We start from the raw sequence: 137,395 nt of genomic DNA on the forward strand, positions 1-137,395 counted from the left end.
GTGACGTAGCGAAAACCTTTTTGCGAATTAGAGGATTTTTATGATTTTTTTCCATGGTGTTTCCATCACCATTTACGAAAGAACGATTCTGAATGATTCTTCTTGGCGAACTGACCGACGCAAACTGAATCAAGGAAACGATTCATGAAATCAATCACTAGTGTCCGAGGCATCTGGAAAACACCTTGAGTATGCTTATGGCTCAAGTTTCATCATTTAGGTTTAGATCTGAGTAGGCGCACCCTTTCAGTTTCATTCTCTATATTTTTGTCTGCATAAGTGTTACAGTAGTATTATTTTGCATTCATCATGGGTCCCCCACTCTATGGAAGATCTTAGACTGGCAAATGACCTGAACGACTTCTACTGCAGATTTGACAGACAATGGACTGGTCCTAACCCTGTCCCCACCACAGCTATCACACCTACTCTTCCCAGCCTGGACATAGACACCACCCTCTCCAACAAAATGGTCCCAGACAGCCCTCTCCCCCCCATCAAACCTCTCTCCATTCAGGAGAGGGATGTCAACAGGCTGTTAAAAAGACAGAACCCCCGCAAAGCAGCTGGACCAGATGCTGTCTCTCCCTCGACAATAAGGTACTGTGCTGACCAGCTGTCTCCAGTGTTCACAAGCATCTTTAACACCTCACTGGCTGAATGTGTGGTACCTGCCTGCTTTAAAACATCCACCATCATCCCCGTTCCGAAAAAGCAGAGGATCTCAGGCCTTAATGACTACAGACCAGTCGCCCTGACCTCTGTGGTAATGAAGACCTTCGAGCGCCTCGTGCTGATCCACCTCAAGGCCATCACCAACCATCTCCTTGACCCACTGCAGTTTGCCTACAGAGCCAACAGGTCTGTTGATGACGCAATCAACATGGGACTCCACTACATCCTCCAGCACCTTGATTCCCCGGGCACCTATGCTAGGATCCTGTTTGTTGATTTCAGCTCGGCATTTAACACCATCGCCCCAGCTCTCCTCCAAGACAAGCTAACACAGCTGAACGTGCCTGAGCCCACCTGCAGGTGGATCACTGACTTCCTGTCAGACAGGAAGCAGCGAGTGAGGCTGGGCAAGCTTGTCTCGGAGCCTCGGACCATCAGCACTGGAGCCCCCCAAGGCTGTGTGCTCTCTCCTTTACTTTTCTCCCTCTACACCAACAACTGCACCTCCAGCCACCCCTCTGTCAAACTCATAAAATTTGCGGATGACACCACCCTCATTGGATTAATCTCAAATGTGGATGAGGCCGCCTACAGAAATGAAGTCGACAGTCTGGCTTTCTGGTGCAGCCAGAACCACCTGGAGCTGAATGCTTTAAAAACTGTAGAGATGGTAGCAGATTTCAGGAGGAGCCCAGCCCCAACCATCCCCCTCATCATGTGTGACTCCCCAGTTAAAATGGTGGAGTCTTTCAGATTCCTGGGAACAGTCATGGCACAAGACCTAAGGTGGGCGGAGAACATCACCTCCAAAATCAAGAAGGCCCAGCAGAGGATGTTCTTCCTTCGACAGCTAAAGAGATTCAACATGCCGAAGAAAGTGATGGTGGAATTCTACACAGCCATCATTGAATCCATCCTCACCTCTTCTATAACCATCTGGTTCGCTGCCTCTACTGCAAAGGATAAAAGCCGACTGCAGCGGATCATTCGGTCAGCCGAGAAGGTAATCGGCTGCGACCTGCCATCTCTTCTAGACCTGTTTCAGTTAAGGACCCACAAGAGAGCCGGGAAGATCATCGCTGATCCTTCTCATCCCGGTCACCACCTATTTCTGCGTCTCCCATCCGGCAGAAGGTTCCGGGCTATTAAGACCAAAACCTCTCGCCACTTGAACAGTTTTTTCCCCACGGCAGTTGGGCTCACAAACAAGCCCCCTGCATCACAATGACTCTGGGTTTACGTACTCAAACTAACTTGCCCTTCTATGCCCAATTATTTATTATTATCTTAAAAAACATTTGTCCTTTGTTCTTGTTTATGTTTTTTTGTTATGTTATGTCTCATGTCTTATGTACCAACCACACCAAGTCAATTTCCTGTATGTGTGAATATACTTGGCCATTAAAAGAATTCTGATTCTGATTCTGATTATTGTCCAGCCAGACCGCGATTAAAAACTTTATTTTATACTTTTTATCTTTTATCTGTGGCTGTGGCAGGTAATAATCCCGTCTAATCAATTCATTCGGACCGAATTAAATGATTGGCTGGTTTACCAGTAGGCCTATGTCTCCCTTTCTACCCAGCCAGCTACCTGCGCACACTCTGCCGTTGCGCATGAGCGGAGTCTTCCATGAGGCTCTCGGACTCCTGGCTAAAGCTATCGAGCTAGTCACCTGGTCTAACGGCTCTGGAGGGACGGGGGTATTTCTTCGGTTGGATACTTAAGTAGCCTAGCTTTAGTAACCTAGGTTACTTTGGCTGGTTTCTCCAAATCTCCCCCCACCCTAATGCCGTTATCCGTTCATGGAATAGGAAAGGTTAAAGCACGCACAAAACATGCACGCGCACGTCCGTGTGACCAGTCGGATCAGAGTCGCGCGCTTCGATTCGGAGTGGGAGTGACCATCTCGTCCTCTTCTTCCTCCTCCTCCTCCTCTCCTCCTCTCAGAATCCCAACCATTCATCGCTCCCATTTCTCCAGACTTCACATCCGGGTCATTCGCTGGTCTATGTCTCTCCGTCTGTGTGACAGCGTCGTTGTCCTCCAGTAGAACCAGTAGAAACGGTAGAACCCGCGTCGTTCCGCGGTGATGGGGCCGCCGTCGCTCTGAGCTCCTCGTCTCCTCCACGGCCCGTGTGTCGCAAAGGCGGAATGAGACGATAGACCTTCGGATGGCCGGTGTGTGGTGATCGCTCGCCAACAATGTCTAAGAGCCTGAAGAAGAAGAACCACTGGACCAACAAAGTCCACGAAGCGGTGGTGACGAGGAGCCGAGAAGGGGAGCTGGGGTTCGAGCTAAAGGGGGGCGCGGAGAACGGGCAGTTCCCCCACTTCGGAGAGGTGAAACCGGGGAGCAAGGCGTCGGTGCAGAACGGGAAACTGGCCCAGGATGAGCTGCTGCTGGAAGTCAACGACATGCCCGTGGCGGGGCTCACCACCCGGGACGTGCTGGCCGTCATCAAGCACTGCAAGGATCCGGTCCGTTTGAAATGCGTGAAGCAAGGTGAGCTGTGTGTGTGTGTGTGTGTGTGTGTGTGTGTGTGTGTGTGTGTGTGTGTGTGTGTGTGTGTGTGTGTGTGTGTGTGTGTGTGTGTGTGTGTGTGTGTGTGTGTGTGTGTGTGTGTGTGTGTGTGTGTGTGTGTGTGTGTGTGTGTGTGTGTGTGTGTGTGTGTGTGTGTGTGTGTGTGTGTGTGTGTGTGTGTGTGTGTGTGTGTGTGTGTGTGTGTGTGTGTGTGTGTGTGTGTGTGTGTGTGTGTGTGTGTGTGTGTGTGTGTGTGTGTATTTTTTTGCGCGCGTGATTTTAACTGCGATGACATCTATGAAGGCTGAATTCCAATGTGTGTGTTGTTGAGCGCAGGCCCGCGGGTCGTAATGGCAGTCGTGTGTGTGTGTGTGTGGGGGGGGGGTCATATAGAACAGCTGCTGACATGAATCGGATGAATTTTCAGATCGTTTGTTTATCAGAAGAGATTATGTGTTTTATGTTTCGGTAGTGATTTTTGAGAGCTATAACGGGCCTACATGGTTTAGATGTGAACCTACAGGTAGCCTGCCCTGAACACACACACACACCTCTCTCTCTCTCTCTCTCTCTCTCTCTCTCTGCATAGCAGGCTGGTTATGTGCTCTTTAATACTAAGGTGAATTGAACACGTATGTAGGTTGTTTATCTGAAGAAACTGGTTTCGTTGTGTCTGCATTCTAGTGTCTGCGTTCCTCAGTCAGATGCTGTCGGGTCCTGCAGCTCCCCTGACCTCCTTCAAAAGGGTTAGGGTTACCCTTTTGAAGGGTTAGGGTTAGGGTTAGCCTAACCCTAACCCTTCAAAAGGCCTCCAGGTCCCTCTCCATTCTGCCGCTGGAGGAGGGCTCCCTTCAGTTCAATCTCAGTGAGCGGAGGATCTATAGGACCCATCTCTGCTCACCCAGCAGGGAACCGGGGCTCCTATCAACCCTTAAGGCCGCGTGTGGCTCAGGAGGTAGAGCGGGGTCCAGGGTCCCTGAGCAAGGCCCCTGACCCTAACAGGTTGCCCTGGTTAGTTTACTCTGCCGTTGGTGTGTCAACGTGTGCATGAATGGATGAATGTTAGGCACTATCCTAAGTGTCTTAGAGTACCATATTAAGCGCTATATAAATTTCATTTATTATTATTATTATTATTAATATTGTAAAGCGCTTTGAGTGGCCACCGTTTAGGAAGCTGTATACATGCGGTCCATTCACCATTTAAGAAGATCCTCCTGTAGTGACTAATGAATGAACTGGAGCTCTAAGAGTCCTCCATGAAGGACCACGTGTTGTTGGTCAGGCTGACCTGAGGGCTGGCTGCTGGGGGCCGATGGTGACGCTGTAGAGGTCACCGGGGACGGCATGCCAACAGTCCCTTCAGCCCACCCCCAGCTCCCCTTCTCGGCTCCTCGTCACCACCGCTTCGTGGACTTTGTTGGTCCAGTGGTTCTTCTTCTTCAGGCTCTTAGACATTGTTGGCGAGCGATCATCACCACACATCGGCCATCCGATGGTCTATAGTCTCATTTTAGTGCCGATTGACCTGTCGCTAAGTCACGCCCCCCGTCGTTACCATGATTAACTCGGAAAAACAAACCAGACTAGATAACAAAAACATGAAAAATGTCAGCTGACAGTAAAGCAGGTTTTGGATAAGTTTTACATTAGCTATGGAGGGGTATATTCAAAACAAGCTTAAATTCAGTTGGTATTCTGGCCTGCCACAAAGTCTGATACACATTACACACTTGTCCCGTTGTGGCCTGGGAAAAGGGATGAAATATACCCCATGCTGCCCGAGCTGATGTCTGAGTATAGTTGAGGCTGGAATGTCATTGGCTTATCTGCTTTCTAATGGCGGAGCTTAGCGACAGGTAAATTACACGTTTACTGATTCCAACATGATTTGTTGAATCAAAAAAGGAAGCACAAGAAAGCTAACACAGATTTGAGTTCATATGCCATCAGAATGAGAGTTAATCTGAAGTCTAACTTGAGTTTCTCCATCACCCTATCATGTTTATTTCTGTAAAAGGCGCCTGTCCAATGAAAGTAAATCCTAACTGCCATTGCCTAAAATAATCCTCCCTTCACCAGGCCATTATAAATTGGACAGATTGTGGCTAAAAATAGCCTTTAAAGCAGACTTATTATTCAAAGATGCTTTGTATCAGGGGATATTAAGAACCAGGCTACAGAGCACCTGTCAACATCACCCTCCTGACCGTTACAAACGGGTGTGGCCGTTGCTGTGTGTGGAACAGAGACAACAAATGCAATGCATGGTTTTGTCTGACAGACAGGCAGGCAGGCAGGCAGGCAGGCAGGCAGGCAGGCAGGCAGGCAGGCAGGCAGACAGACAGACAGACAGACAGACAGACAGACAGACAGACAGACAGACAGACAGACAGACAGACAGACAGACAGACAGACAGACAGACAGACAGACAGACAGACAGACAGACAGACAGACAGACAGACAGACAGACAGACAGACAGACAGACAGACAGACAGACAGACAGACAGACAGACAGACAGACAGACAGACAGACAGACAGACAGACAGACAGACAGACAGACAGACAGACAGACAGACAGACAGACAGACAGACAGACAGACAGACAGACAGACAGACAGACAGACAGACAGACAGACAGACAGACAGACAGACAGACAGACAGACAGACAGACAGACAGACAGACAGACAGACAGACAGACAGACAGACAGACAGACAGACAGACAGACAGACAGACAGACAGACAGACAGACAGACAGACAGACAGACAGACAGACAGACAGACAGACAGACAGACAGACAGACAGACAGACAGACAGACAGACAGACAGACAGACAGACAGACAGACAGACAGACAGACAGACAGACAGACAGACAGACAGACAGACAGACAGACAGACAGACAGACAGACAGACAGACAGACAGACAGACAGACAGACAGACAGACAGACAGACAGACAGACAGACAGACAGACAGACAGACAGACAGACAGACAGACAGACAGACAGACAGACAGACAGACAGACAGACAGACAGACAGACAGACAGACAGACAGACAGACAGACAGACAGACAGACAGACAGACAGACAGACAGACAGACAGACAGACAGACAGACAGACAGACAGACAGACAGACAGACAGACAGACAGACAGACAGACAGACAGACAGACAGACAGACAGACAGACAGACAGACAGACAGACAGACAGACAGACAGACAGACAGACAGACAGACAGACAGACAGACAGACAGACAGACAGACAGACAGACAGACAGACAGACAGACAGACAGACAGACAGACAGACAGACAGACAGACAGACAGACAGACAGACAGACAGACAGACAGACAGACAGACAGACAGACAGACAGACAGACAGACAGACAGACAGACAGACAGACAGACAGACAGACAGACAGACAGACAGACAGACAGACAGACAGACAGACAGACAGACAGACAGACAGACAGACAGACAGACAGACAGACAGACAGACAGACAGACAGACAGACAGACAGACAGACAGACAGACAGACAGACAGACAGACAGACAGACAGACAGACAGACAGACAGACAGACAGACAGACAGACAGACAGACAGACAGACAGACAGACAGACAGACAGACAGACAGACAGACAGACAGACAGACAGACAGACAGACAGACAGACAGACAGACAGACAGACAGACAGACAGACAGACAGACAGACAGACAGACAGACAGACAGACAGACAGACAGACAGACAGACAGACAGACAGACAGACAGACAGACAGACAGACAGACAGACAGACAGACAGACAGACAGACAGACAGACAGACAGACAGACAGACAGACAGACAGACAGACAGACAGACAGACAGACAGACAGACAGACAGACAGACAGACAGACAGACAGACAGACAGACAGACAGACAGACAGACAGACAGACAGACAGACAGACAGACAGACAGACAGACAGACAGACAGACAGACAGACAGACAGACAGACAGACAGACAGACAGACAGACAGACAGACAGACAGACAGACAGACAGACAGACAGACAGACAGACAGACAGACAGACAGACAGACAGACAGACAGACAGACAGACAGACAGACAGACAGACAGACAGACAGACAGACAGACAGACAGACAGACAGACAGACAGACAGACAGACAGACAGACAGACAGACAGACAGACAGACAGACAGACAGACAGACAGACAGACAGACAGACAGACAGACAGACAGACAGACAGACAGACAGACAGACAGACAGACAGACAGACAGACAGACAGACAGACAGACAGACAGACAGACAGACAGACAGACAGACAGACAGACAGACAGACAGACAGACAGACAGACAGACAGACAGACAGACAGACAGACAGACAGACAGACAGACAGACAGACAGACAGACAGACAGACAGACAGACAGACAGACAGACAGACAGACAGACAGACAGACAGACAGACAGACAGACAGACAGACAGACAGACAGACAGACAGACAGACAGACAGACAGACAGACAGACAGACAGACAGACAGACAGACAGACAGACAGACAGACAGACAGACAGACAGACAGACAGACAGACAGACAGACAGACAGACAGACAGACAGACAGACAGACAGACAGACAGACAGACAGACAGACAGACAGACAGACAGACAGACAGACAGACAGACAGACAGACAGACAGACAGACAGACAGACAGACAGACAGACAGACAGACAGACAGACAGACAGACAGACAGACAGACAGACAGACACCTGTCACACTACAGACACCTGTCACACTACAGACACCTGTCACACTACAGACACCTGTCACACTACAGACACCTGTCACACTACAGACACCTGTCACACTACAGACACCTGTCACACTACAGACACCTGTCACACTACAGAGACCTGTCACACTACAGAGACCTGTCACACTACAGAGACCTGTCACACTACAGAGACCTGTCACACTACAGAGACCTGTCATTACCGCCCCCCATTAGAACAGCTCTGGTTCCGGAAGTAAATTTCCCATTCATTTTCACCGTGGACTATTCATAAAATCTTTACATAGTTTAAAATATAGCTTTAGAGTTTTAAGCCTGGAACCAAGCCAATCGTTTGTCAAGGTAGTCGTGATCAATGATCATAAAAAGTTTAATACGGGGCAAAAAATATTTTGGAAAACGGAAGAAGAGGCAAAGAACGAGAAAAATATACATTTTTAGAACGAGTGAAGAAACTACTCATCCCATAAAACATTGCAGACTTTTTCACAATGGAACCAATAATTGAGCGTGTTTCTTGCATCTTAACCATTGTCATTATTATATTGTTTATATTGTTAATACAAGTTTTGCGTGTGTGTGTGTGTGTGTGTGTATAAAGTGCTTCATACAGTGTATTGGGTTGTCATTGACATAGTACGTTGACTGCAATCACTGCGTAATAACATTACTAGTTTTTAATACATGTGAATTCAGTCTCGTATACCAGTTACGTATTCATTCAACATTATATATTCTGCTTTTATGCTACCAAATTGAGAAAGAAGCACTGCTAGTGCTATATCATATATTTTTTCTTTTCTTTTTATCGTATATTCTATATGAACATATTTTTCGTTTCCTCTCCAGCTCTTACAACAACACTCTAACTTTCCATTAATCTAAGGGACATCATGGTTGCTGCGGTAAGCGATCGAGTTCAGTTCATGGTCATCGACCACTTGAATCTGTGGGTGATGGTTAACGTTTCCATGCTAACAGCGAGCTCCACCAATCAAAGATGTTGTGTTACACTGGTGGTTTTCAAAGACATCGCAAATAAAACGTGTTTTTCAAAAAACAAGATGTTGCCCGTTTAACTTGTGGCTTCTGCAGGAGCATACCATCGATTCACAAAATATCAGTGGGTGGTATGTATGCTTTTGATGGATACGACATTATGGCAAAATTAATGGGATTTTTACTTCCGGAACCACACTGTTCTGCTCTATAGATGAATAGATTCAGCAGAATCGTGGCTTCTACTTTGGCAGGGAAATGTTACAATGTTAGAAATGGCATGAATTTACAAGTTACTAATGAGGGATTCCAACAATCAGCCAGTTTCAGGGGAAAGATATGTAGCTGATCAGATTATTGACAATCACAAACAGTACAACCATCTCAGACAACAAGAACAACAAAAGCTACATCCATAAATAACAGTGAAGTGCATTAAAAGGACAAAAAACTGCCTATTTCAATAAACATTCTAATTTAACGTTCATGAAATCTGAGAAGGTGCCTAAGCAAATGCCTTGAGTCATCCATTTTGAGCCGTTGCAAATTTAGTCGTTATGGATGCTGATGGCCCATGGCGACCAACAGCAGAACCTAGCGGCCATCTATAGGCAGATCCGCCATCGTTCACCTGCCCATGGAGTCTGGACCAGGGAGGTGGGCGTGTTCCCAACCTTGGGTTGGGACACCACTTGGGGCGCCACATATGGTGGTGCCATAATGGATTTATATACATACCAATTATACATAAAGAAAAGGCTTTAAGGTCTTAAAGCTAAAGGGTATGTATATTCAAACAGACTAATCATTTATTAGCTTGATGGGTTAAAACGCTGTACGGATACAAATAAAAACTGGCCGTGAACCAGAGATATGGGCCTTCCCGGTGTTGATGGTTCTGAGGAGCCCGAGAGCACCTGAAGCTCTGGAGGAAGAGACGGAGAGGCCGACCTTCCTTTCTCTTGCTGCTTGCAGACTAGAAACTTGAAGGTTCCCAGGCCGGCGTATGCCCTTGTTGTTGGTGTTTAAAATTCATTGCAACATTAGATGAAGCGTTTACTGGTATGTATTGGGTTGGAGCAGCTTTTGCGCCGGGCTGCATGGACCAAATCTAACCCCATCCAGCCCCCAACCCGATATATCTGGTTCTGGGCAGTGAACTAGGTCAGTGGGCTCCTCCTTGCCTTGTTGCCCAAGCATGGATATCTTATTTGCCACTGGCTGCTTTCCGTGCCGTTACCCTTACGTCCATCAATGCCAGGATGCGAACACAAGTGTACTTGCATCCATTTTCAATGTGTTGAGAACCAGCATTAGTGGTTTTGAGTGTGTTATTTAAGCAATAGGCAAAGAGAGGCAGTTGTTTACAGTGATTATAGCCATGGGGAGTTATTAGGCATGGCGCAAACTCGAGTCAAGAACCGTAACTATCCATTTTACAATTGCTGTATTGGCACCAACTCTTTCGAAAAGGAAATAAGAAAGTTGTTTTATATGATATTTGCATCCACCTCCCGTAGTGATTTAACACGCTCCACGAAACATCAATTCATAAAAGCCCCTTTCTCTTGTTTAATTGAAGGTGACCGGCAAATTATTCTGTTGCCCTGCCGACTGGGAGTGCCACATGAAAGTGTGTTTGGGCCACAAAAGAGTCATAATTTTCCCAAGTCAACACTGGTCAGAATCCCAAGGCTGCATCCTCTGTATACCTGCACCCATGCCTCTGTGATGGATTACCATGGCGACACGATGTGTTTAATATTGGAGGCCATATTTCATAGGCTTGCATTAAGTCCTATAATTCCATTACTATTTATAAGGAGTGTGTGTGTTTGTGCACGCTGGTGTATATTTCTCTGCATGCGTTGGGTAAATGTAGATATTATTAATATAAAGACCAATATGCACTCCTCAGAAGCCTCCACCAGCGGACAGGCCCTGTGTTGATCTGTCCACTCCCATTGCGGGAGACCTCCTACCCCCCCCCCCTCTCTCTCCTCCCTCAGACCTGGATATCTGTCTGTGGTCATCAGAATGGATGTGGGTCACACCTCTTTTTCATATCCTCGTTCAAAGGCAATCCAAGTGGATGCATCCAATGTGTTGATAGTAAGAGGTCAGGACTTCTGTGGGAAGGATAAACATTTCCATACAATCTTTCTATCCATCTATGCTTTTTCAAATAATGGATAAAACCCTCCATATCTTCTAATCTTTGATGTTGTTGTTCTTGCTCCATGTTGTGTGACTGACGTTCACAGCTCACATGTGAGAGATGGTCAGCTGGGATTGGTTGGTAGGAGGAGCTAGCGCCAGAAGGCCCCTCTTCCTGAACACCTTTCAGGGCCACTCGGCCCTGTGGAGGAAGCTGGTTGGTCGACGATGATGGATTCTCTCCTGCCAGGCATCAGAATGCTGCAGGGAAGATAATTTTGTAGCCAGCAGCCGTGTGACGACCCTCATTTAGTTTAATCAAAACCAGCTACTTTTCTCAATTTTACTTCTTCCAATCGGGGATATGGAAGGGATCTATTCACTGCCATTATGTGTGGATAAGCTGCTGGAGCTAATCTTTTAGCCTTGGTGCCGGATGGGACAGTGAAGGATTCCAGAAGCAGTAGGAGCTCCCTCTGCTGCTGCTGAGGGGACCGCACCGTACTGGAGGACCTGTGAGGGCCTCCTTCTCTGTCCCCAACGGAGCGGGGCCCTCCGCTGGGCCTGCTGTCGGCTCCGGAAACTGAGGACCGCTGTCCACAAGACTAGTCGATTAGTCGACTACTCTTAACAACTAATTAATACAATATGTTTGTTATTTCATAGTGTCCATTTTATTTTGAGCTCAACTGAAGGGCCAAAACATAAAATGTCACCGAGCCATAAGCAATATCTTAAATATGCCTGATAATGAATCGGGCTGAAAGCAGGCAGGCATGCAGCTATGCTGCTCGCGTTTACACTTGCATGCGTGGCAGGGTTTAAAACATTACTGCCATAGTCTAAGTAGCCTGTTTAACATCCAAAGACATTGTCATTGCACTTCTCAAGGGTTAATAAACAGTACAGACTAGCTCGCCGTTTTATTAAAGGTGACATATTATGATGTTTTTCCAACAAGTAATGATAGTATATGAGTTCCAGAAAACATGTTTTGAAGTGCTACTTTGGCTATGACTCTGAAGTCCAGATTGAACCACGACATGGAGGAGAAAGGGATTGTAGGGTTGGCCGGGAGTCTATTCCCTGCCAGGCAGACACAGCAAACTGACAAATTTGATATCGGAGGCCTCACCTGCCTCAGCAGTGAAGGCGGGGCGAGGGGGAAGAAAGAGGATAGCAGATCAACCAGAAGGGCGTGCACAGCGCAGAGGTGAATTACAGTGAGCCGTTTGAGACGGGAGAACAAAAATAAATAGGCATTTATCATTAGTAAAACGCAAAAAGAAATTGCAGTTGGCTTATTTCATGGTAGACTAAGGCCCAATCCCATTTTTACCCCTTACCCCTTCCCCTTACCCCTCCCCCTTGTTTTGAAGGGGGAAGGGGTAAGGGGTAGAAATGGGATTGGGCCTGAGGCCCAATCCCATTCTTACGCCATTTCTTACCCCTTCTGGCATTTCTTACGCCGGAAGGGGTACACCTTCCCCTTACCCCTTCCCCCTTCAAAACAAGGGGGAGGGGTAAGGGGAAGGGGGAAGGGGTAGAAATGGGATTGGGCCTAAGTAAACTAACCGCGGCAGCGCTAGACCCATCGTCCACCAGTCCATTATTTTATAGATTTTTCTATATAGGCGGTTCAATGAGCCCTAGTTTGACTTTTGCGTGGTTTACACATTTGAAAATAATAAACATGGGCTTCCTTGTCTATAAAGGGTTATGGTGTTGCGCGAGACCTAAACCTTACCCTGTGTATGAAGGGTTAGGGTTTGGTACTCCTCACCTCGATAAATGACAGAGCACCTCCGCTAAGCGATTATAAAAATAATTTTATGGTGTGAACATATTCTCAAATAAGACAAATAATAACATAATTTAATGTAAAATGTACATTACTTTGCCAGAGTACATAAAAAGATGCATAAAATAAGTCAAATTCAATCACTCTCTCTCTCCTATTCGTTACCATTCATTCTTATTCAATTCCCAACTTCAGTATAGAAGAGGAGGAAACACACACAAGATTAAAGATGTAAGGCAATAAGGCGCAGTATCACAACCAGCCAGCAGAGGACACTGTCCCCTTAGCGACGCTCCTTGGCCAATCAGCTGGAGCCAGCTTCCCATTGGCACATCTCTTCGGCGCTTCCCCCCTCTCATCTATCGAGGGTCGTCGTCTCTCTCCATCTCTGTGTTTCTCCTTATTTATCTGCTTTCCGGATAATCTTTTTTTTCTTGGGATAAAGCGCTGCTGTTTGTGGTTGGGTGCGGACGGGTGGCTGCTGTCGGGGTCCAGGGGCATGCTGGATGGAGCTAATCGACGGAGGATGTACGGCGCGGGGCTCTCAGGCTAGAGGACGTCTGGGAGGCTTAATGTAGACCTGTGGAGGGACATCTGGGCCAGCTGCTGCTCAGGTGCCTGGACTGCGCTGTGTTCTCTCTCTCTCTCCGTCTTTGTCTCCATGCCTCTCTTGCCCACTCTTTTCGTATTCCTCTACATCGCCTGTGTGTGTGTGTGTGTGTGTGTGTGTGTGTGTGTGTGTGTGTGTGTGTATGCTTAGCTTTTCCAAATGTCTTCATTTATGTTCTCTGAGCCGATGGTCGTTAGTGTGTGTGTGTGTGTGTTTGTGTAATTCTCATGTTGGCTGTGTGGTCGCCATCGTTCTTCACCAGGGTGATTGTTTTCTCGGCAGGCAGAATGCTGTTAAGATGGCCTTTTTTCAGGCTTGCCTTGTCTTTTTCTGCGCCTCCTCTCCTCTCCGCTCTGCTTTCGCCTCAGAAAGCTAAAATGGTGCCAGCAGAGAGACGGTTGTTCCTTCAGCACCCTCTGCTGATTCCTCCATTAGCCTCCATCCCCTTCTCCAGCCTCTTTGTGTGCATGGTGTGCGTTAAGCATCGATCTGCTAACAGGCTTTATCTGGGATCCGGAGCTTTGGTTAATTGCTGGAAATATCTGTGGTTTCTAGAAGCTAGTATGTCCCCTCCCCCCCTCCGTCGTCATCTCATTAGGGTATGTGCGCCGAGGTCCCTCCCTCGGACCACATACTCCTCATCATCACTATGATGGGTCATGTTTACCCTCCCCTCATTTAGCATGTTGTCTGGTCCATCGTGTTCTGCATTCAGATGTCATCAAGGATCCGCTTGGACACATCCTGCTGTGGGACACCTACTGGGAGAGTGAACCCATTACCATCGGGCTGGTACTGGGTTTAGCGACCCTAACCTATCTATTCCATCCTGCCCCTTCAAACCTGATCTTGGTCTGGTCTGGTCTGCAGGTCTGGGCAGGATATATCTCTATAGATACACCCCAGTTGCATTGGTTAAAGCATCTTTGAGTAGGGCCGTTCACAGTGTGTGTGTGTTTGTCAGAGGACCTTATAACTGACCCCCACACCCATGCCAAGGCTAAAGCCACATATGGTGGCCCACAGTCGCCTGTTAACAGCTACAGGAGCCAGGCGAATTCTTACTGCGGTGGACTCGACTAAAACTCCAGGGAAAACTTGCATGTCTTCCCGCCGCCGATCATTCCATCTCTCACTCCTTCTTTAGGAACAGTGTGCTCAATGCGGACATTGCTACATTTACAGCTAAAGATACTAAAAGTCCTTTCCACCAGACTCAACCTTTATATCTGCTTTCCTACTACTGGGCTCCTCACTGTTTGCATCACATCACAGAACAGGCTACGGAAACACTGTCCTACATCCTCAATGGCTGCCATGCCTACAAAGGAATGTACATGGCAAATCATGACAGAATAGTGAATCTTAAAGGAAAGGACACTTTCCATCCCCAGTGAAAATGTATAAAGAATTAGGTATCAATCCCTCCATGTTCAACCTCTGCAACAACCTGGACACTTTAACACATCTCTCTGCAAATAGATCAGATACTATGATGTTGATGAGGAGTCTAAAGAGGTTTTAGCTCTTGAGGTACCCTGCACCTTTGACCCCAACCTAGAGGAAGCCTTTATGACCAAGGTCATTCAATTCCAACCGCTCCTTAATACAATCTCAGAGTTGGGTTATGGGTAAAGGCTATTTGCGTTCATATTCGGTAGCTGGGACATGTCCACAGGTTAGTTGTGAGAGGACTGCAACATCTTGGGATGCCCAAAAAGGGGTCTAAAAAGATGGCCAAGTACTGTGCCATCTGCCATCACCACCATATATGGCGGAGACCCTGCTACCTATTACCTTGAGTATTGATGCTTGTATTATGAAATCGCATGCCACTTAAACGTGATTTTGTACTTTACTGCACTTTTACTATTTTTGTCCCTGTAATAAATTGGTGTGTGTGTGTGTGTGTGTGTGTGTACCACCCACAGCCTGGTTCCGGAAGTAAAAATCCCATTCATTTTCACCCGTCGAGACTTTGATTTAAACTAAGCCTTAATGTCGTAACCATCCATATGATGAGTACCAAACCCCTTTATATTATGAATCGATGGTATTTGCTCCTGTAGAAGTTACACGTTAATCGGGGCAACATCTAGCTTTTTAGAAAAACACGTTTTATTCGAGATTTCATTAAAATCACTTAGTGTGGCACGGCATACCGATACCATCTGTCACGATACGATTTTGATTCGATTCACATCAACTTAATTATAATTTCATCATATTATTTCTTTGCTCTTCCGGATATTTAAAAACAAAAACATTCCATTTTTAATACAAATAATAAAGTGCCAGATTACATTTAAGTGCAAAAGGTTTTTATGGCTTAAATTAAAGAGCCTGTAATGATCTTTCATTTTGAACATAGACCATTCCCAACCTATGTGTCTGGATAGTTTTCTACTAAAAACAAAAGATCCCTCAGAATCATCTTGGCTGTTAAGATAAGGCGTCCGTGTTGCCAGATTGGGCAAATTTTCCCGCCCAATTTGGCTACTTTTAATCACCTTAGGCTGGGAAAACGGGAAATGTTCCCAATCTGGCAACAACAATACATGAACGCCTCGACATGTTTCGATTGGTAGTGATTTTCACCTCTTGAAATTGATTTATTTTAATTTTGAAAGAAAAAATTAGTGCTGTCAAGCGATTAAAATATTTAATCGCGATTAATCGCATTAATACCATAGTTAACTCACGATTAATCGCGAGTAATCGCAAAAAGAATTCTCTACTAAATATCCCTTGATTTCCTTGTCCCATTAATTTCTCATTTTAATGCTCTTATCAACATGGAGAAGGGCATCGGCTTGCCTTGTGCAAATGTTTTTTTATTGATTACAACATTGGCATATACTGATCAAAACAGGACGATACAAAAAAAAAGCCTATAGTGCAATTAAACGATGAACATACAAACATACTGCCTTGAACATAGCAGTCAGGCTACTGCTTCTTTGTTTTGAGCCAAAGAAAAAAAAGAAAATACGTTGCGTTAATCGACGTTAAAAAGATTAACGTCGTTAAAATTGGTTTGCGTTAACGCCGTTAATAACGCGTTTAACTGACAGCACTAATATTAGGGCCCTATGAATTCCGCGATAACGAAAACGCGGACGGAATCACGGAATCGGACAATAAAAACGGAATCTACTGATAATTTTTTATTTTTTTATTAAGCAGGAAAGTATTAAAAGTAACAAAGTTACAATTTAAAATGGGCCTGTCTTAGTAAAATAACTGATTTCCAGCAGGTTCCTGTTCTTCAGCACATATAACATGTAACGGGGACAAGGCACATCGCACGTCACATTTACAATATGCAGCGGAACGCAGCGTAATTCGCCATTATTTTGGTGAAATTCAGTTTCGAGGGAAAAGGGAAACAGCACAGGTGACATTAACGTCACTGAATGTTTAGCAGTCACTCCCACAACAATGTTAAAAAAAAATCCCCGGTCCACCACGCAAACAATAGGTCCCGCTCCTAACAAGAAGCCGAAGAAGTTGAAGCGCCCGTAATTCGGTTCTAACCCCAAATTCTGAGCCGAACAATATCCAAAACACTTCTATCACTCAGCTGATCAGCTGTTTTGTAGAATATGTCAACATACTATCGATTGGAAACGCAAAGATACGTGCGATGACCACTTGAAGTCCAAAATCCATATAAAAAACAATGAACGCCGTAGCCAGGGCACGCCCCTTCAAACAACAATTTGAGTTTATAAAGAAAGAGTTTATAAGCACTTTAATATTTATGTCATGTTGTTTTTATTTGAAGCACTAATAACAGTGCAATGTTGTGATGTTTTAATAAATGTAGTCTTCTATCTGATTAAATTGTATTCGTTCGCACTTATTTGACACTCGTTCTGATGATTTTAATAGCTTTAAGGGTAAAAACTAGAGCTGTCAAGCGATTAAAATATTTAATCGTGATTAATCGCATTAATGTCATAGTTAACTCACGATTAATCGCAAATTATTTTTCTATGCTAAATATCCCTTGATTTTTTTGTCCCATAATTCTTCTCATTTTAATTCTCTTATCAACATGGTGAAGTGCATCGGCTTGTCTTGTGCAAATAATTTTTTATTGATAACAACATTGGCATATACTGATCAAAACAGGACGATACAAAAAAAGAGCCTATAGCGCAATTAAACGACTGCTTTGAACAAATGTAATTTGAACATAGCAGTCAGGCTACTGCTTCTTTGTTTTGAGCCAAAGAAAAAAAATAAATAAATAATAATTTGTAAATAAAATGTTTGCGTTAATCGCGCGATAATTTTTTTAACGCCGTTAAAATTGGTTTGCGTTAACGCCGTTAATAACGCGTTTAACTGACAGCTCTAGAAAAAACACATGGAAGCAATGGAGAACGCCATCTCTCGTTCGGTTGTGTAGAACTGAAAATCCGGTTGCCAGGACAACGTGACGTTTTCACTTGAGTACTCTATTTGAGTGGAACAATTTAGCAGGTGTCCATATATATGGGGTTAGCCTAATTGAACTAGTTTAAAAAGAGAAAACATTTTTACTAGGGCTGTAACGATACACAAATTCACGATTCGGTTTGTATCACGATTTTTGACCCACGGTTCGATACATCCCACGATTCTTTTAAATTTAAAAAGCATTTTATTTAAACAACACTTAAATACCAATTATCTTAATCTAACATTTAATAACAAATAATTTGGAACACTGAACAGATTTGAACCGAAAGAATACTATTAAAGTATAGCTAAATTATTAAAGAAATAACCAAAGATTGCAGTTGGAGGATGCTTTTTGCTGGTAGGCATAATAGGGCCCCTTTAACTGTTTGGTTGGTTTATTCAAATATCCTTATTAGCGCTTCTTATTAGGCTATGTAGCTTAAATAATGACATAATCAGGCCGTATAGAATGCAACATGTTTAATAGCCTAACTTTCAATAGATGAGGAAAAACATGAACGTCGCAATAACGAGGCATAGTGTTACGAGTAGCATATGTGTGTGCGTATGTGTGTGTGAGTGACGTCAGCGAGTGAGTGGACGAGCGAGGAGAGCGAGCGGTAGCGCGTGTGTCTAGTGAAGAAGCGAACAAGTCCGGTAGAATAAAGTACCCATCCTGTCAATAATCGGTGGCCGCTTCATTTCGACCTATAAGCAGACAAACTGCCAGTCAAATCACACAAAACAATAGAGACAGGATCACACAGGCAATTTTTTTTCGCGCTTGGCCCACTCTGGATAAATGTCGTTCATATCGCATATGAGGACTTCGACGGCTGTGGAGAAATGCAATCCTCCGTAGCCACGGAGAGCTGTGATCACAGAGAGGGCATCTCGTCATATATTTACGGCATCGATAGGAGGGGGCGATGTCAGCAGACTATTATTTCGACAAATTATTAGCAAATTTCAATCTGACAATTTGACCGAAGAGTTAGAAAGGGCATATCGCGCTTCTGCCTTCTCACACCGCGAGACAGGTTCGTGGCTTTGAGTATCGCGATTTTCGGTTTGATACGCGTATCGTTACAGCCCTAATTTTTACTAAAAGTTAAATAAAATGTAAGGACTTTTCGTAGACAAAAACTTGACTAAAACTACAGAGGAAAACAATGACTAAAATGTGACTAAATCTAATAAACATTTTCGTCAAAAGACAAAGACAAAGACAAAATCTAAAATAGCTGACAAAATTAACACTGATTTACACCGTATGGCATTTAATGCGGTTTTAGAAATTCTCTATGACTACACCAAGATTTCTGTCTTGGTGTGTGCTTTCTAACATAACAGCTGTGCACTGACTTTTAATTGTTCATCCCTTGCACCAAAGACCATAACTTTTTTCATTGTTCAATTGAAGACAATTTTGGCACATCCAGTGATTGAAGTAGTTATTTAGCTGTTGATAAACAGCTTTTTCAATGATTTTGCTTAAAAATGGTAAGTTAGATATGGCTTGATGACTGTTGTTTTCAGAGCCTGTGGGAATACACCTGTGTGATATCGCCACTGCAGGCCACATGAATAAAAAAATATATAGTGTGTGTGCCCGTGTGTGCATCCAAACCCATACACTGCAATTCACATACACACATACAGCTCAATGTAAATCCATGAAAACATCATGTTTTGATCCCACGGCCAATTGGGGATATATTCATGAATGTGGTAACACATTATATACATTCTTATAGGCCTACCTTGAAATTTTTACTATTTTACAGATGTTTGTTAAATTATAGAGCAAAGATACCCCTAGTGGAAACAAGGAAAATGTTACATTTTTTATTGTTATTAGTTGTATAGGCAAGGATGGAATTCATTGAACATCTGGAAAATCATAAAGAAAATAAATTTTCAAGGAACAGGATGAATATCTAATATGAACACAATCATGAATTCATCCTCAATTCGCCATTGCATCTAAACATGCCGTTTTTTATGGATTTACATTTAGCTGTTCCTCAGTTGTATCAATGTATTGTCTTTAGGGGTGTGAATCTTTGGCTTCAGACGATTCGATTCGATTAACGATTCAGTAGTTGGCGATTCGATTCAAGGACAATTTTTTTTTTTTGGAACGATTCTATTCGATTCTGTAAACCACGATTCGATTCAGTAACTTTTAACCAAAATTCTATATCCGTGAAATAAACATGCAATAATGTGACACCCCATGTCAATTTTACCATTATTCTTTGCGAAGCCAAAATGCTTCCACACTTTGGATTTCAAGTTTGCTGGTGCATTAACAATCTCGCTGCTGCTATCTGCCATGTTTGAAATGCACCAGTAGAGGGAGAAAAAAAACTCTTGTGGGACTTCCTTGCAAGCTGACTAGCTGATGACAGAGTTACGGATTACCGAGCTGTACTTCACAAAATAAACGCGTAAACTAAGTCTTAAAACATTAATCATAATCGATTCATACGATTTAAAGCATTTATATCGATTATTGGTGAAGCCAAAGCGATTCTTTCTATTTATTTATTTTAGCAGATCGATTTAGTTGAATCGGTAGGACTGACAATCGATTCATCGATGCATCGCATGAATCGTTACACCCCTAATTGTCTTATTTATTCTGTTTTGTATGAGCAAATAAAAGTATGAGCAAAATCAATCATATTACTGTCCAAATTCTTCATTTTCAGTTAATAGAAACTAGAAAATACTGTCTTGATATCTAACTTTAACAATGCCAATCCTTACTTTAACATATGTGAAAATAAAAATATGCATTCATCAGTGCTTTTAGACGTGTTTCCAATGGCTTTGTAGGAGAACGGGCTCCGTTCAATGAAATCAAAACCAAAACTGATTGAGCACCGTATATAAACAACCCTTCCGTGTTTTGTCTGTTGGCTTTTGTCGATACGTCGAGTGTCGATACGTCATCTGTAAGCGCATGACCCCGAGCCGATCTGGCAGCCGAACACATCTGGTGCTCACACCGTCATCACGCTCACACATGTGCTCGCTGTAGCTATCTTGCTGCTTGCCTCGTTTAACTGAAGAACGGATACGAGCGGCTTGGCGCAATTGTGCAGAAATAGTTTCACAAACAGCCGCGCAAGGAGATTGTCAAAATAAAAGCGTATAATACAGCGATATGCATCGATGTTTGGGCGTTGCATCGATGCAGTTGGATCGTTTGCCAATCAATCGATGTATCGATCTACAATCGATGGATCGTTACACCCCTAATCACGATACCCCCATGCAAAAAACGATACGATACGCACATTTAAGTTTTCACCGTGGTATCGGTTAAGTATCGAGTATCAAGCTATTTTCGGGCAGGATTCGTATCGAAGCCTAAAATCACTACACTACCCATAAATCCTGAAGTGTGACACGACGTCTCTGATTGGTGGAGCTGACCATTATCAGGAAACGTTTACTGCACCCGGGAAAGTGAATGCTACTGCTACCCAAGCCCCCAGTAACACTGCATACTTCCGCAATCCACCAGTGCTCAGCGGCCAAGCCTGGTATTGCAGCTGTTTAAGCGGGCTGTGGACAGGTCCCTCAAATCATGGGACCCAGAAGTAGATATCTCCGTTCACTCCAATACAAGTGGGGAACAGGAATGTGTCTCCCCAAAAAATTTCTGGATATCAATCAAAGGCTCATAATTACCTTCATGCCATGTCCTAATTTTTTTTTTTTCTTTTCAAAAAGCCACCTCAAGCGTTTTATTAGCCGTTATCTCATATTATTGTTTGCTGGGGAAGAGGGGTGTGCAGCTGAAAGGAGTCGTAGTGAAACAAATGGCATCCGAGAGGGCCTAGTTCAGTTAACGTGTCCGATTTTTGGACTGGTTCATCTGCTGCTCAATAACTCTCACGGTCCTCTGCTTGCGATCATTGTGATTCATCATGTATTGATCCATTTATTCAAAAGATCCAAAGACAAAGTACAGGTGCATTACGGTATCATTTTATATTGTTGTTGGACCGGAGTGGGGGGATGGGCACGCATGCGTTCTATATTTCTGCATCCGGTACGTCATGAAATAGGACGTAGCCATAGACCAGGGTGTCCGCGGAGGTCTTAAAAGTCTTAAAAAGTCTTAAATTCATTTTTCTAAATTTAAGGCCTTGAAAAGTCTTAAATTTGTCTAAAATGTCATATGCTGGTCTTAAATTTATAACTCGGAGGTCTTAAATTTGTCGGGGCAGGGTAATTAAATTTTTATTTTTCTCGCGGGACTTTTCGGGAAGGAGATGTACGAGGGGCTACTTTCTTGCTAGCTGCATATATAAACGGATGTCTGCGCGCTTGCTAGCTAGTCTGCAACAATGGGTAAATGCAAGTTCAACGTCAGTTGGCTGGAAGACGTCCGTTTCCGAGGTTGGCTAGCGTCCGTTGCCAACCCAGAACAGGCCAGATGCATTCCGTGCAAAAGTAGCCTACATTCAAGCTCGGCACCATGGGGATTAAGGCTGTCGTCAGCCATATGCAGAGCCAAAAACATAAAACCTCTGCCAGGAGCCACACACAGACCCCAGCCATTTCTACGTTTTGCATCTCTGCCCCGGCGCCACCGCCGCAGACGGTCCGCGCTGCTAGCACTGACCTGAGGGTAGCATTTGGTGCGACACCAACACTGAAAGCGGAGGTGTTGTGGATTCTAAACACAGTGGTCAAGCACCAGTCATACAACTCGAATGAGGGGATAGGAGATCTCTTCGGTTTGATGTTCTCTGACTCTCAAACCGCGAGCACCTTTACTGCTGGAAGGGACAAAACGGCGTATATAACTCGCTTCGGACCAGCGCCTTTCATCCGAAACGAGCGAATCTGCAGCGTCAACAAGGCTGATTTTGTTTTGATATTTGAGACGTTGAACCACGCCACTAAAAGCAAGCAACTTGACGTGCACGTCCGATATTGGGTCGGAGATCGAGTGCATTCCCGGTACTTGGGCTCGCAATTCATGGGGCCCCACATATATGGGGGTAAAAGGGATGATGATACATAATATTTTGTAGACAATATGCAGAATCTTTTCACTTACGAATTAACACGGTTGGCTATTTTTGCCAGCACGCCACCCTAGCCATATTATGGGCAACCGTGTTCCCCTTGGCTGTGATTTGAACTTTGAATTCCTCGTAGGAGTTCATAATAATACATTGCTCGCCTTGGATGAAATACAACGCTCTTGCGCGATTTATTTTGCATAAGGGTGATTCAAATGACGCGAGAAACGCCCCTTTTATGTGAACGCGCATTGAACCTAAAGCGGAAAACCTGGTTAAACTAATTGAATCTAAAGTGAGCGTCGTGGTACCATTTAACTGTGATTGCGAGTTGCGGCTCTGTCGAGCCAGGTTTTCCCAAGAAAGCCTGGGTATGTTCAACGAAGTTCGTGGTATACCCCCCAGGTCTTACTGAAGGCATTTATTTAGGCGCACCAGTGTACCCAAGGAAAAAGTTAGTCCGGAGCCCTGGAGTATCACTTTATGTTCAATAAACAGACAGAAAGTAAAATTGAATGAGTCTCATTGAGTGACACACATGCTATGCTTGGGTTGTAATACAGCGGGATCCCCCCCGCCATCGCGGGTTTAAGGTCTTAAATTTCATTCAAGGTGGTATTAAAAAGGTCTTAAAAAGTCTTAAATTTGACTTGCTGAAACCTGCAGATACCCTGCCATAGACATAGACATCTTATATGATAGACGGAGCATCGAATGCTACCGCCTACTGGCGCTGACGAGACGCGGGGCCGCCATCTTGAAGTGGTCATCCGCTCTACTCAGTGTAATCCGTTTGGCTGGAGCAATGAACTGTCAGCGCATTTAATTAATCATACCTCACTGAATACCACTGATTTTCATGTGTTTTTTTGTCATACGTGTAGCTATGATAAAGGCCACATGGTTTGGCGTGTTTTATTATTCAATACTAATTATACCAATAGTACGGTAATGTTAAATCTTGCTTGTGAAAAGTAATCCCCCGATTCCTATTATGGATTGTCCGCCGATTTGAGCAGGAATACGCTGAACAACAGCCCGGCATCCTGTTTCTGCTGCTGTTGCTGCTCCCGGTTGACCACTCCATGATGGCGGCCGTATTTCTCGCGTCCCAGCAGCCAATGCTCCGTCTATCTATAAGATGTCTATGGCCATAGACCCATGATGCGGAAGCATATCGCTCCTTGATGTTGCCCTGCGCCACTGAGCAGTTTACATAGGAATGAATAGGTGCCATTTTGGAATCCGTTGTCCATTCTATAATACGTCCATGCTGCTACCAGAGCTCGTCTACGGAGACTATTCCTAAAGACGCTCTGCTGCTACTGAACTCCATCGCTTACCACAGCAACCAGGATTTATATTAATGGAAAGTCAGAGTTGTGGTTAGAGCTGTAGAGGAAATGAGCTGTAACGGTTGAAAAATATGTTGATAGATAGAATAGATGATACAAATAAAAGTACAAATATATGATTTGGCACTAGCAGTGCTATTTAGTAATTTGGGTATTATAATAGCAAAGGAATACATAATGTTGAATGAATACGTAACTGGAATCAGAGACTGAATTCACATGTATTAAAAACGAGTAATGTTATTAAATGGTGACCGCAGACAGCAAAGGGACTAGGGGTGGGAAAAAGAATCGATTCTTCGATGCATCGCGATTCTCGCTAGAAAGATTCTGTCTCAATGCAGATAAATTAATAATCTGAATTAAAAATACAATAATGTTTTTTTAATGTGTTCATAATGTTGCCTGCTGCAACATTATGTTCGCCAGAGAGGGATATTTTTGTAATTTTAAAATCATTGAATTTATCTTCAGCGTGTATTGGCCAATGTGATTTGTCTTGACACGATTGCGATTCAGCCTACGCATAGCATGCGTGCAAATTCACAGCCAGACACAAGAACTCCTTCTAATTCAAGAGCAGCTTTTCCTTTAATGACATAGAAAAGAAAGCTTAGAAAGAAAATAAAACTGAAACCTATTTTTTGCATGCTTCCATATTGTGTTATAATGCAAGCTGCATTGATTATTGCATTGTTCATAGAAAGTCATATTTGTGACAAAAGCTTTCTCTCTTATGAAATATTAGATAAGTTAATTCATCTGTTGTGTCTTTAATGATCATCACAAAAGTAGGAAGTGATTAGCAAACTCTGAGTAGCAAACCCAGATGTATATATATATTTTTGAAAATCATGCATGGAAATGTACATAAAAAAATATTGTTGCATCGAGATGCAACGATAATCGCTTCAGAATCGAATTGTTGACCTCATAATCGGAATCGAATCGTGAGGTGCCAAGAGATTCCCACCCCTAAAAGGGACGTACCATGTTGATGACAAGTTGACAACCCTATACACTATATTAAACAGTAACAGACACACATACACTAACACACACACACACATATAATATATTACACAACTTCAAAAACAATTTAATCCTGACGAAGGTTATAAGATTTAAGAAACAGGCTAAACTATTGGGTTGTATCCATTGTGAAAAGGTCTGCAATGGTTCATGGGATGAGGAGTTCCTCACTCAATCACAAAAATAATGTACACAGTCTTGTACCTTTGCCTTTTTTTCCGTTTTCCAAATAATTCTTTTGACCCGAATCAAACATTTGCTGGTCATGACTACCTTGAAGTACGATTGGCTTGGTTCCAGGTATAAAGCTCTATATATAAGGATTTAACGAAAAGTGGACGGTATAAATGCATGGGAAATTTACTTCAGAAACCAGAGCTGTTAAAAAAGGGGGCGGACTGTTACGCTCCATTGTGATCCACTGTTGTTGTGTCTCTCTCTAGGGGGGGTGGTGGACAAGGATTTGCGCCACTACCTCAACCTGCGGTTCTCTAAAGGTTCTGTGGACAACGACCACCAGCAGATCATCAGAGACAACTTGTACCTCCGGACTGTACCCTGTGAGTAGCTTCTCTCTCCCTCCTTACTGTTCTCGCCTCTCTCTCTCTCTCTCTCTCTCTCTTCTCCATCTGATCTGCCCTCTCTCTCTATGCATCGTTTTCAACCCCTCATATACTCTTCCCTGTCTTGCTCAGCTCAAGCCAGAAACATCAATGTAAACACAACTAGCGATATAAACACACTACCTCTATCGTCTTTCTCTTGCTCTCCACTCTTTGTTTATTTCTCTGTCTCTCCCAGTTTGGATCCAGAAAGTATTCTTTCCTCGTCTCCTGATTATTCAAGCTTTCATCCCATCGGTTGCCATGGTAACCAACGTATTTCTCATCTCCAGGCCAGCGTTGTCTTGCCACCCTACTGTGCAAAAACACACGCATAAACTCACACTCTCAGGTCTGAAATCAACATCTGCCGCCACTGAATGCTTCCAAAGGATTGGTTGGTTTATTGACCAGAGCAATCAAATTATACCTCCATGAAAATGAATCCCCAACCAGCCTAGTGGGAAAAAGATTCATAATATTTGCAAGAGGTGCCGTTGGGTATGGCCTTGCATAGCCTAGTGGCCAGCGGAGAGAAAGGTCAGCTAGCGACTGGGATCTATTCTATGGTGGCAGCCTGCTGGGGGCCTTCCTGCCTTGAGCACTGTGTCTTGTAATGTGTGACCTTGGAGGGGTTTGATAGCTGGGAGCCGTACCTGCTGTCAGTTCAAAGAGCAACCGGTGATTCAACCTCTGGAGGGCTGGGTGTAGCTCCTAGCTTCTAGTTTGTAGATGTGATTGGGATATCTCACATAATGAGATAGTGGATACAGTGGATCGCCGGTGTGTATCCCTTAACTCAGGGGTTCTCAAAGTTTTGACAACTGAGGGCCAATTTAGGAACCCAAAGTTTGACTGAGGGCCGCCAAAGAAAAAAAAAAATGACGGGAAACGCCGTCAACATCCCAGTGGTAAAAAAAAACATTGCACCGTGGACCTCTGGGAGTGAGGTCAAGTGAGGTCTAAATCACGAAACTGAGGTTCACCCTTTCAAAATAATGTGCAGTCGGATTAAAACTAACAAATGTAAAAGGATTTAATTGAAAGCTAGAGAGAGTCGAATTTTCTCTTTATATTTATAAATATTTAATATATTTATATTATATTTATATTTTTTTTATAAGTTACATAATTATGTATGTCATTGCGGGCCGCCAGGAATGATTCCGCGGGCCGCCATTGGCCCGCGGGCCGCACTTTGAGAACCAATGCCTTAGCTAAACAAAAGATTCACTATATCTCCCTGTCCCTCCTCGTCAATCCTGACTTCTCTTCCCTCTCTTTTTACACTCCTTCATCAGAGGAAGAGGAAAGCCAGAGCGAGAAAGAGGAAATACAAAGAGCTCCTCTCTTTGTATTTCCTCTTTCTCTCTCTGGCTTTCCTCCCTCCCTCTCCCCCCCACGCTCCTCTCTCTCTTGTGCTGCTGTTGTCTCTGTGTCGCCATGATACTACGGCTGGGGGGTCCCCATGATGCTACGGCTGGGGGTCCCCATGATGCTACTGCTGGGGGTCCCCATGATGCTACGGCATGGGGGTCCCCATGATGCTACGGCTGGGGGTCCCCATGATGCTACGGCATGGGGGTCCCCATGATGCTACGGCTGGGGGGTCCCCATGATGCTACGGCTGGGGGTCCCCATGATGCTACGGCTGGGGGTCCCCATGATGCTACGGCATGGGGGTCCCCATGATGCTACGGCATGGGGGTCCCCATGATGCTACGGCTGGGGGGTCCCCATGATGCTACGGCTGGGGGTCCCCATGATGCTACGGCATGGGGGTCCCCATGATGCTACGGCATGGGGGTCCCCATGATGCTACGGCATGGGGGTCCCCATGATGCTACGGCATGGGGGTCCCCATGATGCTACGGCTGGGGGGTCCCCATGATGCTACGGCTGGGGGTCCCCATGATGCTACAGCTGGGGGTCCCCATGATGCTACGGCATGGGGGTCCCCATGATGCTACGGCTGGGGGGTCCCCATGATGCTACGGCTGGGGGGTCCCCATGATGCTACGGCTGGGGGGTCCCCATGATGCTACGGCTGGGGGGTCCCCATGATGCTACGGCTGGGGGTTCCCTGGTGGAGGTCTCCTCCGGACTCTGTGGTGGGGCTGCTCGGTTATGGAAACAATCATAATCACGATTATTTGGGTCAATATTGAAATCACGATTATACCAACGACTATTTTGAGTTTGAAAACATGATGGGATATTTTTTCCATGATTGGAAAAAATACACAAAATGGACAAATATACCATTTTCAAATAACAATTATATAGAGATATATATCCAGCTGTTCTGCAATTTCTTCAAAACATTAAATGAATAAAATAAATATACACAAAAGCGAACAAAAAGCACATTTCAACTCGATTATATTAGGTCGGTGATCGTTTGACGCTAAAATCGAAATCGCAATCCAAATTTGATGAATCGCCATGCCCTACCCTTTGGTCTGTAGGGTGGTACATGTGTGGGACAGGAGCAGTGGACTTGCGGCGCGTCTCATTAGCTGCACTACACTGATCCCCCATGTGTCCCCTCAAGTCCTAAAGATTACACACATCTGTGGTGCCGGGCCTAGTACCACAGCTGTGGTGGACCCCTTGAAGACCACGGTGTCCCACATAGGGCTGCAACTAACGATTATTTTAATAATCGATTAATCGGTAAAAAAATGAAACATTTGTAATTGCCGCATCTTTATTCAAAAACGGAACTTTGCTTCAAATTCACAGTGCAGGCTGAAGTGTAAAAACATCAGGTTATTGCTCCAACTTCCCGGAACTATTAAAAGTAATATTAAATTATAAAAAAATTAAAAAACATAAATGGGATAGCACAAAAAAAAATACAATGTATGATATACATTTATAAATATACAGTATATAAGGGATGTCCATGGTTAACCGATAAGATCTTTAACCGGTAAATACTGACGGTTAAAAAGAGATTAATCATCTTAATTTCTCTAAGATGACAGATCGTTAGTCCGTGTCAGTGTCAATCACATTTGACACGGATTACTATTTTTAACTGACGGGACTTTCTACACCGTCCGGTTGAATGATTACTACCGCTGCTTTGAAAGATTGTTGATGCACGCGGTGCCGACTCCGAGCCCGTCTGCACACCGTCTGCAGCAGGAGCAGCAGCTGACAGAGTTTTCGGTTGGACTAGACGGATATTGAGTTGAAGGAGTTTTTTTTAACCCAAAGACAGTGAAGGTACAACACTTTATATAGGCCTACAGTCCAGTGTTAAGATATGACCAAAATACAAGCTGTGGTCGCTCACACTAAAGCTCGCTGTGGGCGTGCATGAACCACCTGTCGGCGGCTGGCTGTTAACTAAACAGTGCCGCTCCTACGTATTAATCGCGCGACTCAACGAATCGATGACCAAATTCGTTGCCAACGCTTTTAGTAATCGATTTTTATCGATTTTATCGATTTGTTGTTGCAGCCCTAGTCCCACACACACTCTGACCCTGGGTGCTATTTCAGGGTGTGTTCATACCTACAGTTCAGTACACGCACTCCGCTGAGGGCTAAGCATTTTAATTTGGTTCAGTTGGTGTTCACACTGGATTTGTTAGGCCAACCTAACGGTGTATATTGTCTATGTCTCACAAATCAGTAAGAAAACCCTACACCCTCCTACTGCATTTAGAAACAGAATGAACACACTGCCTCAAACGCAGCCACTAAACTTGTGTTTGTTTGTTGGTGGCCACTAGTGGAGTAGCTTCCTAGCTTAGGCAGTTGGTTTCAATGATATAGGTCGGTCCCACAGTGCTGATTTGAAATGTACCCTATAACATTTTTCATTATTTTTTTTACATGAGGGGGAGGTTCTTGAGCACTCCAAGTTATAGATCCCTGGAGTTGTGATTGATTGAATAATAGCAACTCATTTGCATAATCATATTTGAGACTGGTGGGGAAAAAACATGTGGACCTGCTTTCCTTTTGCACCCAAGCCAAACCTCTCAAAGCCTAAACTACATCCCAGCCAACTTTGTTTTAAAAGTGTGTCTTAAGTCTGCGAGACAACATCGACCTACAAAATATAAAATTTATCAACAAACAAAGCAATTACAGAAACTAGGGATGTCCCGATCTGATCCACGGCCTCGGTATCGGTCCGATAATAGCCCAGTACGCTGGATCAGATATCGGAGGGGAGAAAAAAAATATGATCCGATCTGCACACTGTGTCACGTGATTACTCCAGTAGTAGCCAATTAGGCTCATGCGCATGAGAGCTACCTGTTGAGAGTCATGTCAGCAGTGTGGCAGTCTTTCAACCTTAAAGAAGAAACATGTTCAACAGCCGAGTAACATGCAGCTGTTGCTGGGCGCGATCACGCAGCCACGCTCTCCAGCTTGGCTAGAGTGGAGGACAACTATTTTGATTGCCAAGCTTGTGACTATCCAAAGGGCTAACCCTTTCGAACCTTGTGGTCGTCCAATCAATTACAATTATTAATTGATTTTATCTATGATTGTATATCGGGCTTTCGCGTGTGGGGACCCCCGTTTATATGGCTAGAGGCTAGCTGCTTCCTACATATGTGATTTGTTCCCGGTAGAAGCTACATGCTAACAACCATGCTTAAACTATCTTTTTCACTTCATGCTATCTACACAAACGGTTTGCCATATGAAAGCTGAGACTCCAAGGAGTACAACGGTACAGGCCTCATCATATTGTGAGCTTATCTTGAATGACGTCTAAAACACACTTTTCCTGGTTAGTATATGTAATGACACACACACACACTCACGCACAAACGATTAACGCTCTTTTGGCTTGGCAATCGTTGTAGAAACAACGTACACCGGAAACAAAACAACAAGCAGGCCGCACAAACTTGTTGGGGCAAGCAAGGATACGGAGTGGGTGAAAAACTCCTTAAAAGTGTGTGTGTGTTTGTGTGTCACTCTGTTCGAGCCTGCAGGAGAGTTCAATGTTGTCATATGCTGTTACGTCTTTCTGACCAATCGCAGTTCAAGGCCCACCTGGGCTGTACCACTTCGGGAGGGGCCGCTCAGTTACTCAAGACAAAATCGACTTGGTTGCGATGTTGACAGTTTGTGAGTGTTGCGTCTGTTGAGGGAGTGAGAGGTTGCGGGCGCACAGCTCAGGCTGCCGGACGGCGCTGCAAGGAACTTTTATAAACACAATATTTTTATCCCGCAGTAATCAGCCCGACAGCCCCGAAACGTTAACGGCCCACCGGGAATTCCTCAGACTATCCCGATTACGCTCCGATTACACTCCGCCACTGTGTGTGTGTGTGTAGGCGTTATTCGTTAGCGTGATAATGTGTGTAGGCCTACGTACGGTAGGAATATTCATACTGGTTTAAATAATAAATGTTATAGTATTTCCCATCTTTGCTGAGCAAGAGTTTTGTTTCAGTGATTGAAACAAATAAAAGCCTGGGCTATTGAAGTTTTAGTTCAGTTTAGTTTATTTATTTAGCACACTTTAACATTAATGATGCAAGGAGGGAACGAAGCCCAATGGGCTTGTACAAGAGTTCCACCCCTGTCAATAATCACAATCAAATCATATTTATTAGGCTGACAAATAAACTTCAGAAAATAAGGAGACAAAGTACATAAATAATCAAAATAATCAAAATTAGATGGAAAAGGATGTGGTAGATACATGTCTTAGATAGAGAAAAATAACAATGTGGGGCAATGGAGAGGACAGGGGGTGATGAGATGATTCATGAAAAGATAAGATGTTTTTTAAGATGCTTTTTAAAGAGGGAGTGGGATGATATGGATCTTAATAGGGGGGGTAAGACATTCCATAATGCAGGGCCTCTATAAGACATACTCAATTGATGATGTGATGTGCGGGAAAAGGGTAAAGATAGGTTGTTATTATTGCTGTGTCTAGTACGATGTGAATGTACGTTAAATGAGTGAGTAAACAAAGTCTGAAAGCTTTCAGGAAAATCTTGGTCTCTTGTTAAACGACAAATACAACAAGTTTGTTTTATGAAACAACAGCCACATGAGTGATTACTATTTTTTTCAGCGCAAAGGGCTCACAAACATCATTCAACATTAAGTGCAACAACTATCATCATATTCCGTGCAGTTGTAGTGGCGACTTTAGTTGAAGTCTTTCATGAATGATATTGTTTCAAAGCAAACTAGACACATGGGTTTACCTTCTATGAACAGATACTCTGCTTCCCATCTTGACTGAAAGGTAGGGTTTTCTTGATCCATGTTTGCACTGCTCATGGCCATGGTAACCTGTCTTTATTTCTCGCTGATCGGGAAGGCCTGGGGCCCCGAGATTGCATAGGAAGCGTCCTCTATCTTTGAACAGCAATTTATAAATACAATGACTGACTCAATTAAAAATTATCTGCGGGCCGCATTGAGTGAGGATGCGGGCCGCAATGCGGCACCCGAGCCACCAGTTGCCCATTCCTGATTTAGACCAATGGAAAGTCCAGAATGTAAACGGAATTGAGAACGTACGCATTTCTTTTGAAATTATTACATGCAACTATTCTTGTCTTCTGCCATCAATGTTTTTGTCATTCAATCGGCAAATAACTGACAATAAATTCCATTCCTATTGTCTAAGAAAACCTTGAATAGTTTTAACATTATAAATTCATAGACCCCTTCTACATAGACCACGCCCACATAGATCACGCCCACATATACCACACCTACATAGACCCCTCCTACATAGACCCCGCCTACATAGACCACTCCTACATAGAGCCCTCCTCCTTTCATTATGCGTTAATGAGATGCAGAGACACAAGGTGGCTGATGGACAGTGGGAGGAGGTGAGAGTGGGGGAGGGATCAGGGAGAGTTGAGATGGCTTAAGTTGCATCAAGAGGCATCTTTTTATTTGTGCTACTAAAATGGTCTCATAAAGAAGCTTCAAGAATCTTTGATTTCCAAACACAACCCTTAAGGAGCTTCACAAAGCCAAACTGGCTTTTATAAAAAAAAATGTTTGGTAAGCTGGGGACCAGGACCAGTCAATAACCGCTGCAATTGGCTGGTAATAAATATATTTATAACAAGTTTAGTTTTTTTTTGGTTTCATACACTGTCTCAACTGTACGCAGACCCACCATGCAAACTCTCTTATCCAACCCAAAAGGCCAGTTCTGAGGAACACCCAGAGGATATTGAATGGTTGCACCACCATGGCTCAGCAGTAGCACAGAGCCAGCAGATGGCTAAAGACTCGCAGCTGTAACCAACCTTTTCAAGCCCAAGATCACTGTTAATAAAAAATGTAAGATATAATCCCATTTAGGAAAAACATCCCACTGTATCCCCAATTAAGGCCACTTATTTTATGCATAATGCATAATATCCATATTTAGAGTAAACGTCTGTAAATATGGTCGCAAAGTTGTTTCCAAACACCAAGCTTTACTTAGAAGGCCTCAATTATGACCATCGTGTGTCCTGGGGTCTCATTTATAACCGTTGCGCCAAGGTTGTGATCTATAAAAAACTAACTTGACGGGAGAATGTGCGCAGCCCTAAGCAAACTCTGACGCAGACGCCAGGTGAACTGAAGTCAGACAGAAGAAATGTAGAGAAGAACGATTAGTTTTTATCATCGTCCTTCATAAATTTAATTTCAACCCGTATCATGCGTTAAATCTATGTAATCTGAATAATTTAAGTCATCTGCGTTATTTCTCAGTTATAACTCAAGAAACATCTCCTTAGAATCTAAATGAAAATTCAAAATGAAAATTCTCTATATTTAATCCCGTCACTCCATACTGTCCACTGTCGGCGTGACTGCATGGAATAAAGCATCTGTCCAACATGTGTCAATAACATAATATTTTTATGTGACACTGTAAACACATAATCAAATGTCAATTAAATCCCAAGCGTGGAAAACCAAGCCACATACTCCTCATCCAAATCAATGCTTTTTATGACAAATCAGGCATTAAATAGGGGTTATGTTCAAGAACATTTTACGTGGGTGATTACAAACTGATCGTCCAAGGTGTTCTCAGTCAGTCTTATTACCGTAACCCTATAAATACAGCGGTGCACCATGGCACTGCTGGAGGACCATGCAAATGGCAGGATTCGGAGGGAGAGGGTCTTTTCGGGCCTCCACCTCACCCACAAGTGTCTCCACTTCAACCTCCGTGAAATTTCCCTTTTTTGATTTTCTCAGTCCCTCTGCCATTCTTTCCGACAAGACATAATACCATCTGAGTCTGTTTTATATGCAGATCACATTCATGAGGTTGTTTGCATTGACCATTTATGGTTAAAAAGGGGCGTGTAAAGGGCGGAACGTGAAGCTGATTCAGCTGCGCACACTCATAGGCACTCTGTGATTTATAAAGCAAAGATTGCTTAGAGGTGTGCGTACGCAGGGTTTTATAAGTCTGAAATTTTTTGCCGCACGTGACGCAAAACTTGGCTTTTGGGCGTACGTACACTTTTAGTAACGATCCCACGCACAGTTTTATAAATGAGACCCCTGGTCTTTTCTTTCAGGTCAGGCAAAGAACCCAAGTCCAATAACCAAGCAGCGTCAGATATCTGCTAATAATATATAGAACCCGCTGGAGCACCAACTGAACAGCGACCGTCTCATGATCAAATCTCCATATGCAGTGTCCCGTTATACCAATAAAGACTTAAATAGCGTTGTTCGAGCACCAACGTGTGAATTCAGTTAACTTTACCAACAAAACCGTCGTCACAACAGTGTCAAGTCGATTTCCTAAGCTGCCAGCGCCTGTTGATGTGTCACACGCTGATAGTTTAGGCTAATACTAGGCGCTTAATTAATTATATATTTTTATTATATTTTATATATAATAATACTGTAAGTGTACAGTACTGTTGAGAGTCATGTGTTATCTACTCGTATTGCCAGCATGCGTTTGTGGTGTGAATTTTTCCCACGCTGCTAGGCAAATTTAGCATTTGAAACCAGAAAAATCTGATGCATTTGTTATTGGTGTTTTTATCTGAAAAGCATTGTAAGCCAATCAAATTGAGTAAATAGTTTATGCCTGCGATTTTATCTATTCCTTGTATCTTTTTACATGCTGCTGGGCAGTTGTTGAGCTGTAGGCCAATCACATGCTTTAAATAGTTTAAGCACCGCAAGATCGCTGTCTTGTAGGGGGTTCTGTCCAGAGTTAAATGGTCTATCAGTGTCTTCATGGTCTGCGTCAGGGTTTTAATGGCCTGTCGCAAAATCCTGGTCGGATTTAGGCTTGACACACGTAAAATGCTGCTTGCATCTTTAATTATTGTTATTATTCCGCCACGTTAAACTTACACAGCCTAATCCGCTCGCATGCTTTTTATGAAACTTTCTACAGCTCTAGAGGCTTATTCAAGATTAACAGAGAGCAAATATTACACTGTCTGGCCCAAAGGTGGCGCTACAGCAATAGACCAAAAATGAAAGCTCACGAGATAACAAGCATATCTCGTGATCCCTTTGACTTCGAGTCATGAAGTCTTGCAAGCACATGCATATCCTCACGGTGAACAAATTGGTCTCAAGAACCTGTGACTTTCTTTGGATAGATTCATGACCATTTTGAACTTTGTTAAAAACAGTCAATTCCCTAAGGATGAACAGGTCAACATAGGATGCCATTGCCATTGTGTTACAATTACAATTAGGGCACTTAGCAGACGCTTTTATCCAAAGCTACTTACATCGGTTGATACACACATTGACATACCGACGGCAGAGTCAACCATGCAAGTTGACAGCCAGCTCGTCAGGAGCAGTTAGGGTTAAGTGTCTTGCTCAGGGACACATCAACACTCAGCTAGGAGGAGCTGGGGATCGAACTAGCAACCTTTCGGTTACAAGGCAACTGCTCTACCTCCTGAGCTCTACTCTACTAGAACATCTTGAGCACAGGAACACATATTAGAGACTCCTTTTTGTGGACTTTAGTTAGCCTTTAGTAGCCTTCAACACTATACTACCAAACAAGCTACACAGCAAATTACACAAACTCGGCCTGAACACCACATTATGCAACTGGATTTTGGACTTTCTAACCCACCGCACACAACATGTCAGGATTGGCAGGTCTCCCCCACCCTGCCCATGAACACCGGGGCCCCTCAGGGTTGCGTGCTCAGCCCACTTCTCTAAACTCTTTTCACTCACGACCGCTGCTCCTCTTCTCCGTCTACCCTCATAGTGAAATTTGCTGACGACACAACAGTACTTGGCCTCATCACAGGAAATGATGAAACCTCATACAGGAGGGAGGCCGAGAGACTGGTAGAGTGGTGCCGTGATCACAACCTGGTTCTCAACACCACCAAGACCAAGGAAGTGATCATCGATTTCCGCAGGGCCAGACACCTCAGCCACTCTCCACTCCTAATCGGAGGGGAGGAGGTAGAGAGGGTGTCCAACTTCAAGTTTCTGGGCGTGACTGTGGCCGACGATCTGTCCTGGAGGTCCAACATCTCCTCTGCCGTTGGTTAGGCACAACAACGCCTCTTCTACCTGCGGAAACTTACGCTACGGCCACACCAAACGCGTTACTCGTGTTGGATAACGTGAGTAACGCGCCTAACCTGACGCTTGATCATTGTGTGATGGTTCAACGCTTCCAACGCGTCAACGCGCCAACGCAGCTAGATGAGTCCATGTCCATGCAAGTGAACGGAGCGTTCCCTCTTCGTCATAACTATCAAACCAAACATCCTTCACATTCACCGAGCAAACATTATGAAAGTAAAATGCACATTTCTCGCTAAAAATGTTACTATTTCCACCCAGAATAAAGAAACTACTCTCTGCCAGTGACGTCGGGTCAAGCTCCACGCTGATTGGCTATCGCGGCTAAGCGTCACGCGTTGGAGCGTTGAAAGTTACATTTTTTGAACTCCGGGCGTTGGGCAGTAACGCCCAACGCCCGCAGTAGCGCCCAACGCAGTAACGCGTTGGGCGCGTTACTGTGTTTAGGTGCGTAATTACGTGCGTCTGCCGCGTCTAACGCCCCTAACACGACGCTTCAACGCGTGTAACGTGTCTACGCGCCTATACCAATGGTTCTCTATGCAAAAATGCAGATTTTCGACGCCCCTAACGCGAGTAACGCGGTTGGTGTGGCCGTACCTTGAAAAGGGCAAAGCTTCCACAGGGACTGATGGTCAACTTCTACCACTGCGCAGTAAATAATAATAATAATACATTTAATTTAGAGGCGCCTTTCAAAACACCCAAGGTCACCTTGGATGTAGTAGAGAGCGTCCTCACCTACGGACTACTGGTGTGGTTCTCCAGCTGCACCAGGGCAGTAAAGGAGGCCCTCCACAGAGTGGTCAAGGCTGCAGGAGGATCATTGGGATGAGCCTCGCAGAGATCTCCACAGTCTTCACCTCCCGCTGCCTACGCCAGGTGAACAACATCCTACAGGACCAGTTCCACCCAGCGCACCATCTCTACCAGCGACTGCCCTCTGGACGAAGATACCGTTCCATCCGCTCCAGGACCAACAGACTGACCAACAGCCTCTATCCACGGGCTGTCAGACTGTTGAACGAACTACCTGCCCCCCGCACCCCCCCCCCCCCCCACCCTCAACCCCTCGGTCACATTACCCCCACTATAACTCCCACTCATTACCTGTGAACCGGACTGCATTGCTGCACTGTACACTATTTTCCATCTATTACAGGACTGCAGCCCCCCCCCCCCCCCTCATCCGATGCACTCACACATCACAATAACTATGGACTGGGCTTGCATTGCTGCATTCTTATTCTCTTTCCTCTCACACATTGGAGCTATAACTGGACTGTTGACATTTCAACTGCACTTTTGGGTTATTGTTATTATTTATACATTTCAATCAATCAATAAAAAATCTAATCTAATCTAAATTCAATGTGTAAATTGCACATTTACACATTGCTGAGCCATGGTTAGTCTCTCCTCCAAATCAAACAGAGTTTTGAGAGTGTTTGGTTCAACTGTCTTGCAGTGAGAAGTAAAGAACTGGAATGAAACCAATGAGGGCTGAAGGAGGAAGAGGGATGTAGGAGCTGGATAGAGAGGCACACGCATGGCAAGAGACAGGGATGGAGAGTGGATTGGAGATAAAGATAAAAGATAAAACAGAAGGAGGGGACATAGAGAGGAGGAGGGGAGAAGAAACTGACCCGGGGGAGGGGAGTGTGTTTGGGATGGAGATGGATGTTCATCTGGAGGTAAGAGGAGATGGGGGAGGATTCAGGATTGCATTCTGGGTTGTAGGGGGAGGGGAGGACAGGGTACAAGGAGTAGATAGGAGTTGAATGAGTGATGAGGAATGAATCCCCCCCCCCCCCCCAGCGAGGAGCCCCTCTACCTCCGTAAGAGTAGCTATAAATAGATCCAGTAGAGCCATGTTTCTCCTGCATGAAAGACTATAAATACCCCCAGCGTCTGCATTACTCTACATCCTTCTGACGTCCTACTGCATAACCAGGGACACTGTGGCACTGGGGAGGTGTGTTTGTGTGCACCAAATGGATGTCGGTTCTCCTGAGCCAAACACTCCTTATAAATATCCACTACCATGTTGACTTAAGGGCTTTGTAATGGATAAGGTGTTTCACAGGAAAACAGTACAAAAGTATCTACATGTAATAGCAATATATTCCTATGCAAATGAAATGAGAGTTTAAGGAAATAATACAAATTAAAAACGTATGCAATTCATTTGATAATATTCACAATAAAAGCTGCATGACCCAAGATGCATGCTTCTAAAACGACAATGTAAAGTATAGAAATACTGTAGCCAGTAAGAATCTTGACAAAATACACAATAACAATGAAGTGAGAACCTAAAAACATTATGATTATGCAGGTTGAGTATACAGTTTAAACTGCTATGACAAACAGCGTGATATGACTTGTTGTCGAGAGTACCCACTCAGTGCAAATCAACCAGGTTCGTAACCACTTCAGCCTGACCAGCACGAAACCGGGCTGAATGTTTGTCCATGTTTGAATGCTCAGATCAATTTGAAAAAACACAACTCTACCCAAACTCGTATTGATGGTAAAAAAAAGATGCCTGAGAGGTGTCTGAACTGATTATGTGTATTTCGTCCTCATTTTATTTTACAAAAACAAAAACAGCTTCATCCTTACAAATTGTAAGGTCCTCATAACTTGTCAAAAACGATCGTATAACTTATGATACAAGTGTGTGTTGCATTTCTTTACATCATAAGCGTGGTTTGACTGATTCGCATTGGGACTGGTAAAATGACTTGTTCAACACCTATGATTCAATAAATGGGTAAATGCCACACCCTGATGACCTTACAGTGCCCTGTACAGTACGAACCTCGCTGAATATACCCAGACCTTCTTGGGAAAGCCTGGATCGACAGAGAAGCAACTCGCGAGTTAAATGGTACTACGAAGCTCACTTAGGACTTGATTAGTTGAGCCAGGTTTTCCGCTTTAGGTTCAATGCGCGTCCACGTGAAAGGGGCGTTTATCTCGTCATTTTACTCACCTTTACAAACTGGATAGACAAAGCAGTATATAAATGCGTATCAGTGAAAAGATTCTGCATGTCGTCTATAAATTAACCTTGCCAAATGCTGAATTGTTCGCCATTAATCCCAATAGAATGATGGTGATTTCAAAATGCATAAGCAACGTCCAACCTGCCTTATTCTATCATTTAGGGAATTTACCTTAAATACACCCTATGTAAGAAATGTATCGCATATGTTTTAAACCGCTGAGAGGTAGCGACGATGGCATTGTGGATTAGTATAAGACCCGAACGCCAGCGACCAGGGTTCAAATCTCGCAAGTCTATCATCATGCATTTTGTTCCCATAGGTGTGGTGCCAGCACGGCCTTCAAAATATGTGTTCAAGACAGTTCAAAATAAGCACAAAAATATAATTCCATAACCTTAAGTGAACAAGGACGATCAAATAGAGAATACCCTCTGATGGGAACCTGTATCTCATAAAGAAATATTCTCAGGCAATGCCAAGGGATTGGTCCCGAAAGAGCCTCTGTTGGAGAGACCCCTGTACGACAAGGGCTCCGAGGTCCACGGGAACACCCAGTAATGGTGACGCCATTGTCAAAGGAGGGGCTAAGAAGCTGCGCACGCCTGATGGACTTAGCTGAAAACCTGCTCCCGACCAGGTTTGGTTGAAAGCATAAGTCACCATGGTGATACAGCGACGCTAAAAGAGAGCGACTTTCATGTCCCAGCTAACCCAGGCTTTGAGCGCAACATACCTTGCTAACCCACTAATCAAGATTCGTAGTACAGGCCACAGGTTGACCAAAGACCATTTTGTTATTAAAAAAATATTGGGAGCAATGTGTCAAGCTTCATTCATCTCCCCACCTATGATACTGATCTGTAATGTCTTCTCAATATATTTTTGAAATCCTTTGTTTCAGTCTTTCAGGTAGTTTAACATTGTTGTTTGAGATAAATTGTTTATGTTTATATTGGTGTGATAATGACAATTTAGCAAAAATAAAATGTTGAGATGATGTGGCAGACTATGCAGACAGCTCTGACTTCTGTTCTGACTCAACCCTGCTTGTTAATAGTGTCCTAAGCAGGCAGCAGCCATGAGCGGTAAGGCTCCTCTGACAGACAAAGAGCCCGCTGGCCAGCAGAACACATTGACACTAAATAGAGGATGTCTTCCTCTCACTGTAACCTAGGGCATATAAACTGGCTACCAGCATACCGTCATAATATGTCTGGTAAAATACATGCATATCTAAAATGTTTAGTATATATGTATAACTCGACTCATCCTCTGAGCACCACCCTAGTTGCTTACTTATTGCCAGCCAAAACATCAAGACATCATGACATATGGTCTAACCAATCAGACTACAAGTCCGACAACTTGTTTCCGCCCCCTTTCTGAACCACGAAGAGTATCCGTCGGTCAGCAGAACAGACAGAAGTGCCGCTGGTTGAATGAAAATGAATGAATGAAAAGTTAGAGAAGACATCAAGTCAGAAGACGGCATTAAACCAAACAAAAAGCAGAGTCCAAAGCTGGAAACAAATGACACGAAACACCTTGCTTCTTCTTCCGAAGTTAACTGAGTCTTGGAAGGTTGGTCCGAGCAGGTTTTTGGTCAGGTTTTGAGGACATGAGTTTAAGGCCCAATCTCAATTCTCTGTTTTTTAGCCCTACCCCTCGTTTTTGATTGGCCCTCGCTTTTGAGTGGCTTCGACTTGCCCAGAGCCATAGAGAGAGAAGAGTTGTGACACTCTGATGATCTCGCTGGCGGGGTAGTCAAGTGGTTCATGGAAGCCTGTATAGTTCCAAAACACTCATGTTGTCATGTTCTTCTATGGGACTGACAGCAGCGATTGCGAAAAACACATACCTGTCACAGCCGCTGGCCAGGGTGCAGAAAATGGACCTCAATGCAGGCACGATATACTTGAACAAAAATATATTGTTTTATTTAAAACAGGGTTCGCAGGCAACAGGCTCCAATGAGCACGAGCAAATCAGTATTGGGGGAAAACTAAGGAGCTTGGCTAGGCACTGGGGCACTAAAGCCCAGGGAAACAGAAAACTAGCAGTCGCAATGACCAAAAAAATGTCCAATAGGAAGTCCAAAAACATGAGGGAAAAAAGTAACTTACCGGCCCTAGTGGGAATACCCAAGTTATTGTTTGACTGTTATTGGATTATTGCCTATTTGTAAATGTCAGTTTTACATTTGGAGTGGTAGGGTGACAACTGAAAGCTACTGAGATCCGTTTTTAAGTTTGAGGGAAAGCTCCACGTCCGTGTTAGCATTGGTAGCAATAGGTTACTGGCTTTAGGGGCTTAACCTTTTACTTTACTACATCTGTTTTGAAATCAAAGACGATTCAAGATGTTATTTTTTGCGCCACTGGACTCTTGGATTTCCTTGATTTTGCATGTTATTCGATTCACTTACCCCTGGTAAGGGAGCGATTGAGAAAGCAGAGTAGCAACAGTCCATTCAGCATTTAGTGTCCAGCCCACTTCTTCTGATGAGGCAGGAGCTGACCACACAACCATGATCAATTTAAGACTAAGCCATACACTATGTATCAAATATATTAAAGAATAACAACTCATTATGCTGGAATGAAAGAACAATGAGTGAGACAACAAGAATGTGTGTGTTTCTAACTGGGAAAGCAAGATTCTAACCGGAATCACTTCTCCAGTTTGACTTTGCACCTTAATTTCTTTGTACATTGTTTACTTTGCACCTTAAGGACCAATAAAACAGCAAATAAGATTTGAAAAGCTTTGAAAGCATGGTTTGTAGTCAACATATAAGATCGATTGGGCGGCAAATTGCTTTGCGTATCCGACATCCTGACGGAGAGCTGCTGAGCGGTCTCAGTAGTTACGGAGTCGGAGTAGTATACTTTGCCTAAACGGTCCGGGGCGAATTCCGGCTTCAATTTTTAAATTCTGCATCGCAAAACTAGCCTTTACCTTCGCCAAATTAACGCTATGTACGCCACATTTACGCACCGCGGTCCAACTCTGTAACCACGCCGAAGTGCCTGTACCGTGACGGTTCGGTACAAATACATGTATCGTTACACCCCTACCATATATACAGTGTCAGGCTGAGGTTTGTGGAACAAAAAACAAGTGGGAACAAGTATGAATAAGAACAACAAAGCCGACATAAAGTCAGTGTGAACAAGAACAACAAAGTAGAGCCAGGGGGTATCAATAAATAAAATAGAGTTATTCATTTGTGGAACAAGAACAATGAATGTGTGAAGAGGTGTGTGTGTACATCTAACTTGAAAAGCACAAACAAATTGAAGGAACAGGGAGGAATATTATAAGTTATTAACAACACCAGCCAGCTCAAGCTATACAAATAAAATTGAATTGAACCATGTTTCTAAAGCATACTGTGTCAAATGCCACTGTCTAACGGATGTTTGCGAAATAACGTGTGTACTGCTTTAAAGAAAACTTTCCGCTGTTCTTACATTCCTGTTAGGACATTAACAGTAACATATTCCTCATCATTAGCGAACTCTTTCGCAGACTTTTTCGGAGGCATTTCCAGTTAGTTACATGCTGAATCTGTCAGCATAGATTTTGCTGTACCTTGGATGTTTTAGAAAACCCTGGGACTTGGAGCATCTTCACGGATTATTGCGCCACAACGAGTTGGCTCATGCAACCACATTTGTCCAGTTTCAGATTATGTTTTAAATTTAAACTTCCAAAGGTAAACAACACATATACCCTATTGCAAAATGTCACACTTTTCCTAATTTAAAACAGGATATTATCATGAGACATTAGGTCATTAGATTAGCATTTGCATTATACACACAATGTATTTTTGACCATATTTGGCCTCTTAGTTTTTGGCAAAATTTTGACCGATTTCTCGGCATTTGATTCAATTTATTTTATTTAATTCACAAATGCGTCTGTTGACCATGAGGGAACTTGATCATAATTAACAGCCCTTCTCTCATTTGGAATGGCATTCAGGCGTAATTGAAATGAGCTATTTCTGATGTTTACCAGCATCCAGCCGGATTAGGTGGTTGTATATATATTATAATATACCGATTTATATTCTCCCAAGTTATCCTTTGAGCGGACGATTGTGCTCCTGGCCCTTATATTTGTGGCGCTATTAATGAGTGATTTTGGGTACATTGTTAGCTTGGGTTGAAGTGTGAGATTAGATGCCTCTAACCCAATTTGTCATTTATTGGTACCCTACACACAACAAAATAGTTTTGTCTACTTTTATTCCTCTTGTAGATATGCTATTCAGTAGGGGTGTAACGATACACGTATTTGTACCGAACCGTCACGGTACAGGCACTTCGGTGTGGCTACAGAGTTGGACCGTGGTGCGTAAATGTGACGAATGTAAAGGCTTGTTTTGCGATGCAGAATTCAAAACTTGAAGTCGGAGTTCACCCCAGACCATTTAGCTAAAGTATACTACTCCGACTCCGTAATGCAACTCCGTAACTACGGAGACCCCTCAGCAGCTCTCCGTCGGGATGTCGGATACGCAGCGCAATTCGTCGCCCGATCGATCTTATATGTTGACTACACACCATGTAAGCAGTGTTGTAAATAAACTACCAAAGCTCTTCAAATTTTATTTGGTGTTTTATTGGTCCTTAAGGTGCTAAGTAAACAATGTAGAAAGTAATTAAGGTGCAAAGTCAAACCGGAGAAGTGATTCCGGAAATTATTTTGTTGGAGGACCAATCACAGCCCTTGTCATCTCTGTTGCGTCGACCAATAGGTCCATGGCGTCGACGGATAGTTAAAAAATATTGGATGCCCACGTAAGCTACGGAGAGGGTCTCCGACAGGCTCTCCGGCGACGGAGAGGGCTCTCCGTGTCTACGTACAGCACTTTAACATGCACACGTATTTGAAAAGGCACCATCCAGGTGTTACTATTTCATTCATTAACTTCATTAAGACTGCCGAGAGATTCACCGGCACCCAGCTCCCCAGACTGGAGGACATCTACCAGACCCGCTGTACTCGGAGGGTCAAGGGCATCCTTAGAGACAGCACAAACCCTGGACACTGCCTCTTCACCCTCCTGCCCAGTGGTTAATTTGAGCCGGATCCTGCCGGCACATCTTATTTTTGGCCTCCCTGTGTTCCGGTACTTATTTGGGCAGGTCCAGTTCCTCTCATAAAAAAAATATAAAATAAAAACATGTTTAAAATAAAATGATATGCATATATTAATGTACTGAACAAATCCCAAAAATGTCATGTTGTTTATTAAGATTTAACATCATTGAAAGTGTCGGAGATCTGTAAGCTGAAAAGCTGCGGGCCAACAAACCACGCCCGACACTTTTGAAATTTGCCGCATCTGATGAGCAAGCAGAGAGGAAAAAACGGTTACCATGCATGACCACATGCGTGTGCACCACGCACAAGTTAATATAAATCATGATAAATTAAATATCACAGAGCAGGATTGTGAACGTTCACAATATCTCATGTCAATTTACAATCGGCAAAATGTGTCAACTCTTTTAATTAGGGTATTGATCCTGCGTGCCTCCTCTTTGCAACGGAATTTGTTTAAGATATAAAACCATTTAATTTTACATACACACCCAAAACAGATATTTTTGTTTTTAAATAAATATTTGGAAATGAAAATTCATGTTTCCCGCAGTGTGCCTCTCTGGCATTGAGCGGGTCTGCAGGATCACACTCTGCACAACCCAGTCGGTAAAAAGGGGGGGGGGGGGGGGGGGGGGCGTGCCATCACGATGGTGGCCCTCCATCGTGAAGAACCAACCAACAGGGGAGACAAAAGTAAACAACCAGATTTTCCTTCCCAAATGACACATAATTTATAACTATTAATGATCAAGTATGGCTTATAACTAATAACTATTCAAATCTCCTCATACTGTCCAAAATACATAACTATTAAACCCTAAGATCCACTAAACCCCATGAGGGTGAGGAGAGTGCCCCATGTGGTGGCTCCTGGTGGGTTTGGGTTAGGGTTAGGGTTAGACATGTCAAAAGACATAACTATTAAACCCTAAGATCCACTGAACCCAAATGAGGGTGAGGAGCATGCCCCATGCGATGGCTCCTTGGGGGTTAGGGTTAGGGTTAGACATGTCAAAAGACATATCTATTAAACCCTAAGATCCACTGAACCCAAATGAGGGTGAGGAGCATGCCCCATGCGGTGGACCCTGGTGGGTTGTGAAGCAGTTCATTAGGTTTTGATGTCAGCAGCAGGTAAGACATAGATGTGGTCCTAGATGTGTTATTAGATGTTTTCCTAGTGTTCCTAGATGTGGTCCTAGATGTATTCCAAGATGACTTCCTAGATGTGTTCCTAGAAGTGTGTCTTGGATGTTTCTCCGATCTGACAGCCTTGAGGTTAGAAGATACAACCTATGTCGCTGTGTGGCGACCCCAGGTATCAGCGGTGTTTAGAGTCGTCCTATGTCGCTGTGCGGCGACCCCAGGTATCAGCGGTGTTTAGAGTCGTCCTATGTGGCAACCCCAGGTATCAGCGGTGTTAAGAGTCGTCCTATGTCGCTGTGTGGCGACCCCAGGTATCAGCGGTGTTTAGAGTCGTCCTATGTCGCTGTGTGGCGACTAAATCAATTTTCGACTGTTTATCTTCGTTCAAAGCATTTAACAAATCTACACACTTCTATCTTCAATAATATCTAAACGGAATTTCGATATTTAAAATTTCTTCAGAATCACAGTTTTAGTTTCAAACAGTCATATTCTACGGTTGGTCCCATTCAAGCCGTCTGCCCATTCGGACACTTAAATTACTTAAGACATCGTAACTCGGGTCAAATTTCAACCATTTACCTTTGTTCAAACCATTTAACAAATCTACACACTTGTATCTTCAATAATATCCAAACGGAATTTCGATATCATTTAAACTTCACAGTTCACAGAATCACAGTTTTTGTTTCATACCGGCTTAGTTTTCAGTTGGTCTCATTGATTCACGTTGACGCTGGAGGGTGATGACGCTCAGCAGGGTTGCCAAAAGTAGCTCTATTGAGCTAGTTTTAGTGGCGAAGTCACGCCCCATCCAATAGAGCCCATGGGACCTATGAGGTTGAAAAATATGTATGGGTTTCAATTGAGAGAAAGTAATTATCTTCTGGTCCCAGTCTTTATGTGCCCCGGATTACACAGAGTGTCCGAGTTCGTCATGGTAACGACGGGGAGCGTGACTTAGCGACAGGTCAATTGAAGGCTATTTTCAATCGCAGTGCCCATGAAATCCAAAATAGTTTCAAGCTCGTATGAGCTGTTATAAAGTCAGGCACCGGCGCACTGTTGCTGCATTTGCTACATTCTGAAATTGAGGCACTGCTCAGATGTCAATTTGCCTCTAGCCGTCAGAGGCCTCACGCCCCCCTGGGTTCTCTGGCCCCCGCCAGGTTGGAGAACCACTGTCCTACCTTATGAACAACTAAACAACGTAGGCTAAGCCTTTCCTTGTATAACCCCTAAACCGAAACACACTGCTGCCCTTCTGTCTGGGGCATCATTTCTACTAAGTTTGCCAGGTTTAATAGTCTCCATCGTGTTACTTACAGTTCTAATTGTAACTGAGGGTCTTTGGCCTATGGTCATTGATAAATACACAGAGCCACATCCAAATGCAAGATTCATGTATTCTCGAAACGACAACAATTGACAAGCAATCTAAAAAAGGTATCCGCACCCACCCAGGCAAATAAAGTATAACATAATAACAAAAGAGATCTAAGGAGACCACCTGGTCCTGGTCCCATGATGATCCAAGTGGGGCTGGGAGGAATGTGTCCCTGAAGGTTCTGCCCGCTGGCTTGGGGACCCACCCACTGGGGGTCATGGTGGTCATCCTGGCAGTGGTTCTTGCCCTCACTCGAATGGGTGACATGACCATTTACAAAATCTCCTTTTGGCCCAAGGCCAACTTTATAAATCATTGGTTAAAAATGCAACACCTGTTCAACCACTGTCCCCCTCCTCCTTCTTTAAATCAAAGCTGGTTTATCCGCTGCGTCATCCGACTCGTCATGCGTGATTGTCTGGTTCAAGAATAATTCCTTTCTTGACCAGACCAGCCGTTAAGGCACTCATTGCTGTATACTTTCTCCGCCTCGAATCATAGGTGAGAGTAATGTTATAATGAGTGGCCAATTTCGCTATTTGGTCTTTCGTTAATCGGTTAAGTAGCGCCGCACCAGGATTATCGATAAAAGCTTTGAAAGACGCCATATGTGACTTTACTTGGTTGTTATAAAATAAACAAGTTTAACACTGAAACAAACCAGCGGTCTCTCAAAGTGTGCGCTAGCGCAACACACGGAAGATCTCAGTGATTTTAGAAGTAGCCCTACCTACGGATTTAAGAAAAGCTTAAGGAAGTTGCGTTCATACCACGGGAGAAGCGCACAGAGATCAAGCTATGGTCAAAGCTTAACCGGCGCACAAACAAAGCACTGCAGACAGTAAACTAATGCATCACACAAAGGCAATGCACAACCCCCTTAACAAAGCGCTACACATGCAACGCAGTATTGTTTCCAAGAAACAGAGCGCAACCACGCAAAAAGTTTCAGTCAAACAGTCAACGGTAAAAACAGCAACACAGAGAAACTGTGCAAACGGAATCATGCATTTAACCAAATCAGCGGAGTTCCTTCCTCCCTAAACTGAACACTTTATTCCACACCTATTAACTGGCCGTACCGAGTTCGAGGTCCTCCACGGACCTCCTCCTCAGTTAAACAGAACCTGTATCCATGATAACCGACGAGACGAGACTGTAACAAAATAACCTGTATCCATGATAACCGACGAGACGAGACTGTAACAAAATAACCTGTATCCATGATAACCGACGAGACGAGACCGCAACAAAATAACCTGTATCCATGATAACCGATGAGACGAGACTGTAACAAAAGAACCTGTATCCATGATAACCGATGAGACGAGACTGTAACAAAAGAACCTGTATCCATGATAACCGACGAGACGAGACTGCAACAAAAGGCAGAATTCAAAATCTTGTGCCAAAGAGTCAGAAGACATGGATACACCCCCGATCAATTCATGTTATGGCCCATTGTCTGGGCGCAGGCATGAATAGATAGACACGGATACAAGCCCCCAATCAATCCATGTTACGGCCCATTGTCTGGGCGCAGGCATGAATAGATAGACACGAGACTAACTGAAAAAAGGGTGTTTTTTTTCAGGTTCCCGCATAAAGTCATATGTGACTTAAAGGTTGGGTACGGAATTTGCTTTTTTGGCCATTTTTGCAAAATTACTTGAAATCCTTATCATAACCCGCTTACAGCCACTGAGTTAGAAGTATTGACATGAAAATTAAACAAGTCAATCATCTGTGGAACGGGCAGGGCTCGAAAAACTCCAGCCAATCATTTGGATTGCCACCTCGTTGCATTGGACAGTTAGTACGTCAATCAAACGGTCGTACTGCACTCCCCCTCCCCCGCGCCCCGCGCGCGACCCCTTCGTGCAGTACTCGTGACCCAGAGCTCGTGACCCAGAGCAAGCTCCTGTTTGTTGTTATCCTGCGGTAGCTACTGGAACTAGTTAATCCACATTTGCAGTAGAAGACAATTTCCATGGCAGACAAGACGCCACCATCCCCACCACCACCACCACCACCACCACCACCACCAGCAAAGAGAAGGAAAATTCTTTTTCAGAGAGTAATTGATAATAAAAACGCTGAAAGAGAAAAACTGAAATCAAGAATAATCCTAGGCGCTGCTTTCGAACGTTGGCGGCAACTGAAGGACGAGAAGGGTCTAAAAACCGATGCTTGTGTGGCGGTTGACATAGTTTCAAAGTTTATACCGTTTATACTCGGTAATACCGGTGTTGAGACGAGTGTATTACTCGTTGTGAAAATGTCCACACCGCAGCAACCCTAGTGAAAACCAGGACTTCCAATACAATTATATGAAACAAACATACATTTTCTAAAAATAGTAATGATTTATGTGACCGTTTAATGTTTATAACATCTGGTGCAACCATAGCCGCGAGAACGTATTCTCAGCAGGGGGTGCTGGAAAAAAAAAAACTCAGCCTGCACTAGACTCGCAACTCGTTACATTGATAAAAAAGATATATAGCAGCGCAGCTCAATTACACCAGTGCATGCGCGCACAGTTGAAAATTGATCGTTGTGTTCACTTTCTTCACACCATGGTTCACATCCAGCTGCTCACAGAACAAGTTTAGCGCACCACCGCTACCCTCACACTTTTTCATATAACCTTTTTTCAGCACTAGGTCATATGAGCATTAAATAAATGCTGCGTCTCAAAATGCCTTGGACAGCAGCGAGGATGACTCGCTTTGCCACGGGCCGAAACAGTTCGGAGCGACCACAGCCAGAGCGAACACAGTGGGGCAGAGGAGTGTCAGGAATAGTCTTTGGTGTACACATCAGTACGGCCTATTTGCACTACTGTTTAGTGGCAATGCAGTGTTTTATTCTATGCCTTTTTATTTTCGTATATTATTTCAATGAATACAATTTATTTATTCATAAAAAACAAGATCTGGTCTTCAAATCTTTTTTCCAAATATAGGTCGTCGGGTTTGTGTTTATATTCGGACCAATACGGTACAGCGGGCGCTCACATGACGTTAAGCATTTCCTGGTGCATAATGTGACGCTTCAGAACCTAAAATCCCGTTTCTCCCCGTTGACACGACAACACATAACCGGCGTTTTCAGACATCTCCACTTTGGCCGGAGTTTTTAGAAATGATCGTTTTCTGTGATAAGACAGGGCCTCGGACAGGGGGTGTTGCAGCACCCCCAGCACCCCTACTTCCCGCGGTACTGGGTGCAACTTACAGCTGAATGTAGTGCCATGTTGTTAAACGAAAACCTACGCTAGCCTGGCTCGCTCTCGCGCATCTCTGTTCGCGCTCGTGCATGATTGCGCGTCCAGGTACTTGGAATGGGTGGAGTCAGAGTCAGCGTTGAAGGAGAGGGGGTAGGACCATTTGAGTTGTGTATTTTCAAAATCTGCTGGCGTTTCGCAAATCGCATACCCAACCTTTAAGCGACCAAATGCCAAACAATTAGCTTAGGAGACAGAAAAAGGAAGAGGTGGCAAGGCTTAAGCCCAACCGCAAATCTTCATGTTGAGAGAGAGGCTGCTTCCAGAGTCTCTTCTGCTCAAGAGGTGTAGGCGATGATTGCCAATTGGCAGCTGGAAGCAGGTGAAAGCTAGAAAATAAGCCCAAAACACAATAGCACCAGCCGAGGTGCTAGAGTGCAAATACAACCTAAACAAAACAAAGAGGGTCCGTAACAGCCATGCTAAGACATTTGCATATTTAAATTGCATTTTTTTTTTTTATCTGTATCTTGGGGGCATTAACCATCTGGCCTTGGTTTGGCATTGAAGTTTTTCCAAAATATGCCTTACTGTACGTCCACACCAAAAGTTTCGCTGCGAATTTTTCTGTTCGCTTTGGTCGCTCAAGTCACTCATGACGTACAATTCAATTATGCAGACGCATTTAAAGGAGCCGTATGCGTTTAGTAGGCCCTACAGACAGCCATATCAAATAGTGAACTCTCCCATACACCTTGGCCATATTGCCGAGACGGTTTTGCTTGTTCGATAAAGTGCTTCGACAACAAGTAGGACAGTGATTCCCCCCAATATAAAAAAAAATCCTAAAATGTAGGCTAATTACAACCGAGAACAAAAAACCCTGCGTGCTGTAGTAGTTGAAATATGTTTCACTGATCTGGATCTGCAAATCATGATCTGCACTCATTCGTCGCATTCAAAACAAATAGACATTAGCGCACATGGCTAATTTGCATACGTGCACAGGACTGGTTGGCTCCGCAAGGCAAATAATGGAACATATCTATCTATCTAGGTCTTTCTGTCTATCTATCTATCAACGCGTGTCTAGTTTTAATGTGATGTATTGTGTGTATGTCCAGTCAGACTTGTTCTGTGTGGTCTTGTAGGCTACTGTCCTGTGTGGGCCGAACCACCTAAATGGATTCCCGACGATTTGTGTCGTTTGGTATTAATAAAGACTTGACTAGGCTATCTATCTAGACTATTTAATTAACAATTATTCACCTCAGGCTCCGTGAATAGTGGGGAATAGAGGGATAAAAGACAAGAGATAGGCTATATCCCTTGTCATTTATCCCTCGTCTTGTAGATTAGTTTGTTTATGTGACGATTTCAACAACTTTTTTGGTTTTGTTTAAAGCATGCTACACGCGATTGGTTGGTTAGATTGGTGGCATGTAGAGCAAATTAAAATGAGTCCCGCTTAAATACGAACGTTCTAGATGTAGCCTATAAATACTCCCGCTTATCATCACTTGATATCCAAACCACTATGGCGTTTCGATCTCTGAACTGAAAAAGGGTGGGTTCGTACAACACCGGGTGCCCAGTTACAGCCGCGATTAATACTTCAGCCGACATTTTGTTCAGTGAGTGAATAAAGGTAGGTAGGAACCAAAGTGCCTGCCGATGTTCCCTGGGATCCACTTAAGCGAAGAGCGTCTACATTCCGATTGGCTGTCAGTGTTTGGCCGCTGAAGCGAATAATAGTCATTTGCATAAAGTTAAAAAGTTTTCAACTTCTTTTTGACGCTCTGGTCGCTCAACTTTGGCCGCTGGTAGCGTTGGTCGCTTTGGTCGCTCTTGCCCATAGAAAGTGAATGACTTCCGGCGATTTGGTCGCTCAATTCGCTTCTGGTGTGGACGGACAGTTACGTTGTCCAAAATTCTCCATCAAATCAGAGTGACGCTCCTTCCAACCAATCAGAGTGATGCTCCTACACTGTAAAAAATAAAAAGTTGAGCATACTCAAAATTGCAAGGCAACTTACTGCAATCAATTTTTGAGTTTTGAGCCCATCAAAAAGGTCATTTTCTTCTTTAGACAAACTTGAAAGTTAGAGTTATAGCAACTAAGATTTTTATATTTTACAAACTCAAAAAAATAAGTCAGGGATGTTAACTTAATATTTCAAATTAAGGTTAATATTATAAAAAATAAATAAACATTTCAAAGAATGCAAAACGAGTTTTAAGTTCACTTTATTAAAATTAATAATTTGAAACTTCCAATTTACATTTCTGAATGCCAGACAGCAATAGAACAAGCAACATGTAGCTAGTTCAGCAGCAGAGAATCGCTGTCTGAATGCAGCAAACCAAAGTGCAGAACAAGTTTGACATTATGGTCAAACTTGTTCTGCACGAGACGGGAGCCCAGGTTAAACGGTGACGCATCTCTCGTGCCTCATACACCGCACGATCCCGAGAGCTGCCTTTATTTAACACACACCCGCAACACACAGCGCACCGCACACCCAACCAACGGACATGCAAGTCTCGGTAACGGTGGCGGCAACACTACGCACAATAAACAACACACAAACAATAAAGACCCCAAACCCGTTAACCCAACTTAACCTAACAGAAAGAAATTGACAAAAGGCAATAAACCCCTTTTTCCCAACCGGCATCACGAATACCCAGACTCCCCGGGGGGTAGTGTCGAAATGCGCATGTGCACCGTAGTTGGCCCAGCCTCAGACAGAGTCTGACTTAAACCCGTGTGTCTTGCTAACAAAGATACTACAGTAAGCCCAACTCTTGACCCAAAACTCAACATTGTTGGTTGGACTAAATTGCATTGCACAGTTGACATGAATACTTAATGTTTTATATTCATTTTACTCAGAAATCATAATGAGACCAACAATTTTAAGTTTTCGTTTTTACATTGTACCAGCCAATCAGAGTGATGCTCCTACCAGCCAATTAGTGAGGCTCCTCCTTTCTAAGCTTCGGAAGATTCTGATTGAAAGTAACTAAAAAACAGGTATAATCTAACAGGGCTCATTTGGTTGCCACCTAACAAATTTTGTCTTACCACTTTTTTCGCTGCTTGTCACGGAATTGGCCTTTCTTGAAATTAATTAAAAAATAATTTGATTGCATGGCGGTCTTTTTTCTTTCATCTCAGAGGTGAGGTCTGTAGGGGGAAGGATAGTCTTGTCTTGCGTAAGGGTGTTTTGACCCTCGGCAGTGCCGAACTAGTTTCAAAACCCAATGGTTCCCTAACCCCTGCCTGCTCATTGGTGCATGTATCTGAAAGGTGACTTTGGGTTTAAGCGTCGGCTAAATTCGCTGTGTGTCTGTGTTTCCTTCCTGCAGGTACCACCAGGCAGCCCAAGGAGGGAGAGGTGCCTGGGGTGGACTACAACTTCGTGAGTGTGGAGCGCTTTATGGAATTGGAGCAGAGTGGTGCCCTGCTCGAGAGCGGAACATATGAAGGTTGGTCCCTGCAACCCCACAATCCAGACTACACTAAACCAGACTCCAGTCGAGTGTCAACTTTGTGACCGTTGTATGAGCGTTATGATGAGTGATGTGTTAAATGACGTGTCCATTCTGTAGCGATATTCTATGTGTCAAAAACCGAACCCTCGGACGCGGGTATTAAATACATTGCTGCTCAGACGGAGCATCACCATCCACACACACACACCGTACCGATAAACAATACGTTTCCGAAAAGCTAAACTTTCTCTCGCAAGGCGCAGTCAACCGCTGCCCAGACAGAGCTCCACACACCAGACAGAGCTCCACACACCAGACAGAGCTCCACACACCAGACAGAGCTCCACACACACCGCCCAGACAGAGCTCCACAAACCAGACAGAGCTCCACACATACCACCCAGACAGAGAATTTCAGTCTTTCTGCTTTCAGTTTGGAAAAGTGTAAACAACCACGCCGCTTTCGGCTCTCCATTGGACTGACGAGTTGTGACATAGTTGGGAATATCCTTAAGGCGTAATATATATGTCGTTTTCAGAAATGTGCAACTCACAGAGTGTTTAGTTGGAAAAAAAAAGTGATATCTTTTTGATTTATTTAGAAATTAAATATAGCTTCACGTGTCAGATCAGGATGAAATTCATACCATTTGCACTATTTGTGCAAAAATGGGTTTGCTCAATGCATTCGTTGTACCACAGTGACCTAGTAGAGACAACAGCTGTTGTTGCACAGAGACTGCAGGAACAATCACTAGAGACAAGGACGTAGTGGAGTGGTGTTTATTGGGGGCCGAAGGCATGTGTTGATGCATTTTAAGCCAATTTTCTATTTTTTCGTGAGGCATTGTGGGAGATTTCTCAAAACCATCGCTTTTGAGTGTGCTGCTCGAAAATAATACTTTCAAGGGCTAGTTAGCCCTTCCCCTTAGCCTGCCCCCTGAATGATACGACTATAGGGACAGCGATACTCCTACGTGTGAATGTGCAAAAGCGAGGGGTAGGGCTATGAGTTAGGGCCAAGGGTTGAATTGGGATTGGTCCTTAGCCTTTCATAGTTGATACATCTTTGATGTATGAATAGTTTAGAGTTTATAAATCACAGTTTCTGTTTTTCTTTTGGCGGATGTAGAGGCATACCTTGAGGTGTCCTTGAGATTATTTTCAGATTTCTTTGATCAGTTTAAGGACATTCAGCCACATTAAGCTACATTAAGTCACATTAAGCTACATTATGCCCATTCGGTTCAATTCATTTTAAAAAATTGCCTAATTTCTTTCTTTTTTTAATGAACATCTTAGCATCTCCTCATATTTCTCTAATGACTGTATGAAGGTACATTTTCCATTTAGAGTTAATGTCATCAAGCCCCATTAAGCTCTTGTTTTCGCCTAGATCGACTCCTTTAGATTTTCTTTTAAATATTTCTCAAATTCCTTTAGACATGCTATTCTCATCCTAGCATGTCTTCATGGTGGTATGAATTCCACATTAAGTTGTTTTTGTTGTAGTTGTTACCACTACTATTACTACTCCTGCTCCCTAAGTACTCGCTGCTTAGGGAGTAGTGTTCTGCGGGAGTTGGTTTGACGGATTTAGCCTCTGTCTCACCCAACCTGAACATATGTATGGATATATACGATATCTACTGAATATGTCCATACACTGTGTAGAAATCTTGAAGACATGCCAATCAATACTTGTGCATTTGTGCATACCCTCACATGGCATGTGTCTGTCCAATACTACTACATACTTACTAATCTATTACTTTAATGTACTACTATGTAATACTAAGTTCCCAATAAGTAATAGTAATAATTAATAGCAGGTCGTTCCACAGATAACTTCTACGGGACCCCCAAGCCGCCCGCGGAGCCGTCCCCCTCGGCCCCTCCCCTGAATGTGAGCGAGGCGCTGCTGCCCGGAGCCCGGCCCAGCGCCCAGGGCAAGAGGAAGAGGAACCAGTCGGTCAGCAACATGGAGCAGCGCAGCAGCCTGGAGCCCCCTGAGGAGGAGGACGATGACAGCCCCGTCGTCAACGGCAATGGGGTGGTCATCACGCCCGGTAAGCACCCGCACCCCACATCAAACCCTGCCTGAACCAAGCCGCGTTCAACCCCAGCCTGTGACCGTCTCTAGTCCAATCAGAATGTCTTCATCCAACAGGATAGTCAATGTAGCGGCCAGTGCCGGCTCCATCCCCACTTTGAGCTGCCCAACCTGCAGGCCCCCGATGGAGAGCCAAGAGCTGCTCCTTCGTCACATGTGTGTCAAGTTGCAAGTCAAAAGTGGTTGCTAAACTGCTAGATAAAATGGTACTATAGCCAAATGGAACAATAAAATGCACGAAATTCATAGAACTCTGTTGTCGTATAGAGTAAGATAATCAGGTTTACGTAGAATGGTTCTGTCTCAGCTCGTTCTCACCACCATTGAAATCCCACGCAGGAGTTTGGAGTGTTGATGCTTAAAGGTCAATGACCAATGTTTATAAAGCATCTGAAAGTCATATTAAATACAAAATTTGTGAACATGAAAGGTCAATGAAAGCATTTGTTTTGCTCATTACTACCTTTGGTCATACTGAGAGTGCCTTGACATATTGGTGTCTCGGCCAAAGACCTGTGAGCAGCTTCTAGGGTATTGCAGGACAACTTTTAATAAAGAAAGACAGAAACTGGACTTCTCTTGTTTTCGTTTATTTTCTCTTTCACATTTACATTTACATTTACATTTAGGGCATTTAGCAGACGCTTTTATCCAAAGCGACTTACAATAAGTACATTTGTCATAAGAAGTGCATCAATATATCGCTGTCGGTACAGAAAGGATGTTCATAGAACCAAGTGCAAGTACCACAATCGCTAGGCTAATCAATTCCTGTGTTACAGCCATGATAGCAGCAGTTGCTACACAGTTAAGTGCTCTAATACAATACAGTGCAATACAATACAATGCAATATAATACAATACAATGGTGGCCAGAAGGGGGGGGGGTGGCTATGCAGTGTCGAGGTGGACTCTGAACAGGTGAGTCTTGAGTCTTTTTCGGAAGATAGTGAGCGACTCTGCGGTCCTGAGAGCGGCAGGGAGCTCGTTCCACCACTGAGGTCCCAAAACCGAGAAAAGTTGTGACTTTGCTGAACGGCCTTTGCTAGCTCTTAGCGATGGAGGTTCCAAACGTCCAGCTGAGGTAGTTGAGCGGAGGGATCGAGCTGGGGTGTGTGGCTTTAGCAATGCTTGGAGGTAGGCAGGAGCAGTTCCATCGACTGCCTTGTATGCCAGTACCATCGTCTTAAATTTGATGCGAGCTACTACAGGGAGCCAGTGGAGGTCCCGGAAGAGGGGGGTCACATGGGAGAACTTCGGTAGGTTGAAGACGAGGCGCGCTGCCACATTCTGGATGCGCTGCAAAGGTTTAATCGCAGAGGCAGGAAGTCCAGCCAGGAGTGAGTTACAGTAGTCGAGGCGGGAGATGACCAGTGATTGGACTAGAAGCTGAGCTGCTTCCCTTGTGAGGAAGGGCCGGATTCTGCGGATGTTGTAAAGTGCAAATCTGCAGGATCGGGCGACCGCAGTGATGTTTGCAGTGCAGGATAACTGATTGTCCAATACCACACCGAGGTTTCTAGCAGTTGGAGAGGGAGATACAGTGATGTTGTCGACAGTGACCAGTAAGTCCATGTGTGGGCAGTCTTTCTCTGGGATTAGGAGGAGCTCGGTTTTGTTGAGGTTAAGCCTCAGGTGATGGGCAGTTGTCCAGGTGCTGACGTCCACCAGACATTCCGATATGCGTGTTGCAATCAGGGTTTTATCAGATGAGGGGAAAGATAGAAATAGCTGTCGTCAGCATAGCAGTGATAGGAAAAGCCGTGTGATGCAATTACCGAGCCCAGAGACCTGGTATAGAGGGAGAACAGAAGAGGCCCCAGTACAGAGCCCTGAGGGACACCAGTTTCAAGTGTGCAAGGTTTGGACAAGGAGCCATTCCATGTCACTTGATAGGTGCGGTTCGTCAGGTAGGATGTGAACCAGGAAAGAGCAGATTCAGCGATGCCAAGTTCGGCAAAACTTTCACATGATGTCATAAATCAACCAGTCAAACAATTGCCATGGTAAATATAACCCCTCCCTCCCCTAGGGCTGCAGGATATATCGGCTATGTAAGATATATCGATATAATTTCGAAGGGGATACAAGATTTGACAATATCGTTTATATCGATATATGCGTTAGAATAGTCTATGTTTGCCTTGGAGACTGTGAGCGCGAGCGCGACCCCACCCACTCCGTCCTTCCGAACGTGCCGTGTGCAAAGACGCCTCATTCCCGCCCCCGCCACCCCCTCACAACACAACAAACATGGAGGATAAGTAAAGACAACGAGACGGTAAAGAAGACGAGACGGCGGCGGGAGACGAAATTGTTTCGAAGAGGAGAAACAACGGCTCCATAATATGGAAATAGTTCGTGTTTAAAAAAACTGATGAGTAGCAGCTGCAGGTCATCTGTAGAGAGTGTAGCAAAACCGTTGCGGCTAAAAGTGGAAGCACGACAAATCTGATCCACCAATTACAGCAGCGGCACAAAGTTCAGTATGAGGAATGCGTAAAACTCTGTGGCTGTGCTGCTGCATCATCGGCTGCGACAGTTTGTGTGTTGGGGGTCCTTAATTAATTAATAAAAATATAAGAAGCAAGCGAAATTAAACCGAACATGTTCCCAAATGGAACGGAGAAGGGAGGGGGCGGGGGATTAAAGTTAGGGCGCACTGAAACCCTCACTGTGCGTTCACACCAAACGCAGCGGGGCGCAGAGAAAACCGGCGACAAGTTTTGATTTGTCGCACCACACTTCCGCCGTGCACAGGTGAGCGCGTTCACGAGGATTTGTAGCGCGACAAATTCGCTCGTGTTGAAATATCTCAACTTTGACGCGAATTTCGCGTGATGACAGCCAGTCAGCGTTCAACCGTCAAACTCAGTGCAGTGCAGTCCGGGGTGAACTGCAGCATGGAGGAGAAAGTGATTGTTGCCGTTTGCGACTCCCGGAGCTCTATCTATAATAGTATATAATATAATATAATTGTATACATAATATCACGGCCAAAAGCTCTGTGCGCCTCCAGATGGCCGTAGCGCGGGGAGCTCTCATAGGGATTGTGCTTCTCGGGGTTTGTTTACCGGCGTTGCTATGGTTTCCGGTCTTGTGTGTTCCAAATCTCTGTCTAATCAATACTGTCATAAAAAAGACATGCAATGGTGGTTATCTTGTTGTAGCGCGACAAATCGACAAAACTTGCACAGCGACAGATTATGATTTGTGGCGCGACTAAACTTCGGCGACAACGCGAACGGGCGACAAATGTCGCGGTGGTGTGAACGCACAGTCACCGTAGTACGCAGGACAATGCGACGAAGCCAATGCTCTAAATGGTAGCTAATGTGTGTAACCTACAGCTTTATATTGTTTGCACAGGTGATTATTTTGTTAAGAAGATGAAAAACTGTTCCCTTTTTTTTTTACATGTTCATTCAATTCTGTTGAAAATAACGATACAAAATCACATGTTGCAGTCATACTGACCTATGTTTTAATAAAAGTGCTTGCAACATCTCACATGTGGCTTTTGACTTAGAAAAAAAAACATCTAACCCACTCTATAGCACCTTTAAAGCTGCAACATAGGGTGCGCTCACACACTTGCAGGAATCCCAGGAATCATCCTCCATCAACCTCTCACACATACTTCAGATTCTCTTTCATTGTTACTGTCTTTGTCAAGCTTTAGCTCACTCTACTACCATTTGCTGTTTTCTCTCTCTTTCTCTCTGTCTCTGTCTCATATGTATTGCATATTTATTCTAAACATTATTAATTATCTTATTTGTATTATTCCTTCTTATTTCGTCCTCTCTAGCTGTCAACGTTTTGGCAAACGTTGACATTTTTGTAGCGTCAATTTCCATTCACCGTATTTATTTGATCTTCTGTCCCCTCTTGTTGATGGGTGTTTATTGTTGGGGGTGTCTCGTGGTACTGGTTGGGGTTGTCTCGTGGTACTGGGTGTTATTGTTGGGGGTGTCTCGTGGTACTAGTTGGGGGGTGTCTCGTGGTACTGGTTGGGGGGTGTCTCGTGGTACTAGTTGGGGGTGTCTCGTGGTACTGGTTGGGGGTGTCTCGTGGTACTAGTTGGGGGTGTCTCGTGGTACTGGTTGGGGGTGTCTCGTGGTACTGGTTGGGGGTGTCTCGTGGTACAAGTTGGGGGTGTCTCGTGGTACTAGTTGGGGGTGTCTCGTGGTACTGGTTGGGGGGTGTCTCGTGGTACTGGTTGGGGGTGTCTCGTGGTACTAGTTGGGGGGTGTCTCGTGGGACTGGTTGGGGGTTTCTCGTGGTACTGGTTGGGGGGTGTCTCGTCCCCCTTCGTGGTACTGGGTGTCATTGTGTGGAGGGTCTCGTGGTACTGGGTGTTATTGTGTGGAGGGTCTCGTGGTTCTGGGTGTTATTGTGTGGAGGGTCTCGTGGTTCTGGGTGTTATTGTGTGGAGGGTCTCTTGGTTCTGGGTGTTATTGTGTGGAGGGTCTCTTCGTTCTGGGTGTTATTGTGTGGAGGGTCTCTTGGTTCTGGGTGTTATTGTGTGGAGGGTCTTGTGGTTCTGGTTCTATTGACCCCTGGTCTGAACGGTTCACCGCTGACCGAGCGTGTATGTCTCCGTGTGCTCGTCTCCAGAATCCAGTGAGCTTGAAGACAAGAGCACGGACGCCTCTGGAGAGGGGCCGGAGGAGTCCCCCAGCCAGGGGCCCTCCTCTGTGGAGCCCACTGCCGAAGGGGGAGAGGCCCCCAAATCACCCCCAAAGACCCCCATAAAGGCCCCTGACACGGAGGACGAGGACCTGGGGCCACTGCCTGACAACTGGGAGATGGCCTACACCGAGAAGGGAGAGGTGTACTTCATAGAGTAAGAGACTACCGTAGAGAGAGAGAGACAGACAGACAGACAGACAGACAGACAGACAGACAGACAGACAGACAGACAGACAGACAGACAGACAGACTACACAACACAAAAGACACCCACAAACCAACATGTATACACACACACAGTACACATCGAATATACACACACACAACATGTATATACACACAGCACACAACACAATAGACACAGACAACACAACACGTATGCACACACAGTACACAACACAACATGTATTCACACAAGAAATAACAAAATAGACAACACACAACACAACATGTATACACGCAAAGTACACAACACAATCACACACACGCACACACCCAACACAACATGTATAAATGCACAGTACACAGCACAATATACTTCTCTCCCTCTATCTCCTTCTCACTCTCTTTCTCCTCCCCTCTCCCTCTCTCCCCCCTCCTTCCCTCCCTCTCCTCCCTTTCTATCCCCTCCTCTTTCCCTCTCTACCCGCTCCGTCCCTCTCTCACCTCCTCTCTCCGGCCTCCTTCCCTCTCTCTCCTCCTCCCTTTCTTTCTCCTCCTCTCTCCCTCTCTCCCCGCTCCTTCCCTCTCTCTCCTCCTCCCTTTCTTTCTCCTCTCTCCCTCTCTCCCTTTCAGCCACAACACCAAAACCACGTCGTGGCTCGACCCTCGTCTGGCCAAGAAAGCCAAACCACCAGAGGAGTGCCAGGAGGACGGTGAGTTACACACACACACACACACACACACACACACACACACACACACACACACACACACACACACACACAGAAAGACACACAGAAACACTTTTTTTTTTTTTTTTCTGTCCGCAATTCATAATAAATGGACATAAGGACATAAACGTTAGAGATACAAAACATTGCTCAGTCATGATCCAGCAATGTGGGTCTGATGACAGTTCAAACAGCAGATAATGGATACACACAACACCTTTTCCTCCAAATGTTTCCAATAATGGAGGATATTGGGCAGTATTTGGCATGTTGTTTTGCCAAATGCCCTTGCTTTTGTAAAGCCAACTATCCAGAGAGCCCTAATGACAAGCCTATGCACGTGGCCCAGGCTGCCAAATATAAGTACCAGATATTTCTGAAGCAATATGCATCGTTTGCATTAACGGCGGCAATTACGACAGGTGTGCAGGCTGAATTTAAGGTCGTGGAATTCTCACTACTCCCATCTCAGCATGGAGGCCATGTTGGACGCGCATGCACACACACACACAACACACGCACACACACACAGAAACACACAGACAGAAACACACACACACACACACAGACCACACACACACACACACACACACACACACACACACACACACACACACACACACAGAAACACGCACGCACACATACACATACAGACACACACAGACACACCCTCACAGAATAGATTAAGCACACAGTTAGCGGTAGCAGAGGTTGGCAGATCCAACAGCAGTAAATCTGCAGCCAGAAGGAACGACTAAATAAATTGTATAGAAATTTTTTGGCAACTTGGTAATCATAAACTTGATATGAGGATACGCCTTCTGAACCATGTTCTAGGTGCTCTTTGCGCTCTCTCTCATTGAATATCCTTCAAGCAAAGATCATCTGCTAAGAATGTTTTGTCGTACCTCTTTTCATTGAAATTGACATCGGAGAGAATGTGTGTGGCATCTTTCTTCTGTCTCCACTCCAGACAGGGAAAACCTGATGGTTCTGGACCACACCGAACCAAATCAGATGGTTCTGAACTAGGGATGTCCCGATCCGATATATCCAGATATCGGATCTGTAAAAAATATGATCTGATCCGCGCAGCGTGTTATGCGCCAATTAGGCGCATGCGCATGAGAGCTAGTGCATGGGATCTGCCTGTTGAACAGCCATGTCAGCAGTTTAGCAGCGTTTCATCCTTAACGAGAAGGCTCTCCTCGGCTGTTGTCGAGCGCCAACACGCGGCCCGAGTGTTGGTGCCACACGCTCCAGCTTGGAATAGAGGCGATCACAGCTTTGCTTGTTTGCGATTACAAAAGCTAACCATTTCGGAAGTTGCGGATGTCCAATCGATTAAAATGATTAAACAAATGGAAATATGATTCATCATATATCGGCCATTTGTGTGTGGGATCCCCCGTTTATATGGCTTGAGGCTGTAACAGCTTAGCTATTCTATATATTATCTCAAATGTATTCTAACTTTGTCACTTTCGATATTTGTTTTACTCTTCAATCTTTTGTTTCCAACCATTTTTTAAATCGCGTGCATGTTTAAATTGTTTACTAATTGAACTCTGTTAAAATCTTGTCACTTGATTTAAGCAATTCAACTTTTCTTCAATGAGATGTTTTTAAGTGGCTAATTGGAAATCATGAGCAAAAGTGCTTCCATATATTTTATTATTTTTATTTATCGGTCTGATATCGGTATCGGCAGATAGCCAAAGTTGCGGTATCGTATCGGAAGTCAAAAAGTGGTATCGGGACATCCCTATTCTGAACTATATTAAGTATGGTTCAGATTCAGACGGGCAAATCCGATGATTCAGAATCAGATGGGGGGAAATCAGATGGTTCTGAACCAAATACAAACATATGCATGAAACCAATCCATTAAAATTGCAGATCGTCTCTGAATATGCTAAAAAATAACAAAAATAACTTTAACGAAGGTCACATAATGACCTTTGTTAAAGTCATTATGTGTTTGCATCACTCCTACCATCCCTGCCCTGCTGCTATGCAAAGCAAACCGATCACTGAGATCTTCAAAACTCTTACTTTAAGGAGCCAATATGCAGCCTACACTTCTATTCTAATGCCAAAAGGTCCCAAACAGCTAAATCTAGGATGAGGAACCAACCAGCCTGAGTCTCACAACCAACGGGTGAAAGTTGAATCATTTCAAAAGCATAAGGCCGACTGCCCTATACTACATCTGGGGCATCATTACAGAAACGTCCTAACTCTGAAATCAAATCCTATCTTAAAGGGACACTGTGTAAAAATTACTCCCATCTAGTGGTACAATTGTATATTGCATTCAAACTAATAGTGCTCGCTTGTCCAAAAACTACGGTGGGCAGTATGTGCCAAGAAGCTGTGACATGACACCTACTAGGCTACCTCATCGAGTCATTCGAGTGATGATGAGGTTCGTGGACAACTGGACAAATTAGATGGACAAATCAGATCAGGTTTATTGACCAAGCATTCTTACAGACAACGAACTTGACTCCAGCAGTTGTGGACTTTCCAACATGACAAATAACTATACAGATGATAAATAACAGTAGGTCATTTAATGTCAGATTACATAAAATGTCATAACATAAAAGTTGACATAGCCTTTGGTAGTCTTGGAGTTACCGATAATCAAAACAATAATTCCCATAATGCGTGCGGCTGAGCACGCATCCTAATCAACGCATTGTAACCCGTTGATTTCAACAATGTAACAGTATTCTAAATACCAACAATTTACATTGTAACTAACGGAATCAAATCAAAATCAAATCAAATCAAATCAAATTTATTGTCATTTTGTTGATTGAACAACAAAACGAGAAGGCGTTTCTCACGGATCAAGATCAACATACATTTCAAACAAACAAACAAACAAACGTCCCAATGATGAATAAATAAATAAATAATAAATAAAGTCCAGTGAGAAGATCTGGGACGCTGGTGCATTGAGCATCCTGACAGCTTGAGGTAGGAAGCTGTTCCGCAGCCTGGTGGTGGAGCATCTTAAGCTGCGATAGCGTTTCTTGGAGGGTAGGAGCTGAAAGAAGCTGTTCAGTTTGTTTACGTCCTCCCCGTCTCTGCTGCTTCCTCCTCCGGGCAGTTGCGGGCACGGTGTCACAGTGTCCGTTAGTATCCTGTGTTTGCGTAGTATGTCCAGATGCCAGCGAATGCCAGTGATGTTACTCGCTCTCAATGTCCTAATGTTTAATATTGTTTCCCTGTCATAAACTACGTTCGTCGTAGGACGTCTCACACTCAAACATTCAATCTCAATCTCACAGATCTCAAGAGGGGCCGCTGCGACTGTGCGCGCTGCCAGTTAGTCGCCCTGGCAACGAGTTTACTTCCTCGTCTCCTATCCTGTTCCTAATTCCTCCTCTCGATCTTCTTTTCCTCCGTATTGTCTTCTTTATCAGAGTTGTTGGTATGAAATCCAGTTGTTCGGGTGATAAATCAACTGTCTCGCAAGCGAGTTGAAGCTCCAGAAGGTCCGCTCTAGCCTAAGTGCGTCTCGGTGGATTTGGATACGTGGTGACCACAGCAGAGAATAAACCTCCATAACTTGATGAAGAATGGCTTTTGAATTCCTCCAACGCATTTGACAGTATCCATAAGTCATAAGAATATTGTCACGATTTAAACTCGACAAAAATGTGAAAAAGTAAATTAAATATGTAGTAAAGTAGCCTTTCAATGACGAGTCGCTCAAACATAGCGCCCCGCATCTCGTTGCCATGAAAAACCATGTTATACATGCTTTGCTTACACATGGTCGTTTTTTTGGCGACGATGATTCCTTCTCCTGTGGCGTGGCATAACTATGGTCTTTCAAAAAAATGCGGTGCATGTTCAAATTTGCCGGTAAAACTCGTCTCGCTAAACTAAGCTCTGTTCCACCGTCACGCTGGCTCAGAGTGAAAACGCGTTTGCAATTCCTGTACGACGTAGTGCTTTTTGACCCTCTCGGCAGCTCATAGACCGGAAGAAAATGGAAGCCTCCATAAAGCTTACCCGTCCTATGTAACCATATTGATATTAATATTAATTATTCTTCGCTCAGGAGGATAAGTGAGATTTTTGGCAGAGATAATTTTACACCAATGAGGACTTATTTATGAATGAATATGTTGATTTGAGGTAATAAATTACTCAAAATATTACATAGTGTCCCTTTAAGATAGGAAGGCAGTTAGGGTTTTTGGTATTGCAGAAGGAGGTTTCCTAACTTAACTCAGAAAGAAATGCTATCTTTTCTTAAGATAGGAATTTAGCCATTACAAGACTTTCCTAAGGAATATCATAAGTTAGGATCCTAAACTCAAAATAACTCTCAATAACTGAAAAAAATGGCAGCAGCACTGCTAATAGGTCTGTATCACATGAAGACAATGAACATCACAACAGAAATGTAATTGCTGAAAGGCTACTGAGACCACATAATGATGTGTTAAATTTTCCTGACCATATTTTAATTTCAGTTTATCATCTGCCAAGACATTTCATTTTTTAATTTGCTGGAACAATTACATCCTGCTCTGGAGTGGCCTGCATTGAGACATGGAGCCTTGCCAGTGGTTGTGCAGGTAGCAAATAAGTTAATTTGCAAAAAACAATAAACGTCTTCTTTAAAAGATAATAAAAAACTGACTGCCGTGCGTTATTCTTCATACATAGGACATTCTGAACCCTAAATACATTGTTGTCCCAAAAGCCGTCATGGTACATTGTCAGGCATTGGAAGTTTGCGTTTCACAGCAGAAACCGTCAGATGTCCTTGCCGGCGAATCAGCACGCAGTATTCAGGTCAGCTGACACGGCTGTTCGAAGAAAGACGCGCCATCTGAGTATCAGAATAGTGATGTTTGTGAAGGCCACTGCTTTGGAATGCCTGTGCATAACACAGCATCCTGCCGTATGCAGGATGGCTAGCCTCCCGGACCCTGAGGGCATGGTGGAAGATGAGGCATGATGGCCTACATGGTGGTGCCCAGAATGGCAGAACTGCCAGAAATAACCAATTTGCACATTATTTTACAAGATAATTAAAAGTAAAACATTGCAGTTGGATTTAAAATATTTAATTAAACAATATAAAAAACAAATATGTTTAACTATCAAAGTTAAATAATTGTACAAATTATTTAATTTCATTGTTCAGATTAATACACAATATTGTTGACTCCATGCTTAAAATATTCCTTAATAAATTAAAACATTTCTTTATCCAATTTCAGTCTCCTTCTCATCATTTAATTTCTCTCGCATCACCATCATCTTCTCTTTCTCCAACTCCAGAAGCTCCGCTTGTAGGCCTATGTGCTTCTTCTTTTGAGCTGTAAGAAGAATTTAAAACTGAATATAGACCATTTTCCTTGAACAGTAGCCTAGTCGAAGAGCGTCATCATGGTTTGTTGGGGAGAGGAGTTATCTATCTGTCGACCCCGGCAAGGAGAGGTCAGCACACCTACAATTCCTAAATAAACAAATTCAATGGGCTCACAAATATCAAACACATTGTATCAAATTGAGTTTTTAATAATTTAGTTTAATTCATTGCAATGGCCTAAATATAATGAAAATGCTGCCTAAATTAGTTATTTGTGTAAAATATTTTAAGATGATTCAGCCTTAATGTTTATAAGCCTATTAATGTTTATCTCTCTCTCTCTCTCTCTCTCTCTCTCTCTCTCTCTCTCTCTCTCTCTCTCTCTCTCTCTCTCTCTCTCTCTCTCTCTCTCTCTCTCTCTCTCTCTCTCCTGAGCTGCTCAGTTTTATATTGCCCCTTTTTTTTAACGTGGAAGATTGTTTTTGCAGTTTGTGCTTTGTTTGAATAATTAGTTTTTCTTATTTCAACTCAATTGTGATTAATCACTAACATGAAATCATAAAATGTTTTGATGGAAACCACCTGGGAAGTTAACCAAGAATGGTATATAGTCTGCAGGGATTGTAGTGAAAACAGTAAAGGGTAAAAGTGCGATGTCATGGGGTCCTTTAAAGGAGATTTCAAAATATCAAGATATATATCGTATATCGTGAAATGGAGAAATTGTATCGGGCTATTCATTTTTTTCCCATATCGCACAGCCCTACCCTGGTGTCAAATGATGCATCTTCTCAATCTCTCCAACTTTCCCGCTCTACCCATAAAGGTCCCCACACTAATGTTCCCTAGATTCTGCATTTTATGCAAAAACTGCACATACTCCAAATATTTTCACAAGCCATACGCCTAATTCAAAACTCTAATAGATTCCCAATCTCCCAAGGAATAAATGGTATCAGAACAGTTCTGAGCCCACACCGTACAGCCTCCAGGGACTCCAACAGGAAACAGGCATATCTCCTAAGCAATAAATCCTATTCACACCAAAACCTTGTCTAGAAGAAACCCCAGAGGGGACCGCGAGAAAATGAGCCACATTCCCTCATGACGAAGCTATAACACTACCATCCACTAAAATGGCCAAAGTTCCTCGCCTGAATGTCAGATTTGAGGGAATGGTTGAAGGTCAAGGATCTAATTGGTCAAGAGGGAGGATTCAGATTGTCCTAAAGAGACAGCCGCCAGAGGTCAAAATGCGTCAAATGAGCTTGAAGGAGCTAAAAGGCGGGGTTAACTTTATACATCACATTTATTGAAAATCACCATCAAACATGAAGTGCAGAAAGGCACTTAGTTTGAGATCCGAATCGAGCTATAGAAGGCAACAGTCAACAGAAAATGCAGTCTTATGGAATGTGTGTCCCCCTGTAACATTTGCTAGGAAATTAGAAACCTCTCCATATTCACCAAGGTTATTAGATCAGATAAAACAATCCTTTATTCATCTGTATCAGTATGACACTTATAGTAGGCTATAACGCAACGTTGTATGTGTGGATGTGTGGAGCTCGTTCTGGACAGACAGTGATTTTGATTTTTGAAGTTTAGGCTTCCCGGACACCACACACGCTACGGTGTGTGTTGAGATGTGGAGCTCCATTTTTCAGCGGCTTAACTTTTTTCTTTTTTTTAACCTTTCTTTTGAAATCGACCTTAACATTTTTGCAATCTTAAAAAATGGAACTGAAGACGACCCAATTGTTCATGGAGCAAAAATTAAAACTCAACTTGAAAAAAGGGGCAACTTTACTTCTGTTTGTTTAGCCTCGCTTAGCAGAAAGACCAAAGAGCCAAGCCTTCTGGGCAGACCTTCCTAAAGCGAAGTAAGGTGCTACATTGCCCTGGATGGCTTCAAACTACAATTTAGTACATGCTGACTTAGTGAAAGAATGTTAATTCACGATGATATAGTGTTTATACTGTAAATAATGTGGAAGCTTGTTGATTACACATGGAAACAAAATTCAATGACACAAATGTGACCACACATTGGTGGGTGTCACACAATTACCACAAATTGACCAAACACCCACACAGAAACGGATTTGCTGGCAGAAGCGGTTAAAGCGGCAAACTTGACACACAAGTACCGGGTCCCGGTGTTACTATATGGTGTAAAATTCATAGCAATAAGGGCAAAGATGTCAGAGATATAATTCTCCCGACACTTGAACAGATATACTGTAACTATATATATAGTTGCAATCAACAATGACAGGGTCCTAATGTTTGATGGGTATGGTGGTCGCTTAATGATCAAGGTCAAGGTCACACCACTATACTACATGGACATGTTGACTGCCAAAGGCAGGTGACACTATATTTTGAGAAGTATAAGTCTTCTGTGCGTGGAGGTGTGGTGAGCTTGGTCGGTATGGTAATATGTCATTGGTATGCCTTAAAGCTGGTTAATGGAAGTTATCAAAACAATCAACAACCATGTTTCTAAAGCATACTGTGTCAATACCCACTGTAAAAACTGGCGCTTGCAAAATTAAGTGTGTACCGCTTTAAGGCCACTTTGAAGTGGCCACTGAAAGGCAACTTCACACAAATAGAGCCAAAAAATCGGGAAATAAAAATAATACTAGCCAATACAAGTTAGGCTTGGATTTCTAAGACGGCTAAAAATAGGAGATACCATAGTCTACCCATGACAAATTTCCAGTCTCTATCAAAAACAACTTAGTTTGCTTATCTAAAGGAGGCCTCTCTCCGATGCTGCCTGGGCTTGTAAGGGGTAAATAAATAATTTTCCACATTGATGGTGGATTTTGTCAATGAAACATGATTGAAACATGGTTGGTCATGAGTTTGATATGTTTACTTCTGGTCAACATGCAATTTTACTTGGAGACCGTTGTTTTTGAGGTTATTACCCCCCTAAAATATAAACAACTAATAGATGTCTGTCCCTCTTTTGGCAAAAGTTTGTATTCAAAACTAGAGGGTATTGATGCAACTGCACACCTTGATATTATCAGCAACCCATAGTCACGTACCAGAGTTCAAATAATCACTGGCTTGTAGCGCTGACTTCTATCTAGAGTGGTCGATACATATAAACCATAATTCTAGGTTTAGAAATGTAGTTTAGCACTATGGATGAAGGCTGTTGCATTTATCCGCTGCTGGTGAGAAGAGAAACTCAGAACTTTTGTTCTTAGCATTTCAGTTGGTTGTGCTAATCCTAACTGTGTTATTGTCAGTAAGTAGTGGGGGATCCCTCATAGGGCAGACCATTTTCAAAGACCCCCTCATAACGCGACACAAATGTAATCATACAGGCTCCTATCTATTTGTTCTGTAAGATGCTTTTGAACTCTTTAATGCTTCAAACATTCAGTGCTAATACCACAATAGTGTTACATAATCATTGTATTGAATCTCCACATTGAGACGAGCTCCGTGCTTCTTCTTCATTGCAGTCAAAGTTGAGAAAGATGACTCATAAGTAAGTGGGAAATTGAAGCAGTACCTGCATGGCCTGTGCTGTGAGCTCAGGATTCTCACGTGAGAGGGAGGGCCAAAAGTCTGCATGGCTCACCTGCTGGAATCAGAGTCCGATCGCAAGATGAGTCCACCAACTCATCCTCTGCTTTGCTAGAGAGGCTTCACGATACTGCTGGAGCAAAGGGATCTGGCACCCAGTCCCCAGTATCCGTATTCACATCCGCCAAGTACAAGGTGAAGTGCTCGCTGAGTCCAGTGAGGTGAGAGTCGGCTACCTCTTTCACTGCAGCAACAACCCACGAGAGAGCCACCTCCCTTCAGAAGGGTAAAGCAGGGTGTCATGGCCCGCATCCATCTCTCGAAAAAGTTGCCCAGACAAACCTGACTGCAATGCCCTCGACCTCGTCACATTGGCATACAATTCACAGATTTCACTTTTAGATTTACTGCCTTTATTCAAGCAACAACACCACTCTTTCGGCCCGTCATTGCTGCCGCTCCATCAGGGCAAACAGCCACACATTTCCCCCAACTCAGCTCATGAGACTCAACAAAGTCATTCAGTAGGCTGACCAAACGTCCTCTTTTCCCCGGACATGTCCACTTTTTACGTCCCGTCCGGGGCGTCCGGGGGGGTTTTATTAATTGATGATAATGTCCGGTTTTCGGACATTATCTCGTCGCATATTTGTTTTTGCCTCGTCGCATATTTGTGTTTCTGGGTCTTTCACATAACCTACTAGTTATTACCATTGTATATGTCTATGGTTATTACGGCCTTCCAAGTTCTGGAAATGGTATCTCCCTTACGTTCCACCTTCTTGCGCGAGCTGACTGTAGAGAGAGTCTGTCATTGGGCGACCGATCTCAGGGTTGCCAGAGCCACGATAATTATCCTCCAAATACGACCATTTTGAGCCTTTGGTACGTTACTTTGCCATTTCCAATCTGGCAACATTGAGCACCTTGCCGCTTCCACTCTGTTTCCGTGGTCCTGCTAGGGCCCTCTTCGCACAACAAGAAGTCCAGAATGGCTCAGACAAGAAAAGCGCGACTACCTGTGCTGTGCTAGCAACATCAGTTGAATCATCCAAGTGGATGGAAAACTCACTGACTAAACTAAAACTAAACTCACTGCGACGAAGTCTCCCCAGAAGCTGCGATAAGAAGACATCCGGTTTAACATAGTTTAACGTTACGCAGACGGGAGTAATGACGATAGCCCAACCACTTTCTCCATAAATACGGTATGTTTATATTTTGTAGCAAACTCTTCACGGACCCCCCACTTTGAGAACCACTGGCCTAGATCACCTGCTCGGCGCAGCAACCCTTCCACTCTGTGCCACCCATCACTCTCTACCTGCACTGACCTCAAATTGATGGGAGGACTTTGGAACTGCTAATCAGCGGTCAAGAAGGCAGACTCCATCTTGGCCTACGAATCCCTCAAGACAATCGACTTCCTTGCGCTTACATAGACTTGGATCGCTCCAGAGAACTATGCCGCTCCAGCTGGCCTCTCTACCGCCTAATCGTTCTCACACAACCCAAGACCATCGGGGCGAGAAGGAGGGACTGGACTCATCATCTCGCCGAAGTGGTCCTACCAGGTCCTTCCACTCGAACACTTAACCAGATCTGCATTTGAACTCCACACTGTCAGTGTCACCCTTCCTACCAGCTCTACATTGTGGTGATCTACCGTCCTCCAGCTCCCCTTTGCGACTTCTACGATGACATGGATGCCCTTCTCAGTCCTGTGCGACTTCCACATCCTGCCACATAACTTTTTTGACACCTTTGACTTAAAACTCACCCCTTCACCTCCGACACAAAGGGCCGGTAACCAACTTCACCTGATACTCACGGGGTTGTGCGGTACCCCGGTTCTCTCCGTTACCCCGCTCCCTGTGTCCGACCATTCCTTTGTTGCTTTTTCTCTCCCCCTCCCTCCTCCGTACTCCTCACATTGTCACCCCCGCGGTAACCTGAAATCTCTCTCTCCCTCTACGTTTGCCTCAACTGTCCTGTCTTCACTACCATCTCTCGAACCTCCGACACTCTGCTATCCTCCCTCTCCTTGGACTCCCTCTGTCCCTTCCACTCCAGACCAGTGGGCTCCTTGTCCAAACCCTGCCCTCTTAAAACTGGTGTCCCTCAAGGCTTTGTACTGGGACCCCTTGTGTTCTCCCTATTTACCAGATCCCTGGGCTACGTAATCACATCACACGCTGGCAGCACTCAGCTATTCCTCTCTTTCCCCCCCTCTTACAACACCCTGATTGCACATGCATCTCACAATGTCTGGCAGACGTCAGCACTTGCACTACTGCCCATCACCTAAAGCTTAACTTCAACAAAACTGATGCCAGGAAAATTGTCCTCACATTGAACTACTGGTCACTGTCGAGAACATTGCTGTATCTCCATCACCAACTGCCGGAAACCTTGGTGTGGTACCGGACAATCAGTTGTGCTGCACCGTGAACATCATGGTGGTGGCCCGATCCTGCAGATTGGCCCTCTACAACATCCGCAGGATCAGACCCTTCTCACAAGGGAAGCAGCTCAGCTCCTGGTCCAAGCGCTCGTCATCACGCACCTTGACTACTGCAACTCGTTCCTGGCTGGACTCCCTGCCTGCACAATTAAACCTTTTCAGCGTATCTACCGCCCGCCTCTTGTTCAACCTACCTAAATTCTCCCATATGACCCCCCTCTTCAGGGAGCTCCACTGGTTCCCTGTATTAGCTTGTATCAGATTCAAGATAATGGTACTGGCATACACGGCAATCAATGGAACTGCCCCTGCCTGTGCCTACTTCCATGCATTGTTCAAATCACACACCCCAGCTCAAAGGCACCGCTCGTCTACTTCAGCTGCACTTAGTCTACTGCACTTATTGTATGTCTTATTTAGTTATAGTACTTAATTAGTACTTAGTTATGTAGCATCTTATCCTAGCTATCTTTGTTGTATACAGGGAGTGGGTTAACCTAGCGATTGTTAGTGCTTTGCACTTGGTTCTATGAAACATTTTGATAACATTTGCATAACACCAGACCCTACAAAAACAGCCTGAGAATGTAGAAAAATAAAAACTGAAACGCACACTACTGCTGGTTCAGGATATTTTTTGACATGAACTCGTTAAGAGCCCTGGGAACAGTTTTAAACTGCAGATAAAATGGATAATACGGTAACCAAATCAAAGGTTATAAACTGCAATAACCATGGGCAACATTTGGGACTTGGAAAGAGCAAAACGTGAAATAAACATCCCCAAAAAAGCTTAGTGCCTCTGCCATTGAGAAACTAAATTGCCGCTCTGGTGACGCTTAGCTAATGTGATTAGCAGGCCAGAGTATCCCAGAAACATTCAGAATGGAGCTGCCCTGATTGGTCAGAAATTAGGTGGGAGCAATCTTAGCACAATATCCACTCCTACACATCAGTCAACTTGAAAGAGATAGTCTTACGCTTTAGTCAACCAGAAACTCAGTCAGTAATAATAGTCAGTAATTATAATAATAACAGTAATAAAAAAATCTTTTTCTGTACATGTATAGCTGTGAACTCATTTATTGTAATTTAATGAATGATATGTACTTTTAGGGTTATGATAAGACCTATCTTTTAGCGTTCACCACAAATGACTCTTAAAAGCAGTGCCAACATTTGAATAGTTTTCTAACCATTCAGCGAACGAAAGGCAACAGGCTGATTATCATTCAGGGCCCACTCAATGACATGCAGAAGCATCATCAACACGCCCACCAAAGTGGTGTGAGAAATACAGACTTTCTACTCCTCATTCACATCTAAGGTAATTTACATTTCCTATGGAGAAAATACCTCAGTGGTAGTATTATTCATGAGATTTTCAGGGTACAATTGTCAGGATATGTTGTTCTCTCATCAGGAGAACATCAGGACTTACACGTGTGTCTGAAAGCAGCTAGTGTGTGAGCATTTGATTACATTAAAACTGAGTCAATTTATGGGTAACCGGGGTATTTGTTCAATGGAAAGTGTAGTATACTATGCATGCAAATCAATTAATAAATAGCTTTAACTGTTATTCAGGGATGAAAAGTGCATTGACTTTTTAAAAAGCATGGCAACTACTATTAAAATTGAAAATAGTTGAAAATAATAATCATCATTGAGATTCATCTCTTCAAGTGTCCTGGCAAAGACAGGCAGCAGTAGCCTACAGTCACACATAGCAACGCACAAAACATAAGAAAAATAAAACAACTAAAACTGTCCACAGGGGGGAAGGGGGATATCAATATCGCAAGACATCAAGTAATATTAAGTTTGAGCAACAAAGTGTAAAGACATTTCGGGAGGCTCAAAGAGGAGAGTAATATTACATTTGAGTAACAAAGTGTAGTCTTGTGGTGGACTCTATGGACATAATTCACCATACTGTGTTATTGACATGTGTTCGTTCTGTAATATAGGGACGATGTCTCTTTAAGATCACGTGACTTGTGTTTTGATATGCCAGTTGGCGCGACAAAATGAACGACCCGCCATTGCATGTCGAGGTGAGAAATCGTCTCTTCACTTCTTTGATCACAATTTCTACAGTCTATAGACAGAACGTCTTACCTGGGGGAGTTTGTCGACGGCTACGCCGTTAAAAACAGACGGAAGGGGGGATATCAATGTCGCAAGACATTGCAGGATGCAAAATGATATTGCCGTTGTCGGACACCAAGACGGACCTGGCCAGAGAACCCTCCCCCCTTTTCCCCATAGTGGAAGCAGTCTTAGTTATTTTATGATTTTCCTTATTCTCCTGAGGAATCAAGAAATAAAACGTTTCGACAGCGTTCGCGCGTGCTATGTGTGTGTGTGTGAGCTGCAGGCTGCTTGGCACATGCTCACTGACCAACTTGGGTAACTTGTGCGATTCTGTCAAAATCTTGCCTACAGAGAACTAAAATCTCTAAAATGAGCCTTGCAACTTTGTTCTATCATGCTCATCAATATATTGATCTTAGGTGAGAATAAATGCACCATCCGCAGTCCGAGTCTCCCAGTGTTGACTAAACACTGAAATGCTGAACCAATGGCCTTAAGCGTGAAATGTTAAGCATCCGAACCAGAGTAACACGCAGACAAACACTTAGTACATGCAGTCTAACACAATACAAACAAATACGCAGACACAAACGTAGTACATGCAGTCTAACACAATACAGGCTAATTTATCCAATAGCTCAACACACCCTTAAAGCAACTGCATGTGAACTCAATAAACCATAAATAAATGCACACCTCTGAACTCAGAGCCCCTCAGATGATCTCTTAGAGGCTGGAAATGAAGAGAGGATGCTGCTCTCCGCTCAGACGGGGAGGAGAAAAGCCACAGTTTCCAGTGTTGGTTACCATGGAAACTGTCTCCCTATTCATTTGAGGGGGAGGGTGGATAAGCTCGGCAGACATTTAGGGTGCTGGAGACGCCCAGTAGGAGGGAGTTTGTGTGTGATGTATTCTATGGCTTCACAGTAAAGAGGAGGGTTATCTGGGGTCACAAAAGAGATGGAAATCAGCCAAGATAATCACACGATAGCACATTAACAACCCATAGATGCACACAGATACATGCACACACTAAACGCCAACACTTATACGCACATGCCTCTTTGAAGGGATTTAGCACGCTCAAATAAAACAGACAGAAAACACTCGGCCAAACAAAAGGTTTGGGTGTGCCTGTGGGTCCATGTGTCATTGAAGTGAAGTTGATGCCATCTTAGTGACCACTACAGACTAACAGGAGTCAGTCACTACGCTCTGTTTACACGGTTCAATCAACACACACCTGGTGTCAGTACTATGAAGGAGGTAGTACTATAGAGTGGTAGCACTATAGAGAGGTAGGACTATAGAGGGGTAGTACTTTTGAGGTATAGTCTTAGGTAGTACTGTGGTGTAGTACTCGAGGTGTTGTACTAGGTAGTACTGAGGTGTAGTACTAGGTAGTACTGAATGTTAGTACTAGGTAGTATAAGGTATTACTGAGGTATAGTACTAGGTAGGGATAGACCAGGGGTCGGCAACCTTTTGTATCAAAAGAGCCATTTTGGCCCATCTCCCGCAAAAAATATTTTTTTTGAGCCGCAAACTTTTTAATTCACCCCCTCCCCCTCCGGAGACGCTAACGCTGCGCACCGCACAGACATTTTTTGTGACACTCTGTAAAAAAAAACGAACTTTAATGCTGTAAACCCTTCTCGCTCAGTATTCGTTCGTGCAATTGGCTGTCAACGGTGGATGCTGCTGATTGGCGGCTCACTGGCATGTCCCGCCTCCTGCCAATGGCAGCATCTAGGCTACTTCCTGATGCCAGATGCCAGTTAAAGATTTAACTCCTACTGGGATTAGCCACCTGCAAATCAACAAAGCTTTGTCATTCACTCCCCCCCTCACGGTAGCGCAATTGCGCATTCATTGCGACCTCTCGTTTAGTTGACGATATATATAAAAATATTTTTTTTTTTATTTTTTTTAAGAAAACTGCAGGGAGCCACGGCTGAGGGGCTAAAGTGCCGCATGCGGCTCCGGAGCCGCAGGTTGCCGACCCCTGGGATAGACGATATGGCCTAAAATCCATATTACGATATACATTGCAGCCTCTTGCGATAATGATATATCACCATATAAAAATCATAATAGAACCATTTCAGAACAGGTTACATAGACCCTAAGGAAAGCCAAACTGCTAAATGTATTTAAAAAAAAAAAAGGGACATGGTATGTAATTTTGAGAACATTTATTGTGCAACACTGTAATCATACAACATAATGTTGCAGATAAATAAAATGCAAATACATTAGCTGCAGAGACTTTAACAAAGAAATAGAGTTAATAAGTATAAGTATTGGGTTTCTTTCCTTGAGTGCAAACCGTTTTAAAAGGCACGACACTTAGTTAGTTTAAGTCCTTGGTTCTTAAATGCCACCCAATATGCAGAGAACTGTTGTCTTTTTAATCAAGGAACAGATACTTTTCTGAAAATTAGGGATGGGCATGATTAATTGATGATCAATCATTGATCGTTAAGAATTTTGTCGATCCTGTGATATGTTTTATCAATAAAAAGGAGGTTGTGTTCCATATTGTGAGAGCAGAACAGCCAAGTCGTTGCTTGGCTGTTTAATATAGATTTTGTCTTTTGAATTGTTTCCCGTGTTTAGTGCGCACTAAACAAGTTTTGTCCCTTGGTGCGGACCTTTTGTAGCCTGGCTCCGCCCGCCTAAGTACTTCCGCTCAATTTGAATTTCCCTTCAGTACTAGGTCTGGACCTGCTGTATGTAATTTGGTTTTCTGGAAGAGGAATGTCTATTGGATATTTGGGTCCGATATCCAATAGACATTCTGTCTCCTCTTTGCTCCATGTCCAGGCACGACTCATTTTCACCCGACGGTCCGACAAAAGCACATAAAAGATATGATGGAAAACACATAAAATTGCTGATTCATCACATTCAACACATTCCGAGTCAGGTTGAGGGAGAAGGAGTTCGACCGGTCCGCAGATCAATGTATATCACGCTGGATATCCATGATTGTTTACTTTCACCTGCGTTTTTCCCCCCTTTTTTTCCTTTAACGCTTTCCCCCGCCCCAGACCCTTTTGTCCAATGATTTAACGTTCTTTGCACACATGTGGGTTTGTTGACAAATTCTGGGACTGTTGTGAAAATGGCAATTTGAAAAGGAACTGCACCAAACCAAAAAATTAACATTGGATTTTGATCCGGACCAAAGAGTCCTCAACATGCATTATCTCGATAAAATTAAAATCTCTATCGTATGCCATTTTTTATCGTTTATATCGCATATAGTTTGTATCGCGAATTACAAGTACTAGGTAGTACTGAGGTGTAGCACTAGTACTAGTAAGTACTGAGGGTTAGTACTGGGTAGTACTGAGGTGTAGTACTAGGTAGTACTGAGGTGTGATCCGTTGGCTGTTGCTACATCGATGTCTAGGCTCTGGTGTATTGAGAACTCTGACCTCATGCAGCTGGCTGAACCGAACCACTAGTTAGAACCAGTACTAGTTAGTACTGAACACTGAACTGATGCACCGGGCTTAACCTAACCACTAGTTAGTATTAGTACTAGGTAGTACAGAACTCTGACCTCATGTAGCGGGCTGAACCTAACCACTAGTTCGTACCAGTACTAGTTAGTACAGAACACTGAACTGATGCACCGGGCTTAACCTAACCACTAGTTAGTATTAGTACAAGGAGTACAGAACTCTGACCTGATGCAGCGGGCTGAACCTAACCACTAGTTAGTATTAGTACTAGTTAGTACAGAACACTGAACTGATGCATCGGGCTGAACCTAACCACAAGTCTGTTTTGTGCCTTCTCTTTTCTCCTCACTCTTCATCGCTCTCTCCTATACCTTGCCTTCCTTTTCCTCTCCTCCTCTCCTTCTGCGCTCCCTCTTTCCTTTCCTTCCTTTCTCCCCTCTTTCCTTCCTCCTCTCTCCTCCGCTCTCTTCAATTAGAGCTTCCATATGGTTGGGAGAAGATTGATGATCCCATCTATGGGAGCTACTACGTAGAGTAAGTCTCCCCGTCCCTAACACTGCTGTGAGGCAGCGGGAAAATATATTTGTCATACATGATATGTTATGATTATGTTATGAATGAAGAATGGGTATCTTGAATGTGTAATGTTTTACATTAGTTAATTTTCCGTTTGTTTAAAAATTCATTGTGAAACGCTCTTGTTGTTAAGACAGCAGTTCTGCTGTTAATTAATTTGATATCTAAGTTTTATATCATTCTTATGTATTAACTGATTTACAGGTCAATGAAGTGAAGGTTCTAGGTAAGGGTGATGGAGGGTGATCTAGGTGATGGAGTTGATTTCTTCCCTTTTAGCCACATCAACAGAAGAACACAGTTTGAGAACCCGGTTCTGGAGGCCAAGAGGCGAGTGGATCAACAGCAGCAGATCCAGAGCCAGGGTCTGTCCTCTCTCCCTCTCCCCAGTATCTACAGAGGTACCAACCCCCTCCACCTCCATCATAGGGTCTGTCCTCTCTCCCTCACCCCAGTATCTACAGAGGTACCAACCCCCTCCACCTCCATCATAGGGTCTGTCCTCTCTCCCTCTCCCCAGTATCTACAGAGGTACCAACCCCCTCCACCTCCATCATAGGGTCTGTCCTCTCTCCCTCTCCCCAGTATCTACAGAGGTACCAACCCCCTCCGTCTCCATCCTAGACCCTGACCTCACATTCTGGTTAATAACCTTTTGGGGGGGGTTGGTTTGCCTCTAGACATTTCTCCCTTCTTCTCCCTCATCAGTTGAATCAATCCATATTTGGCCCATTGAGGGCGGGACTTGAATGACTCGGATGTGGCTCATTAATAGTCAATCCTTAATAACTTCAAATATGAAATCTGCCCGTCTACCAGGCAGGACTTTGTAAAATACATATTTTGAAGTTAAACTCACCATGAGGTATCAACTGAACAAAGGATAACTTCTTCCCATTGGCTGAATGTTGGCATGCCACTGCACTCTACCCAGCAGTGTTGCTCCAATGTTGGTCAACTATTTATAATACATCTAAACATAATACTTATAGTACTGCATCATGCAACATTTATTCTTAAAGGGTTTGTTGTGTACTGAAAGGACTGCTATTATGCTACTATGGTGCTTGTTCTCATGATGCCTGGCTCCCCGCCCATGAAGTTATTCTGACTGTAATCACTCCAAACCAAACCCTACCGTTAGACCTGGCAGCGACGGGGCATGCCATGTGCTGTCTGCATGCAGCTGGCCTCAAGGCCTCAGGAGTGCTTCTAACTCTTCTTCTTTCCTTTCCTGGTGATGGTTCCTCCAGGATGGTGTGTTTTCTGTCTGCATGCTCTTGTGCAGCGTTAGTACTAGTCTTTCACAACGCAGACGTTTTTATTGAAACTTTGCACCACAGACAAACCCCCTTTTTAGTTTCATGATAAGTGGGAGTGGGCTACCCCGTTCAAAGCTGTGTGTCTTAAGTTGAACTTAAGTGGATCGTGTTTCCAATGAGAGTGATCATACAGCTGCGCTATAACTTCCAGCACTGCTTCACAGCTTTAGCAATCAAAGCCCTTGTGTTAAACACAGAACGAGAACTGACTGGAACCCTCTGACGTGTTGTCTTTCTACAGCTGCTGTGCGATACGCCCTGCTTTATGTTTGAAGCTCTGGAGCACCCGAGTCACCCTCTGAATTCATCCATACCGCACTGGAGCTTGTTCAAGCATTATCAAATTAAACCATTGATCAGAAATGAAATGTGAAGAATTACAACGTCAACTAAATTATAGCAGCAACTCAGAGCTTATCGATGCTGTGGCCTTTAATACTTTTAATAATCCCTATTAACTAACATTACATAGCACCGAGATACCTGTACCTGATGCATCATGGGAAAGAAGTACAAGAAATGTCCAACTAGTCACAAATCAAGCGTCCTGCTTACCTCCCTCCTCTGTCCCCGGCCCCTGCCCTCTCCCCCTGGGTGTGGGGGTGTCTCGGGGTCCACAGAGAGGCCGCTGTTCACCAGGGACCCCACCCAGCTGAAGGGCAGCTTCCTGTCCACCGCGCTCCACAAGAGCAGCATGGGCTTCGGGTTCACCATCATCGGGGGCGACGAGCCGGACGAGTTCCTGCAGGTGAAGAGCGTCATCCCAGAAGGCCCGGCTGCGCAGGACGCCAAGATGGACACCGGTAACCCAGGCAACCATATGGCAACGTTCCTCAGAGCTATCCCACATCATAAACATACATGGTCCCACACAACCGCATGGGAGCCTGCTTCAGCTTTTACAACTACATTCAATGTGTGTAAAATGCTACAACATGCTGCAACATGCTACATCATGCTACAGTGTGCTGTTCGCGCTACAACATGCTACAACATGCTACATCATGACACAGCTTGCTACAACGTGCTATAGCATGCTCCAACATGCTACAGCATCCTACAATATGCTACAGCATGCTACAACATGCTAAAGCAAGCTATAACATGCTACCACATACCACGACATGCTACCCCATGTAATGACATGCTACCACAAGCAACATACATATCATGCACATTATCTGGTGTAAAACTAGATAAAGAAACAGTCAAATACCAGTATGGCGCACACTGAATCCAGCTTGTGTAAATGAAAGCAAAGAGCAAGGAGAGACGAATAATGAGATCTATCGGTTCAGGGCGACACCAAGATGTATGCTTTGTGTTGTATATACATTTGTATGCTGAAAAAGTATATCAAAGCCGTGGGCGAGCTTGCACACACTCTGTTCCTCCTTGATCCACACAGCTACAAGCGTTGGTCATGGTCGTCTGGTCTTCATTTACTCGTAGACCCCTCGCAATGGTCGGTTTCCTCTTCCCATCATGCATTGCTCCCCCAGATCATTACCTTGATCAAATTAAAACATATACAACTTACCCTTCAACCTAAACACAATATAAGACTTACCAAGTGTATGTACAGCCTCACTCTGAAATAAGTCCCTTGGTCAAGTCCCCCTTGATCAAGCAGAGCGGTGACGTCCCTACAAGCTACATTTCCTGAGCATTTCTGAGGCTTAAGCGCATCTTTCTGCTTTAGTCTGAAATCCATCTAAGAAGCAAAACCCCCAAACACAGACGGTAAACTGTTGGGGTTCTGTGTGGATGGTACGAACGAAGCACTACAGTATGGTGTAGTGCTTGAGCTGATGCTACGGACACACACACACACAGACCACACACACACAGACCACACACACACAGACCAGACACACAGACCACACACACACACAGACCACACACACACAGACCACACACACACACAGACCACACACACACACACAGACCAGACACACACAGACCACACACACAGACCAGACACACAGACCACACACACACCCATGTACTCACAAACCAGACACACACACAGACCACATACACACAGACCACACACACACAGACCACACACACACACTGACCACACACACAAAGACCACACACACACAGACCACACACACACAGACCAGACACACACCGACCACACGCACACAGACCACACACACACTGACCACACACACACACTGACCACACACACACACTGACAACACTGACCACACACACACACTAGTTACCAGCTGCCTCCTCTTCTCTCCCCAGGCGACGTGATCGTCTACATCAACGACGTGTGCGTGCTGGGCACCACGCACGCCGACGTGGTCAAGCTGTTCCAGTCGGTGCCCATCGGCCACAGCGTGACTCTGGTGCTGTGCCGGGGCTACCCGCTGCCCTTTGACCCCGAGGCCGGGGCCGCCGCCCTCACCCCCATGGGGATGGAGCAGCGCCCTCTGGTGGTGAACGGGCGGGGCGGCTACGACCCCTACCTGGAGTACCTGTCTCTGAGCTCCCAGCTGCCCCCTGTGGGGGGGTCTCACCCCGGGGACACCCACCTGGACGGCTCCTCGCTGCCCCCCACCGCCCCCGGCCCGGCCCCGTCCCTCCCCCCTCACGACGACGACGTGTCCATGACGTCGTCGGGGCCGGTGGGGGCGGGGCCAGCGGCGGGGCCGGGGGCGGGGGCGGGGCTCCTGACTGTCACCATGGTGAAGGGGCCGGAGGGGTTTGGGTTCACCATCGCCGACAGCCCCACAGGGCAGCGCGTCAAGCAGGTAGACCCCCACCACGCCTCTTATTAGTGCACTCATTTAGAATGCCTGCCCTTGTGTTTGTTGGTTTGGTTTGTTTTTGTTAGTGTAATCCTTATTCATGGTCATCTTTGAATTCTAATTTCATATAATGGTTATTGTTTCATTGCTGATGTTAGGGTCAATGAAAGCATCACAGCTCCTTCAATGTACCTTTGAAATCTGCTCAATGAAGCCTTTGATTCTAACGGGTGGTTGCATTGTTTTGATCCAACTACTAACTAACCCCTGGAGGCGACCAGACACATTGACTTTACATTAGGGATACATCAACTGTTAGTGAACATGAGCAGCACTAACTGTTATTAAGGGTAGGGTTAGGGGAGGGGGGTTAGAGTTAGGGGAGGGTTAGGGTTGAGCTCCTGAATGACTTTCTTATAGTCCTGGAATCTTGCCAGAAAACCTGCTAAACTGGAAGTCATTTATAAGTGAGGTAATCCCTGTTTAAAGATCCTGATTGATGATCAATAATCCCTTGTATAGTTCCGTATTGTTGGATCTATACTAGGGAGCTGTGTGTGCTTCACAGTGTGATGTAGAATAACCGGTCACTCACACTCAAACAGAAGGGTGGAATAGTAATCATTTATTTATTAAATGTAAAAGTGCTTCCTATTAAAACAAGGAAACAAGGAGATAATAAAAGCCTGAATAGCATACAAACAAATTGAATTACAGCTTGAATTAAGTATAAAACATTGGTCATTCGTGTGGATAAATATATTCCAATGTTTACTGAAATGTGTTCTCATTCAACAAAGTAAGAGGAGATATATTTAACTACTTCTCCTATAATATACTATATACTAATATACTATCTATAACTAATCTGTAAATACTTAGTCATCTAGCAAATAATGGACTCCTTTACAGCACATTGTATTATTTTAAGATATAATTGAGGATATAAGGAGCAAGTCAGGGTTATGCTGGTTCCCTGTTGATATAGGTGTATAGGTAGTCTCTGGTTCTCTATGATATAGGTGTATAGGTAGTCTCTGGCTCTCTATGATATAGGTGTATAGGTCGTCTCTTGTTCTCTATGATATAGGTGTATAGGTAGTCTCTGGTTCTCTCTAAAATAGGTGTGTAGGTAGTCTCTGGCTCTCTTTGATATAGGTGTATAGGTAGTCTCTGGTTCTCTATGATATAGGTGTGTATAGGTAGTCTCTGGTTCTCTTTGATATATGTGTATAGGTAGTCTCTGGTTCTCTATGATATAGGTGTAAAGGTGGTCTCTGGTTCTCTATGATATAGGTGTATAGTTGGTCTCTGGTTCTCTATGATATAGGTGTATAGGTAGTCTCTGGTTCTCTATGATATAGGTGTATAGGTTGTCTCTGGTTCTCTATGATATAGGTGTATAGTAAGTCTCTGGTTCTCTATGATATAGGGGTACAGTAAGTCCTGGTTCTCTATGATACAGGGGTACAGTAAGTCCTGGTTCTCTATGATACAGGGGTACAGTAAGTCCTGGTTCTCTATGATACAGGGGTACAGTAAGTCCTGGTTCTCTATGATACCGGGGTACAGTAAGTCCTGGTTCTCTATGATACAGGGGTACAGTAAGTCCTGGTTCTCTATGATACAGGGGTACAGTAAGTTCTGGTTCTCTATGATACAGGGGTACAGTAAGTCCTGGTTCTCCTCTTGCCTCTGGGTGCAGGTCCTGGACCCGGGCTCCCAGGGGGCAGGCGGTCTGCTGGAGGGGGACCTGATCCTGGAGGTGAACCAGCAGGCGGTGGCGGGGGCGGGACATGGCCGTGTGGTGGAGCTGCTGAAGGAGTGTCCCGTCGGCGGAGAGGCTCAACTGCTCATCCAGAGACCCGCCTCAGGTGAGATGGCTGCTTTGTTTACTGTCTGTATGTTTGTTGTCTATTGCTGTTGTCTCTATTCTGTCTGTCTGACTTGCCGGTTGGTTGGTGATTAGGATTGTAAGAAAGGGACATTGCTGCCATTTGCACAATCTGAACAGCAGAAAACATTCATGAAGTCTTGGTCAGCTGGAACTTAAACAATCTTACCAACCTCCTGTTCCTGTGCACTCAAAAAGGATTGGTCTGGCAAATCGTCCTCCGGTCGGTGTTGAGAGTCAGACCAAGATTTGTTGGTGTTTGTTTGTAACCCGTCTGTCTCGGAGGCCTCAAGGTCAAGGACACTTTTCGTTAAGTGTGTTTTTACCTAACCCTTTTGTACTCACACAACCCCAGAACATCACATCACACCTAAGACAAGTTCTGTAATACTGCATGGGAACTGACCCCAGAACAGACCCAGTAGAGAGGCACTAGTGCGTGGGAACTGACCCCAGAACAGACCCAGTAGAGAGGCACTACTGCGTGGGAACTGACCCCAGAACAGACCCAGTAGAGTGCTCTATCCTCCCACAGGGTTTATATCTTCAGCTGACAGATGGGATTAATTCATGACCCATAGCGACCTGCCTCCAGGAGACCTTAATGACCACTGAGGAGCCTCCAGGAGACCTTAATGACCACTGAGGAGCCTCCAGGAGACCTAAATGAACACTGAGGAGCCTCCAGGAGACCTTAATGACCACTGAGGAGCCTCCAGGAGACCTAAATGACCACTGAGGAGCCTCCAGGAGACCTTAATGACCACTGAGGAGCCTCCAGGAGACCTAAATGACCACTGAGGAGCCTCCAGGAGACCTTAATGACCACTGAGGAGCCTCCAGGAGACCTAAATGACCACTGAGGAGCCTCCAGGAGACCTTAATGACCACTGAGGAGCCTCCAGGAGACCTAAATGACCACTGAGGAGCCTCCAGGAGACCTTAATGACCACTGAGGAGCCTCCAGGAGACCTTAATGACCACTGAGGAGCCTCCAGGAGACCTTAATGACCACTGAGGAGCCTCCAGGAGACCTCCAGGAGACCACTGAGGAGCCTCCAGGAGACCTTAATGACCACTGAGGAGCCTCCAGGAGACCTCCAGGAGACCACTGAGGAGCCTCCAGGAGACCTAAATGACCACTGAGGAGTCTCCAGGAGACCTTAATGACCACTGAGGAGTCTCCAGGAGACCTTAATGACCACTGAGGAGTCTCCAGGAGACCTTAATGACCACTGAGGAGCCTCCAGGAGACCTTAATGACCACTGAGGAGCCTCCAGGAGACCTTAATGACCACTGAGGAGCCTCCAGGAGACCTTAATGACCACTGAGGAACCGGGAGCAACCTTTCTCCAACTTTTTTCTTCCGCATTTGTTCCAGAAATGTGCAGCACGGGTGTTTGTGTCGTAGTAAAGGCACAAAGTAACGGCACTGTTGGGTACATTGGGTTCCAACAGTGATTCTCTTAAAGAATCTCCGACTTCACCTTGGAGAGCCTAGGATGGCCTTCACAGAAAAAGCGCTTGGCATTTATTTAAAGGGGTCCTATTATGCTTTTCTGTTTTTTCCTTCTCCTATTGCGCTTTATATATGTTTTTGGGTATATAAATGGTTGGCAAAGTTACAATACCACAAGATTCCCACAAGGGGGAGTAAATGACTACCGCAAATCACTGTTACCGAGCTGCCTAGAAATTGCACGTTGGGATTCTCTCCGCGGCTTTCTACATGGCGACGTAAGCATGTACTTTAGCTGGGAGTCAATGGGAGAGCGTCATCAATCACCTTTTGCTGCGTTCCTGGACACGCTGGGGTCGGGGGGAATGGATCAGAGTGCTAAACAGTTTGAGTAGAGAAGTAGATGGACAGAAAGACATATACTATTTATATATTATATATATAAATTATATATTATAATTAAAAAAAAAATAGTTGGCTTCGTTGGGAGATGGGGGTGCACGGTAAGGCCCCGTAGATCGCGGCCTAATAGTTTTATTCTGTTTTTCTTTTAATGGTAAATTGATTCAAATCACATAATAATATTAATAGTATAATATTGCTTTGGTTTTGTTTAGTAGGAGCTTACAGCCAAAATGACTTACTCTTCATCTGTTGTGTGCCTCACAGGTCCATAATCATACTTACATATTGTAGATATTTTGTAGACTGTATGTGTTTAGACACACAGGCTGTAGGCCTTGATGTTGTGTCATGCAGGTTATTGATTCTGGCACTTGGCTCATTCGTACCTGATAAATAAAATAAGACAAAATAACTACTGTGTAAAGTGACCTTGACATCACAGAGTACAACACGACTGAATAGGACAATACAGATTCAGGAAGCAACATCTGTTTTCCAGTCATACTTTTATTGAACATTTTTTTAAATCACTGATTAGTTCTACATAACGATGATTGTTATACAATAAATAGATGGCTGAGACAACAGTGTACAGGTGAGATTTCTCGTAACTGGTATTGCTGAAGCAACATCTATAAGAGTAGGATTATTATTTACAAAAAATGGTAACACTAATGACTTCACATAACAAACATGGTAAAGTTGGCTGGCACTACAGCAAACAGGTGAGGAGAATGGTGAGATTACTAGTTTTCTATTACAAGTGGACTGGTATTACTGTTGCTATATGGTAGAGATGATCTAAACATGCAACATAGTTTACTAGAGGTTCCTTATAAGGTTTTGTGGTGATAGTGGTAGACTACTCATCTTCTGAGGATGTATATACATACATACATTATATATATACATATATACATATATATATATCATAACGTCCTCCGAAGATGATAGATATATGACATGAGATCGTTCTCAACAAACGGTGTAGCTTAGCCTAAAGCTCATCAGTTTTACCTTTGGGATTTCTCTACAGCAGACGTTCTTCACTTCGTTGGGCATAGTGGCACAATTCCCACAAAAAAATAAATAAAAATCCCCACTAATGTTTGGAACATATCGAATACTCCCCTGTCCACTCGTCGTCCCCACAAAACAAGATTGGCTTTAAATGCAGCAACTTTATCTGCCAGTTTAAAGACATTCGTCATTCTCCCCTCTGGAGTGTCAGGTAGAGCTGAGCTCATAGTGTGACACTACTGTTGAACTGAACAAGTGAAGTGAGCTTAGGCTGCGCGCGCAGCCGCTGAAGCCAATACGTGTTGAGGACGGGAAAGACAGACAGTTATGCCTAAGAAAATAAGTTAAGACCTTGCCAAAAATGCAAACATGTTATGTGCAATCTAACAACTGCATATAGACTTATGGCATGTAAAAGAGTGACAGTATTGCGATGTAAATTGAGTTTATTAAGTGTGCATGCATTTTGCATGCACACTTTTTTTTTTTCATGTCGTAGCCTACTAACCTACGGCCCGGTTAGGAATGTCCCGCGGCCCGGTATCGGTCCGCGGCCCGGTGGTTGGGGACCGCTGTTCTAGACAACCCTTTATTGTTGGCATAATAGTGCCCCTTTAAGTGTATTTAATGGTTGCATGCCAGAGTCTGGCCTGTAGCAGACCGTTTATGTGTATATGTATATATATTGCTGCTGTCAGTTTAACGCGTTATTAACGGCGTTAACGCAAACTCTGTTGGAGCTGCTGCTCAGACCAGAGAGTGTCAGGGGAGGACTGTGTTCTCTCTACTTTAGAGTTGGAGCTGGTCCCTCCACCAGCCGGAGGTACTGACTGTGTTCTCCTGGAGCTGGTCCCTCCACCAGCCGGAGGTACTGACTGTTCTCCTGGAGCTGGTCTCTCCACCAGCTGGAGGTACTGACTGTGTTCTCCTGGAGCTGGTCCCTCCACCAGCCGGAGGTACTGACTGTTCTCCTGGAGCTGGTCTCTCCACCAGCTGGAGGTACTGACTGTGTTCTTCTGGAGCTGGTCTCTCCACCAGCTGGAGATACTGACTGTGTTCTCCTGGAGCTGGTCTCTCCACCAGCTGGAGGTACTGACTGTGTTCTCCTGGAGCTGGTCTCTCCACCAGCTGGAGGTACTGACTGTTCTTCTGGAGCTGGACTCTCAACCAGCTGGAGGTACTGACTGTGTTCTTCTGGAGCTGGTCTCTCCACCAGCCGGAGGTACTGACTGTGTTCTTCTGGAGCTGGTCTCTCCAACAGCCGGAGGTACTGACTGTGTTCTTCTGGAGCTGGTCTCTCCACCAGCTGGAGGTACTGACTGTGTTCTCCTGGAGCTGGTCTCTCCACCAGCCGGAGGTACTGACTGTTCTTCTGGAGCTGGTCTCTCCACCAGCCGGAGGTACTGACTGTGGTCTCCTGGAGCTGGTCTCTCCACCAGCTGGAGGTACTGGCTGTGTTCTTCTGGAGCTGGTCTTTCCACCAGCTGGAGGTATGGTCTTTGTTCTCCTGGAGCTAGCCTCTCCACCAGCTGGAGGTACTGACTGTGTTCTACTGGAGCTGGTCTCTCCACCAGCCGGAGGTACTGACTGTGTTCTCCTGGAGCTGGTCTCTCCACCAGCTGGAGGTACTGACTGTGTTCTTCTGGAGCTGGTCTCTCCACCAGCTGAAGGTACTGACTGTGTTCTCCTGGAGCTGGTCTCTCCACCAGCCGGAGGTACTGACTGTGTTCTCCTGGAGCTGGTCTCTCCACCGGCTGGAGGTACTGACTGTGTTCTCCTGGAGCTGGTCTCTCCACCAGCTGGAGGTACTGACTGTTCTCCTGGAGCTGGTCTCTCCACCAGCTGGAGGTACTGACTGTGTTCTTCTGGAGCTGGTCTCTCCACCAGCTGGAGGTACTGACTGTGTTCTCCTGGAGCTGGTCTCTCCACCAGCTGGAGGTACTGACTGTTCTTCTGGAGCTGGTCTCTCCACCAGCTGGAGGTACTGACTGTGTTCTTCTGGAGCTGGTCTCTCCACCAGCTGGAGGTACTGACTGTGTTCTCCTGGAGCTGGTCTCTCTACCAGCTGGAGGTACTGACTGTTCTTCTGGAGCTGGTCTCTCCACCAGCTGGAGGTACTGACTGTTCTTCTGTTCTTCTGTTTCACCAGGTCACATCTCTCCGTGGAAGACTGCCAAACAGGTAAAGACACAGGTGTGCGTGCGTGCGTGCGTGCGTGCGTGCGTGCGTGCGTGCGTGCGTGCGTGCGTGCGTGCGTGCGTGCTGTCGTCTCGCTCAGCTCCAGCTCTGTAACCCTGGTGGCTTTGTGGGGTCTGGTGGCAGAACTCATCAATGGTGGAAATGGGATTTCATTCTTGTCTTTACTCAGTTAGGATTTCAGTTATTATTATTTTATTATAAATTATTACTTATTAAAAGCTTCTTAAAGATTGAATCCAGATTAGTTCTGGTCATACACTAATGGGAGACGGCAAATTAATTCCTGCCCTCAATGTGCAAAATATGGATTACTTCTTACAAATGACTTCTGCTGCTGGTTGATAAAAGTTCTAAAGCCCGTCGTAGAAGGTGGATCTGCACCTCAAATGTCTGCCTTTGGGGTCACGGTGCTACGTCTAGATCTTCATTCTTTGGTCTTCTTTGACCACTTCCAGATGTCCTCCCATCGCTGCCTGACATTGTCCTCACCTTCACACCATCTTCTGCAATATTTACTATAATAAGGGATTTTTATTAATATATTCTTAAACAGATGTAAAGTGTATCTGTGTGTGTTGTAGTTGGGGGAGCAGTGGGACCCCCATGGCAGCCCAAAGGGGGGCTCCGTCCTCGCCCCCGGAGCGGCCTTTCCTCAGCACCGCTCGTCAGTCCCTGACCCCACGGACCCCTACGACCTCAGCAAACCAGACCCCTACGACCTGTACGAGAAGTCCAGGGCCATCTACGAGAGTCGGCGTGAGTTTAACCCCCCCCCCCCCCCCCTTTGTCTCTCTCTCTCTCTCTCCCTCCCTCCCCTCTCTCTCTCTCTCTCTCTCTCTCCCTCCCCCCTCTCTCTCTCTCTCTCTCTCTCTCTCTCTCTCTCTCTCTCTCTCTCCTCTCTCTCTCTCTCTCTCTCTCCTCCCTCTCTCTCTCTCTCTCTCTCTCTCTCTCCTCTCTCTCTCTCTCTCTCTCTCCTCCCTCTCTCTCTCTCTCTCTCTCTCTCTCTCTCCTCTCTCTCTCTCTCTCTCTCTCTCTCTCTCTCTCTCTCCCCCTCTCTCTCTCCCCCCCCTCTCTCTCTCTCTCTCTCTCTCTCTCTCTCTCTCTCTCTCCCTCCCCTCTCTCTCTCTCCTACCTGTTGTAATAGGAGTGTGTTCATTCTGGACCAGGCCCAGAGTACCAGGAGGTGGAGGTCCACCTGCTCAGGGAGAAGACCGGCTTTGGGTTCCGCATCCTGGGGGGAGACGAGGCCGTGCAGGCTGTGAGTCCGGACGCCCGCGACAAGGCTCGTATGGGACGGGCTGGAGCACCACGCACACACACGCACGCACACACACAGACACACACACACACACAGACAAACGTACATGTATCCATAAATACACACACACGTACAAAAAATCCTGCATATACACTGTGGCAACCCGGCACGGTGAGCGAACCACCTCCTCCCAAACAGGACACCATTTCGTGGGGAAAAACCAAAAAGGCATGTTTTATTCCAAACTCAAACATAAAGTCTCTCGCTGAAGAAACACAAAAGAACGTAAAAACCTGGGAGGAATTAACGGTCCCCTCCTTCGTGGGTGGAATCCCCGTCACCCACGAGGACCGGTCTCTCCGTACAGGAGCAACATGGCTGGGAGAGCCCCGAGTGAGTGGAGAAGCAGGCTATTTAAGCCCTGCTTCTCCACCTGTTCCTCAGGTGCTCTGCATCTCCTTAATTGGCCTGGACCAGGTTGCCACAACACACATACATACACACACACGTACACACACACACACACACGTACACACACACACACACGTATGCACACACGTAAACACACACGTCCACACATACAATTATGCACACACCTACACAAACACACGTACACAAACACACGTAAACACACACGGACGTACACACACACAGTTCAAGTGAGGTGAAACAGGAATATTGGATTTGTTTTGCGGTAGATCAGGTCCCGGGGGTTCCTCTCAGATTAAACCAGCCCCTCCTCACCCTGTCCGCTCCACTAACCCTGTCCGCTCCTCCACAGATCGTGATCGGGGCCATCATCGAGAACACCCCTGCTGAGCGGGACGGACGGCTGAGGCCTGGAGACGAGCTCATCTCTGTGGACAAGATGGTGGTGGCGGGGAAACCCCACCGCTACGTCATCGACCTGATGCACGCGGCCGCCCGCAACGGGCAGGTCAGCCTGACCGTGAGGAGGCGGCTGCTGATCCCAGGTCAGCCCCAGGGTTCATGCTGTCTGGGAGCTGTCCAGGTTTTATCGTTGTGTACTGTTGTTGTTCCAGCTCACCTGCCACCGGCTCAACTGCAGGGCTGGTCTGGCCCATCCTTGTGCCGGTAGAAGGGATGCCCAGTAGGGGCAGCTCAACCCTCAATGCCCCAGGATGGAGACAGGGACGTGTGCTGTAGAATAGCCCCGTCTGTTGGACATTAAGCAAAAGGCCTGACTCCCTGTGGTCAGTAAAGATTGCATGGTACCGGTTGTCTTGTACCGATAGGGCCTTTATCATCTCCTGGTGTCTGGTTGTATCATCTCTCACCTCCCCTGGGACAGCCAGTGTATGGGGAGAAAGTACTGTCTGCAGTGGGAGCAGCCAGTGAGAGGCAGTGGTACTGGTATTGGATTAGGTTTTGTAGCCCCTGTTTTTCTGTTTTGTTGTTGGTAGGGGCAGTTATCTTGATCTACCTCTAGTTACCTGGATACACCTCTAGTTAGCTGGATACACCGCTAGTTACCGGGATGCACCTCTAGGTACCTGGATACACCTCTAGTTACCTGAATACAACTCTAGTTACCGGGCTCTACCTCTACAGCAGTTACCTGGCTCTACCTCTAGTTACCTGGCTCTTCTTCTAGTTACCTGGCTCTTCCTCTAGTTACCGGGCTCTACCTCTAGTTACCGGGCTCTACCTCTAGTTACCGGGCTCTACCTCTAGTTACCGGGCTCTACCTCTAGTTACCGGGCTCTACCTTGGCAGCCACACCACCATGAACACGCCTGATCTCATCTGATCTCTGAAGCTTAGCATGGTTGCGCCTGGTTAGGACTTGGATGGGAGACCGCCTGGGAATACCGGGTTCTGTAAGCGGTGTCGGGGGGTGGCCAATAGGTGGCACTCTTCCCTCTGGCATTAACATTAATCCCCATGCCCCAGTGCAGTGACTTGCTAAAACTGCCCAACCAGGCTCATTCAGTCTGGCCCCCTAATCATCCTCCTGTTTAATTGGCTGACTCATTAATTCCCTCGCTCTCCACATCAAGCTGGTGTGTGGTGAGCGTTCTGGTGCAGATTGGCTGCCGTGCATCACCCCAGTGGGGGTTGCACACTGGTGGTGGTGAGTGAGGTCCCCCCTTCACTGTAAAGTGTCTTTGAGTGGCTAGAAAAGCACTTAATAAATTCAATCAATTATTATTATCATTATTATTACCTCTAGTTAACTGTCTCTTCCTCAATTTACCTGGCTCTACCTCTAGTTACCGGGATCTACCTCTAGTTACCTGGATACTCCTCTAGTTAGCTGGCTCTTCCTCTAGTTGCCTGGATACTCCTCTAGTTAACTGGCTCTTCCTCTAGTTACCACGACCCACAGGTGTTCACTAGGTGTGTCTCCTCAGGTGAGGCTTGTCCAGTGAACGGCCGCAGCCCGGGCTCCATCTCCACCCAGCACAGCTCCCCGCGGAGCGACGCGGCCTCAGGCCTCAGCACCACTGGCCCCCCGCATGTGGCAGCCCCTCCCCTGGAGGGCGGCGGCCTGCAGACCAGCGATGTCATCATCCATCGCAAGGAGAACGAAGGATTCGGCTTCGTCATCATCAGCTCCCTCAACAGACCAGAGAACGCCGCCATCATCAGTGAGTCACAACACATTAGTGTCACTCAGCTGTTCTATGAGCCAGTTGTTCTTTTAGAAATACCATACACTAAATATACAATCCACCTAGAATCAAAAAAGTTGGGACGTAACAGAATATGATTCCTCTTCTAAACGTATTATCTTGAACAGGGGCGTTGCTAGACCTAGAGCTTTACTGGGGCACAGGCCCCCAACTCCCAATACTTTTTTCTTTCTTTTTTTAATGTGTTCACAATATGAAATAGATGGCTACAGAAGGGTATGTACGAGCTTCAAAATCATTATCGTCACTGTCATACTGTAGGCTATATATTAAAGCACTGGTAAAGGTAAAGATTCAAAGATTCATGAGTACCGTACAATGATATTTATTTAAACACATACACACCTCAAAGATTTGCAAAAAATAAGATCCTCTTACTGCAACCATTTAAGATAAAGACTCAGATTCTGAGCTACCTCAACCCACATTTAAAATAAGTATTTCAGAAAAATAAAGTAACTAACAAACAAATAAACCTTCACCTCTTTATGGCCTTCACCTTCTTATCTAAAGCAGCATTATGCAGGATGGTCCCTTTTAAAGATTGTTTTCATAATGGTGACATATTATGAAAACAACACTTTTCCTGGGATTTGGGGTGTTGTTGCGGGTAGATGGTGCTCCCATGTATGGTGCTTCTGAGTGAGATATACATTTCTGAAAGTACCCCGCCTAGAGATACCAAACGAGCGAGTCAGCTTCGGCGCCCCCTTCCACGTAGGAAGGGGGCGCAATTGAATATTACCTCCCACTTCCCCACTCCCCTCCAATCAGAGCATCGCTACGATTTTGTGGACGAGCGGACGAGCAGCTCCGGCAGGGGGAACTCGGCGGCAGCCCGGCAGCTCAGCTCCGGGAGTGCAATCCCTTTCTCTGTCGGACTGCCGCCGAGCTCCCCCCGCCGGAGCTGCCATACAGAGGGGGAGACATGGAGGAGAAAGGGATTGTACTCCCGGAGCTGAGCTGCTGGACCTGCTCATGTCCATCAGTAGTGTTGATGGTATTGACATTAGTTTGCCTTGTCACCTCAGAACTTTGGGGTTCAGACAGAAAGCCTGTTGTGATCTGAGGACCTTGTTTCTCCAGGATCAGTGGAACCGATATGCTTCATGGATATAAGATGATGCATCTGAAATGCATTCTGTTCTGTTACATAAGGTCAAGCAAACAGTTTGATTACATAATCTGACATGTTACCTGATACCTTAGATAGCTTATATTGACCGTACCCGAAATCACTTGTCAGGGTGAGGCTAATCAGCATGAACTCTACTCCAGGTGAGAGTTTATGAAAAGATTTTGAGGTATCTCATTCATTCAAAAAACAAGGCAGATTTTTTTCGCATCAAAACTTTTCTCTGAATTCTGAGATAAGAAGAAGTGAAGGAAGAAAGCGAGAGGAAGAGGAGGGATGGTTCATTTCTGTTTGGAGTTACTTTCCTATTTGTGCTTTCAAAATGATGGTCATATCAAGGACCTTTGCTTTTTAACCTACCCCAGAAGGAGTTATCCCAAATGAATATTTGCTTTTAGAAATAGGTAGATTTATATGAATGTTCTGTCATTAGTTTTTTCAAAGTTCATACCTGCAAACTATTCACCTTGCAGCGAAATTCCCCATTTTTAACTCAAAATAGGTCAATTATGTGAATCGTGTAGATCCATTGGGAGGGGGGGGGCACCGACCGACCATAGACTGTAAAATAACCGACAGCTAGAAACATGCTTGCTATCTTCATAGTAAAAAATGTTTGGCCAAATGACGATCACCAATCATAATCAAGATAAACCACAGCGCGCGTTTCTTTCCCAATCCGTCCAGTCCTGGAGTGGCCTTGCTCAGTCGTAGAGATGCGCGGTTGGCCGTTACAGCCGCGGACTCGGGCGGGTGACGTGACAAAAAATTATATTTAATTAAATTTGGGCAGGTGGCAGTTTAACCAATCAAATTAAAAATATATAAACATTGTTAAACACACACACACACACACTCCCAAAAGAAAACAAAAAGTTGAAATTAAGTGACGATCCATCTCATGTCGCGTCTCGTTGCAGCGCCTTCCTTATAGGTCATTAAGCAAACGTCTCGTAGATGAGACTGCGCCTGAGTTATTTTTTTTTGATATTAGTTATACTTTAAAACAGCCCGTCATTAGCCACGTTTACATGGACACTTCTGATCCGATTAGAAATGGAAGAACAGCTCAATTTGAATAAAAAATGATCATATATACGCCTCAATCGGAATACAATTCTCTGATCGGAATAGAATTCCATGCGGAATAGAATAAAGTGGTGTAGTCTGCTATAATCTACATGTATACACTTATTCCAATTGGTTTGGGTGGGTGGGTGCAGCTACTTTTTTACTTAGATCAATGGCATCAGCAGCTGCAGTAGTTCGCAAATGGTTGGTACTTTTATGCACACCGAACTTGACCGACCGCTGTCAAGGAAAGTGGATTTCACGTCTTTCTTAACACTCCGCAAGTAGTACGGTAACTTATCAACCCCAGCGTGTCCGGTTGCTAAGCAACGTCAACGTCTTTGGCAGATTATTTCTCTGTTGATCAACACTACGAATGGTAATTGTAAAAAGACACACTGTTTGAAGATATTGTTTCGTTTTGGCAAGGGGCCGTGTAATAAGCAGGATAATGCAAAGAACGTGCCATTATCGAAAATAATACCCTTCAGGGCGAAGCAAGACACCTCTGGTTCGCATCAGGGTCGGGTTCGCCCTGTCGGGGCTTACTTTCCCGATAATGACCGGCGTTCTGTACAACATTATCCCACATATATCATATAATACTGACCAACATTATGCGCGAGAGACATACGATTGTACGCTTAACACTTTTGTAAATACCATATATGCTGTACATTCGGAAAATGCCAAATTTGGTCAATGGGATTTACTGTTTACCTGTCCTTATTGTGCATGATTGGTATAGCCCCTCCATGTGGCAGTAGAAATAATGGTTTTAAAACTGGATTGGTTATAGTGGATAGACCTTTTCACCATTAAAATGTACTGTTGAAACACAACTATGAGAAGGGGCACCTGCTTTTTTGTGCTTTAATTTGGTGCAAATGAGATAGTAATGCTGAATGATTTCTCACAACTTAACTGTTCGGAATCTGCGAACATAGGGGAACTTTCGCAGCTTTAAACAATTGACTTAAAACAATAAAATTAAAACGATTTTTAGACAACGTTCTGATCATTAGTTTTAAACTGTAAACAAACACATGGCGACAAGAAAGGCCATTGTATTGGCTGCAGCCTATATGATAATTGACGGGTTTACAGAAGGTCTAGAAGTTGTCGATCTCATAGAAAGTATAATGCAGACAAGGAATTCGGACGATTCAAGTTAGGGGTCTACGTCACCAAAGTTGTGCCCACTTACTGCGATGTCACGTTCAGATCACATTTTAGGATGCACAAGACATTAGTTGAAGCAAGGGTGTAGATAGGCTATATGAAACAAAGTAACTATCGCTTTATGTGTAGGAAAGGAATGAATGTTTTCAATATAGACATGGGAATTGTTTAAATGTTGCACAGTACTTGCTATAGTTTAGGGTTCATCGCCATCTGGGAGCACATCTCTTCAGTCTGTGTTCCAGGTCTGCTTGCGGAGAACGACCTCTTCTGACAGTTGGCCTATGTTCACGAACGTTTGAAGACATCGGCATGCTTAACGGAACATGTTTCAAATCGTTCGCAAGTGGTGAACATAGGTGAAAAGTTTATTAACCATAGTTAATAAACCAGTGGTTCGGGTTAATTAACCTGTGTTATGGGTTAATAAATGTGCCATTTTGGATGAGGAAATGTTGTTTTTTTCCTTTATTTTCTTCTGGGAGTACACCAGAATACTTTACAGCATTACCTAGATACCAGAATACGACAGCATTACCTAGATACCTTCAGAGATTGTCTGATAAATGTGGCTCTTTTTTTAACTAATCCTTTCATTAGGGATACATGTCAGATGAACCTGTTGCCAACAGGAGTTTTTGAGTGATAATCCTGTTTGGCTTTTGAAGGCTTACGGCTAAACGACTTGCATGGTTGTATTGAGTGGAGCGACTGGACTTCAGTAGATGGTCTCTGTGTTTCATCTCAATCATTCTGATTATGATATGTAATCCCCTACAAGGTTTCCACAAGAATCCAAGAATTGTTGTTCTATAATGCAAAGCTTTTTGTTTTTGTTAAGTCTGTTTATTGCCAACCGTTGGAAGCTGCTTTTTAATGTAGCCATTGACATTCCTTTATTTTTCACATGAGAGGGTTCCTATAAATATCCCTCCGACATTAAGCTGAATGGGTCTTACTTTACTGCTAACATAAAGCCCAATGACACAAAGTCAAGACTCAGTCCAAAGTGGCGTCATCAGATGGAAGCGGTTGACCTTCTCCTCCCCCCACCCCAGCTGTGCCCCATAAGATCGGCCGCATCATCGAGGCCAGCCCCGCAGACCGCTGCAGGCGCCTCAAGGTGGGCGACCGCATCCTGGCAGTCAACGGACAGTCCATCATCACCATGCCCCACGCCGACATCGTCAAGCTCATCAAGGACGCCGGGCTGGCCGTCACGCTGCACATCATCCCGGAGGAAGGTGGGTACCCTGAGGAAGAGGAAGGTGGGTACCCTGGGAGGGAGAGGAAGGTGGGTACCCTGGAGGAAGAGGAAGGTGGGTACCCTGGGAGGGAGAGGAAGGTGGGTACCCTGGGAGGGAGAGGAAGGTGGGTACACTGGGAGGGAGAGGAAGGTGGGTACACTGGGAGGGAGAGGAAGGTGGGTACACTGGGAGGGAGAGGAAGGTGGGTACACTGGGAGGGAGAGGAAGGTGGGTACACTGGGAGGGAGAGGAAGGTGGGTACCCTGGGAGGGAGAGGAAGGTGGGTACACTGGGAGGGAGAGGAAGGTGGGTACACTGGGAGGGAGAGGAAGGTGGGTACACTGGGAGGGAGAGGAAGGTGGGTACACTGGGAGGGAGAGGAAGGTGGGTACACTGGGAGGGAGAGGAAGGTGGGTACACTGAGAGGGAGAGGAAGGTGGGTACCATGAGGGAGAGGAAGGTGGGTACCCTGGGAGGGAGAGGAAGGTGGGACCCTGGGAGGTTATATTGCAGAGGGTTGTCATTCTGTTTATGATCCCTCAGTGTGCATTAATTGGAGTTTGCATGCTGTGTTTACAATCAATGTCTTGTAGCCGTATATATAAAGCCGTCATCCCCTTCTGGCGGGAGGGTCTCGACCAGACCGTATGTGAACGTCCTTAGAGCCACAGTGACTGAGAGCCCTCAGTGCCCAGAAGCAGTCAATGAAAGAATATAAAGACAGCCTATGAACTCAAGAGATGGTGCTAAAATTGTAGAGAGAAGAAAAGCTTCTTCTTCTTTGTTTTGATGGTGGATGCCATTCAGCATCCTGGTCTTCACCAACTGGAATGTGGTGTGGAATGGGAAACCGGCATGCATGGAACCCCAAACTGATGCAGAACCTCAATTGTGGTATGAATGGAAGTGGATGCGTTACAGGTTCACGTCCACAGCTGTCGAACGTGAGGAAAATTAAAGTATTTCCAGGCCTTAAAAGAGCGTTTCACATGTCATAGGTCAACTGCTTTCACTCAGAGCCCACGTCTTGGTCTGCTGGCTGAACGGTGCAGTCGGCTCGGTGTCCCTGACCTTTCAATAGAGGGGTCAAACCTAACAATGAAACCATGGATCCTGGAGATATCCAGCTCTTTGTGTCACGTTATGTTGTGACCCAGGTCCTCATCAGACGTTGTGCTACGGCCTGATAGTACTATAGGGCTAACAACCGATGACCAGGTGGTGGTCACTCTAAAGCATCAGACGTTGTGCTACGGCCTGATAGTACTATAGGGCTAACAACTGATGACCAGGTGGTGGTCACTCTAAAGCATGACATTTATTTCAGGCAGTATTTAAAACTTGTGCTGTGTTCTAGCTTTATTCACTCTAACCAAATAGAATCCACATTGATTATTTCACTTGCTCAACAATCTCACTGGTGTTCTCTTTCTTTTGGTACCAAGATTACATATTAAAGCACTTGTTGTTGTTGCTATGTCCTCTATTTACTATGGATATGCTATTGTGGAGGATAACTGAGAAAAAGGCCAAGTGATGAAGAGGTCGACCCTATTAAGAAAGAGGCTGAGTTATAAAGGATTCACTCTATTGAGGAAGAGGCCCCTTGATGAAGGGGTTCACTCTATTGAGGAAGAGGCCCCTTGATGAAGGGGTTCACTCTATTGAGGAAGAGGCTGAGTGATGAGTGGTTCACTCTATTGAGGAAGAGGCTGAGTGATGAGTGGTTCACTTTATTGCAGATCCTCATTCTGGCCCCAACTCTGAGAAGCAGAGCCCCCAGACCCAGAAGCAGAGCCCCCAGGCCCAGAAGCAGAGCCCCCAGGCCCAGCCCAGCCCGTCATCCCAGCCTGGCCCCACTGACCCCCAGCCAGGCCAGACAACACCTCCTCCACCTGGCCAGACCCCCGTCCAGACCCCTGTCCAGACCCAACCTATCCAGACCCCCTCCCAGCCCCCGGGCTCCCCAGCAGGTCCGCAGCCTGCTCAGGGGCCCACTCAGCCTGCTCAGGGGCCCGGTCAGCCTGCTCAGGGGCCCGGTCAGCCGGCTCAGGGGCCCAGTCAGCCTGCTGGGGGTCCCAGTCAGCCTGCTGGGGGTCCCGGTCAGCCTGCTCAGGGGCCCACACAGACCGCCCCCCCCGGACCCGGCCAGCCCAGCGCCCCAGCCCCGCACCAGAGCCCGGTCACCCAGCCCCCGGGAGGGGTCCCCCAGCTCTACCTGCACGATGGCAGGTGAGGACGCAGAAGAAGACCGCACACACACACAAGCCTCAGCACAAGAACGCACCGATTACTGTGGTTCTAAAGGTCTTTATTCATACAGTTTGAGACAACCTGTCCCTCCAAACAGCAGAGGGCTGATGTCAGCGCAGCCCGCTGGCAGGCGGGGGGGGGCTCTCTTAGTTTTGTATACGATCTAGAATACAGTTTGAATGGAAATATATTAAGATTCTACCTAACAAAACAAACAAAATTAATTACAGTTAATTTTGTAATTTGACATTCTTACATACAGTTTTACATACATTTGTATATGTTATTTAAGAAAATAAAAAATAAGAATAATTTCATAATGTTAAGCACAATGCTTACGCTTAACTTAAACTTTTATATTGTCCAATTGCATTGGTTTGATTTGGATTCATGTTTCTATTTGGAGACTCCACCTAAACGTAAATCTTCTGAAACCTTTATCTCTCCTGTACCTCAATTTATTGGCATTAGATTGTGACCCAGGTCCTCATCAGACGTTGTGCTACGGCCTGAAAGTACTATAGGGCTAACAACTGATGACCAGGTGGTGGTCACTCTAAAGCATCAGACGTTGTGCTACGGCCTGATAGTACTATAGGGCTAACAACTGATGACCAGGTGGTGGTCACTCTAAAGCATCAGACGTTGTGCTACGGCCTGATAGTACTATAGGGCTAACAACTGATGACCAGGTGGTGGTCACTCTAAAGCATCAGACGTTGTGCTACGGCCTGATAGTACTATAGGGCTAACAACTGATGACCAGGTGGTGGTCACTCTAAAGCATCAGACGTTGTGCTACGGCCTGATAGTACTATAGGGCTAACAACTGATGACCAGGTGGTGGTCACTCTAAAGCATGACATTTATTTCATGCAGGATTTAAAACTTGTGCTGTGTTCTAGCTTTATTCACTCTAACCAAATAGAATCCACATTGATTATTTCACTTGCTCAACAATCACTGGTGTTCTTTCTTTTGGTACCGAGATTACATATTAAAGCACTTGTCGTTGTTGCGATGTCCTCTATTTACTTTGGATATGTTATTATGGAGGATAACTGAGGAAAACAGACATTATCTGATGATAAACAACTCAATTGTGAATTGTCAGATAATGTCCATTATTTTACAGGGATTTGTAGATCACTGAAAACGACGAAGTTATTATCTGTAAATCTGTCAAAGCATTTATATCTAATTCCTACTGACTGCCTGAGGCAGTGCTTGAGCACTGGATGTATCCCATAATGTAACAGCATAATCAGAGTGTTCCCCGCTCTTAAGGTCACCGGCTCGGCACAGAGCAGAGTTATTGTCGCACCAACAGACCGTTAGGCCTGGGCTTGGTAGAGTCTCTCCGCATACCAGAGTAACACTTGGCTTCGGCGAGAGTGTTGCGAGACGGTTAATAGCCGGCTCGGTACAGAGCCGAGAGATTATTGCTCCCAGGCTGATAGAACGGTGCCTTGGGGTGGAACACTTGAGGGAGGGCTGGCCTGAACAGCATTTTCATGCCAAGGACTACGAAGTTAGGCAGGCTAGATGAGGTGGAGGCTCCCCTTCATGATAGGCGGCTCTTACACCTGGCTCAGGACATCGCTGGGAGACTTGGGGTGCCCCCCCACGGAAAAACCTAGGAGGGTGGCAGCTAGGGTGGACGCCTTCACATCAGAGTTCGCCCAGATTAAAGCCCTATTGCTTAATCTGCAGCCTCCCCCCACAACCCCTGAGTGGGAGGAGGATGTTCTGTCCACCAGAACCTCCCACAGTCATTTGAGGAGATGGGGGGCCGAGCAGGAGGAGGCGTGACCTGCCTCCCAGATATCGTATTCTGATTCAGAGAGGACGCAGGGCACCAGCGTCGAAGAAGAATTTAGGCTGGGCTGCTTAGGGCACAGGCAGGGATGTGCTTAGCGCTCGCGCTTTGGGCTGGATGAGGCCCCAGTTGCAGCTGATACTCTTAAGAGGAGCCCCACAGCATTCTGAAGGAGCCTTTCAGATACCGCCCTCACAGTCCTACATGGAGGAGCTACAGAGGTGCTGGTCAGACCCTAGGAGCTGCTATCATCTCTCCAGAGACAGCAGGGCCTTTACTGCCATGCAGGACACAGACAGCCACGGGCTGGGACGCGTGCTCCCTGTGGAGCCAGCAGTGGTCTCCTTAATAGTTTCCCCGGAGGAAGTATTACAGCCTAATGTCTGCTGTCCAAGGCCTCAGAGCCGCGTAAAAGATGATCTGAGTACGAGGAGCTATGACGCCGATGTGGAGAGAGCACAGCAGGCTCATGGCGACCTTGACACTAGCCCACCGCAGAGTTTGGTTGGCAAAGTCTCCACTTTGGGAGGTGTGCAGGAGGGCCCTCTGCTCTCTCCTGGTGGTTCCAGGGCAGTAATCTGGCCCAGCAGGAGAGCAGAGGTCCACCAGGTGTAAGGCCAGGACACTGGTTCATGGCAATGGACTAGAAAGACGCATGCCGGAAGCATGTGGCCTCCTACAATGTGTGTGGAAGCATGTGGCCTCCTACAATGTGTGTGGAAGCATGTGGCCTCCTACAATATGTGTGGAAGCATGTGGCCTCCTACAATGTGGCCTCCTGCAAGTGCATCCCCTCTAGGCATGGATGAACGGACTTCAGTTGGACACCAGGCAACAAAGGCACAGGAGGTTCAGGGTATCCAGTGCCTCCTCGTACTCCGGCAATGGAGGACCAAGGTGTATCTTACCCCAGGTGTTCCCTTAGATGTGATCCCTTCCCGCCGAGAGGTCGTAGTAACAGTCACATCCGCCTCACATCCAGTTGGGGAGTGGCATGGTGGCGCAGGACGGGGAGGGGGCTGTGGAGTGCACAGCAGAGGCAGGAGCACATAAATGTGCTAGAACTTCGCACCATATTCCTGTCAATCAGGCATTTCTGGGCTTTCCTGAGTGGCTGGCATATCCTCGTCATGCCCTGAAGGTGTGGGGGGTGATCCCTGAAGGGCCAGACCCACTTTTAAATGGAGCTGTCCTGCCTAGGCCGGCAGCCTGCTCTCAATGAGGTGGTTGCAGGATTACTCGTGACTTTGTTGGGATTAGCCATCCAGTGCTGCACTGCCTCTGTCAGTCAGAATGAAATAGAACGAGAGTTACCCATGTAACTATGGTTCAATGAGGACTGCCAGAGTCCTCTGTCAATCTGGGCGAGAAGATTCTGAAGAGACAAACTTCAGGATGACAGGGGCATTTCTGCTTTTGAGCGGATGCGCCCTACGTCATGCAGGGTCACAACGTGACTACATTGGTATACACACTCGCCCTGCGCATGCACAAGAGGGATACATCCAGTGCTAAAGCCCTGCCTCTGGCAGTCAGTTGGTATTAATAGAACTGTGGTTGCATACCTAACTCTTGTTCTACAGTGTAACAAATTACAGTGAGAAATCTTATGTAGAGCTGGCTGACATGACTTGGATGGGGCTATTTTTAAAGCTTTTCCGTTATAAGGGTGTTTTTAACAATCTCTTCTCTATCAACTGAAGAATTAAGCTAACGTCTTCATTCCATGTGAATCAAATATTAACTGTCCACTACCATGCAAGCTAAAATCTAAGTATCGCCAGCATGAATCAACTACTGTGCTACCCCGATGTGCCTTCTTATTTTTTTTTTCTTTAGTGGTACTTTGATGCCCATTTGATTTCTCCATGGAGTCAGGGACTGCCTTTAAGTGAAAGGTTTCCTTGGTGCCACTACAGGTCAGAGGTCAAGGCGAGACAGGATGTAAAGCCCGACATACGACAGCCGCCGTTCACAGACTACCGTCAGCCGCCAGTCGACTACCGCCAGCCCCCAGTCGACTACCGCCAGCCCCCAGTCGACTACCGCCAGCCCCCAGTCGACTACCGCCAGCCTCCAGTCGACTACCGCCAGCCCCCTGGCCTGCTGGAGTTCAGGCAGCATGGCGCTGCTACACCCTTCCCTCTGGGGCTCCCTGCTGATTTCAGACCCCAGGTAGGAAATATACCTCCTTGATCCACTAAACAGTATTTTCTGAAGGTGTGGGGCTTGATTCAGCAGTCAAACCCTTCAAAAATCCCTAATATCTGCAGTTACCCTATAAGCACCCTCCATAACCTCCTGCGTCTTGCACCTTGATGGCATGTTTCTAAATGTAGCAGGTTCACGTTGGATAAAAACTTCAGATAGTTGACTAAATAGTGAATTGTAAACAGTTGCCAAGTGCTGGCATTAGAAAGATGAGCCGGTGGTTGTCATGGTGCTCACCTGGTGGTGGTTCCGGTGGTTGTCATGGTGCTCACCTGGTGGTGGTTCCGGTGGTTGTCATGGTGCTCACCTGGTGGTGGTTCCGGTGGTTGTCATGGTGCTCACCTGGTGGTGGTTCCGGTGGTTGTCATGGTGCTCACCTGGTGGTGGTTCCGGTGGTTGTCATGGTGCTCACCTGGTGGTGGTTCCGGTGGTTGTCATGGTGCTCACCTGGTGGTGGTTCCGGTGGTTGTCATGGTGCTCACCTGGTGGTGGTTCCGGTGGTTGTCATGGTGCTCACCTGGTGGTGGTTCCGGTGGTTGTCATGGTGCTCACCTGGTGGTGGTTCCGGTGGTTGTCATGGTGCTCACCTGGTGGTGGTTCCGGTGGTTGTCATGGTGCTCACCTGGTGGTGGTTCCGGTGGTTGTCATGGTGCTCACCTGGTGGTGGTTCCAGTGGTTGTCATGGTGCTCACCTGGTGGTTCCAGTGGTTGTCATGGTGCTCACCCGGTGGTTCCAGTGGTTGTCATGGTGCTCACCCGGTGGTTCCAGTGGTTGTCATGGTGCTCACCTGGTGGTGGTTCCTGGACTGCAGGACTATGACTACTTCACTGTGGAGCTGGAGAAGAGCTTGAAGGGTTTTGGCTTCAGTATACGCGGGGGAAGAGAGTACAAGATGGACCTGTTTGTCCTGCGACTTGCTGAAGACGGGCCGGCCATCCGCAACGGACGCATGAGGGTGAGTCGGCATTGGATGACTCTCTCTCGCTCTCATACATATCTCTCTCTGTCTCTGTACGTCTCCCTCACTCCTCTGTTCCTTTATCTGTCTTCATATATCAGTGTCTCTCTCTCTCACTCTCTGTGACTCTTTCTCTCTCTATGTCAGGTGTATGTCAGGTGTACCTCAGGTGTATGTGAAATTTGAACCCAAAAGCTTATTAGGGCACAGGGCCGCTGTTGACAAAAACGAAACAAATAAAGAAGAGCCAGGTCACCGTCAGAAGCGTAGCAACGTCAGCAAAGATTTATAACAGTTTTTAATGATGCACACAACATTGCATTATTTGGAATTAAGGAACGATTGTGAGCAAGATAGAGAGGCAGATAGCTGCTGAAAGATTCACCACGATAGTGAGTTAGATAGAGAGGCAGATAGCTGCTGACAGCATGTCAACATTTCACCAAGATAGCTGGTCGTCGATAGATGTATAGTTTCTAGTCTTAAAACTAGGGATCGCTTGCTCTAGTTATGGTGTTTTGAGGAGGCATGCTCTGGTAACACAGAGCTGTTCCTCTTTCTTCACATGGGCTTTAGACTTTAAGTGGTCATCATACATATTTTTACAAGTCCAATCAATAGTATGTTGACAGAATTTGCTCGAACTGTGTCTCTCTCTAACTCTGTCTCTCTTATTCTGTCTCTTTCTAACTCTCTCTCTCTAACTCTGTCTTTATCTGTCTCTATCCAACAAAAGAGAAACATTGCATACACACAACGCTTTCTCTATATCTTCCTCTTTTTAATGTCCTATACCTTTAACTTCACCCTTCCTTTGTGCCTTTGTTCACACACACACACACACACACACACACACACACACACACACACACACACACACACACACTGCTTCCCTTGCCCCCACAGGTGGGCGATCAGATCATCGAGATCAACGGGGATAGCACGCGCGATATGACACACGCCCGCGCCATCGAACTCATCAAAGCGGGGGGGCGTCGCGTGCGCCTGCTGCTCAAGAGAGGCTCGGGACAGGTGCCCGACTACGGTGAGCCAGCCGCTAGACCCCTCTCCTCGTTACCTTTAGCTCTAGAACCCTCTGCTCGTTACCTTTAGCCCTAGACCCCGCTCCTTGTTACCTTTAGCACTAGACCCCTCTGCTCGTTACCTTTAGCTTTAGACCCCTCTCCTCGTTACCTTTAGCTCCAGATCCCTCTCCTCGTTACCTTTAGCTCTAGACCCCTCTCCTCGTTACTTTTAGCCCTAGACCCCTCTCCTCGTTACCTTTAGCTTTAGACCCCTCTCCTCGTTACCTTTAGCTCTAGAACCCTCTGCTCGTTTCCTTTAGCCCTAGACCCCTCTCCTCCTTACCTTTAGCCCTAGACCTCTCTCCTTCTTACCTTTAGCCCTAGACCCCTCTCCTCGTTACCTTTAGCTTTAGACTCTGCTCCCAAGTTGTAAGCTTTAGCTCTAGACCCCTATTGCTCACCACTCGTCAGCTCTAGCATTCCTTTATTTTATAGCCTCTAGATCCCCTCTCCTCGTTACCTCTCCTTCACTCTCTCTCTGCTCTCCCATCTGGATATTTCCCTATTTTTTTCCACAAAATAACAATACTTTATTTTTAATGATGCAATAAAGATTCTAGTGACAGTTTCAGAACATTGAATAAAATGTTGTGGTTGTGTTTACCGGCTCCTTGCAAAGTGCCTGAAGATGTTTCATACCAGGTCAACACTGGTAACACCGTGACAAAGTAAGCAACGATAGGCCTTCTTATTATAGGCCCAACTTTGTTGCATTTTATTTTCTCTTTGTTTTAGCCAGTACGCATCTTTGGGTATGATTGTTATCATCATCATGTATTTACTTCAGTTATGTGGAACAAGTGCTGTAGTAATATTGCTATTAAACAATGGTGACCAACTAAACAATTATATAATCAGAATGTAGTCATGGTCAAGGAAGTTTGGGGCAATTCACTCTGAAAGTTTAACACATCACATCCCATCCTCCTACAACGCACCTTATGAAGGGCAGTAGAAATGCTTCCTAGACCCTGTTGCTAACCAACGTGAGGTTACGTTTTCTTGAGTTTGTGGGATTTCCAAACTGAATAAATATCACACATATACGCGTTGCTAAGTCACTGCATCGCTAAGTGGGCCTTCATACCCATTGGAGCAGGTTCTAAATGTCTGCTTGATCAATCAAGGTTCTCTGAACGATCCGTAGTAAAAATGACCCGTGGTTCAATTATACGTGTTGTATAATCTCACATACAACACGGTATAATGGGCGTTGTATTTGAAATCTGCCGCACACCTTGGTGTTATACTATCATGTAACCGCTGCTTTTCACATCCACACACACCCCTCAGCCAGAAAAAATCCAAACACACTCCTCACATCCACACACAACCCCACACACTTCACATCCACACACGCCCCTCACATCCACACACGCCCCTCAGCCAGCCCACCCCTCAGCATCAGCACGATGGGACCGAGTGCAGAGCAGAGCAGAACAAACTCTGGTTGTCCAAGACTGACAAAAACACAAGACTTTACAGTGGTTTGCTTATGCATTACATGATTGTTTTTCCAACAGTGACAAATGACAAAATGAACGATTGTAATGTTTAAGATCATATATGTACCAGCATGTTAAAAAAAATAAAAACATGATTTTCGGTTCGCAGGCACTTTCAAGGAGCTATATGTAACACATTCACTTTATTAAACCATAACAAAACATGATAGGTCAGCAGAAATTAAGGAAACATGCTGAGTTATAATACTGGCTTCTCCAGCAACAGCCAATCGGACCGTTGAAATGTCTCTTTCAGCAAGTCTGGTTTTATTTTGGCCTTTGTGTTATCATTCATTATTTGCCGAGTACCCCGGGGTTACCAGATATGAAACTAATTGGCACACAAACAAAGAGCGCTGCAGCCCATGGAAGCTAGCAAACAAACTTGGACTGCAGAGTCTACCGACCCAAAAGAACATGTCTCCTTGGAAAAGCTCCACGAGCAGAGCTAAATCGAGGGTCAATCTCTGGGGTTTTGAAAGACGGAGACAGCTGGGTGCCCACAAGGATTTAAGGGCAGATGCAAAATACAATGAATAAGTTACACATGTAAACATTAGCTGATCAACTCAGTGTGGGACTTGTTGCGGTTCATTCTCAAAATTGCGCTATGAAATAATTCTACCCCCATTACCAATTAACCTTTTAATTTTAATTAATCATGCTGTTGTTTATAACAGATTTCTGTGGCTTTTTCAATCGTGTGTTCTTTACCACCTCCGTCTCTGTCTATCTCTCCCTCTCTCTCCCTCACGGGTTGTTGTGTATGTGAGTCTGTCCCTGATACCTGTCTTTGGTTTAACTCATCTGTCTTTGGTTTAACTCATCTGTCTTTGGTTTAACTCATCTGTCTTTGGTTTAACTCATCTGTCTGTCGGTTTAACTCATCTGTCTTTGGTTTAACTCATCTGTCTGTCGGTTTAACTTATCTGTCTTTTGGTTTAACTCATCCGTCTGCCGGTTTAACTCATCTGTCTTTGGTTTAACTCATCCGTCTGCCGGTTTAACTCATCTGTCTTTGGTTTAACTCATCTGTCTTTGGTTTAACTCATCTTTCTTTTGGTTTAACTCATCCGTCTTTGGTTTAACTCATCCGTCTTTGGTTTAACTCATCTGTCTTTGGTTTAACTCATCCGTCTGCCGGTTTAACTCATCCGTCTGTCGGTTTAACTTATCCGTCTGTCGGTTTAACTCTTCCGTCTGTCGGTTTAACTCATCTGTCTTTGGTTTAACTCATCTGTCTTTGGTTTAACTCATCTGTCTTTGGTTTAACTCACCTGTCTTTGGTTTAACCCGCTGCTTGGTTTCTAATGATTAGAACAGACTTCTACTTGCCCTCTCTTAGGAATGGTACCTCCCAACCTGTCCATGTGCATGAAAGGTGACACGTTAAGCTCCCCCTATTTCTTCCTAATGGGCCACTCTAAAGACACGGTTGGTGAACAAACCGCATGCCTCTCTTCTTCTGGCTGTGCATCAGTACTGTGCATGCATTGATACTTGTGTTTGAAAAGGTTACTTGTGTCTGTGTTTGCCTGTCAGTGTGTGCAAGCAAAACAAGCAATGAGTTTGAAATGTATGTTTAGGTTGACCTTGTATCATTTGAGAAAAACTGGCAAGTGAACTACGGGTGATTTAATCCCCTCTGAGAGAAGTTCCTTGTCTTCCATTCCAACCCAGGGGTGCATTATGAGCACATTTTCAGTGCAGAATGCATACGTGTTCCTTAGTCACCAAGGGCAGAGTTAGGTTTTCGGGGTCCCAGGTAAAGACTGTTGTGGGGCCCCTTCAACAACAGGCCACAATGGTATAATAAGTTATAATAAGTCATTCCCTCCTGCTCCTTTTTGCTCCCTCCCTTCTGTTGAAAATAATACATTTTCTACAGATTTGAGGCTTGAAACTTGCACAATAATTACTGCAAAAGGACCATGGCCATGAAAAGTGGAAAAGAAAAAAATGCTGCTTACTCTTTTATTGTGTTATATAGCAAAGAACCCAAACCAAAAACCACGGGAAAATAACACTGTAGAACAGGAAATGCACAAAGGATCATTTGTCTATTAAGCCTAAATGTGGGTAACACTTAAGATTAAAGCCATCGTACACCATCATTTCTTAGGAGTTACGGTGTAATCTTCTGTACTAATGGTACACCAGTACATACATACTTATATCTAGGTACTTAGGAACCAGAAGTCAGTCATGAAATATGGGGGGGACAATTCTGGATAATACAAATAAGTATGCTGTAGTTATTCAACTACTGGGTACTTATTCTATTAGTACAACATAAGTATAAACTACTCAGCAATAATGGGAGGATTTGACAGAGGTTTGGGAGGAATTAACAGGAACTATTCCAAATACACCTCTCAAAGTGTTTTGTCAAATTATCAAACATCAAATAAAAATAGGTAGTTATTCTAGATTTCTTTCTCAGTACGTAAAATATGGACTATAAAATAAGAATGTTAGTAGGCTGGGCTCCTGGTTAAGAGTTAAACAGTCCAAGGTTTTGGTCAGGAACAAGGGTGTAAAAATGTTAATGCCCTGAACACAGTGTAAATAGGCTGGCTGTAAAGGACTTGCGTATGCGAGGATGGAAAATTACTTGAATAACAGCGCGTACAACGGTGAATGTGGATCATTCATCTGGATAGTTAAACTAGCAGCGGTAAAACTATAACCTAGTTCAAATGACCCAGTTGACTATATTCCAAGTTTATTCCCTTTACATATACATATATAGAAACACTTCTAAACATAATACCAGCTGCCGTTATTGGCACTTATGCTGTCAAGTACCTTTAAATCATCAATTATTCTTTATTTTAATTCACTGAATTAGCCTTGAATAAGCTTTGAAGAAGTTGTCATGGCAACTGCTGTTCAATTGCGCAACTAATGTCACCTGTGTATGCTTTCTTATGATTGGTTCCAATCTCAAGAGGTGGATGAAAGTCTAGACTGTGGTGTGCAATAGTGCACGGCTCCTAGTGAGGCATGTCTGCCTAAGGTCTGAAGGCTAGGATCCGTCCCCCTCTCTATGCTGCATGATGTTACTCCCTGGCAAGATGCTTAAGGAAGTCTGCATCTTTGCCTTACATTAAACTGATTATTTCTTTTTTAATGTGCATGGGTGCAACTGTTGAATGTTTTGGTGATTCTTCCCATGACAAATCCTTTCTTGGTGACGCTTTATATCCAGGTCCTTGTAATAAGCCTTTGTTAATAGCTAAAAAGACACTTATTATATTCTTATTAACATTAATTGGGGTTAATACTGTCTATAAGTGTTAATAATAACATAATAAACATTTTTATTGTGAGATTATAAGACTATAAGTCTTAAAAACAAGATGGCATCGACGGGTGAACTACTGATGGTATTGTGTATAAAATGTCCTTTTTAATAAACAATCTGTACACTTAAAGTTATCAATGCCTCGTTTTATATGTTAAGACCCTTATTATACTACCAAAGTAGTGAAAAAGGCTACTTCTAGCCTTTTAAGTGGTTTAAAGTAGCGATTTAGTTTTTACCATAACAAATTCCCCCATCGTTCCAAGTTTATAGCGTTTTGGTGGAATCGGCTAAAAACAACCAACTTAAGAATGCGTCTATATCCGTTTTGTTGCTCCAAAACAAACTTTCCAACTCGTTATCATCTGAAACATCCCAGATCCATTTTACACTGGAATTGTCCTTTAAGGTTAATCTAAAGCGGGAACAATGCTTATTACACGCATTTGGCGTGAGACTCACGCAAGAGCCCTGTTATTAATGTTAATAAGTCTGGACATGTTGAACGAGTGTCATCAGTTTTGCGCCTCATATAATATATCCTTTAAAGGCATTTATTTTGAAGGTAATTTTAACCCGGAAGTTCTGTTTAAGCAAGTGGATGATGGCTTGACGCATATGCTTGATGAAGTGTTGGACGAACGTTTGGAAAACATGTTGGAATCGTCAGCACGAGCACCCCCAAGACCAACAACTGACAGACAAAAGACAGGAACAAGCAAAGAAAACATGGATAAGAGGAAGAGGTCCGAACTGGAGGATAACTCTTTTAAGAGTAAGTTTAAGAATGTAGTGCTATAGTAACCGTAGCTGGTTCTAGCTAGCTAGCTGTTTGCTAGCAAACTTTTTTGGCTTACATTACTTTCTTTCAGAGGCTTTGGCGTGCTAATGTTGAGCTAACGTTTAGCTTATGCTATCATATGCAACTAGGTGACCAAACTTATCTAATTCTAACAGTTGTGTCATGAATTCATGTCTAAACGGCTTAATGCCTATTGTAACCTGTCTGCTAACTGTCTATTGTGGTCAATGTTCTTTGTGTTTCTTTATACAGTAACAAGAAAGACCAGCCGGAAGAATTCCCAACCATCCCCTGAGGGCGTGGAGAAGCCAGACTCAGATTCGTTTTTTTTAAATATTGATGTTCAAGAATACGTTCTGAAATAAATATTTTTCAAAAGAGCTGTTTCAAAGTGTGTTTTTCTGCTTCACCGCCATAACATTGTATTTACAGTATATGTATTTTTATTTGACCTTTTATCAATCTTGATAACATACAGTACTCATTAACTGTTAATAAGTGCTCATAATTAACTCATAAGACTATTATTAATGTTATTAAGCAATCAATAAATAGTTAAGAAGTTTCTTATAAGGGCTTATAAAAGTCTTATAGTCTCACAATAAACATGTTTATTATGTTATTATTAACACTTATTGATGTTCTTAATAACAGAAATTAATGTTAATAAGCATATAATAAGGTCTTATTACATATTAACTATGGCTTATTACAAGGACCTTAATATAAAGTGTTACCGGGAGATGTTAGGTGTTAAGTTAAGGGGTTTCTGCTGTAAGGGCCGGAGTAAGGATCCGTAGGAAAGCAAAGGATCATGGGAACTAGCACCACACTCTGAAGCTATTGTTCAGCGTGTTTCTGTATTCTGATTCCCTTGCTTTCCTCCCTGCGTTTCCTCGACAGACAGTGGCAGCCCCTGGGATCCCCTTTCTACAGCCCACCATGCCCTGCAGGAAGTGACCCTTCACCCCCGTCCCCCCGCCCAACTGTTCTCCTCACATCCTGCCCATGACACCCCCCCCCAGCTCCCTCTAGAGGTCAGAGTGTGCTTGGCAGGCCAGGCTCCACAGCTGACAGACCAGGGGTCCATTAGAGGGGCTTTGGGTGGCAGGACCACCCAGCAGAAGTACACCATCGAGGGCCAAAGAGCACCACAAGGGCCTGGGGAAGTGGAGGAAGGAACATGGCCATGCCAGCCTGGGGCTATGGCCCGAAAAGCCGTCCTGGGGAGAAACACCAACCGAAGAGAGATGCAGAGTGACCCTAGCGCCCCCTGTTGTGAGAGTCAGGACCTGCAGAGTGCAGGCTCGGCCTGGCTGCGGGACTCATTAGTTGATGTGAGTGTGAATGGAGGTGCTCCTCCAGGCAAACTTCTTGACAGGCTGGAGCCAAGAGATTCGCTTCCCAAGGAAGGAAGAAGGTTCAGTGGTATCAGCGGGCAGTGCTGCCCCTCCCACCGGGCGGAGGGTTTGACTGGGCGCAGCTCCACTGCCCTCCCGGGACCCTGGAGGTCCCCTGGGCCTGATAGGCTGCCTGGGACTCTACGGTCCTGGACCTCCACAGTGAGCAGATAGACTGGATCTAGCTGGTTTGGACCAGATCAGACTGTTGGACTCTTTGTGTGCACGTCCCCTACCATCTGGTTTGAAGTGAGGAGAATAAAACTCTTCTGTCCATCTCAGCATGTTGGTTCAGCCTCTCCTTGACAAGTCATGTTTCTGTTAGTTATTACAAGATGATAACACCGACCACCTTAAAAAGCAGAGGGACCTTCAAAGCTCTTGAAGAATACAGCCTACAGTGCTGATTCACACCTCTAACACCAGAGGTAGTCTACGATAATCACATTTATTGATTTGTGAACCACTTTCTGGTTCCGAAAATGCTACTTGCCTATGAGAGATATTTGAAACAAATAATTTTTCTTCTAGGAGTGAGGATGACCGATGGGCCTAACGGGCATTAACAGAGGGTTCTGTTAACAAGACACACGTTAAATTTCACATGCCTACCACTATATCTTATACTGTCAATGTGAAAATGAGTGGAAAATATGTACATTTTATCTACTCCAAAAATATGCCCATGTTCAGGTGTTTTTTAGCAGTTAGAAACCCATTGTAAAGAGAAGAAACATTATTTTGAAATCCAAACGTCCATTGCCTTGTCTATATCTACATATCAACGACTGTGAAGTCCCCATGTCACCACTAGGGCGCCTCATTAGTGCATGGACTCAGGCCACCATGTGGTACTAAGGAGCTCTTGTTTAGCGCTACCATCTAAAGAGAATCTCCTTCATCACACCATCGGTTCATAAATGTATGAAAAATAGTGTTGGTCGGTTTAGTTAAATTTAGGAGTTGCTGAAAAAATGAAAACAGTTGGCTTTAGCTTAATCCATTACCTGTAAGTTCCATCAACCACTTTGTTGCAACTCATTCATTTAGACCATCATATACACATCTTAAGTCTGGTGTCTTCTAAACAGGGGAAGGGGGGATGTGTCCACTTTCTATTCAACAGTTATATGCCTTTTACTGTGCTACATGTACCACATCACTGTGGAAGAGAAGATCAGAGGAACAGAGCAGTTGGAGGTTTGGTGGTGGGGCAGAGTGCCTTACTTGAGCTAATGCAGGGCTGTTACCATTGGGGTTCTGTTCACTTTCTTTTCTGTTTGATTTCAGACTTCTACACAGAGCAGGAGGGGTGTACCTCCATCTGTGAAGAATACGTCCGGTAGTGAAGCTGGTGGCACAGAGTGACCCCCCCCCTTTCCCCCTTAGTGTTAGGAAGTGGCCAACATGTAGCCTTCAGTAATCGGCCATTCTAGTGGAAAAACACAAAGGAAACCTTCAAAGCAGTCTAAATAGAGGACTGTTGTCAAGCTGGTTATTTTGTTAGGTTACACAGAAGTCATACAAAACAGACAGAGTAATTGACAAGTCAGAAGAAATTATAACCAAATTGTTGAGTAGCCAGCAGGGGTTTGTTAGTTAGAAGCATCAACGGCTCTTTGCTGGAGTTCAGACACAAACCATATCCTATCTGATGGAAATTTGTTTTAATAGTAGAAATGTCTTAAGTATACTTGGTTCAAATATATCAGTATTGGTGTCAATTGATCCATTCCCATTAGGTCAACAGTTTTTTTTTTATTGCATTTGAACAATGCATCCATAAGAATCATTTCCTTTGACCATCATAATGCATGCTACAGCTGAAATAGTCACTTGAAAGAACAACTCTCTTTTTGTTTTGTCAGTCAGATAATTTTGTCAAGACAAAACAAATGCCTGTCTATCAGAAACAAGGAAACATCAAAGCGCTGCATGAAATCACCAGCGTCCGTCCGGTGAACGTCTCAGTCACCAGGGGAACCAGAAGGCTTGGGGGAGAGGAGCTGGCTTATATGCAAGTGGTTCGTTAGAGCTTATTTTGATGAGCTGTGAGGCTGACCTTTAGACTACCATGAACAAAAATAGATCTTGTACAAATACATAGTGAATAAAATGTATATGGTGATTCCCAGTACATCCACATGGTATTCCATTTTGTCTCAGTGGATATCATCAGTCCCGACCTCTCTGACCTTCCACTTGCACATGAACTCATACGGCGTTGTATTGAATGTTCATGTGCAGTAGTTACTGAGGTGGACACCCGGGCCGCAGGGTGTGCCGCTGATGTCTCCAGATTCACGGCGCTCCCAGCAGGGGGCTTTTGTATGGAAAGACGAAACGTTGACCAGTCCCAATTGAATCCAATATAAGTGTGGTGTTGACTGTGTATTATCCACTCTGTACAGCTGTATTCCTACAGATATGCTTTACTGTATCATTGATACTGTAGTTTCAAAGACGTGAACAAATATTTTTATGAAAGGCGAGAGTACGCATATATTACATTTTGCTAAAAAAAAAGAAATCTTGTTTACTGAAGGGTATTCTGAAATATTGTCAAATAAACTGTTGACATGGTGTAAAATATTCTCTGCAGGATTCTTTTTAATTATTGCTTATTTTCTTTAGAGTAATATCCAGAGCCAGATATGGAAAATTAACAAAATGGAGTCGATGTGTCTTAGTCATTCTTCTCATATGGCTTCAGATGAAGGAGAAGGGGGGTCACAATCACCATGGAAACAGGAATGGACCGGGATGGCCTTATTAGATATTCACTGAAAATCTGTGGATACCAATTGTTATATTATAATTAGTATAATATCATTTTCTGGAAGACGCACACACACAAATTTGTTCAAACCTGTTACGCCCCGGAAAGGTGGAGAAATGATCACAAGAGTGATACGGTGTTTCCTCAATGGTAACTTTAATTTTATATCTCTTTCAAAAACTGCAAACTCAAAACCATCACAGTGCATAAAACCCATTACAGAAATCGAAAATGAGATAAATTTGCAAATGTATTGCAACATGTACACGTGACTTCGCTGTTAATACAAAATGGGGGCTGCACTTGGCACGGCCACGAGCCGCTCTATGCTTACGAGCAGGTCTTTGCTCACACACACTCTCAAACCCCTAAACACTCAACTCAATCCAGTCAAGCCTAGCCTACAAGGTTTTAACATCGACAACATACCTGAAAAGCGATCAAGAGAGAGATACAGTGTTTCCTCAATGTTTTAATTTCATGAGGGCGATATGTAGGTTTATATTTGATAATGATTGCATAGAAAATATGAGCTATAATTTGTACTTATAGTGGATGCATAATGTTCCAGGTGTAAAGCAGCAGGATTGACCCTTCGCTTCAAGTGTTCGTACTGACTGCATGCGGAAAAAAACTTTCTTTGGGTCATAAATTCCAGCCGTGGATACTTTTCACACAACTTCCTTATATTCAATTTGATCCTTCAATATCCTTTACAAATGTGTTTTGTTAAATTTGTTGTTGCAGTGACCTGGACTAGCTCTGGACTCATGGCTCATTTTACTACAAAGGTTTAAAATGATTATCCTTGGATCATCTCAAAATGGGTTTCAAAATCCAAAGTGATGCAAGAAGGCCAAATACACTGGAACATTGCCTCCTTTCCATTGGCGTAGGAAAGTGAAATAATCCATGTGTCCCATGTTCCCCAGTTTAAAATGTGATTTCCTTAGCTGTATGGAGTACATAATGGAATCCTGAAAAATATTTTTTTATTATGACATTAGCTATCGGACCATACATCGTGACGCCTCATCACAACGACCACCACTATTTCAGAAGTAAAGGAGCATAGGAATGTTATTGGTAGTCATGGTCATTTGGTCATGAATAATTTTTCAATATGGAGTGAGAATGTTGTGTTTAAAACTACCAAAGTTTTCCTCATTTGTCCTCGAAGCTGAAGAGGTTCTGGATAGCAACACACTTGCAGCCTTCAAGGAACATTTGCAAGGCATGTACACGCAATTGGGAAAATACTTTCCGGAATTGGATGTGGACCTTGAATGGATCAGAAATCCATTTGGAGACCAATCTCACATTGAGCGCGTCAGTTCCAAACTATCAGCACGGAAGGTGGGTAGTCTTGTGGACATTGCATGATGGAACACTGAGGATGGCGTTCAGAGAAAAATGCTTCACAGACTTCTGGGTTCTCGTCCAACCTGAGCATCCTGAGCTGGCTGAGTCTGCTTTGCAAGTGTTAATGCCGATTTCAACCACCTACAACTGTGAAGTTGGATTCTCCACACTGGTTGGTTTGAAAACCAAGCAGAGGAACAAGATCAATGTAGCCCCCTGTATGAGACTGAAACTCTCCAGTGTGGAGCCAGACATTGAGTCAGTGATGCAACAGCAAAAGCAACAGCATTCCTCCCATTAGTTGTTGACTGCTGCTACCTGTAAAGCTGCTATGCTTATTTGAATTGTGACATTTTTATCAGCAGTGCTAAAGTTCATAGCTTCACAAAGATTTGATTCCTATTAAAACAAATTGTTGTTAAATGAACATCAATAGTTCACTCTTTTAATGATGAATTCACATTGAGTTGACCCTGACAGTGTTATTTCAATAAATTCTCTTTATACAACTCCCCATGTTTTATTCATCACATCACAACCAAAGGCAATAACTCTGAACAAGATTAATATGAAACAGTAATTACAAATAAATCAAAAAAAATAAAGTTATTTGGTAGAAGCCTAGCCTAATTTTGCTAGTAGCCTATTTATTACATATTTTGTATTGTAATATTCTGCAGACATAATTTGTAACATAAAACATAATATGCTATTGTAGGCCTAATATAGGCTGTTTTAAAAGGTATTTTTTGGGGGGGGGGGGGTTGGCCGGCTGGTTAGGTGGTCCGCAGATCTTTTTTTTATGATCAAGTGGTCCTTGGTGTGAAAAGGTTTGAGAACCCCTGGTCTAGAGATAAGTGACAATGATGACATGACTTTAACAGATATTACATGCGGACACGTTTCATGCTCAACCTACCTGCAGCAGATACCATCTTTTCTGCTGCAGGATACCCAGGATGCAACACTGCGGCGAAATAATATAAGTCTTCCCCCAATGATACAGGATTTAACATTATCTGATACTCATTTTATTTACTCCGTTACACATACACAGCACACACTGCAAACACACACGCGTGGACGCAGACAACGGCAAGCTCGATCCCGCATCCCGCAATGTCTTGCGGTATTGATATCCCCCCTCCCCCCTGTTTTTAATGCCCCGCCGTCGACAAACTCTCCCATGTAAGACGTTCTGTCGATAGAATGTAGAAATTGCGATAAAAGCAGTGAAGAGACAATTTCTCACGTTGACAATGCAACGACAGGTTGTTCATTTATTATATAAAAAACGTTAAATTCAAACATTGCGCCAACCGGCATATCAACATACAAGTCACGTGATCTTAAAGCGACAGCGTCCCTATAACACAGAATGAAAACATGTCAATAACACAGTATGGTGAATTATGTCCATAGAGTCCACTACAGGACTAAACTTTGTTGCTAAAATGTAATATTACTTTCCTCCTTGAGCCTATTCTTCTGGTAATTTTTTTATGAAATAAACATCCTAAACTCGCCAATGTACAATCCACAATTTTGCCGTCACAGCCCCCCCCCCCCTTCTCCCTCTCCCCCTCCCCCACACAAGCCTGTGCTTTATTTCACTATAGTTAGGTTGCTGCCTTAGCTGTTGGTACACCTAGTTTATTTCACTGAGGTACATTTTCAGCTGTTTATTATTATTTTCAACAAACCAATAGTAGTTGCCAATAGACAAAATGTCAATACACTTTGAGCCCTGAATAACAGTAAAAGCGATTGAATAATTGGTTAGCATGCATAGTAGGGGTGGGAATCTCTTGGCACCTCACGATTCGATTTCCGATTATCGATTCTGAACCGATTATCGATGCATCTCGATGCAAAAAAAAATGTTATGTACATTTCCATGTGTGATTTTCAAAAAACGATATATACATCTAGGTTTGCTACTCAGAGTTTGCTAATCACTTCCTACTTTTGTGATGATCATTAAAGACATCAACAGATGAATTAACTTATCTAATAGTTCATAAGAGAGAAAGCTTTGTCACAAATATAACTTTCTATGAACAATGCAATAATCAATGCAGCTTGCATTATAACACATTATGGAAGCTTGCAAAAAATAGGTTTCAATTTTATTTTATTTCTAATCTTTATTTTCTATGTCATTAGAGGAAAAGCTGCTCTTGAATTAGAAGGAGTTCTTGTGTCTGGCTGTGAGTTTGCACGCATATTATGCGTAGGCTGAATCGCAATCGTGTCAAGACAAATCAGATTGGCCAATACACAATGAAGATAAATTCAATGATTTTTGAAGAATGTTGCAGCAGGCAAAAAAATAATAATAATAATAATTTTCTCATTTATTATTATTTTAATTCTGATTATTAATTTATCTGCATCGAGACAGAATCGTTCTAGCGAGAATCGCGATGCATCGAAGAATCGATTATTTTTCCCACCCCTAATGCATAGTATACTACAGTTTCCATTGAACAATTACCCCTGTAAACCATAAATTGACTCATTTTATAATGTAATCAAATGCTTTAAGACACAGGTCTAAGTCCTGATATTCTCCTGCTATTCTCCAGATGGGCCGTATGTGTAAACAACATATCCTGACATTTGTACCCTGAAAACTCTGTAGGAAATGTAAATTACCTTATATGTGACTGAGGAGTAGAAAGTTTGTATTTCTCAAACCACTTGAGTGGGAGTGTTGATGACTCTTCTGCATGTCATTGAGTGGTACCGTAAATGATAATCAGCCTGTTGCCTTTTTTCGCTGGTTAAAAAGTATTTCAATGTTGGTTTAACCAATAAACAGAATTTTTGTGATAGCAGTGTACTATCGATCCAGATTTATTCAACAATTGCTGGACTGAAACGCATCTTCTTCATCATAATGGAAATCGGATAGACCATATAACAGTATATTTAAAGCACATCGCAATGCAATTATGTTTTGGTTAACCCCCAATTGGAATACGAAAATAAAATACAAAAATAACATATATTTCCCTTTTTTTAGGACGTTAAACCAAATACTTAAATGTCTCAACAACAACACATGGTCTTTCTTAGTCCATAAACAAACTAATTACCGAACGGTCTTCTTATCCAAAAAATAGAATAAGTCTTCAAGTGTCCTTGTGTTGTCTTTAGCAACAAGAAAAAAAAGTTATAAAGTAAAGTAAAGTGCTGACCAGCAAAACAATATTATAGAGCTCTAATATGTGTATGTGATTGAAATGGTTTTGCCTGTAATCCTCGGGGACGTTCAGAAGATGGCGACGGCTCCTCACGAGCCACTGGGATAGGCAACTCAGGAAAAGAAACGGCCATCACGTTCACCAATGTTCATCAACTCGGCGGAGTTCCCTTCTTGTGGATACACGGCTTCTGCATTATTATCAAAAGCAAACCGAGTACTTTGTACGGTAAATAAAATACTTTTTGACAAGTTAAACTCCGAAATAAACCGTAGGAAAATTACAGCTTGTCCACACATTGCTTGCATGCATTGAGAGAGAGAGAGAACCCGCGCATTTTCATCTCCGAGGAAACGATAACACGGCAGTGTAAAGCTATCGTAACATAAAGTGGTCGTAACACTTTAGGAACATACACAAAAAACAGTGATATGACAAGAAAGCATTAGCTGACTGAAAATACAGCTTGGTTACATCAGCACTGCTTTCATTCGTGGTGAACGCTAAAAGATAGGTCTTATCATAACCCTAAAAGTACACATCAAACAATAAATTACAAAACATGAGTTCACAGCTGCACGCGTAATTTGAATGTTTTTTTATTACCATTACTGACGTTCGCGATGCCTTTCCTCTTTGCCGTTTCTTCTATTTGTCTCTAACTCATGCTCCAATCTTTCATCCATCCATATGCTTCGGATTTTGTGGATGCAACGGAATATATGATGCATCATTTTAGCAACATTTAAGATGATCGCAATGAGTTCTGTCCGTTCTGCCTCCAAAACAAACTACAGTGACAGTTGCCACACTCATCCCACCTCTTGCAAACTTAAACCCTACCTCATTCCCGCCCCTTGCAAGCACACCCCCCTAAACCCCCGTTGATTCTACTGAACGACATTGATGTCCGCATATAAAGCATCAAGTCTGAATCACTCTCAAGAGCGAATCTCCTGATATAGGCCTACACATGCGGCAATATATTTGAAAACGGCTTACATGTAGAAAAATTATGCTTGATTCATTACGTTATAGGTGAACCAAAATGTTATACGTTGTAACATTATAGGCAACATTTTATTATATTATGCTGTGGGGGGACGTGCGACGTCTGGCCTGCAGGGGGAGTATGGGCAGGTTGGGAGCGCACCGGAACGGCTGGGGGGATTGGACCTGATTGCGGACACCTGCTCGCAATCAGGCCAATCAGGGAGTGTGTACTTATGTGCCTGCTTTGTGTTGTAGTGAAGAGACCGGGAGCGGACCAAACAGAGAGATCCACGGCGAGAGCAAGTGGAGATCGCATTAAAACACCACACGGAAAGGACTCTCGTAAATCCTAAATTCTAGTTTTGAGTTGTTGTGTTCCACTCGTGAAGGACAATAAACGAGCTCCCGCTGAGGGACGACAATTTTGCGCTCAGAAATTTCTTACAGAGAGTTTCCACATTAAAGCTATGGGTTGAGGGAAACTCTAGTCCTAACTGTGCGTTCACACCAAACGCGACGGGGCGACAGGATCCCATACAAAGTGAACGTATAGACGCATATCGTGCGAATTTTTCGTACGAGAAAACCGGCAACAAGTTTTGATTTGTCGCGCCACACTTTCGCTGTGCACAGGCGAGCGCGTTCACGAGGATTTGTGGCGCGAGAAATTCGCTCTCAAGTTGAAATATTTCAACTTTGACGCGAATTTCGCGTGATGACAGCCAATCAGTGTTCAACAGCGTGGCCACTGAGTCACATGTGTAACGTAACAGCCAATCAGCGTTCAACAGTCAAACTCAGTGCAGTGCAGTCCGGGGTGAACTGCAGCATGGAGGAGAAAGTGAAGTGAACGTTGCCGTTTGCGACTCCCGGAGCTCTATATATAATATAATAGTATATAATATTTGTATCTATAATTTCACGGCCAAAAACTCTGTGCGCCTCCGGATGGCCATAGCGCGGGGAGCTCTCATAGGAATTGTGCTTCTGGGGGTTTGTTTACCGGCGTTGCTATGTTTCCGGTCTTGTGTGTTCCAACGGTTTATTAGGTAGGCCTATCTAATAAATCTCTGTCTATTCAATGCTTCACGCCTCGTTTCCACATACGTATGTTTTTCGTATCCGTGCTTCCGTAAATTTACGGAAGGAGTCGCTAGTGTTTTACGTACGGGCATTACTTTATTTACGGACAAAAGATGAAGGAGTTCAAGTGCCTCGGGGTCTTGTTCGCGAGTGAGGGTACTATGGAGCGTGAGATTGGCCGGAGAATCGGAGCAGCGGGGGCGGTATTGCGTTCGCTTTACCGCACCGTTGTAACGAAAAGAGAGCTGAGTCGCATGCAAAGCTCTCGATCTACCGGTCGATCTTCGTTCCCATCCTCACCTATGGTCATGAGGGCTGGGTGATGACCGAAAGGACGAGATCGCGGGTACAAGCGGCCGAGATGAGTTTTCTCAGAAGGGTGGCTGGCGTCTCCCTGGAGACCTCGGGGAAGAACCAGGACTAGGTGGAGAGATTATATCTCAACACTGGCCTAGGAACGCCTCGGGATCCCCCCGTCAGAGTTGGTCAATGTGGCCCGGGAAAGGGAAGTCTGGAGCCCCCTGCTTGAGCTGCTCCCCCCGCGACCCGACCCCGGATAAGCGGATAGGAGACCGGTACTTTGGAACATGAGGATCGACATATGCAGAGATAAAAACAAACCAACCAGGCTTGGAAAGAGATCGCCGAGGAGTTTGGCCTGCCAGGTACTTAGGCTACAAGTTTTGTGAAAAACATAAAAACTTTCATACGGTATCTCCGTAAAACGACGGCGAAAGTTCAATTTTTTTAACGTATATTACGGACATACCGGACAGAAATTCTACGGAGGGGAGGAGTCTCGGAGGAAAAACGGACATTACGGAGAATCACATAGGAATGAATGGACTTTCGGTCGGAGACGGTTGAATCGCATACGAGAATGTACGTATGTGGAAACGAGGCGTCATTCACTGCCTCATCCGTGGTCATTACAACATTATGAATATACTGCGTCGGGTCCTCCGACGTCTCTCCCTCTTCCACAAAAGGTAAAGACATGCAATGGTGGTTATCTTGTTGTGGCGCGACAAATTCGACAAAACTTGCACAGCGACAAAACTTCAGCGACAACGCGAACGGGCGACAAATTTCGCGTTTGGTGTGAACGCACAGTAATAATGACTTTATCAGATTATTCTTGTATTCTACACAAATGGCTCATAGGGCTCCCTTTGTTTTCTTTTTTTTACCGTTTACTGAGAAAGCATCATACATAAACTATTCAAGTTTTCTTTTCTTTTTTGCCTTTATGGCCTTTTTTTATTTTTGTGAATACATTTGTACATTTGGACTTGATGGGTTAATCCGTTCCCTCGGATCCCGAAACCTTTGCACGGATTGGGTTTGTTCTACGCAGCCGGGATTCCCCATTGTTGAGTTCTTTGAATGATGATGATATTTGAATGTTTGTTAAAATTAACTTATCTCTGACTGAAATGATAGTCATGCTATAATAACTCTAGTTTTATGATTTTTGATGATTGTAGCACCCTAAGTCACAGGCTCATAAGAGGATTGGCTCTATAAATTAGGGCTGGGCATTTTGGCCTAAAAATTAAATCTCAGATTTTGCAAACCAAACACGATTATTGATTTTAATCAATTTCTTTCTATAAATGACAAATAGATATATATTTTATTTTGGAAATGATTTGAAGAATAACAATGATTAACAAAAGCAAATTAAATTACCCACATCTCCCCACAAAAATAATCGTAATAATCGATTTTCATTTAAAGAAATCCTAAACCATAAATATGAATACGATAAAAAATGATTAATCGCCCAGCTCTACTATACATAGCCGCAAATTCTCCTAAGAACACAATTATTTACTTCACAAAGCAACGAATAAACTCTGGTTTGCTAGTGAACACACAGAATGTGTAAAACTGGAAACAAATGAATGCGACGATGGACTAAAGGTCCACAAGAGCACTCAATAAACGCAAGTGTATAAGAGACAAGGATAACATCCATTATAGATGGATTGAGGACAGAATATTAAAAGACGCCGGTTATGAACTGTAACCAAAACCAGAATATCTGGTCACTGTTAATCCCAGCACAACACTGGGACGCAAGCATGAGGCGAAGCCAAGACGCACTAGCCTACATGAAATAAACAATATCAAAGAGCAGCTTATTTGACGTATCAACGCAGCGAAGAAAGTCTTACTTTCCGTGCACACAGAGTGCTCAACACCACCGTATGCAACGGTAGACTAAAAGTCCAAACAAGCACACATTGCCTTCTCAATGAACACAAAGCGTTTCTAAGAGATAGTGCTAGCGGATCAATAATAAATTGACAGGATAGGATAGGATGGGATACGAACAAGCCGTAGGAGTCCCGACTCAAACACAGAGCGGAGCCCCTGGACATGTCTAACATGTAGAAACAGATAAAAAGCGCCGGGGGAGGACCATGACGCAGCCACTCAAAAATCCTCCACCGAAACACCCTAGAATAGAGCTGTCCAAGCAGCCACACCCTGTGTAGAGCCGGGTATGGCGGCCCTTGGTAGCGTCGCCATAACTTACGAACAACTGTTGTGTGGAACGGAACGTGGCCGAACGTTTGACGTACATAGCCAATGCCTGGTTAACCCACACAACACAGAGGGAAAATCCCAGCGTGGTGTAAGCAGGTGAGAAAAAAACAGTTTTGACACGTCTACCCATGAAAGAATCTCTTGACCAGTGGGTGACCAGTTACCGTCACAGCCTGCAGGGGGCCAGCCAAAATGGCTGCTGCATAGAATTTGATAATGGAGAAAGCCAAGCGTCTCCAGGAAGCACTGTAGGAAACCAAGCTCACTGCCCGCCTCACAAAGAGATAGGACAACGTGGTTGCTGTCACGCCAAGTAGAGAAAGCTCCCAACTTCCCTGCGTCAAGGGCGGAATAGAAAGGCGCTTGGGCACTCTGGATAGTGTTGATAACCACTGCTGGAAGTGTCTGCCCAGCAGGATCAACCTCTCCGAAGCCAACATAGACACATCGGGTGGTGCGCTGTACCAAGTATGGGAGATCTCTTTAATGGAAATGTATTTTTTTATTATATCTCATTTTTGTACATGGACCCCAAACTAGAAATTCTGAGTAAACTTTTAGTCATAGGACTTTATAGACTAATCGATTAGTTGATTAAGTTGACACAACTGTAAAGTTGTTGCAGAAGGACCTTTTTAATGTAATGCTTAGTAAAGATTGCTGATCACTGTTGGAAAATGATAATCATTCAGCTGGAAAAAAGCATAAAAAATTACTTACAAAGTCCAGTTGACTAGGTCTAAACCAACCAATTAATCGACTAATCCAACCGATTAATCAACTAATCAAGGGGCAGCAAGGGTGCAGCCCTAAAGGCTATACAGTCCTCTTGCCGGCCTGAAATAGTGATGAATACTGTGCAAACTCAACCACTACTGTATATTTGGTTGATCTACACGCTCCTCATTTCAAATGATCAAAGATATCCTCATCAGCATTGTCAAACAGCTAATCCGGGGTCGGGTCGCGGGGGCAGCAGCTCAAGCAGGGGATCCCGAGATGTTCCCAGGCCAGTGTTGAGATATAATCTCTTCACTTAGTCCTGGATCTTCCCCGAGGCATCCTCCCCGCTGGACGTGCCTGGAACACCTCCCTCGGGAGGCACCGTGGGCATCCTTACCAGATGAACCACCTCAAGTGACTCCCTTCTAAGCAGAGGAGCAGCGGCTCTAATCCGAGTTCCTCACAGATGGCTGAGCTTCTCACCCTATCCCTAAGGGAGATGCCAGCCACCCTCCTGTGAAAGCCCATCTCGGCCGCTTGTACCCACGACCTCGCTCCTTTCTTCCTCACCCATCCCTCATGACCATAGGTGAGGGTAGGAACGAAGATCGACCGGTAGATCGAGAGCTTTGCCTTGAGGCTCACAACAGTGCGGTAAAGGGAACGCATTACAGCCCAATTTTGGCTGCTCCAATTTTGCGGATAATCTCACGCTCCATCGAACCCTTACTCGGGAACAAGAACCTGAGGTACGTGAACTCCTGGGCTAAGGACTAATTTCCTACCCGGAGTAAGCAATCCAACAGTTTCCTGCTGAGAGTCATGGCCTCAGATTTAGTGGTGCTGATCCTCATCCCTGCCGCTTAACACTCGGCTGCTAGCCAATCCAGTGAGTGCTGAAGGTCACAGGCCGATGATGCCATCAGGACCACATCATCTGCAAAAAGCAGTGATGAGATCCTCAGACCACGGTAAACTGATACTCTGAAGCAAAGAGAGATTGAAGATGTATTCTAAACACGTGCTGAGCGTCTCCTAGCTGATCAAAAACATAAACCCATCTATGTCTAATCGCTGCCGAGAAGATTCTGAAGACAATACTCGATCTGTAGGCTGTTATGGTCTGAACAGCGCGGTCCGGAAGTAGTGGGGGGAGCCGATGTGGGGTAACCCTCGGTTTTCTCGCCTGGTCTGTGGTGCTGCCTTCTGTGGCTAAAGTATTTATTGCAGCCTTCAGTAAGGTCTTGCTCCCCTTGTGGCTATGTATGGTATTTACGGCTTATATGTTTGGTCCTACTTCATTGGGCCTATGTGTGGGTAGCTTAGATTCTTAAAATACGTAACAATCCCTCCTTGGTCATCTCAGATGACCATACAATAATATTTTAAATCATAAACACCATTTACCACACCGAAAACATATCCAAAGTAGGACAAATCATCAACACCATCAACCGTGTGGGAACAACTCTCGAATAGAGAAAAACCACTACGCGCTCATAATACTGAAACGGTATTCACATTGTGGGTCTCATTGGAAATACAGGTCATTGTTTAACAATACAACAATGAACATAAATCTTGTTATCATACAATCACATGGCCAAACAGCACACAAACAAAACTATCCATAGAAATCCTGAGCTAATACTTTTGGTCATGTGCTACAAGGTCATACAATTTTCAACATGTGCAAAAGTAAAGTAAAAATTGGTGGTCATAATACAATTTTAAAATTTCAAAATGATTGATAGGCTAGCATGGATTTGGAGGGTTCAGGTGATCTTCGTGTATTGGTGCGCTGGTTCATGTGGGTGGTTTTGGGCGATGTTATTATCGTAGTCATTGTTTTTTCTGTCGCCGTCGGGCCTGTAATTCATGAACCCAAGACTCGTCCCTCCTTGTCAAGGGCTCATCTCAGAGAGGTTACTCCTACATCATGGGAGCCTCCAAACAGGTTCTCCGTCGTCGTCGTGTCAGCAACAGGTGGCCTGTAAAACAACCGTCTCAAAGAAGATCAACAGTACCATTATCAATGCAGCGATTCAGAAATAACGGGTTGCACTCGCAACCAAGCAATACTACACAATAACAAACATAGTCTGGTATGGTTGTTTTAAAATCTGTTATTCAAGTAAATCCGGGATATTGATTATCTTATATACAGGCGCTTCTACTAGAATAGTATAGACGGGTTTCTGTGCAACGTCATCGCAGATGTGCGCGCGCAGCCCGGGGGCAGAAAGCGGGACATTTGTCATTTGTTTACCAGCGGAGTCAGCGGAGAACGAAAATGACAAGGAGCTGTTGTGCTGTAAACTGCACGAATCGGCAAAAGGATGGATGGAAACTGTTTAATATCCCGAGAGGATCTCATCCTTTTGCCAAGAGAAGAAGAAGATTGTGGCTCCAGGCCATTAAAAGGGCGGATTGGCCGTCCCGAAGGTCCTAAAGGCGGCGAGAGTCTGTGCAGCGCCCACTTCGTTTCTGGTATGTTTGTCTTTTCCAACATGAGCTGGATAATGAGTAGGACTGCGTGTGATTTTACCATACTTAATGAGGATATATTAGTGTAATTTACTGACTAACTGGCCAACAAATTTGTCCGTCTTCTACTGAGTTTGTAAAGTTTAACGTTGGCTCGCGGTCGTAACCTATAAGTTTAGCTTTTGTTGTTACTGTAAGTACCAACATTAGCTGCATGGCTGGTGTAGGTTTCTTGGTTCAGGCTGAAAGTCATACAAGAAAGTGTCTTCACAGTTCACACAGCTAATGTTACAGTGTACGATTTTCTTTAACTCTGAACCCGTAACTTAAATGCTTGTGCTATTGGTGCTCATTATGACTGAGCTCGTAAATTAGCAAATAGGTTAAAAAAGGTGAAAATAAACAATAAGCATAGCTAATCTCATTCTGTTTCTCAGGGTCACCGTCCATGGATTGTGATAGTCCAGATTTTGTTCCATCCGTTTTTTCACACAGCAGCAACTGAGACATCTCGGGAAAGGTGGCAAGGTCAGTGTCATGTATTTGAAATTTTCTAATTTCTTGGTAGCTTGTTAATTATCTGAGCAAATAAGATATTCTTGTGTGTCTTTCTTTATTATGTTATTGTATTATCTCTTAATGTGTTGATTATTTTGGGTTTTTAACTTAACTCTACTCTGTTTGTCCTAGATATGAAAGAAAGAGAATAAGAGATGAAGATAAGGCCCCTGCTACCTGCCCCACAAGCCAGCCTGAAGCAGATACTGCAGATTCTTCTGAAGGTATGCACAAGTCATACTATTAAGTGTGTGTTTGTGTTGGTTGGTTGGTTGATTGGTTGGTTGGTGGTCAGGTGAGTAGAGTGACAGAGAACCAGACAGATAGTCTGTGTGTTGTGTGTGTGTGTCTGTGTATGAAAGCTGATGTGTTGCACATGAGTTAATTTATCTCCTTTTTGTGTTGTAGATGAATGTAAGTTTGTGTCCAGAAAAGAGATGCACCAACTCAACCTGCAGTACAACCAGCTCCGTGATGATTATGAAGCTCTGAAAAGAGAACTGTATGCCACACAGGAAGAAAATAAACATCTGAAGGAGCAACTGAAGCAGTCCAAGTTTGGGTTTGATTCCATAAAAGACACAAATGCTAAAATATTTTTTTTTACTGGTTTACAATCATTACAAATGGTTATGTGGCTGCTGGATATTGTAAAAAGAAGCACACTTGTGCTTAAGGGTGGGTTAAATTGGGAGAACCACCTCCTTTTGGTTCTAATGAAAGTAAGACTTGGACTCACCAACAGAGACCTTGCCTACAGATTTGGGCTTCCATTCTCAACTGTATCAAAAATACTAAGAGAGTGGATACCCATGTTGTCCTCAATAGTGAAACCTTTGATAATGTGGCCTAGTAAGGATGCAGTGAGAGCAAACATGCCAAAGTGTTTTGAACCCAAATTTAGGAATTGTCGATGTATTATAGACTGTACTGAAATCTTTATAGAAAGAACACACAATCTTAAAGCAAGGGCTGAAACCTGGTCAAATTATAAGCACCAAAACACAATGAAATATCTAATAGGAATCACACCAGCAGGAGCTATATCTTTTTTGTCTAGTGGGTGGGGAGGTCGTGCCTCTGACAAGGTAATAACTTTAGATTCTGCCTTTTTGGGTAAACTTGAGCATGGTGACGAGATCCTTGCAGATAGAGGTTTCCTTGTTAGAGAGGATTTGGCCAGTGTAGGAGCAACATTAAGAATACCAAGTTTCACGAAGGGGAAATCTCAGTTGCCAGGTTCTTGTGTTGACACTTCACGTCAGTTGTCAAGAGTCTGCATACATGTGGAACGAGTTATTGGTCAGCTTAAAACCTTTAAGATACTGAACACTGTCATACCCATCAGCCAAGTCGATATGCTAGATGACATTTTGACCATATGTGCTGGTCTTACGAACCTTAGGGGGGCTGTGGTGGCCCGGCGATAACTGTGTTCAGAGTCAAGGAGGTGTACATTATTTTCCATGATTGTGTCAGGCTTTTAAGGGCTAATGAGGGCAATGGTGGTCACTTACTACTTGCTCTCACTGTCTCTCTCACTTACTCATCACTCTCTTTCTCTCTGACTATAAAATTAATAACAGTTATGAATAACTAAATTTGATCAGACAGGATCATTCAGAGTACAAAAAGGTTGAGAACCACGCACGCAGAACTATTTCATTTATTTGATAATGGAGAAACTGCGTTTAAAGCTGACATGGCAAATATTGAACATGAACTGAATGTTGTAAATGCAATATATTGAAGGCAATGCAATTAAAATTAAATGTACATCTCAACAATGAATGAGTGTACATAATTAATACTATATGAACTCATTTAACATTTATACCTGGACATTTTTTGTTTTTCTAGCTTTCAACTAAGTTTTGAGTATTATTGTCTGCCGAACTCAAACTGCACTTCTTTCTGGCGATGAACAATATATATCAGTGCTGTTTGTGATTTTACGTAAATGTACATTCAGAAAAAAATAAATGAACACTTAAAGAGTCAGATGTGTTGTTTGTTTGTTGTTGTGTTGACAGTAATGAAGTCAGTTCGATTTTGTCAGGTGGTGTACCTATCCATCTTTGCTCATTACATCAGTTTTTTCTTAAATGCTGTTGTCCAGCATCCAGTATTTACCATTGTTGGATGTATCTATTTGCATCCACATTTCCATTTTTTGAAGTATCTGGTAATGTTCACACATGGATAGTGAAAGTGTTGGCAGCAGTCTGTGCACTTGATCATTTTGCCAAAGCTTGGCTTTTTGCAGTACAGACATTTGATCTCTTCTGCCAGGTCAGGGTCTTTGCAGCGGCAGACAAGTTCTGGGAGGAGGTGGTCCATGAAGAAAGATTCAGCCTTGGGAAGAGTTTCTTGTAGAAAGGGTTTCCTGTAGAAAGGGCTCATCTCTCCGTAGCCGGCAAATGATGCTGCTTGTCTTCGTCCACACCATGAAGTCACACATGTCCATTTGAGAAACATACATTTGTAACTGGATCTGTGAGTAATATGGGTGGGTGGGTCGCAAGCCATAGTTTCCATCAAGGCAAAAGGATGCATCAGTCTCTGACCCCTCTAGTCCCTCCCTGTACTTGTATGGACACTTTATCTCTAGCAGGCCTGTTCCACAGCAGTCACAGGAGAATACCCCATCAGGAGAAGCAGCCAGGTACGGCTCATCTGCTCTCACTGTTAGACCCACTGCTTTTACATTAAAGTTCATGTGTATTTTCTTCATTTCTGTTTCATAATTTTTACGTGCTGTGTCCTCCATTTGCTTTACCCACATGACAGCGGGTACAGTAAGATCTGTGGCATCGTATTGCATGTAAAGTAGCCTGGCCGTAAACATTTTTACTTTAACTTTGTTAGCGTTAACTAACATTACGATCGTGCTGCTGATATTGGAAACATCTAAAACAACCGTCAAAACCTGGTAAGTTGAGTGAAATTCACGGACATTTCAGTAAGTGTTTTTATGATTTGTGATGCAATGAAAAACAAAGCGATTTTTCAGTAAAATGACATTTCATTGCAACTGTGTCAGGGAGAACTTACAAGCAATACGGCATCTACATTGATATCAGTTCACTCCGAAGCAGGCTTTTGCCCCCTGGCTGCGCGCGCACCTAGTATTGTTTGTACACAAGAAACCCGTCTATAGGTGTTGACTATTCTACATATTACAGCTGGATAGGGTCGGGCCCCTCAGGTGATGTATCGTTCACTTTCATCGGATCATATCTGATCCCCATGTAAGCCTGAATGGCACTTGGCGCTTCTGTAGCGCCCACTGCTGTGGTGATCAGCAGATGCAGTAGCCCTCGTGCACAGGGAATACAACGGCAGCCGGTGACAATTAACACGGTCTCTGCATTTATTCCCGCGACGGGCACTTACTGGATCATGCCTTTCCACCCCCCAAACATATTTTCCATCCATCCTGTGAAAGGGTCATTAATGCCGGAGTTCTCTGCCAATTCTAACCTGAGGGATTGTAATCATGCCAGCGCCCTGGCCACCAACCTAACCGGAGCTGTGCTATTGGGGATAAAAGTACAACATGTTGTGCCTATCATCACATTTACCCCACCTTGCTCTGTCAATAACATATCCATATCTATATATATTCCTTTTAACTTTATCTGGTAAACTGAACGAACTGTTGCTGATTATGATACATGTAATTTATCCAAACAATATATATATACATATATATATATTTTTTTTATATGGTGGACAACCAAAACAGAACCGATTCAAATCCTGCCGTTATTTGATTTCCTCATGTGACTGTTACTCCTTGCTCGGCGGACGTAGTTTATAGGCTCCGGGTTTGTCTGCATCTGGTTCTGGAACTTTTGTTTCTATTGTAGAAATACAAACTCATGTACAGCAGTTAGTTGTTCAAAAACATATTTCCTATAATTCTATTTTTTATTGTTCTAATGGAGGTCCATTATGGGATCCTAGAAATGTAAGTGTAAGCATGAATCTAACCGTAAGCATTACGTGCAAAGTTAGCTGTGTCAGAGTGATACATGGTACTCATCTTGCTTCTGGAAACATTGGACCTGAAAATTGTATGCGTTTCAAATATGTTTGTATTATAATTGATCTATTTAGTGCTTGTACGGATTTTAAATTTTTGTTTTGAGTGACCCATTCCTTATTCTGAGTCGATTTCAACCTTCAACCTTGATTTAATATTCACACTACATCCCTCCTTGCGCATTGCTTCAGCCATGCGCATTAAAATTAACCAATCCTACCAACGGTGTAGTGCAATCAAGTTGAAGTTCCCTTCCTTAATCATCTTAATCAATCCATTATGAAGATAAATGAAGACCAGTACATACAAAACCAAAGGTCGATAGTTGTGGGTTTATGCAGCCGTCCTGAGACCACGCTGTTGTTAAATGCAGTAAACCGTAAATGTTTCATGAGTCAGTATACCTGTGTGCCGTAACTTATCAGAGTAAAAAATATCAGACTATGAGACGCTGACGTTGTAACAAAGCGTTACAGCAGTAGCAGTGGTATTTGAAAGGTTACCCACTACTTCTGAATTTAAATTGAGCCTATATTGTCCCTGGCGAGCAGATGTATTGCTAATCCCTTTCCTATCTTATAAACCCAAAAAGATGAAAAAAGGGAAATTACAATGTTAAAATTTGTATGTTCAATATCACTTCTTTGTAACCGTATCTGGTTCCAACAGTTACCTTATAGGGTGATATTTTAAAACAAAACAAAACTTGAACCTAAAAGAAAAATTCAGAAGTTATTGGGTGAAGCAAATGTTATTGAAAGTTAATTATAATGAACCATTTTCTAATTATCTTAGTTTTATATGTGGTATGCTTTCAATATCCCCTCGTGTATGTAACAGTCGAGTAACCTCCATTATTTTGGTGGCTCTGACACACACAAGAGGACATTCACACATGGTATATGAATCCACCATTTGTTTTCATTTTATATTTTTACTGATTTTTATTTTCATTTTATTCTTATCTCTATATACACATTCTTAAGAAAAGCACGAACGAAGATTAATCATAACATGCATCAACAGACCTAAAAATAAGCATATTATTCAACAATTTGAGACCTCAGATGGGATTTCTTCCTGCGGAGCCCTTCATTTTCTAAAGGGTCCGCAGAAAGGTCAGCTGAGTGGCCAGGGGTTCTTACACCTTCAGAAGTGTTGCTGAGGGCAGCTGCCTCACAACAAACAAAAAGCCTTTGTTAACCATATGGTCATCTCAGTCATCATTCCTTAAGATGTCATAAATATGGGGTTGGCCGTTCCTTATCACTTGCGTCTCTGCGCTTCTCTGGGGATCAAGGATAACGGGCCCAAACCAACACAGGACAACAAAGGAACAGAGTGAGAACTGACTTCCACTAACCTCAAAGGAATTTGAACGACCCTGCAGAATAACAGGGTGACAAGACCACATGGGAAAATACAAACATACAAAACTTAAATTTGAACATTATCAAAATATCTTAATATTAAAAATCTGCATTTCAATATTATCATACATCTGTCGTTACCGGAACGTTGTCAGTTGGGGACAGTCGGGGTAACGTACGGCTGTGCGTTTTGGTTGACCATTAAACTGGTTGTGATATATTGTAATAATCGAGTATCCACCGTCTTGGCGTGTAATGAAAAACGTAACACGTATATTGTCAATCACAATTAGGATGAATTATGGATATTCTATTTATGTAATTTAATTGTAAATATTGCCAATTATTAGCCATAGATTACGTGAAGACTTTTATTGAAATATTGTTATTTTCATAATTTGTAAGGAAACGTATATTTTATTCTTTCTTATTTTTGTACTTGGACCTCGTCAGGTCTGTTGAACTATGCATTTCTACCGCTTGTCCTCAGGATCCTCTATTGGGGGGGACTCTTCCGCTCTCCTATGAGGCAGGTTATCCCAGAATTCTCCTAATAAGAATCCCCAGGCCTGGATAATCCCCGGACTTCTGTGGACGAGCGGTATGCATGCTATGGACAACTTTAAATGCTAACCGTTCATGATGCAGAGTTTAGATAATTATTCCTATCTTAAGATCACCGTGTGACTGTCGTACAGGGATCTGGTTTGATGTAAGACCCCTGGGTTGGTGTCCTTTTGTAAGACTTCTTTCGGTTCTGGAATCCGGCTTTCCTAATTGTTGAATACAAGATATTGCATGCATATTGGTGGTTAAATATTATATCTATTGCAATCGCTTCAATGGAAGCAATAGTTGACCTTTGAACACCTCACGCAGTGTTATTCAGTTTATTCGTATGTAGTAGCTGATTATAGTAGAATTTAACCCATGTACCTTTAATATTCGCAAAAAACGTATTGTAATTGTGACTACAGCAGTTGAGCTAACTCCCTCCTTGGGCACCGTTTAAAACCATGTGCACCATTTATTAATTAGACATATTATTCTAGCAGTTGAACCCCATGTCTATTTGAACCAGCCTGGTTCTCTACCTGTCTTGCTACACAAAACGCATGTTTAATAGACAGAAGGGCTTAGCAATCTGAAAAAAATTATTACTGTCAGTGTTTGGCATTCGTTCTTATACTGCCATTTCCTGGAGAGAGAGAGAATTAAAGGGGTAGTTCGGAATTTTGGACATAGGGCCTGATTCCCAAGTGAGCATTGGTATTCTATATCACTGGAGACAGTTTTCAACACATTTCATACAGTCCTTCTAGTTGCAGAGTTCGCTCGTGCTAGGCTAGCGCACGTCAACGGGCAATGCTAGCCTGCTATTAAAAACAGTCTTACCCACTCCACAGTACACCCGAGGTAAATCAATTATAACGACAGACTATAAATCTAAATGTCTGTTTATAGAATAATGTTAGAAATAAAACCAACCTTGCATTGCATTGCATTTTGAGGGAATTGCGGGGTCTCAGCAGCAGTGTTTATATTCCTGTACGTAGGCTATGGCAGCGGCGGACTGATACCTAGGTTACCTGCCGCTGTCATTGCTACAAACGCAGAGTAGAGTGAACGAAGGAATTCTATAAGCGTATTCAATTAACAAGATATGCCCACGTTTGGAGGAGTTAGCGATGCATCTGCTTTTGAAGACGATTATGAGGAATTTGTTGTATCCAACGAATCGTACATGTACGAGCCGGTGTTTTGATGTCCAAGCCAGCAGCAACAAGCCACAGTTGAGTCCTTTCTGGATCTCGCACTGGAAATTGGTGGAAACTTTGTGGTGCCCATCTGTACCGTTTATTTCTACAATTTCTAAAAGCACACTGAACCATCATGTTGCCTAGTCGTTCAATTGCGCTTCTGTCCCACGCTTCTCTGTTTACGTTCTTCTGTCGTGATTCGGTTACAAACCTAACCAGCGCATAGTAAAATTCCGCTTCTGCTGAGAAAGTAGTCCCTCGATGATTCATGCG

The 137,395-nt window shown here is 44.2% G+C and overlaps 1 protein-coding gene, 1 long non-coding RNA gene and 1 pseudogene across 18 annotated transcripts; all 3 read left to right on the plus strand.

Annotated features, from left to right (window-relative positions):
* Positions 1 to 2,329: 2,329 nt before the first annotated feature.
* Positions 2,330 to 116,784, plus strand: LOC132464800 (membrane-associated guanylate kinase, WW and PDZ domain-containing protein 2-like). Of its 17 annotated transcripts, none has more exons than XM_060061386.1 (23): positions 2,330 to 3,182; positions 25,912 to 26,028; positions 53,903 to 54,022; positions 55,861 to 56,097; positions 60,762 to 60,990; positions 61,632 to 61,711; positions 79,139 to 79,196; positions 79,518 to 79,639; positions 81,181 to 81,363; positions 82,820 to 83,328; positions 85,031 to 85,199; positions 90,254 to 90,285; positions 90,885 to 91,059; positions 91,470 to 91,585; positions 92,343 to 92,535; positions 93,937 to 94,173; positions 98,665 to 98,874; positions 100,596 to 101,085; positions 104,845 to 105,100; positions 105,949 to 106,092; positions 107,002 to 107,140; positions 110,031 to 110,119; positions 113,702 to 113,950. In XM_060061386.1, the coding sequence occupies exons 1-23, from the start codon at positions 2,882 to 2,884 to the stop codon at positions 113,804 to 113,806; spliced, it is 4,311 nt and encodes a 1,436-aa protein (XP_059917369.1). In that variant the 5' UTR covers positions 2,330 to 2,881; the 3' UTR covers positions 113,807 to 113,950. The 17 variants fall into 17 exon arrangements, with proteins under 17 accessions (XP_059917369.1, XP_059917373.1, XP_059917372.1 ...); XM_060061390.1 differs by having other exon boundaries at positions 110,009 to 110,119; positions 113,702 to 113,841; XM_060061389.1 differs by having other exon boundaries at positions 110,009 to 110,119; positions 113,698 to 113,838.
* On the plus strand, positions 93,291 to 93,408 carry LOC132465351 (5S ribosomal RNA; annotated as a pseudogene).
* Positions 116,785 to 129,139: 12,355 nt separating the features above from the next.
* On the plus strand, positions 129,140 to 131,606 carry LOC132464787 (uncharacterized). The gene is made up of 4 exons (XR_009527345.1): positions 129,140 to 129,389; positions 129,824 to 129,914; positions 130,077 to 130,168; positions 130,353 to 131,606. It is a non-coding gene; the product is annotated as an uncharacterized LOC132464787 (long non-coding RNA).
* The last annotated feature ends 5,789 nt before the right edge of the window (positions 131,607 to 137,395 follow it).

Source organism: Gadus macrocephalus, chromosome 9 (assembly GCF_031168955.1).
Source record: "Gadus macrocephalus chromosome 9, ASM3116895v1".
Classification (NCBI taxonomy): domain Eukaryota; kingdom Metazoa; phylum Chordata; class Actinopteri; order Gadiformes; family Gadidae; genus Gadus; species Gadus macrocephalus.

Excerpts from the sequence above, each read along its gene's own strand:
- LOC132464800 (XM_060061380.1), top strand. The coding sequence starts at position 2,882 with ATGTCTAAGAGCCTGAAGAAGAAGAACCACTGGACCAACAAAGTCCAC. Across the intron at positions 85,200-90,253 it reads CATCCAGAGACCCGCCTCAG|GTCACATCTCTCCGTGGAAG; the intron begins GTGAGATGGCTG and ends CTGTTTCACCAG. Across the intron at positions 91,060-91,469 it reads GGCCATCTACGAGAGTCGGC|GCCCAGAGTACCAGGAGGTG; the intron begins GTGAGTTTAACC and ends ATTCTGGACCAG.